This window comes from Cyprinodon tularosa, unplaced genomic scaffold, assembly GCF_016077235.1.
Source record: "Cyprinodon tularosa strain WSP-4 unplaced genomic scaffold, ASM1607723v1 ctg19, whole genome shotgun sequence".
Taxonomy (NCBI): domain Eukaryota; kingdom Metazoa; phylum Chordata; class Actinopteri; order Cyprinodontiformes; family Cyprinodontidae; genus Cyprinodon; species Cyprinodon tularosa.
In genome coordinates this window covers 1856242-1991845 of record NW_024038678.1, presented here as the reverse complement: position 1 = coordinate 1991845, position 135604 = coordinate 1856242, and the positions used below count along the sequence as shown (strand labels likewise).

At 38.4% G+C, this 135604-nt stretch overlaps 8 protein-coding genes and 1 non-coding gene across 16 annotated transcripts; 5 read left to right on the top strand and 4 right to left on the bottom strand.

Annotated features, from left to right (window-relative positions):
* The first annotated feature begins 16122 nt into the window (after positions 1-16122).
* LOC119782247 (inositol 1,4,5-triphosphate receptor associated 2) lies at positions 16123-22658 on the top strand. 4 transcript variants are annotated; one of them, XM_038283131.1, is made up of 13 exons: positions 16124-16353; positions 16430-16502; positions 16585-16657; positions 16733-16760; positions 16908-17048; positions 18824-18955; positions 19129-19291; positions 19376-19416; positions 19494-19544; positions 19616-19752; positions 19817-19936; positions 22235-22354; positions 22450-22658. In XM_038283131.1, exons 2-13 carry the CDS (start codon positions 16475-16477, stop codon positions 22598-22600), a joined length of 1185 nt encoding a protein of 394 aa, XP_038139059.1. In that variant the 5' UTR covers positions 16124-16353; positions 16430-16474; the 3' UTR covers positions 22601-22658. The 4 variants fall into 4 exon arrangements, with proteins under 4 accessions (XP_038139060.1, XP_038139059.1, XP_038139061.1 ...); XM_038283133.1 differs by having other exon boundaries at positions 16125-16353; positions 19379-19416; XM_038283134.1 differs by having other exon boundaries at positions 16132-16353; positions 19829-19936.
* On the bottom strand, positions 22649-34761 carry inavaa (innate immunity activator a). The gene is made up of 10 exons (XM_038283129.1): positions 34643-34761; positions 28564-28654; positions 27284-27417; positions 27037-27159; positions 26709-26943; positions 26575-26622; positions 26137-26341; positions 25774-25923; positions 24342-25002; positions 22649-23311 (listed from the first exon to the last, which is right to left on the bottom strand). The coding sequence occupies exons 2-10, from the start codon at positions 28625-28627 to the stop codon at positions 23219-23221; spliced, it is 1713 nt and encodes a 570-aa protein (XP_038139057.1). The 5' UTR covers positions 28628-28654; positions 34643-34761; the 3' UTR covers positions 22649-23218.
* Positions 34762-36547: 1786 nt separating this feature from the next.
* On the bottom strand, positions 36548-42175 carry zgc:195245 (uncharacterized protein LOC565483 homolog). Of its 4 annotated transcripts, XM_038282987.1 has the most exons (6): positions 41910-42172; positions 41077-41346; positions 40596-40623; positions 39973-40132; positions 38221-38365; positions 36548-37214 (listed from the first exon to the last, which is right to left on the bottom strand). In XM_038282987.1, the coding sequence occupies exons 4-6, from the start codon at positions 40128-40130 to the stop codon at positions 37110-37112; spliced, it is 408 nt and encodes a 135-aa protein (XP_038138915.1). In that variant the 5' UTR covers positions 40131-40132; positions 40596-40623; positions 41077-41346; positions 41910-42172; the 3' UTR covers positions 36548-37109. The 4 variants fall into 4 exon arrangements, with proteins under 4 accessions (XP_038138915.1, XP_038138916.1, XP_038138913.1 ...); XM_038282988.1 differs by lacking the exon at positions 41077-41346 and having other exon boundaries at positions 41906-42175; XM_038282985.1 differs by lacking the exon at positions 41077-41346 and having other exon boundaries at positions 41910-42170.
* An 856-nt stretch (positions 42176-43031) lies between these two features.
* LOC119782272 lies at positions 43032-43339 on the top strand. The gene has a single exon (XR_005280649.1).
* Positions 43340-44829: 1490 nt separating this feature from the next.
* Positions 44830-62888, bottom strand: smc5 (structural maintenance of chromosomes 5). The gene is made up of 24 exons (XM_038283084.1): positions 62716-62888; positions 61013-61154; positions 59591-59643; positions 59287-59449; positions 56701-56835; positions 56438-56578; positions 56173-56334; positions 54172-54243; positions 53779-54034; positions 53503-53657; positions 52665-52778; positions 52478-52572; positions 50949-51081; positions 50580-50753; positions 50265-50434; positions 50031-50154; positions 49714-49836; positions 49502-49627; positions 49302-49397; positions 49006-49110; positions 48789-48908; positions 48348-48527; positions 48081-48176; positions 44830-45177 (listed from the first exon to the last, which is right to left on the bottom strand). Exons 1-24 carry the CDS (start codon positions 62838-62840, stop codon positions 45034-45036), a joined length of 3204 nt encoding a protein of 1067 aa, XP_038139012.1. The 5' UTR covers positions 62841-62888; the 3' UTR covers positions 44830-45033.
* Positions 62889-66942: 4054 nt separating this feature from the next.
* elapor1 (endosome-lysosome associated apoptosis and autophagy regulator 1) lies at positions 66943-79214 on the top strand. Its single transcript, XM_038283085.1, has 22 exons — positions 66943-67098; positions 68541-68661; positions 68834-69014; positions 69108-69255; positions 69330-69410; positions 69491-69596; positions 69707-69856; positions 70050-70138; positions 70891-71068; positions 71757-71885; positions 72333-72423; positions 73111-73213; positions 73314-73451; positions 74709-74969; positions 75412-75588; positions 75660-75810; positions 77103-77199; positions 77511-77612; positions 77779-77905; positions 78053-78231; positions 78356-78521; positions 78595-79214. The coding sequence occupies exons 1-22, from the start codon at positions 66994-66996 to the stop codon at positions 78673-78675; spliced, it is 2961 nt and encodes a 986-aa protein (XP_038139013.1). The 5' UTR covers positions 66943-66993; the 3' UTR covers positions 78676-79214.
* Positions 79215-80221: 1007 nt separating this feature from the next.
* mapk14a (mitogen-activated protein kinase 14a) lies at positions 80222-97127 on the top strand. The gene is made up of 12 exons (XM_038283116.1): positions 80222-80577; positions 86035-86164; positions 86352-86410; positions 90648-90759; positions 92664-92693; positions 93006-93053; positions 93124-93238; positions 93344-93415; positions 94413-94492; positions 95737-95815; positions 95925-96098; positions 96209-97127. The coding sequence occupies exons 1-12, from the start codon at positions 80459-80461 to the stop codon at positions 96262-96264; spliced, it is 1074 nt and encodes a 357-aa protein (XP_038139044.1). The 5' UTR covers positions 80222-80458; the 3' UTR covers positions 96265-97127.
* Positions 97128-99759: 2632 nt separating this feature from the next.
* On the top strand, positions 99760-127626 carry srpk1a (SRSF protein kinase 1a). 2 transcript variants are annotated; one of them, XM_038283063.1, is made up of 16 exons: positions 99760-99862; positions 100474-100528; positions 110317-110444; positions 110705-110813; positions 110940-111027; positions 114236-114323; positions 114684-114790; positions 117523-117688; positions 117779-117804; positions 117903-118125; positions 118288-118653; positions 118767-118867; positions 119042-119149; positions 120097-120166; positions 122756-122848; positions 126265-127626. In XM_038283063.1, the coding sequence occupies exons 1-16, from the start codon at positions 99850-99852 to the stop codon at positions 126447-126449; spliced, it is 1926 nt and encodes a 641-aa protein (XP_038138991.1). In that variant the 5' UTR covers positions 99760-99849; the 3' UTR covers positions 126450-127626. The 2 variants fall into 2 exon arrangements, with proteins under 2 accessions (XP_038138991.1, XP_038138992.1); XM_038283064.1 differs by lacking the exon at positions 122756-122848 and adding an exon at positions 121305-121397.
* Positions 126185-130910, bottom strand: lhfpl5b (LHFPL tetraspan subfamily member 5b). The gene is made up of 3 exons (XM_038283065.1): positions 130321-130910; positions 128759-128995; positions 126185-127763 (listed from the first exon to the last, which is right to left on the bottom strand). The coding sequence occupies exons 1-3, from the start codon at positions 130727-130729 to the stop codon at positions 127753-127755; spliced, it is 657 nt and encodes a 218-aa protein (XP_038138993.1). The 5' UTR covers positions 130730-130910; the 3' UTR covers positions 126185-127752.
* Between the last annotated feature and the right edge of the window lie 4694 nt (positions 130911-135604).

The following is a 135604-nucleotide window of genomic DNA, read 5'->3' as shown; positions in this document are numbered from 1 at the left end:
TTTAGAATCTTGATAATTATTTTTTCTTTTGTAAATCGATTACGCTAATTTGCGTGATATTGGTCCGCCTATAAGTAGGCTGGGTTTCCACCTGTTAGCCTCTCTCTCTCTCTCCCTTCCAGCCTTCTGAGCGATCCACCGTCACAGAGAGTGCGTCCTGACGCGATGCGCACGTCCCCTGTCTTTGTAGGCCGCCGCTGACCTCTCCAGCCTGCCATGCGGTATTTTTGTTCGTTAGCCTTTGTTTTTTGCTGATTTTTTGTAACTTTGACCTGGTGGGACCGGTTGTCCTGTTTTCGTTCTTTTTTTATTTTTTATTAGGGTTTTAACCGTTAGTTCGTTACTAGCAGAGGCTTCGACAGCCCTGTATAGGGTTGGCCCTCTGCTGCAAGGGGAGACAACATCTCCTGTTGTCTCACCTTGATTTTTCTAAGCAGGCTGATGTCATTAATTTGATCCAGTCATATGGGTCGCTGTTTGCTGACATCCCCGATCAGACTCGTGTGCTCAGCCATGATATTGATGTTGGTGATTCCAAGCCTATTAAACAACATCCTTACAGAGTGAACCCAGACAAGCGACGCCGTTTGAAAACGCAGGTGGAGAATTTGATGAAACATGGACTTGCTGTTGCAAGCAGTAGTGCGTGGACTTCGCCATGCCTCCTGACTATTAAAGCCAATGGAGAGGACCGGTTCTGTATGAATTTCAGGAAGGTAAATGGGGTGACTAGGCCGGATTGCTATCCATTTGCTCTGTTCGAAAACCTAGGACGCATCCTTAGAAGACCGGATTCGAAGGCCGATTACGTCATAGCGCGGCGCCGAGGTCTGGTTGGATTCCAAGAGTCCTCGTTATGCGGCCTTAAAATGCGTCCTTCTTTTTGCCCAATTTGAAGGACGGGTCCGATGTATCCTCTGTATTCTTGGATATCCCAGGATTCATTGCGAGACCAAGCAAGCCGTGATCAGAGGAAAGGTTACTTGGCGCCGAACAGTGGTGAAAATTGGAAGTTCAGTTTAATATAATACAACTCTGTGAATAGTTCCGTCTGAAATGAATGAAAATAGTTGTTTTAATGGTTATTGAGTCAGATATGTGGCGGTAATGTTTGGTTTATCTAAAGGTTTTAATCTGTTACTGTGTAAATGGGTTTTGATGTAATTTAAGGACAGATTCTAATATATTTGCAGAGTGGGGACTATAAATCTGATAGGATTTTTATCTTTTTATTGCTATTTTGCACAATATGCTTAACTTCCTATTTTTTGTTGTTGAATATTAGAGATTTTGCAGATATATTTTTTATACATATATTGTTTAGATTTACTTATATCTTTCTACCCCTTTTATAGAATAGAATAGAAAATCTCTTTATTTTCCCACAATGGGCAAATTTACAGCAGCAGAAAGATTATTGAAATGGTCACACAAATGTGGACCTTAGAAAAATGTATAAGAATAACATAATAGGGAAGAGTTAAAATATAAACAATAAAATACAGTAAAGTGTTTTAACAATATAAAACTGGGGAATAAATAACCAATATGCAGCTATGGACATTTTTACAGTCATGGATATTTGAAAATAGCAGCAACATCAGAGATGTGCAGAATGACAGCAGCAGGTTATTTAACTGACTAAGGTTTCTATCATTACATTTGATTTCATTTGTTCCTGCTACCGGTGGTTGGAACATTTATTCCACTCTGGATTCTTGTGAGTGTAGTCTTTGTTCACTTCACAATAAAAAAGAAATAAATAAACAGTTTTGAAAACTTCTGTATTCATTCTTTTCCTGCTTTGTGTGTCAACGTTCACGGTTGCTAAGCAACAGAGCATACGGCGGTAAAACCCGCCAAAGGGTAGACCTGGTCGAATTTACAGCCAAAACTCTTCCGGTCTCCTTATTTTCAAGGACTTCGAAGGATCCAGTCTAGGTAGACCGCGTCCTTGGAGGACCCGTCCTAGGTTTTCGAACAGAGCCTATGTCTCGTATGGAGGATTTTGTGGACCATTTGGGGGCTGCTCAGTTTGTGACCAAGCTGGATCTGCTGAAGGGATACTGGCAGGTACCCTTAACAGCACGAGCCCAGGAAATTTCCGCTTTTGTCACACCCGATGATTTCCTTAAGTATAGTCATGGCTTTTGGGATGTGTAACGCCCTAGCAACGTTTCAACGGCTAATGAATGTTGTATTGTCCGGTTTATCATTCTGTGAGGCTTATTTGGATGATTTAGTGATTTGTTCTGCTACATGGGCTGAGCACGTTGAGCATTTGAGAACTGTTTTTGCGCGTCTGAGTGAGGCTAATTTGACAATTAATCTGTCTAAATTCCAATTTATCCAAGCCACGGTGACCTATCTTGGAAAAAGGGTGGGGGGAGGTCAAGTGCAACCCGTCGAGGCTAAAGTAGAAGCTATTTTGTCTGTTTCTGTACCCACCACGCGTACTGAGCTGCGCCACTATTTAGCTATGGTCGTCAGCTTTTTAAAATTTAGTCTTAGTCACTATGACAAAAATCAATTTTAGTCTTAGTCATATTTAGTTGTTGCCTTCCCGATTTAGTTTTAGTCTTAGTCTAAATGACAAAAATCTATTTTAGTCTTAGTCCAGTTTTAGTCAACACTGTAAATAATAGAACTTCTCCATACACTGCTTTTTTAAACATATGTATTTCACTGTACAGAATAAAACTTCACCACACACTGCTTCCCTTTTTCTCTATTTTATTTATATAACACTGTGCAGAATATAACTTCACACACTGATTCTCTTTTTAACATATATCACACTGTAAACATTAAACCTTTTGTCAGCTTGTTTCCTCATATCCATAAAGTCTTCATCCTCAATGGTCCCTGCAGTGAGGCCAGAACGCCCAATCGACTTTGCCATTGAGTTCTCCAGGGCTTTCTGCTCTTTGGCATCAGGGGTGGGGGTGCATCTCTGCAACAGACTTTCCTTCCTACCCCAACCTCTGATTTGGCTGTGGTGTCACTGTGTCAGGTATCTAGTTGGGAGGAAGAAATTTAAACAATTAATATCCAGTTTATCAGTAGAACATCTTTCTTCTATGACAGAGAGACAGACAGGCACAGGAAGGCACACACACAGCCAGATGCATGCGCGCCCGCATACACACATATACATTCACATGCATGCACGCACTAACACACCCGTTCCTGCTACTACAGGCCCACCCATTCCTTACCGTCTTCCATATGTCAGCTGTTGGCCCCTCAGATGTTGCTTGATTTTCCCTGTGTTCTTCCCTGCCAATTTGAAGCTGCAGACTCTTTGGTGGTGTCCTTCCTCCGGTGTTTTCCTTTGTGTTGTAAACGAAATGGCTCCATACATCCAGGCGTTGTTTAACAAACCGCACACCAGTATCCGCAATGACTGTGAAGTTGAGCTATGAGTATAAGCCCTCTGCTACTACAGACTGAGCGGCACGAGGCACTGTGGGACAGGCGCCGTGTAGGGACAAACGCCGCAACAACGCATAATCTTCTATGACGCTCAAGAAACACTTATATTAACAATTACAAATTAATCATAAACAATCATAAACAATTACATTACATTTCTCAATGTCCATTCGTGAATGGATCGTACATTTCGTCTGTCGTAGTCTCGTTGACGAAAATCATTTTTTGTTTTCGTCATATTTTTATTTTCTGGAATCTATTTTTTTGTTATCGTCTCGTCATAGTCATGGGAAAAAGGGGCGTTGACGAAATATTTTCGTCATCATCATGGTTGACGAAATTAACACTGCTACAGGGGGTTTTGTAAGAACTTTTCTTCTGTTGTTGCTCCGTTGACAGATCTACTTAGCCCTAAAGTGGCTTATGTTTGGTCTGACCGGTGTCAATCTGCTTTCGAACAAACTTGTTTGTTAGTTAAGGCTTCTGTGTTGTCTGCCCCTCACTTTGATGTGCCGTTTAAGTTTGCTGTGGGCACATGTGATTCTGGTGTCGGACCTGTCCTTCTCCAGGATGGTACTGATGGGGTGGAACATCCTGTTTCTTATTTTTCAAAGAAACTTGACAAGCATCAAAGATGGTATTCCACCATCGAAAGGACACTTTAAGATGTATGTAGGCGGTTCTAGCGGGTCTGTGGTTATTTTTACGGACCATAATCCGTTAGTTTTTTTGGAGCGCATGCGCAATAAAAAACACAGTTTGATGAACTGGTCTCTGCGGCTCCAATCGTTTAACATCTCTATCCAGCATGTTCGTGGTAAGGATAAGTGGTGGCTGACGCCCTTTCACGGCTCTAGTTTTTTTTTCTGAATGGGAATGGTTTTTTTTCCCCCTACAAGTTGCATCAATCCCCATTCAGAGTCTTTTGGTGGGGGTGTTATGTGCGGCGGGCACATTAATTATTTATGTTTTTATTTTTCCTTCTAGTGTTGCATAGACCTTAGTTGAATCACTTATTTTTTAGTCTTGATAATTCTTTTTTCTTTTGTAAATCGATTACGCTAAATTGCGTGATATTGGTCCTCCTATAAGTAGGCTGGGTTTCCACCGGTTAGCCTCTCTCTCTCTCCCTCCCAGCCTTCTGAGCGATCCACTGTCACATAGAGCGCGTCCTGACGCGATGCGCATGTCTCCTGTCTTTGTAGGCCGCCGCTGACCTCTCCAGCCTGCCATTGTCATAATGGGTGAAGGAATCTAGCCCATATGCAGAACAACTCGGAGACTAGGTAAAGTTTAAAGGTTTATTTAAAGGATGTAGATAAAAGGGGACAATTTCTAGGTTGGGGAGACTGGTCACGGTTAGGCTCACTACAGATCTGGAGATGAGCTGAGCTGCAGAGAGGGGGGGAACCTTGTGGATCCAGAGGCTGTTGGCAGGCTGAGGGCTGAGGGCTAGCAGAGCTGAGTGCAGACAGGAGGTGAACTGAGAGCTAGGCTGAGACAGTCTGAGTGCTGCGGGCTGGTTCCAGGTTGGGAACAATGTGCAGGCTGGAGGTAAGCTGAGAGCTAGGCAGAGGCAGTCTTAGTGCTGGCGGGCAGGTTTCTGGTTTGGAACCCTGTGCAGCCTGGAGGAGAGTTGAGAGCTAGGCAGAGGCAGTCTGAGTGCTGGCGGGCAGGTTTCTGGTTGGGAACCCTGTGCAGGCAGGAGGAGAGTTGAGAGCTTGGCAGAGGCAGTCTGAGTGCAGGTTGGCTGATTCCTGATGAGCTCTCTCTCTCTCCTGAGAGCTGGGTTGAGACGGTCAGGGTGCAGGCTTGCTGACTCCAGGTTTGGTTCTCTCTCTCTCTCTCTCTCTCTCTCTTGAGAGCTTGGTCTGAGGCAGAGGCAGGGCTTGCTGTATGATTGCAGGCAGATCACAGACAGAGTCTCTCTCCAAGTTATCTTCTGAGGGCGGGCAGGCAGATGCTGACAGGAGAAGCCCTCCAGAGTTAAACAGAGAGCAGGCAGACTGGTCACCGGCAGAGAAACTCTCCAGAGTTTAAGGTTAACAGGCAGGTTCAACCGTAACTGGCGTTGGAGTGTTAGTCTCCTCCCCCTTAAGTAGGCCCAAGGCTGATGAGGAGATGAAAGACACAAAAACAGAGTCCAAAACAAAAAACAACCCACCCAGGTTCCTCGGAGGGGAACGACATCTCCGCCGCTGCAGGAACCTCGGAGGAGGACGACGCCCCAGTTTCAGCAGGTAGCCCCAAGGAGAACGCCGTCCCCGCTTCAGCGGCTCAGCAACAGTCTCAGAGGGGGCCGCGGACTGCGGCTCTGGAACAGGCTCAGAGGAGGCCGCCGACTGTGGCTCAGGAACTGGAGCAGGAGGGGCCGCCGACTGCGGCTCAGGAACAGGGTCAGAGGTGACCGCCGACAGCGGTTCAGGAACAGGCTCAGAGTTGACCGCCGACTGCGGTTCAGGAACAGGCTCAGATTGGGCCGCCGACTGCGGCTCGGGAACTGGCTCTGAGGGGGCCGCCCACTGCGGCTCAGGAGCGGACTCTGAGGTAACCGCCGACTGCGGTTCAGGAACAGGTTCAGATGGGACCGCCGACTGCGGCTCAGGAACAGGAACTGAGGAGTCCGCCGACTGCGGCTCCAGATCAGGAACAGAGGAGACCGCCGACAGCGGCTCCGGAACAGGAACAGAGGAGACCGCCGACTGCGGCTCCAGATCAGGAACGGAGGAGGCCGCCGACTGCGGCTCCGGATCAGGAACAGAGGAGACCGCCGACTGCGGCTTCGGATCTGGAACAGAGGAGGCCGCCGACTGCGGCTCCGAAACCAACATGGAGGGAGCCGTCCACAGCGGCACATGTGCAGCCTCCGAGGGGGCTTGGAGCGCCTCCTGAGGGTTCTTGGAGGCTTGGAGCTCCCACTTAGGAACTCTTGGTGGCATACCTCCAGATTCCTCTGACTCAGAAGCCTCTTTGGAAACAGGCTCAGGGGTCTCAGGAAAGCACAGAGCAAGCTCAGGGGTCTCTAGACGGCACAGAGCGGGCAGTATTTTTGTTCGTTAGCCTTTGTTTTTTGCTGATTTTTTGTAACTTTGACCTGGTGGGACCGGTTGTCCTGTTTTTGTTCTTTTTTTATTTTTATTAGGGTTTTAACCGTTAGTTCGTTACTAGCAGAGGCTTTGATGGCCCTGTATAGGGTTGGCGCTCTGCTGTAACGTTTTGTTTCTTTTGACCAGCTCATCAGGTCCAACTTTCTGTTCATACTTTGGGTTTTTTTCTCTTTTTTCTTTCTTAGAGTTTTTTTTTTGGACACGGGGAACTGGGGAAAAAATCTGACTCTGTTTTTTTGTCTCTTTGCAGAAAAACAAAACACCTGATCTAAAAAAGAAGTTCCAGAGATTAAGAATAAAATAATTCTTTTGAACCTCATGTTTGTCTCGTGTCCTCAGATATGTTGTGGCCTGGGTGGTCGTAACAGTGACACAGAAAACAGGATTGGTTTAAGTAGTTTCCTGATTCTAGGCGCATTAAACCTACAGTTTTGCAGAGGGGACATTTTCTTTACTGATTTTTCTTTCATTAAAGAGTTTTTTTAAGCTTTGACCATTTTTCTTGGTTAAAAGCAGACCTCTCTGGTGGCTTTATTATTTTGATTGGCTCTGTGGTCCAAGTAGAGCCCAATATCTTTATCGCCTTGGTTTGTGGAGGCAAGCATGATGTCTTTTCCACTGTGGAACTCTTGGAGCCAGTAGATTGTTTGCGGGATTGTTTACAAGTAGGCTTTTGTCCACACCTTGATTTTTTCACAGGTAATTTTGGGTCAGTAAAATTGCATGTGGAAGGCTGGGTTGTCTTCTCTTGATTCAATGGAGAACTCTTGGCGGTAGTAGATTGTTGGAGGGACTCTTCCTGGCCAGAGTGTTTTAAATGGCTTACATTTTTTGAAGCTTGTGTTTGCTTTGGACGATTTTCTGTGGGAGGCTGGGTTTCTCTCACACATTTCCTGGGTGTCTGCGATGTCTGCTCCTTGGAGGAACTCTTGGAGCTGATGGGTGGCAGCATTGGCTTGGTTGGGGCATGTACAGCACCATGTTGACTTGCCGTCTTCGTCTGCCTGGAAAAACTCTGACTAACATCAGAGGCTACGAAACCTGATTTTTCATTACAGTTTTCTGAAATCCTTGGGCGCTTTGTTGGAGACATTGGCTCAGCAAGAGAGGCTTCAGCAAGCTGACTACATATTCTCCTTTTCACAGGTTTCACATGTTGCTCTAATCCACTCAAGGATGACTTTTCTTTGGGCTCAAATTGTAATTCCTGCACTTTGGGTAATGTAGCTGACTGAGTTTGAGAAATTGTAGCACCAAAATGACTGAGAATGTTTGGTCTTGCAGGGAGCCTATTTGACTGCTGGCTGGGGAAATTCTGACAAACATTTGATTCACTGAAACAGGAGTTTTCATTGAACTTAATTGGCCACTTTTTTAGTGGCAATTTCTCTGCAGCAGGCGGACTGGCTGCTCTCCGTTTCAGAGATGAAGGTGCTACTAGCTGGCTTGAGCACTTGCTAAAAGTTGACTTTTCCCGGACCTTAAACTGTAACTCACACTGATTGGGTGATGTTTGATTAGCTGTAGCACCAACCTGACTTAGAGTATTTGGTTTTACACAGAAGCTACCTGTCTGCTGCTCAGAGAAACCTTGACCGACATCAGATAGGATAGAACATGCCTTTTCATTGGAAATCACAGGAAACTTTGATTTCTGGGTTTCGTAAGCTGGGTTCCAAAACTGTGTTCCAGAATAACAGCAAAGGCAACAAAAGGAGCACACACATTCGCAGCAAGGGTGTGGGATAAAGCCTGGCTTTGGAACTCGACAATATGCAAGAAATGGATCAGACCCCTTCAAATCTTCAATCCGTGTGACAGTGTAACGCTCGTCTTCAAAGAAACAAGAACAAAATGTGGAAGATTTTGGTTCTGTCACTTTCCCAAAATCAGACCTTGAGGTTTTGGAACCAGATGGATCTGGAACAGTGGTTTTGGACAAAGCAGAGCGTGTAGCTCTATCGTAACAAGTGCATTTGGTAAATGAAGGGGTTTTGTCTAAAGGCACTTTTCTTAACTTAAGCAATGAACGTTTTTCATTTGGATAATTTGGGATCACAGCCATACCATATCTTTGCTCAATTTCAGCACAATTGCACCTACAGAAAGCCTTTTTTATGGAAAAGTTCTCAGTTTGAGCTTCAGGTGGGCTGGGAACAATTGCTAAACTTTCAACCGAGTCTCGATTCTTAGAAGATAAACTGGGTTCTTGTTTTAAAGACATTGTACAAATGTGTTTTTTACACAAATGTTACCTGCTCTAAACTGTAAAATACACAATGGTTTTATATCACTAAAGCTGGAAAAACTGCTTTTTTTATTTCGAAAGTAGTCTTCTTACCTGTTACTTGACAAGTTGTCTACACAGGAAACTCAAACACAAGCTCTAAAACAAACAGCGAGACTACACCATTAAAGAAAAAAAAAAACAGCCTTTTCCCTGCTAAAGCAGTTTCCCTGTTATTTGACAAGTTTAGTGACGAGATAACAAATGAAACGAAAATGAAGACCTCTTCATTTGTGCAAGTAAATGAGAACTGAACCGCTGTTCTACTTTGATTCTATGACATCACAGTGGTACAGACATTCTACTATGATGTCATCATAGAACATACATCCCATTGGGGGCGGAGCCAAGATGGCCTCTTGGGAAGGCCTTTCTTTTACTTTTTCAACCTCTTCTACTAACCCCGAGCTAACTAGCCAAAACTAAAGCTAACAACATGACAAAACGTAAAGAAAAAAGAGGGAACATTTTGATGGACTGGAATGATGATTCTCCGCCCAGCTTATGCTCCCTTTTACCTGATACTCCTCTCTCAAGTCCATAGGAGTAACTTCCTTAAGGACTGGTGTGGACATGTCCCCACCAATCTTGACCGGTAGGGGGACAGTCCCCACCAATATTTTGTACACGTATTTTGCTTTCGGTGCTGTGTATATCTGATTAAAACCCCATTCATGCCGCTCCTCAGAAAGAAAATAAAAAAAAGTTCTCCCCGCTGCTCACCGTCCACAAACCCCGACAAAAAAACTCAGAAAAAAGAATCTGTTGCCTCTCGCTTTCTCCCCATCACCCCCCTCCGCCCTCTCCCCATAACACCTGTCGCTTCCCTCCAAAAATGCTAACCCATTAAGGGTCAGCAGTGGACTCAGACTTGCAGGTGAGAGGGACTTGTGGAAATATAAAGACCTAATTTTAGTCAGGAGAGACTTAAAGTAGTAAAAGAATAGAGAATAGTGTAAAAATAAGTTAATTCCGTGTTTAAAATATAACTGAACCGTTGGGAAAAAAAACTCAAACCAATTTTTTCCGGCCCTGTTAGAGTCCTGCAACGGGTCGGGTACCCGCGAAAAATACATTAAAAAAATAAACGGGTCGGGCGGATATTTTTTTAGTGCGGGCGGGTAGTTGGTGATTTTTTTTTATGCGTGTGTGTTGTTATGGACATCAGAAATGTAATATTAATCAGGCACTGGGTGCAGCGCAGCGTACAATAGCCTATGATGTTTTAACGGGTTGGGTTGCGGGTTAAATATCAACGGGTCGGGTTCGGGTTTGAATTGAAGTTATCCGCGGGTGACGGGTCGGGTTCGGTAGTCATCCTAACGGGTTCAGGCGGGTGCGGGTTGGTAAAACTCGACCCATGCAGGTCTCTAAGCTACACTACATTCAGTATCGTTGCCATAGAAACAGACAACAGCGCCAATATATCAGAATTATACTAAAACACACGCAAATAATTTCCTACATAAAAAACAGGACTTTCAGTCCATTACAGTTTTCCGTTTTTAGAGGGTTGTTTATTTTGCGTTTATTAAGTGATGGCTGTGGTATATTAGCTTTCACTGCTATAAGCTTTCGCAGCAGTGATTTATTAATATAAACACCTGCTCTACTGATGGTCTATCGGAGTTGGTGTTTAGGTTGAACATAAAGAACACCTTTTATTTGAAGCTTCTTGTAGCTACTGTTTTAATCCCGGCTTCACTTAAAACTTTTTCCTGACCTTGTTATATAGTTGTCATAGTGTTGACATTCAGTAGCAAGCACTGCGCCCCTTTTTCTTTTATATGTACACGTACATTTAAGATTAACGTGTTATGTTGACAACTCATGAGCAAGCTGCTTTTTGCAATCTAGCAGGAAGGCAAGGATAGGATCTTGCAGGTGTGACGTCACTCTGCAGGGGGTCCAAAGATAAAAGATTTAAACAATTTTGGCATTGGAATTTCAGATTTAAGGGAGTTAGAAAGTTCACTTAGTAAAAGTGCAAATAATAAATCTGATTACCAATTACTTTTAAGCTGGTTGAACATACTGCGACAGACAGGTGACCTGTCCAGGGTGATCCCACCTCTCACCCAGAACGTGGCTAGAGATATGCACCAGCACCTCCTGATCCCACTGAGGGATAAGGTTAAAGAAAATGGATGGTTGAACATAGTCCGCTCTCCCAGATTCTATCAAATCAGTATTGATACCCTCAGGGGCGGATTTAGGAAATTTGGGCCCCTAGGCAAAGACAGGCAGGGGGCCCCCTGAGAAGAAAACCCATAAAACAGACCCATTCTACAGATAGAGAAATGTTAATAGAATAGACATCCATTATTTGTTCTAGGTTTTGTCCCTCTCTTCTTGTCCCTTTTTCCTCTCTATTTATCAGCGTTCTGATGGCATTTTAGCCAAAGGATTTTTATCAAAAACATAATTAATGTGCACAAATAAGGATTATTTGTATTAACTATACATGTAAACAGAGTTTTATGGGGCCCCCAGGAACTTGGGGCCCTGGGCAACTGCCTAGTATTGCCTAATGGTAAATCCCCCCCTGGATACCCTGCTGGTGGATGTTCTTGAAAGAAAGACGGAGTTGCTTAATCATATTCTGCTTAAGGCCCCATAAGATCTTGTCCGAGTCCTGGTTTAAAAGTAAATTAATTTTAAAAAGTGACCTAAAATTGACTGTGAATAAATGTTCTACAAAATTGATATATTTATTTGATTTCTTTGATTTGTACTGTCTGTTTAGATTTATGTGATATTTTTTGCACAAAATATATCAGTGAATATTGTAATAGTTATGTTTTCAGTTATGTTTTGTAAGCATTAAATTGATAAATGTTATTCACATTTTTTTTGGCTTTATCCTTTCCAACAACAAAAAAAAGACGTCGCGCAGGTAGCTCCCTTTCCTTATGAGCCGTCCCCACCAACTTTCAACACAAAGTTACACCCTTGCTCAAGTCCTGCCTCCAAAAAAACATGCTCAAAAGACAGCAATGAGGTTTCCAATGCGGACATACTGAGAGCTATTGTCTAAAAGACAAATCTCAAATTTATCAAGCTTTACAATTGGTTGCTGATTTTTCTAAAGCCTCAGGTTTATATCTTAACATTAACAAATGTGAAATCTTGTGTCTTTATGATACCAATTGTACAAACATATGTAATGTCCAAGTAAAGAAAATGGTGAAATACCTAGGCATAGACATCACTAAAGATTTGTCTTCCAGACAGCAACTTAATTTCCTCCCCAGAATTAGAAAAACCCAAAATATTTTATGAATATGTGGCTTCAACGTGACCTTTCGATTTTTGGTAGAATTCTCTTATCTAAAGCCGAAGGCATTTCGAGACTGGTATATCCTGCCCTATCACTTTTTGTTGAAAATTCATCATCCAAAGAAATAAATAAAATTCTCATCAAATTCATCTGGAAAAATAAGAAACCTCTTTTGAAGAATGAAATTCTCTCAGCACCCAGGATACAAGGAGGATTTGAATTAATAAATTTCAATGACTTGAATAACACCTTTAAAATAAAATGGATTAAGGAATGTCTTAAAAACCCTAATCTAATTTGGTTTTTTATTCCTAATAATATTTTTTAAAAATTGAGTGGTTTGCATTTTCACTCACCTGTAATTACAGTGTTACCAAATTACCTTTAAAACTATCCAAAGTTCACCAACAAGCTCTCTTAGCATGGAAACTCTGCAACTCCCACAACTTTTCTCCTCACAAAGCCTTAATTTGGAATAATGAAGATATTACTATTAGGAAAAAATCTATATTTTTACAGAACTGGTTTGATAAAAATATAATCTTTGTATGCAGCCTTTTTGACTCTGATGGTATAATGCTAAGCTATGAACATTTCCTTAGACTTAAATCCTTTCCTGTCACATATAAAAAATTCAATTACGTAACTAAGGCTATCCCTAGTGGCCTTTCTCTCCTGATCCGAAGTCATTGTCAGTACCATGAAGCACTTAGAATAAAATCCCCTCTAATGATTAACGGTTATGATGTAACAGACTCAAAATGCAACAACAGACATATACGTCATTGTTTTTACGAAAAGAGAATGATAAAGCCACGAGGAAAAGCATTTTGGGATAACATCTTTATGGTAACTGACTGGAAGAAGGCCTGGCTATTACCTTATAAATACTTTATATCTAATAAGATAAAAGAGATTCACATTAAAATTCTACACACTATATATCCGACAAATTTATATTTTTCTAAACTCTCAGATATTGAAAATAAATCCAGTTTTTGTAACATGGTACCAGAAACCTTATCTCATTTATTTTATCATTGTACTCAATCTACCACTTTCTGGACTCTTCTTGAACAATATATAATGTGTAAACTCAAAACAAACATTGTAATTGACCATAAAAGTGTAATATTTTATTTTGTCCATGGAGACATGAATACTGCTTTTATTACAAATCTATTCATTTTGTATGGTAAATTTCATATACACAAATGCAAACATTCCAAAACATCCCCCAACTTCAAATGTTTCTTGCTTGAATTTAAAGAATACATGAAAACCCTTACATTAATTGATTCTAAACAAAGCACCACATCCACAGATATTTTTGAAAGATTTTTCAAAGTGTAAGTACACTCCTTTTCATTATTTTCTTTCTTTATTTATTTTTTGTTATTAGAGCACCTGTCTAATGTTCTGTGTAACAATATGTCTGTATGTTTGTACAAAATTTTCAATAAAGTTATAAAAAAAAAAGAAAAAAAGAACAGACCTTCAGAGAGGTCTGTTCCACTGTTTGTGCATTGTGTTTTATGTTTTAAAAACCTATAGTCAGTCAGGTTCTATTAAAGTAATTTCTTGGTTGTGGTTAGTAAAATCAACTCTGCTTTCTAAACAGTAAATAATAATAGACGATGGGGCAACATTTTACTCTCAAGCACAAACACAAAGCTTTGTTTTCATGACATATGGGGACATTTCATTCACTTGCATAAATTGTATATGCCCTAAGCCAGTCCCTTATCCTAACTATTACCAGCATATACATTTTTTTTTTTTTTTTTTTTTTACATTTTTACAAAAATAATTATTTACAGACATTTACAATACATTCATTTATCTATGCATTCTAAAATACAGGGTCACATGTAGGGTGTGGGGTCTCATTACCCAGGGCAATCAGTTGTGTGCATTTTACATCAACTGCCACTTAAAAAGCATCAAACCTTCTAATCAATCTTTTTGTTTTGGTACTTCACTACATAGACTCAGTGGGATATTCAGATAATTTTGGATTAGACCTGCAGCAATTTGCAACCTAAATATTCATGAGCATACTATCAAAGGAAGAAAGCCTGTTTTATTCTGTGGCTTTTAACCAGGCTTGCTTGGTGCCCGTAGAACAGAAAATACCATTTTCAGCTCAACCAATGTTACACACCCTATTCAGAGACCTTAAGGCCCAGCACCAAATACCCTATATAATCATTCTATGACCCCTTTAACTTTAAGAGCAAATTTCCTAAGTCAATCTGAACAAAACTAAGAGCCACACTGTAAGTAATTTTCCTGTAAAATAACAGTAAAGAGCTGGCAGCAGAGACGCCACCAATATACCGCTATTTTTAGGGTATTTATTCTTAAATTGATTTTACAGTTGTAGACCGTAAACCAGAAATACGGTATATTTCTATATTTCTATGAGCTACGGTAAAAAGCTGGCAGCTAGGACACCAGCAATATACTGTCATTTTAGGGTTTTCATACCGTAAATTGACTTTACAGTAGTAGTCTGTATTCTCACTGTTCAATGATTTCACAGTCTAATACAGTAAAATATAAATGTATCATATTTCTATTATTTGGAAATTACAATAATATTCTGTTTAGGTTTACTGTAGAGAGGCACAGTAGATACACATTACAATAATTCAATTTAGCAGTTTCCTAAAATATCAACCTTGAATACATGCAATCATTATAAGAACTTCATTATTCTACAGACAGTTGCTCAAGCATTATCATGAATATTGTGCAAAATAAGCAATGAAATCAAAGAGAATCAAAATAATTTATTTCAAAAGGCAATATAATACTGAATACTGCTACTTACTGCTAAACAGAAAATAAACCGTTGGGTGATGCTGACAAGATATTTCGAGTAGCAAACAGAGACAGCAGACTAGCTGACTTTGTGCCAATGTCAATATTATTTAACATTGTCTTTAACACACATAAGTTTGAACACTTGTTCAATAACACAATAGGTCCAAGAAAAAGACCAACACAACAAATACAGAGGAAATAAGAGTTTAAACACTATTAAGACTTCTTCAAAGTAGGAACATGATCACCTTTTTGATTATGAGTAAAAACATTCAGCAAACCAGCATGAGTTTTTCCTCTTAAAATAGTCCTGTGAGATAGATTAAAATTTCCCCTAAACTCCACTTAAAAGATGTGTATTATGTAATCTGCAATGTATTTTCAGATGTCTGTGAAAATGCAGAATACTGTCGGCAGAATTGACAACATTTGGAAAAAAAATGTGAGAACATTTCTAGTAATTATTCTCTCAGAGAAACAAGTTTTTATCTTTTAAGTATTTTTTTTAGATCTTTTTTTATTAAACACAAAACAAACAGTTACATTCCTTGCTCAAGATATAAATATATTTTTTAAACATTATACATTACCCCCCCCCCACACACACACACACACACATACCCCTCAGAACTAATGTGCGTCTACCCACAACATCAAAAAGTAATAAAACATTAGTCAGTCATTTATATAAAGATATACATCTTAGACCAGAAAATGGAAAAACAAAAAAAAAAAAAAATAAAATAAAAGAAATAAATCTTTTAAGTATTATTAAAAAGAAAAGTAATTTTGACATTCTTTCCGAAGCTTATTTCCTAAAAATATTGTTTAAAAAGAAAAATATCTACACCCCCCAAAACAAAAACATCCATCATTTAAAAGGAAAATTTTAAATGGCGTTCTTTTAATAAGGTCAAAATTATACGTACAGTCTCATTAGACATAGCAATTGGAACACACTCCATAAAAAACCTAAAGTATAAAAGGTTTCATAACCACTCTTATCAGAAACAGACAAACTCATTCAGTTTGTTTCGTTTGACTTCAAACGGCTAATTTTTAAAGCATTTTTCATGTATATATTCTGTAGAGATGGAGTCAAGCATTTCCAGAACCTTTGTTTTTCTCCTATAACCATTGTTTTTTTTAAAAATAGATTAAACCCCAGTGTGTTCCACAACTTCCCATGAGCCTCTTGGGCGAGTGACCCTGCACTGCTTTGACTGTGGATCTCTTAATGGGATTATCTATTCTCAGGACAGGAGAAAGAAAGGAGGAGAGAGGAGAATGTACCAAGGACAGACAGTAAACCCTTCACTGTGAAGACGAACTGAAAAAAGCTCAATTAGCTGAAGCAGACTTCTGGTTTGTTCTGGTTCACATTGAGACCGACGCACTGATGGGGACAGCGGCAGGTCAAATGATTTCCCACCAACTGTCACTTTTATTTCATTTCACATGTTTAATTTGAATGCCCCAATGTTTCTTTAGAGGTTTCCACCTGAAACAAAAACAGACGGACACAGTTCATCCAATATGCCGGACAGCGACGAAAGTGAGGAAGGTACAAGCTAAAAGAAAGATTAATAAAAAGGTTTAGAGGATGTTCTGGACCTAAGTTCCACCTGGGTTCATCTTTCTAACAGAGACGGGTCAGGAGGAACCATCGGTGAAGAGCTGGAGTGATATGTCCATCATAGAGCGAGTAGGCCTCAACAGGTGAGACACATAATAACAGCACACGGTATAGAAAAGTTTAAACCTAGATTAAGTTGTTGACTTGTTTTCTAACAGCTTGGACATGACAGAAAAGGACTTGGAGGTAAAAGATTTACAAACTGTAAACTGTTTTGCAATTCCCAAAGCATGGCTGTATTTGATTTGTTCAAGAAGTTTATCTGAGTTTGAAGTAAGAAGCAACTGGATTCCAAGAAACCAATAAAAACCTGAGATCTGACGGCGTTTCTAGACGGCCTTCTCTCAGATCGCCCTGGCTTTTCGCTGCGACCAGTACACCCTGAGACAGAGGCTGCAGTCAGAGGAGCACGCTCGCAACCTGGCCGAGGAGAACATCCACCTGGAGCTCACACGAGGCAGGGAGACTCTGGAGGTACGGCATGGGGGAACAAACCAGGATGGGTTTTTTTATATTGTACATAAACCACAGTTCAAAATACCCAAAACATTTGTGGAAACTATTACCTCAAAGTTTTTGAGTTTTACATCATGATGTAAATGCTGTAAAAAGATAAGTAATTCAAATGTAACTATTTTAACTTACCGTACTTAAAAACTTTAAGGTAATTGGTTTCCACAAATTGTTTTTCAGTATTCTGAACTTATTTGGATTTGCAGTGCATCTTTTGGATTTTTTTTAAGTTACAGTAACAGAAATCCATTGTATTTTTAGATATTTTATTTGAAAACTCAACATGAAGCGAAGCCATTTTGTGAAGCTGAAATAAAAAGTGGCATGATCAAAGTGTTTCCAAGGTATTAATAGGAAAACGGGGTTTCCATGCGTTTGTATTAACTCCACAAAATACACAGAGACATGCATCTTTTGGGTGAATGTCTCCACCACCTTCATCTAGAGAATTAACATTTTTCCTGCCTCAGTCAGATTGGATGGAGAGCCTCTATGAGCACGAAATTCTATCTTCCTGCAGGTTTATTACTAGGATCTAGTTGTGGGATCTGAATAATCCATCCTTTCTGCTTGAAATAAGGCCTAAAACTTGCATAACGTCGCTGTCGGACGTAAACCTCGTATGTCCAAAACCATAAAGTTTACAGGAAATTGTAAAAACAGCGACAGCGGAAGAGTCCAATGGAGTAACGAGATTAAGTCCCAACCTTTTTTCAACACTTTTAATTGGTTAATATTTTCCAAAACATACGTTCACACGTGGGGACTAACCAATTGTATCAATTTATGAAAAAAAAAAAAAAAGTCCAAAATGGGAGTTACAAGGTTTTTTCCCGACAGCGACGATAAGCCACTTTCAACGCAAAAGTTGTGATCTAATAGAAAAACTAATTTGGCATGGAGATATGCGGTCACCTAGGTTTAACTAATCTTAAAATTATTATTAGTTTTTATTTTAATTTAGCTTTGACTTCTGGTTTTATTTTCTATTTTAGTTTAAATACATTTTTGTAACCTAGTTTAGTTTTTATTTTTAAATAACCCTTTGTTTCAGTTTCTTTTATATAATACGTCTTGCATACCGACGGCAAGACTAAAAATAAGCTATTTTTCAGATTTGTTTTAAGTTTAAATAGCCATGTGTAAAAATTCCTACTGATGTTTGTCTACAATTAGAAATGCCAATAAAAGTTTCCCAGGGTGTGATTACATTAGCATGCTCTGCATCTGGGCTTAAATTAGGGCTGCAACTGACAATTATTTTGCAGATCGATCAATCAACAGGTTAATTGATTGGCAAAATAGTTGGACAACAATAATCGGACAACCAGAGATAACCAAAAGGTTCCTTAAAGAAGATTTTTTAACTAAATTAAACCAGTTGAAACTAAAATGTTTCCACTTGAGGAGTTCTGGATTGTAAATATTGACTGACGACAACGTTTTTTTATCTTAAGTGCAAAATGTTAACATATTTTCTTTACATTTTAGTATAATTACTGCCCTAAGTGGGTGGCTCTGTCAGCTAAAGGCATGTCTTACAGTCTCTCACTCAATTGAACGATTAATCGAGCACTAAAATAGTTGACGATTATTTCAATAATCGATTAATAACAATTAATCCTATTGTTTCAGCCCTAGCTTAAATAAACATAAGAAGTTAAAAAAGAGTGAAAACTTGATCTGGAAATGTACGGCTTTAGGATATTAAGGAGAGGAAGTGTGTTTTTCTTTAGACCTTGAAGGGCCTGTGTTTGGACAGTAAGCGCAGCAGCATCCTGCAGAGGCTGGAGTTGTGTCTGGACATCCTGGGTGGGACGGTTGAGCGAATCTCCAGCACAGCAGAGGTGCTTGGCGCTGTTCACCAGGTACATGTTAAAATGCATATACAACAGAAGAGAATTGGACTCTTTACTAAAATATAGTAGTATGTTAGGAATGATTTAAATAACAGACATTTAGTCTTTTTATGCTGCAAATGGTTGTAAACCTGTTTTCTTTTATTCACACCATAACGGGATATTTACGGAGGATCTTATAGGAGGCTCGAGTGAGTCGTGCTGTGGAGCTCATGGTGGCTCATGTGGAGAGTCTGAGGAGACGTCATGACAGACATTTAGCTGAGCTTGAAGAAGCTAAAAAGACAGTGGAGCAGCAGCAGTTGAACTCCAGCCGGCACAGCATTAATCCAAGAATCATCTCAGGTTTGCATCATCTTGCTTGTCCTGTAATGTTTTCCCATGTTTTGATGCTTATTAAGTAAAAAAACAATGCAATATCTCTCACAGCAGATCCAGAAAGTGATAGAAAGAGGAGAAACTCTAATCAGGTGGGCATGTTTTTGGCTTAAAGTTGAAAGTATTTTCAAAAATAAACTCTTCTTACTAAATCTGTCTTTATTTTAAGAGCATCTTACGTCGTAGAGTCAGTGCATCGATTATTTCTAGCCCAGCTCAGGTAAGACGGTTTCCATAAGGAACTCCTCTATTGTTCTATCATCTTTAATAATTCAATCTTCTTCTTTAAAGGAGAAGAAAAAGCTAGATTTAAGGAAGTGGACCTCCTCCTGCAAGAAGCAGTCCCCTCCACTTTTGTCTCCTTCCCTGAGTTTAGATTCTTGCAGCTCTGTCTTCACTTCTGGGGACAGCCACTTAATGGATGAAAGGTCATCTAGGAAATTATAATCCGCAGTGCATCGGCGGCATATAATTATGCTTAGCTTCTAATAAGTTCTGTTACAGGCAGGCAGACCCAGATCGAGCATGTACTACCTTTCCAGATCTTTCTGCTCCCACCCCAGGGAGCCCATCAACTGAAGAAGTGATTCCTCCAAGTACACAGAGCAAAAGGTATGGCCGTTTGCAGGGACCACCTCTCTAACCATATTAGATGGGCTAGTCTTAGTTTTCTTGACATTTATACATACAGGTGTGCTTGGAAGTTTACATACCCCCATTAACAGAAAAGATAAATTCAATAGTAATACACATTAGTAATTTGAATAACACAAAGCTGAGAAAAGTAATAATAACTAAAGATACTGAACATTTCCTGATGATTATAAAAAAAACAACACCTGATTTCAGTTATTTCCTGAAAAAAAAATGTTGTCTGGTCCTCTATTGCTGTGGTGTTTAGGGCCTGCTCCTCTGCAGCCATGATGAGTGCTCTGTGCTGTCCTTCAGTCTGGCTTTGTCTATCCATGGGTAGGATTTCCTGAGATCCGACACTTCGGTTATGTTTCGGTGGTACATCCCGTGTAAGGGCTTATCCTCCCATGACGGAATCTCCAGCAACTTATCTTCTGTTCCCCATAGTCTGAGACATTCAGTGACCACTTTGTGTGTTGGAACCTTTTCCTTGATGTACTTTTGGATCTTGGATGCTTCATCCTGGATAGTGGCTCTCACGCTCACTAGTCCTCGGTCTCCTTCCTCTTCGCTAGTGTACAGTCTCAGGGGGCTGGATTTGTGGTGGTACCCTCTGTGGATAGTTTGGAGCTTTCGTATCTTAACATCTGTGGCCTGTACCTCATCCTTTGTCCATTTTATTACTCCTGCAGGGTATCTGATTACTGGCAGAGCACAGCTGTTTATTGCCCGAGACTTATTCTTGCCATTGAGCTGGCTTCTTAGGACTTGCCTTACTCGTTGGAGGTATTTGGCCGTAGCTGTTTTCCTTGTCACCTCCTTGAGGTTGCCATTTGTTTGTGGGATTCTGAGGTACTTGTAACTATCCGCAATTGTTCCTTCTGGGATGGAGACCCCCTCTGTGTCGACTACCTTCCCTCTCTTAGTCACCATTCAACCACATTTCTCCAGTCTGAATGACATCTCGATGTCTGTGCTGTAGATCCGGGTGGTATGGATCAGTGAGTCTATGCCTCGCTCATTCTTAGCGTACAGCTCTGAAGGATAGAATAACTAACAGAATTTCTATTTAAATGTTTTTAGGACTTTTAAAGAATTTGCAATACCAAAACTGTCCCTAATTAAGCAGACTTATTGCCATTATGTTTCTGTCTTAATATCCTTCACGTTTCCTGATACCCTAAAAATCTGTCAAAGGCCTAAGATGGATTCAGCATTTAGACATTTTTATTCTAAAAACAATTTACAGCTATATGTCTATATTTTTTAAATAAAATTTAAGGACATTTTGGGCCGGCCATAGACATGCTCTGCTTATATTGTGCAGTAGAGATGATCGTTTCGTCTCCTGGAACATTTTGCTGCCAGAAAAGCTCTTTTGCCTCATCTCACCAAAGTTGAATCCTATTGCGGTTAGCAAACCTTGCTAATTTTTTTATTTGTGAGACAGAAAAGACTTTTTCCTAACATTTTTTTTACCAAAAAAATGTGGGTATCTCGTTGGATTTTGTGCTTTGTTTGAGTTTAGTTTTGGAGATTTTTGTATTTCCTTCCTTCACCACCCCTGTTAAGAACTTTGGGTCTAGTCCAGCTTTGTTTCACACATTTCCATTTAGTATTATGATCATTGTAGTTATTGTGAGTGAGAGTTAGTCTGATTTAACATTTGAATCCCTCTATTTCCACATTTATCAAGATAAAGAAACATCTGGTTTACTTTAACTGAGTTATTTTCTTTTATTTTGAGAGTAATCAAGATTAATGTACCTCTATATCATATTTATACTCTTAAGATAATACAGGGTAAAGTATTGCTTATAAAACATTTTATTCAACAGGATGAATTAGAAAGTGAAGTACTTTATTGCATTAATCAAAATTTATTTGCATTTATTTTCTTTTAATTGTTTAATGTTTGACTTCCCCCAGTGTTTTTTTTAAATAAAGATGGGATCTTTTTCAACTACTTTAAAGTTTAAGATTAAATAGAATTTATATTTCCAGTGTAACATTGTGGATTTGCAATATTAAATTATTTTTCTCAGGCTTCCAGTAACTGTGGAGGATGTCTGCTCAGGTTTCAGTTAATTGTTCAAGTAAAAGGTCGTCCTTTGTTTATGCTGATTTACTTTTTTCTTCCGTTTTTAAATTTGCTTATGCAGATACACGGTTAACAGCTTACATCTGCTTGGTTTGTGGACTAAAAAAAGGATAGTTAATACAGGTTTCTGTGGTTATTTTTGTTAAACCTGCGCTAACATTTCCCCATTTTAATAGTCTTCGTTACAGCCTCTCTCTGGATTCTCTGCAACAAAGACAGAAAGCCAAAGCAGCCGTTTTAAGCAAAGGAAAAGACAGAAAGGCACAAAGTATTCAGAGACAAATCTCCATAGGCACGTAAGTGAAACTACCACTCCTTATTATTAATTTGTTTTTAAATGGCGTAATTCGAGTATAATCTAGGTGGCAAAAATCGCTTCTGCCTCTTTCAGGTATGGGTCCCCTTGTAAGCAGGATCCTCTGGCGGTCCGGTTGCATCGCTGCCGATGGGCGCGCTGCTACACCAACCTGCTGGTGCTCCTCTGTGTGTTGATGCTGACTTACGTAATGTGGAAGCTTCATGAAGAGGAGCCTGAGCCATGACTGGAAAATCATTATTCTCTGCATAGATTCTTTAAGAAATAAAACCCATTCCCATTTCTTTTAAGATTCTTTATTATAAATATACAAAAAAATACCTCATCACTCATACAATCAAGCGGTTAGTAAAAGCACAGCAAACTGCAGTTAAAACATTCATCAGACCGCTAACAGGTCAGGGATTCATAAAAATACTAAACTTCAGGCTAAACATTTAAGTAGGTCCAATAAGTATCAAATTGTTATAAATCTATGTTTCAAGAGAAACCTTTAATAAATAAGGTCAATTTATATTAATAATGTGGAAACCTAAATGACAACTAGAGCAAGTGACTTTATAATAAAAAATGTGTTCCAGCCACAGAAAAAAAACCTTTGTAGTCAATTTCTCACATTTATGAGATTGCATAAGCCTCACTTCAGCTACAGTCTAATATAAGATGACCACAAATAAATAAAAGTGGCATTTCACCTTACATTAAGTTATAAATAATTACCACACCGGTACCAACAGGTCCAATTTTTTCTGCATTACATCAAACAATCTCACAGAGAGTCTAAAGTCTCAATAAATACAGAGATAAATAAACAGGAATAACTTAACGAGCTGGAGGTTGAAAATTACACCTGGCTCACAATTTCCGCATCCTCAGCCACAAACCACTGGACCGGAGTCCCATCTGCAGCTCTCTGGAGGACCAGGTTACCCGAACCCTGAGGGGAGAAAAAAAAAGACCCTTACATCAGTCTTAATACTCATGAGATGTTCTTAAATGAGTCAAATTTATTTTTTTTAAACTCAATGTAACAAGATAAAACAACACATTTTAAAAAGGTTTTTAGTGCCACCTTCAAAAACATTGAAGAGGAAAAAGGCTTTAGAAGCATGACAAGGAGGAACCTTTTTGAACTGAACTATTGTACTATATGTGTTGCAAGAAGCCAACATTCCTCCCTGGTCCTAATGGTGAAACATGGTGCCAGCATCCTGCTGCAGGGACATGAAAGCTGGTCAAAAGTTGATGGGGAGACAATCTGGGAGGGTAAACTAGATTAGAGATCAGGATGCTAGATTATCTTCGTTTTAAACCGTTATCTACCTGTACAACAGTCTCACAGCAACGCAAACACTGTGTAATCTTCCTGCCTCACCACTAGAAGGCAGAATGTCCCAACATCATGAACATGTCCCTGTCTGATTAAAATAGAGCCGTCAATAGATAAACCTTCAGATTGCCTGGGATTAAAATGTTTATAAGGAAAAGAAGATGAGTTTTAGCCGCTGCCTGACTTCTCTAAACATCACTGGTTTTAAACAGGTTGGCTGCACATCATTTTCTTCTGATTTATGTCACACCTTTTATTTTCCATGGCTTCAACATTTTTTCAGTGTTCCGGGATGTTTCCTAAATTTTGATAAGTGCTAATAGAGATTTAGTACTTTTTTCTGTAAAGAGAATGGCAGCTATAATCGCGATGGAAGAATTGCATTTGTAGAGTGACCATATGTAAAGAAATTCAGGGCCTTTAGGAAGGCACTTTAAATACCTTAATGTTTCCATAATAAAGAAATCTGCTGACAATCGACAGTATGTGCTATAAAAACAAGGACATGTAATATATGGTTTTTTTATAAGACAATAAATGGCTCAAGCTTATGCAAAGCAGACTTAATGCACGGTTATATTACACCTCTGAAGATTTGCTCCTTGCAGAGACTGTATCTGTGTTCAGCAGCACCTACCTGTTCAAAGTGGGGCATGTGAGGAGAGGTGGGGCTCATGATGCTCTGATGTTCTCCACAGCTTGGATAGATCTTTTGCAGCTGATTCCTCTGATGCCAGGACTTCAGCTCCTCTGACACAATCTCCCGAGGCATCAGCCTGACGGCGTGGTTTGGGTAGTCTTTTAGCGAAGGCGTTCGGACCAGCTTAGTGTAAGGAGGAGGAGGCTTCAGGATGCTCCTCTGGCAGGGAGTTCCTCTTTGCAGATTGCTAGTCCCAGGGAGTGCAGCTGAAACGTTCTTTCTTTTGTCCGTGTCTTGAGGCGATAGAGGCCTGTTCTCTTCCACAGGTTTGACATTTCCAGGGCTGGACTGAGACTGGCTGGTCCTCTTATCGGGGGTGCGGAAAGAGGAAAGTTCCTTCTTCTGTGCCCCAAAGTGGAATCCGTAAGGCGGGGGACAGAGTTTAGGAATCTCAGAAGGTCTGTCCCTTGCAGGAGAACAGACGTAGGAGGTGGAAGAGTGCTCCGAGCTGCTGTCCTCTGAGCTGGACTGGTAAGGACGCGGAGGGGAGAACTCTGGAGAGCGCAGCATGGTCTCTGGAACACAGCGCTGCTGAGGCAGCCTGGTTCGGCCGCGGCTCAGCCGCTCCATGTCAACAGTCAACTTCTTTTTGGGAAGTCTGGGGGAATAAAAACTAAATTATAAACTCTATAAACACCAGAAGAATGATATGGAAAATATTTAAAAACACCATAACCTCTTAAGGATCAACTTTTTAATACAGCCACCATATTATCAGCAATCATTTTACACAAACCAATAATGAACATAATAGCTGAAGCTGCTTTCTATTTGATACTGTTTTAAGAGCTAATTAACTATTTTTGTTTTAGTTGCATCTAATCTAACTTCAATAATCTATACTTTAAAATCTATAATACTTGAACCATTGCGTACTTCAAAGATCTAAGGAAAATGTTCATTTAGAAAAGGATGTAAAAAGAGGAACAAAGTTATTTCTGGTGTGAAAAAGCTCTCCTTTGAAGTCTGATAGTTATAGCTGCAGTGAGTGAGGAAACAAAGCTTTTAGTATTGGTTTGACAAGATTTAGCAAGGTAAGTGCACCGACAGTCACTGTGATTAAAGGTTTTGTGGGGCAGAACTGACTGCATGTAATCCAATAAAATTATTATTTTTTTTGCCATGTTATCTAAACATTGGGGGATGTGTTTTGTAAAGTCTTCCTTCGTAGGATCTGAAGCTATTCCTGAGCCCAAATGCCCACTATCTCTGCAAAAATGTATCTAACAAGTCATTGAATATTCCTTTAAGAATACTATCCATATATATAAAAGTTATCAAAGACAAAATATATGGTATAAGAGCCTGCTGCAGGGCACATGTTGGTAGGCTTTTTGGATGTTTATTCGGAACATAATGGTCTCTATACCTGAAGGACTGGGAGTATTGTCGGCGTACGAGCAGCTCTGGAGTAGAGGGGGCGCTGGTGGACTGGTTGTTGCGCAAAGCAGAGTTCCTGACGAACTGTGTGAGAGGAATTCTGCAGCTTTCTGCAGACAGCTGGACTCCTGCTGGACTACTGCATACAATCAAACAGGAACAAGACAATCAGCAAAGCCTTGCCTTCTTTTAAAGATCTAAATGTCTACAGTACAAACCAGGAGGGTCTTTTACTGTAATGTTTTTCATTTAAAACAAAAGGCTGCTTTTAAATTATAATAAGAAAAAGCATGATTAAAATGTAACAGTAAGCCTCTGCTTGATGAGATGTTCTTAGACATCTGTTTCTTACCTAGACCTGCTTCTGCTGGCTGACTGAGGTTTTGTTGCTCTCTGGTAAGGCTGATCCAGACTGGACTCCTTCCATGGAGAGTTCTGGATTGGAGAGCGTTCATACTGCGCATCCACCTGGCCTGAAGGCTGATGGGGTGAATGCAGAGGGTCTGAATGGGGAGTGTCCAACACTGGGGGCGAGTGCGGGCAAGATGAATCTACGTCTTGAAAGGATACAAAAAACGAAAGGTTTTCCTCTTTTGCAAAAAAAATTTTTTTAAAAGGAGATAAAAAACTGACAGCTCAATTCTAAATGTATCTTAAATTTAATAATAAAAAACGCCACTAAACTTTAAAACTTTATGCTGTTTCTCTCAGTTTATTAGTGTATTTGTGCAATCTGCTTTTACCTCAGGCACTCATGTGTAAAGTCAATCATGTACGCATGTTAACTCACCATCATCCAGAGCCACCACATCAGAAAGGGAGCTGTCATCAGAAGTATCTGTGGAGAAAAATCACACATTTCAAACTTTCATCCCACCCACTGCATTTCACAGATAGTCCTTAGGGAGCAGCAGCATAACTCACCTTTACTTGGGCTGCTTGAGATGGAGATGCAGGGTGAATTACACTCACTCTTGATCCTGTGCTGGAAAACAGCCTCCTGCAGATCTTTCACTTTCTTCTCCTCCCTTTTGCACTGCTGCAGCCGGCTCTTCTTCTGTGGTTTACTGAGGTTCTCCTCGAGGGAGAGCTTTCGGGCCGCCTCGTAAATCTGTCGCTGGACCGCCAAGTCAGTTTCCAGAGCTTGTAACTCTGAGTCCTAGGATAAAGAGAAATATGGAAAGTTGCTTTAACTCTCTGTTTCTTCTTTAAGCCCATCCCCAGTGAGGACTGATGAGGTGGCAGCTGGTACCTGTTGGTCCTGATGGATCAGACCTTCATCCAGCTTGAAAGAAGCTCCGATCCTCCTCCTAACCCGAGGCGGCTTCTCATCAGGCATCAGAGGAAAGTCTGAGGGGATTGAGCCCGTCAGTTCCTGTGAAACCAAAACAGAGCAGCTGATTACAGAAAAAGTGTCACGTTTAGGAATGAAATATTGTTTTCCCATAGAGAATATAATAACAACAAATTATTCCCTGAAACTGCAAGGGCTCACTTACCGCCTCCCTGATGCAAAGTTTTCGAAGCTCCAGCAGGCAGAGCTCCAGACGTTCTTCCAGAGATTGATGCTTCAGTTTCAGGGCTCTGGTGTGGGTGGTCAGGTCCTTCACCGGAGAGGTGGGGCTGTCTGGACCTGAGGCAATTATAAAACGCGACGTTGAATAAAAATCAGACAAAGGTGCACGCGTTCTCTAACCTCCTGCATAATTAAGGATTACGCTACCAACTTCCACGTATGGAAAATCAAATTGAATAATTCGTTGAGATTTGATGAAAAGAGGCTAATACAGACCAAGGTAACACATGAATATGCTTTTCTTTAGTTCAACAATCTTAAAGGCCTGAGGGGTGTTTTTTTTATCAAGTATCAGGTAAAAAAATAAGATAATTTTACATTTGAATCCATCTTTTTTTACATATTATACTTGAAAGCATTTCCACTACAAAATGACACCAATGATACAGTGAATCCTCTATTATTAGGATGTAAACTACATGATTTCTTTCTTCGTTTTTCAGAAATCTGAGATGTTTAATTTAAGAATATGTTGTGTTTGTTTTAATTTGTTCTAAAACCTGGAATTATATTTACATTTATCATGATTTCATTTTATTATAAAACCTAAAAGGTGTCCGGACACTTTTAGTCATGTCCCTGCTCCAACACAGCTAAATTAAATAATTAGATGATTATAAGGAACTGGAGAGAAGCAGCACACTGAGAGTCTAGGATGCATCTTAAAGTTGCTGAAAAACCAACCATCAAGTACTGGATTGCCCATCCCTGCTCTAGGAGAAGAAAAACAGCCCCACAGCATGCTACCGCCACCATCGTGTTTCACTAATGGGTTGGTGTGTTCAAAATAATGTGTGCTGCTACTTTTTTTTGCCACACATCATTCTGCCAAACTGCTTAAGGGATTTTATGAGTTTTTATTTTTATTTTTAAGACTGCGGCAACCATAAAGTCCAGATTTGTGAAATTCACAGTGATCCTGTGGATCAGTGCAGCACATCTTGGCTTTAAACCTCTTTAGAACTTTTATGCCTGCTGTTTGATCACTAATGTTCTCTAACTTAAAACCTGTCAGAACTTCACAGAACAGCTTTAATTGTGACATTTACTCTATTGACCGGAAGACAACTTAGAAGATAACAGGCTTATTTTGTGATAAAGATTTTTAGAGTTGGTAGTGGTAGTGTGTTTCAGCCTTGATGTTAATCATGAAGTGTGTCAATCAGATGCTGATATTGGACTCCTCTTTGGCGTCATCTTTACCAGAGTGCAAGATAATCCCACTGTCTGAGTCGCTGATCTCCTCTTTGCTCTCAATGGCCGTCATCTTGACCGACAAGATTTTTCTGATCACCTGTTGAGATAAGCAAAGGAAACTAAAATGAGCAAAATGAGACCACTCCCTTTAGAGAGCAAATGCCCCCCCTCTGTTTTGCTGCCAAATGGTTTCATCTCTTCTCCCTCTGCTGCTTCACCAAACAAAAGCAGATGACTGGCGGGTGTTCTTTTTACACCCTCCATCTCCAACCTCCCCCCCCCTCCTCTTAATTTTCTCTCCCATGCTCAATCACAAAAGCTGCAGACCCCCGTGGCTGACTCGGCACATGTGCAGAGGTTAATCTGAATCGTGGCGCCATGGTTACGGGGCACGGGGCGACCGGCCAGGGGAGCGTGTCAGCGCAAGTCGTGTCATGGGGTGTTTAACCCCCCCCACAAAAAAAGAAGCAGATGGCAGTGGGAGTGCGAGTGACCTCCCCCTCCTCCTGCTATAGACTGCACCTGTTCCCCCTCCATCCTCCCCTCGCTCCTATTCAACCAGTGTCCACACAATCCTCTAGGGGGGCTTTGAAGTGGAAGAATGTCTCAATGCGTGTCCTTGTCCACTTGGCGTCAGATCATAAGATCCCTGCAAGGCACAATGCTGCCCGTTTCACCTAAAACATTCTGCAGAGTTTGTGTTTGTGTCCCGCTCTGCTGCCTTGTTGCTCCTCAGAGAACATGTGACTCTTAATAAGCAAGAAGTGGCTGCTGAGCAGAAAAACAACAACAAATCTGCTATTTTCTGAAGAGCTGAAAGCAGGGCAGGATCTGATGTGCAGATCAGAGAGAAGAAGAGCAAATAAAGCCATAGTTCTCACATTTAGACTTAGATTTATTTTGTCATTTTGTATACACAAGTGTAAACAAAAAGAAATTTAGTTTAAAACAGCTGTAGAAATTTCATTTTTTTTAAAGTGCAGCCTGGAAAACAGTATAAACATATATATTTATCAGCTTTTGACTCATAATGTCTGATTTCTACAGTCAGGCGAATATAAAAAAAAATTAAAACCTTATTTTTTTTCTTAAGAAATATTTTTTTTTTCTCTCTCTCTCTGATGTTAAGAGCATAAACTGTTTTCTTATTAGTTAAATTTCAAAAGCAAAAGACACCTGATGAATTTTGACCCCAGTTAGAGTCAGGGTAAAAATAGAAAAATATAAGCGCGCCTAAAAGCAGAGGCAGCACTAAGGATGAACAAACTCATTTAATGCTTTAAGCCGGACATGGGCCCTTGATGTGTTTTAGCTTCTCCTGCTGATTAGATTCATAAATAAAAACACATACTTCAGTCTATGTTTAAATGTGCTCCAAATATTTATGATATTTGTTTATATACAGGTGCTGGTCATAAAATTAGAATATCATGAAAAAGTAGATTGATTTCAGTAATTCCATTTAAAAAGTGAAACTTGTATATTATATTCATACATTACATACAAACTCATATATTTCAGATGTTTATTTTGTTTAATTTTGATGATTACAAATGACAACAAATGAAAATCTCAAATTCATCATATCAGAAAATTAGAATATTACTGAAGACCAATAAAAACAAAGGATTTATAGAAATTTTGGCCAACTGAAAAGTATGAACATGAAAAGTATGAGCATGTACAGCACTCAGTATTTAGTTGGGCCTCCTTTGGCCTGTATTACTGCAGCAATGCGGCGTGGCATGGAGTCGATCAGTCTGTGGCACTGCTCAGGTGTTATGATAGCCCAGGTTGCTCTAATAGTGGCTTTTAGCTCTTCTGAATTGTTGGGTCTGGTGTATTGCATCTTCTTCTTCACAATACCCCATAGATTTTCTATGGGGTTAAGGTCAGGAGAGTTTGCTGGCCAATTAAGAACAGGGATACCATGGTCCTTCAACCAGGTACTGGTAGCTTTGGCACTGTGTGCAGGTGCCAAGTCCTGTTGGAAAATGAAATCTGCATCTCCAAAAAGTTGGTCAGCTGCAGGAAGCATGAAGTGCTCTAAAACTTCCTGGTATGTGGCTGCGTTGACCCTGGACCTCAGAAAACACAATGGACCAACACCAGCAGATGACATGGCACCCCAAACCATCACTGACTGTGGAAACTTTACACTGGACTTCAAGCAACGTGGATGAAGTGCCTCTCTTCTTTTCCTCCAGACTCTGGGACCTTGATTTCCAAAGGAAATGCAAAATTTACTTTCATCAGAGAACATGACTTTGGACCACTCACCAGCAGTCCAGTCCTGTTTCTCTTTAGCCCAGGCAAGACGCTTCTGACGCTGTCTGTGGTTCAAGAGTGGCTTGACACAAGGAATGCGACAGCAGAAACCCATGTCTTTCATACGTCTGTGTGTGGTGGTTCTTGAAGCACTCACTCCAGCTGCAGTCCACTCTTTGTGAATCTCCCCCACATTTTTGAATGGGTTTTGTTTCACAATCCTCTCCAGGGTGCGGTTATCTCTCTTGCTTGTACACTTTTTTCGACCACATCTTTTCCTTCCCTTCGCCTCTCTATTAATGTGCTTGGACACTGAGCTCTGTGAACAGCCAGCCTCTTTAGCGATGACCTTTTGTGTCTTGCCCTCCTTGTGCAAGGTGTCGATGGTCGTCTTTTGGACAACTGTCAAGTCAGCAGTCTTCCCCATGATTGTGTAGCCTATAGAACTAGACTGAAAGACCATTTAAAGGCTTTTGCAGGTGGTTTGAGTTAATTAGCTGATTAGAGTGTGGCACCAGGGGCCATCAATTTTGAACCTTTTCACAATATTCTAATTTTCTGATATGATGAATTTGAGATTTTCATTTGTTGTCATTTGTAATCATCAAAATTAAACAAAATAAACATCTGAAATATATGAGTTTGTATGTAATGTATGAATATAATATACAAGTTTCACTTTTTAAATGGAATTACTGAAATCAATCTACTTTTTCATGATATTCTAATTTTATGACCAGCACCTGTAAGTAAATTATTAAAAAAATTAAATGTTTAAACCCTGATATAAAATGATGCTCTATCAATGGCCAGAGTGATCTGTGTAACTGCATGTTAATCTTTACAAAGAGGCTAATATTGTTCTGTGGATCTTTGTAAACACAGTGAGCTCATTAGACCAAAGCAGTGTTTTAAATGAACTTCAATTCATTTGCTCTCATTTTAGTAATAAAGAATATAAAGTGACTAATGTGAAACGTAATTAAAAGTTATTAGGTGGGTGATGCGATTGTTGGCTTTCAGTAACAGCATGAAACTAATGGATATAAATGGATAATAAAGCAATTTAAGAAGCTTGTTGATGGACTCAACTGTCAGACGACCCTAAACCATTCTATCCTTAGCAAGTTTTTGTATTCCCTCTGTTAAGTAGCAGCTTAAAAGTCTGCCTCATCTTGTTTTGCTGGTAATACAAACCAGCTTCCACCTTAATATCAAACCAACAAACCCATCAAGGGATAAAAACACAGGATGGGAGGTAAGTTGACTCAGAGACAGACAGCGTATAAAGTCTCTATAGCTGAGGCTTCAGCCTCTAATCCCCATCTCCTGTCTGAACTGCTGTGTTTGGAGATTGATATCAGGCCCTTTCCTGTAGAGATGAGGGCGACTCCGAGCCTCTGTGAGTCAGGATATTACAGTGCATCCCATTGCTCTCGCCCTTTCAGTACAGCAGCTCATGTGAACTGACACATTATGAGCAGCAATGAGGCAAGCGCTCGAGTCAGTAAAACAACTCTGCAACAAAAGACCTGTGTCAACCCTCCGAAATCTGCTGCGGCCGCAGTATCTGCTAGCAGCTCAGGCCCGAAGCGGGAGACAGGGACTATGTGGAGCTGTAGGCATACAGTTTTTGGGTGAATGTTGCGCTCGCAGACACATGGCTCCATGTTGCAGCAATCTAAAAACTAAAGACGTTGACATGAATCAAGCCACAGGCTGGGTAGTGTGGGATTTACCCCACTTACACCTCATAAGTGTCTGAAGAGTTTCACAAGAGTTTGTGGTTGGAGGGTCTGGGTTGAGTGGGTGGGTGGATGGGTTTGGGGTTGAACTCTTGCTCAAATGCCGCTTATTGCCAAAAAATGCTGATTCTGATTTGTCATAGAGTGCATAAGAACCTGAAACTGGGGGAGTGCTGAGATTATTCTGGGGTTAGAGCCAAAAACCATTAAAAAAACAAGAATCTGGGTCTTGTGGGAACTGCTGGTGATAGGACCGTCTCCACCCTCCAGCGCCGACTGATGGACTCCCAAACATCTTAATTGGTGGGAGAGAGCCATCATCGCTAATGATGAGTATCTATAAACATGAGAGAGGATGAAAGCAACACCCATTCTTACTGATTCAGTATGGAGTAACATCTACGGAAGTTAATGTTTATGACAAGACATCATGATGCGTATTTACTGTCTGCTAGACTTCCCACACCGCCCATTCCCATGAGCCCCTTGGAGCTGCGGACCGCTGGATTGCAGCCACCACTCTGCTCATTACCACTGTGGTCGGGCCTGGAATTACCAACGGGGACCAGACTCGCAGAGGAAACAGCGAGGCTCACATGAAACCCGATCCAGGCCCTGTTGGAACCCTATCATTAAGATTTTCCTGCTGAATGCTGATACTATGCGAGAAAACCCAAACGACTTTACAGCTTGCATTTTTATTTCAGTCTGACGGAAAGCCAAAATCCATTCAGCAAAAAGGGGATCAGAGTGTGGGCTACTGAAAGAGAGAAGTGCACCGATGTGAATGAGCAGCAGAGAAGAAGAAATCGCAAAAAAGAGAGCAGTTTGCAAAGATACAGATTAGAAATGCAACAAAAAGGCAAAAAAGGACAAGAGAGTTGGCAAAGTGTTGCTGTGAGCAGCCAGCAGCAGTAATAATTAAGCATCATGCCAGCCTCCTCCCAGCCACTGAAGGCCATATGCTCTCCAGACCTCTGTCACAGCTCAATGACAAGGACCAATAAAAGACTGACTTCATTGTTCTCCAGAGGCGGAGGGCCCTGCTGTGGATCGAACCACTCGTCCCTTTTAGGATGGTGTCATTTCTGACGGCTGGGTTTAGTTTAGTTCATCTGCTGGATGGAGTTACAACTCATCACAGTCACAAAAAGACAAGAGAGGTAGATGACTCCAGAGGTAACAACAACAGCACAGAGGTGTTGTCCCCGACACCTCAGTAACTTTTCCTGTCTGCTAATATGTGGATTGGTGGAGATTTTGTTTATTCTGCTGCTGAAGAGGAAAGCTGCAAAAAAACAAACCATCCTGTTGCTCCACTCAATGCTTAAAGTGAAAACATCCAGATGTATCCAGCAGATAATCAAAAAGCTCACATACATATAGGATTAAAAAAAATATGAAATACAAAATATTATGAGAAATAATTTGGTAACAGCACCTCATATAGTTGCTTCCTTAATCTTGTATAGAAAACAAAACAATCATTCCTCTGCTGTATATCAATACATCTTTATGCACAGTTTTATATATTTTGTCTGAATAGTTTAAAGGTTGCTCTTTTCTATAAAGTCAGAGTGAAATATGATGTTTTTCTAACTTAGCAGCAAAGAAAGTGCTGCAACGTTCAACATATAGATGTAAAATAAAAGCAGATAAACATACATCTGTTGTAAACTATAGATCCCGGGCGTTTATATACCAGGAGGATGCATTTTACCGATTTAAATAAAATCTTAACCTAAATTTGGATTTATAAATGGGTACAAAATGTGAAAAATAACTTCCCCATGACTGCTGTTAGCCTAATTTAGTTAAATTCACGCATTACAAATTATTCAAACACTCGTACTTCAGTCCTCTATGCAAGTTTTTTCTAAGACATAACATGTTTTTCAATCATATCATAAACTTCTAATACGGCTTCCTTCATAAAAAATATTGATATTTCTAATAATAACAGACTTTTAACTATCTGAAACTTTGACCTTTGTATGAATTATTTTGATGGTTTCCCGTTCATGGGCCCGTTGCATTTTGTTTTTTAACCAAAGAAAATAGTTTAAACATACCTGGCGGTTTGTGTTGCTCTCAGCTACAGCATCTCTTTAGGGGCCGATGCAGTTTTTGATACTTTCTCCGGTCAGATGTGAGAAGAGCCTGGGACCATTTGTTCAGGACCAATCCATTTTTCTCAGATGGGAGCAATTGATAATAACAGTGACAATATCATAATTTCAGATATCAGATCCTAGCTTACTGCTTCACTCACCTCTATTTTCTGTTAATTTTTTGTACCTAATTAAAATGTCTGGGTTTGGAATCATCTATATATAATATTTATTTTTTCTTTAAACTATAACCCACCCCCCTGTTGAAATGGTTTCGTCCAGCTCTGGTAACTTCCCAGGCACGCGCCTGTGAAAGAGAGGGAGGGGGGCTTTTAATTTGAAAAGAGGCACAAAAAAACAGTAGTTTGGCTGAGTTTAGGTAGACACGGTTCTTTTTTACTGGATTTTTTAAACAAAAAAAACAACAGCTTGGTAGTGAGTTAAGAAAATTATTAAACACCGCAGCCTAAATTGCTCAACTCGAATATATAAATGATTAATTAGAAACAAAAATCCCATTACCCAAAAATAAGGAGTAAAAAAAAAAAAAAAAACGTTTCTGGACATATATAAAATTCAGAAATGAAAATCTAAGAAAATAATTAAAGTTATTAGGATGTTTTTATTTTATTTCTACAGCATGAAACTATTCATTTCAAGCCATCAGGCAATGACTTCCAATGCTTTAGGGTGTAATTAACAAATGCACCCAAAAGCTAAATGTTGTCAATTGACCCTTGGTCAGTAGGAGCAGCATGTTCCTGCAAATCAATACTAAGAGTAATGAAAGTATAAGTGAACTCAGGGTAGATAAGCTCCAACTGGACCAATATCATTTCTTTAAGCACTCAAATCATCTTTATTAAACATCCCAACAAAAACATGATCATTATCAAGTTACAGAAAAGTCTCACAATCAACTAAATATGACTTTTTAGTTGAATGCAACAAGGGTCAGTAATAAATCATAAAGTAAGACAAGTTGAGATTCATTCTTCAAAATATCCTTAGTAGAGCATATTATTATTTCAGATAGAATGCTAAAACCATTAATATGTGAATTTTATTAAATGTTATGGTTACAAATGAATGCCTGTAAATAAATATAAGCTTTTATATTCTATATTATTTATTATTCTGCTTTTTTACATTCAGAAATATTTCCAGGTTAATTCATAATTGGTCATAACACCAGATATCTATTCACCTATAAAGGCCGATGTCTTTTGTTCAATGGAAATTATACAAGCTCATTTTTGGCCTTTTAAAGAAAAAATAACAGAATTTCATCACTATGAGTTTTAAAACTGTGATTTTGACTTTCAGTCAAAATTCAAATTAACCTTTGACTTTTAAAGTGAGAATTATTAGATTTAAAGTCATGATTTCCACATTCAGTCTGAATTTTGAGGTATAAAGTTATAACTTTTATATTTAATGTTAGAAATATCAGATTTAATCAAATATAATAGCATCAAATTCCTAACTATGACATTCAAAGTAATTTATATTACTGTGAATATAGTCACAATCATCAGATATTAAACTTGTCCTGATTTTGCTACTAATATATAAAAAAATTAGCTAAAAAACAAATTCAACCCACAGCTGGAGGTTTCTGTGACTATCCAGAATGTCTTCAGTGCCTTAACCAGACCCTTGGGCATTCCTGGCTTATTCAAACCTTAAAGCCTCCAGCAGATGGCTTGTCCTTTCTCCTCTCGACCCACGATGGAATGAAAAGATTAGCTAATTAAACCAAGTCCCACATGCCTGTGAAAGCACTGTGAGAGTCCTCAGGGACAGGAGCTGCCTGCAAATCAATCCCCCTTCGCTTTGAATGGCTCTGATATAGAGACAGATCAGTCCAAACCATGAAACCTTTTATTTCCACAGCACACACACACAGATAAACTACAAACCAAAAGTCGTGACAGAAACAGGTAAACCAACATGTATTTTTGTAATGCTGAGGGGAGTCTTACTAGTAGAAAACAGTGCTTTTGAAAATGTTTGTTAGTACTTGCAATGTAAAGAAACTGACATAAATATGATAATTTAAAACTGAAACAGAAAAAAAGAAGATGGTGGAAGAGGCATAAAAAAACATTAAAAAAAATATTCGGCATCAGAACATTGTTTTTTTCACTCAGCCAATAGTAATACAGGATTTTTAGTAAAAAAAAAACAAAAAACAAAACAAACAAAAAACTTTTAAATCCCTCACCAGAAACAAAACCATTGAGTTCATAGAAGTTTTTTTTTTTTTATAATTGCAAAACTTTAGTCTCTACACATAAAGTCCAAATTGAAATGAACAAAGGATTATCAAATGCTGGATTAGCCTGGTGTTTTTGTAATTATCGCTGAGTAGGCAGTGTTTTTAGGGCCACAGTGGTGAGAGGCTGCACTGGCTGATGGCAGCAGTTTAGGGCTGCTCAAACGTCTGTGTGCGCCTCAGGTTTTCTCTGACACGGACAAACTCCGGGATTTTCTTTTGGTTTTCCCGCTGCCTTATCTCCTCCTGCTCGTACTGTGGAAAAAAAAAAGAACAATAATTGAATTGGAAACACAGAAAAAAGGAAAAGGAACATTTACCAATTTGAATGAAAAATAGCAAAATTGTAAAGCGTTTTCTTTGGATTAGATTGACCAACACAAGGCAGAGGATCGTTGTGGAGCGAAAGGAAAATAATTCAGTTTGTCAAATATATCTATGTAATTATATCCTGCAAGGACAGCTATAACTATTTCTAGGTATGATTGTTAGCCCTGGACATTGGAGATGTCACTTTTTTGGTTCATTCTTCTTTGTTAAAACATTTCAAAATGTGCCAAACTACATGGAGATTCTCCCATAAAAATACATTTATAATCCTTTCCAGGGGTACTTCAATGTATTTACATCTGGACTTTGACTAGACCTTTCTAACACATAAATATTCTTTCTTCTAAATAGTTCCAGTTGCAGTCCTGCTTTAAACTGAAGCTCCACCCTTCATCAGGTCCTCCAACCATGATGCTGTCGCCACCGTGGTTCAATATGTGGGTGGTGTGTTTAGGGTGATGTCTAGTGTTTGCCTTTCAATTTAGACAGGATTATTGATTACTAATTCCATTTATGAGTCAAACAATGCAGCCACATTCTTAAAATGAAAAAGCATTTCTGAAAATGCTTTTTTATTTGAAATATGATTCGCTTCCATATCATCTTGGTATTTTTGCAGTTGTTCATTTTCCACTTTTGGTTAACGTATTGAACAGTGGCTGTTTTATTTATTCATAAGCGATCAGTTGGCAGCACTGGATATTATTTAGGGGTATCAGACGTTATCATGCTGAGTTAAAATGCTTGATTGGGAAAATCTTTGAAAAATCCCTAGGCCTCTTTTCCCACCTCAATATTAATTCTTCTTTTTGTATAATCTGTTATATGGTGAAAAAACAGATGGCTATATATAACATGCATCTATTCAGTCAGGCACTGTGAAGATAAATGGTCTAGTGAATCATCTTTCAGCTGTTTATGTGTTCCTGACCTCCTGCAGCTTCTGCTGCCTCTTGCGGAGCTCCGTCTCCAGATCAGAGGGCCGTCGTTGTGCCATTTCCTCCTCCTTGTGAAGCTCTAGTCTGCGCTGCTCCAGAACCCGCTTCAGCTCTGGTTTCTCCTCCAGCAGCAGGCCTCTGAGCAGTCACAAACACATGGGCGTAGGTTTGCATAGGGACCATAGGGACATGTCCCTACCAAAATTTTGAACCGTCCTAATTGTCCCAACCAATAATTGGATGTGAGCAACATGTTTATAATTTACAGCAGTAGTTGTTGCAGCAGTGGCTTCTTTTCCTCTCGCAGCTCCTCTGCCTGGTCTCTCCTGTCCTTTTCATGTAGCAGCGCATGGAACTGTGCTGCGCTGTTTAACTCCACTCTCATTGGTTGTTCTGCCTTAAGTTCCGCCTTCTCTCTCTCTGATTGGCTGTTTTCTAGTCCGCGTGTGCTTGGAGCACAATATTGAAAATATATTCACACTAGAATGCAGCGGTTACAACAATTAATATTAGGCTACAAAACTAGTCCCAATTAAAAAAAAAATGAATATCATGTACACTAAAAAACAAAAACCTTTTTTTTCTTTTATAAAACGAAATATTCTGAGTCAGCCAGGAGTTCTGAAGACTGCTAGAAAAATGAGCAAATAAAGGCTGTAAGCCATCAACATTTCTGATTCTTAGTCACAGCCAATTAAAAAAGAAAATGTGAGGGTTTCCTTTTTACTGATATTAAGTTGATATTACAGTTTTCATTTTTTTGTTTTTATTTTTACAATTTTGATATAATAACTGATCTAAGTGGGTTGCTCTGTGGGGAAAGGCACATTTTACATTTATATTACTGTATGTTTTAAAGTCTCTATACTCCAGTTAATGATGAATCACGTACTAAATTAGTTGACGATTATTGAAATAATCAATTAATATGATTCATTTTTTTCAGCCCCAGATGAAATACATGAAATGAGCGACACAGAGTAACTACAGCCCAGATGTTCAACTTTTATAGTGAAGTTAATATTTTAATGAATGTATTATTTTGCTTGATACAGAGAGAGCATAGTAGGTACAAATATTAGAGTGGGGTTTAACTCTGCACAATTCTATATCTTCAAAAGAAAATACTGTATTTACCTTCTCTCTTAGTCGTTCAAATGAAACCGTTTTCAAAGTGGAAAACAGTCCTAATTCCACATTCATCAGAGCCGGTGATACTTCAAACATTGATAAACAGCATCTAATGAGTGTAGAGCTTATAACATTTTTATTAATGGAGCAAAATGTTGCTTTTCTCTTTTAACAATGAATTCCTCTTATCAGTACGGATGCTCACATCGAGCATAAAAAAGGGCATGCATATTGCATAGCACCAATGACACCAGACTGATAGTGTCCCTACCAAAGTTCAAATCAAACCTACGCCCTTGCACAAACATACATAGGTCTCATTCAAAAACTAAACCTTAGAAGACAGTCAACCACACTGACACAACAATGCAGCGAGTCTTTAATCATGGGGTGGCCTGCAGTATTCCTAAACTGGAGGGATGGTATGAGTTCTGGTATGAGTGCCTAAATAAGAAACATGAATTTACTGGTTAACAAATGCAGCAGTGGTACATTAGTTAAAGAGAACTGCTCTGCTGACAGTCCTACATAAATTTTGCATTTATTTCACCAGAAAAGGATAATCAGAGACGATTTATAGTACCACCCTTGGCTACTACTGCATGTGGTTATACCTGACGTACCGCTTGTGGCTGAGAAGAAGCTCCCTGTGGAGGTGCTGGTAGCTTGGTGTCTCCGAGGAGGAGCCGTTGATTTTTCTGAGCTGAATGATTTCGGAAACGCTGCCGTCTGTTGCTGAATTATGAGCCAGAGGCAAAGGTCCGACAGGCATCTCTGAGGAAAGGTTCAGAGAATGTATAAAAATATACTTACGGTGTGTTTCTAAGAATTGAATTGAGGGCTTGGAAATCTACAAAGTTTTCAAGTCAATTTTTAACCAGTTCTAGAAAAAAATATTGCTTGTTAAAAAAAAAAATAAAAAATCTGTTTTTGGCCAATCTAAAGTTTATAGAGTATCATTGATTGAAAAGTAAGTTTAATCAGTCCAATCCTTACCCCCCATAATAAATCAATCCCCCCCTAACAAAGCCAAAGGGAGCACTCTTATATCAATTATATGTTTTATACATTTCTTTTAAAAAGTATGGATCAGGATAGATTTTTTGTTATTAATTTAGTCAATTGTGTATTCATGCAAATGCATTTTTCTCTCCTTCTCCTCTTCTTTGAGTTTTTCCTGCTTGGCCCTTTGACCATATTCTGTTGCCCCACTGTTCATGCATGTGCTCTGTGATACCTCTTTTGTGATTTCCATATCCTGGTTTCTGTGGAATTCAAATAAGAGAAAAAGAAGGAAACAAAACTGGTTAGTAATATTTCAAAAATGATTTTGCATTCTGACAATGAATAAAGTGCGTCCCTGATGAACCAGAATGTTTTTTTTTTATCATCTATTTTGAGCATCTTCTTGGATAAAAGGTGTAATTAGATAAAGGCTAAAAAAGACAGTTCCTGGCGTGCTGCTTAAGCAGGTCAGCCTTGTTTACAGAGGTTACATCACAGCCTTCATCAGAGACGGATGTCGCATTGAGCTGACTGCCTTCACCCACAGCAGGAATATAGTTGATATAGCTCTCATGTTTTGCAGTCCAAACAAAACAGCATGCAAAATAAAAGCCTCTGCTGCACAATCAGGCAGTGACCCCCAAGCACACGCACTGAAATCAGATAACCTGAAGGAAAAGGATCACACCGAGGAGGCAGCAGATGGTACTTACTGTCTGAGCAGCCAGTTTCAAAGTCAGAGCAGCCGATTGGTTTCTCTGTCGAAAAAGTTTCTGTGGAAAACTGCCACGTTGCTGAGCATAATAATCCTCCAGCTTTTTGTCTCCAGGGATTGTGCCTTTCACTTTTTTGTCAGGGACACACACAGTAACCCTCCCTATCTTGTTTCTCCCCAGGGAACGCTGCAGGAAAGCTGAGCTGAGAGATAACGTGTCAGGTGTCTGATCTGATAGAAGTCACTGTTCCAGTCCAAACCTGCAGGACTGACATGGAGTGGTAAAGAAAATCTACTCCATCTGATTTACATCTTGTGAAGACAGGAAACATTGTACTGGTGCAAGCTGACAATCTAGTTTAGTAAAAACCTGATACAGTAGCAGACTATATAGGTTATGGATCATGAGACAGGCGTGTGGCAGGGAGGTGTTTCTTTTGAAGGCAAAATTTAATGCATTTGCTTCTTTGGATGTATGGAAAACAGAAATTTTAGAACATGCTTACAGGTGTGTATTTACAATACCATCCAGACAACCTCATTATACAATCATTATAAATATATTATGAATAAATAACTGTACAGTAGCACTATTTTTTAAGCTTGATTACTGGTATAATATTGCAGTACAACAAATAAAATCAAGAGAGTATTTAGATTACTATGAGGGCCAAACACACTTAATCTAGTTAGATATTGATTTAAAAAAAGAGCACTGTACTAAGCAAAGGAATATCAGAACGTCAGCACAACATCAGGAAGAACACATCTAGAGCAAACACTGACCCTGATTCCTGCTATGATCTTAGAACATAACCAGCAACAACTTACTTTTTTAACACCTGATCCATCCATGGCAGGATGATGGAGCTCCACTGCTTTTCTATCCCTGTCACTGTTTCAGGTTCAATCCATGGTTAAAGGGAAAACCACGTCCTCACTCAGTCAGGAACTCTGATCTGTTTCTTTCCTCCATTCAAGGTCAACATGTTGTTGGTGAGAGACCCAAAGGTTTGGTGTGCTGCAGGAAGCAAGTGCTAGTAGACGTTGAAATCTTATTACGCCATTCAAGATTACCTCACAACCCCCAACAGGGCTCAGGATGCTAGATAGGTTAATTACCACAGACGCAAATACAGCTTAAAACTAATGTGGGGTTAGGCTATTAGTTGACTCATCTCCCATAGAACAGCCTCAGCTCTCTGCCAAATGTGGGTTTGGGACTTGGTAAATTATCCTCCCCATTAATTCCTCACACCAAGTTAAAGATGAACATATCCTCTCAAATGTGGCTATGCTTTTGCAAATCCAAGACTCATTGGTGTCTTCTGTATTAAAGCTGTATCATGTTTTTTTTTTGTTTTGTTCATTTTTAACTGAACTGTAAGTACTGATAAGACAAAGATAATTCAGTAGATATAATTAATCTTGGCATTTAGTCAGAACTATTTTCCTATTACATAAAACTAAATCAATGAATCCATCATCTTAACATGTATGACATTTAGCTAAATGCTTGTATTATATTTAGTATTTACTGGTACACTGATGCTTTTTTTGAGAATTTTTGTTTGCACAAATTTTCTCATCTTCTTTCTTTACCCTACATTTTTTCATATCGCATATGCTTCTTTTTCATTCATATATTACCGATTTTTTTTTTTTTTAAGTTTCCCATGTTTTTGTTTACGGAAGAGGGCCACTGAAAAAAGTAAAAAAAAAATAACCTGTTATTTCATTTTAGTTTAGTTTAATTTGGGGGAGGGGGGGGAGGAGTCAGAATTATTCTCAAAGAAATTTAAAATTCTCAACGAAATTAAATAAAGTCATTTTTCTTACTGACCACGAGAGGGCGATGTCCTCCTATTAGTTACATATATCCCATAATTCCAGGCGGCCATCCATTTATAAACCGGAAGCGGAAGCGTAGTCCTCAGAGTGTGAATGGAGAACGTTTGTGTGAGTGAATGTGGAGCGTCTGTCTGTGTGTTTGTTCTTCTGTATTTTCTGTTAAAACCTACACAGTGATCTTATTTGATCCGACCTGAGTTTGGCTCTGCTCCGGTCGGAAATGATAGGAAAAGCGCTCTGCAGCCCCCCGTGGCAGTGAGCAGCCGGCGAGAAAAAAAACACGAAGGGCCTCCACGCTTCGTGCTGTGGTCAGAAGTGATGAATTGATCAGATATACTAGTTCTGGTTGAGCCAGAGCTTTGCTTAAGGCCTCACCGTGGACAATGAGTATAGAGGCGATTCTGATCTAACCACAGCCGAGAAGAAGCGAGGAGACCTGGATGGTGTTACTATAGATTAAATGTTTGGAAGAATGTGGATGTTTTTCTCTCAACCCCCCCTGTATTTTTCGGGTCTGGTTAAGTCCTGGATAAAGGCTAGAACACCGTTAGAAACAGTTTATAATTCCACATTTAGTCATGTCCATCCTTCCTAGCTTTTTTGTTTTGAATATTTCGCTTTGTTCTTTCCCATTTAGTGGCCTCTATTCTGTTAGGACCATTCTTGGTCTTAACGATGAGAAAAATCTTAGATCTAGGGACGCCATTAGGTTGTACTGTGTTTAAACCAAGCTGCTGGGCTTTCCATAAAGGTAGTGAGAACCATTCAATATTTAAACACCCCCAAGCACACGTGAAAGCACTGGTACTTTTTTAATAAAGTTAGCTAAGCACAGCAACTTTAACATCTTCTGGTAAATGGATCTACGAAACAATGTTTATTATTTATAGAGCTTTTCCTCCTAATAAAATTGAGTTTATCTGACAAAGATCCTCAGCTGCTTTATAAATGGTAAACTATCCAAAGCCTGAATGACTTGCTTGAAATGTGAAGAATCTAAGCTTTCCAATGAGGTCTAACATGTCTATATTGGTAAAACTGTTACTGTTGTAATTTTCATGCATTCTGAGTTATTAGTTGTACAAGCTTTAAACGGGTCGCCAGAAATTCGTTGGGTTTATAAACAAAGGTGTTCATGGTGCTGATATTTCTCTATATTGAAAAAGTTTTTAGCCAAGGCTTGACTAGCATATGAACTCTTAAGTGGCATTTCATTCTGAATCCCTTGGATTCAATGTGACATTGGTCCAATACTGGCAGATTTAAGGGGTATAGTCATGTTAGGAAAGAGGTGATCTCCAAACTGATCCCACAAAGCTGGGAGCATCCAATTATCCTAGATCTGTTGGTACGTTCAAGCATGAAGAGTTCCTTTTGCTGGAACTTGTCAGACAAGTACTGTTTTCCTTGTACCATCCAAACACTGGCTCTTCGACTTGGAGAAGCACAGATTATCACAACAGGAAGTTTAGCTATTGACTCTAGAAAGTTTGGTACTTTCCACAGGTACTGGTACTCAAACCTTTTTTTTTAAAGCAGGAATCATATATGGGTGCTTTATGGAAGTGATTGGAACACTTAATTCCAATTGTTTACATGGGTAAGCAAATTCATTAATATAACGAAAGTAATACAATTTGAACCTGTGAATGTTTTCCTCCACAGGTTTATCAACCCAGAGAAGCTGAAGATGTGTTGAACTATTAGAACATTAAAATAATTTCAGGATGAGACGTCAAGAACTACCGTCTACAACTGCCGCTAAACATGAAGGCCTGATACAACCGTCCTGTCTTCATTGAACAGAGCAAAAAACAAACACTGAACTTAAAGAAATGGTTTTGCAACTTTGTTTTTTTTTTTTGTTCCACCATTTTAAAAGGGCAGAGAAACCGTAAAGTGCTTTTAAAAAGAATTTAATCCGTTTGGCCACATTACCACAACTTCCAATATTTGTGCTTCATTTAAAATGATAAACATGCCTGCATGAAAAGTGCAAACAGTGTAGAAAAGAAAAGACAAAAAATGTAAACAAGGAAAGTCAAAAACATGACCAGGAAATAGGCATGTACAACTGAAAACTATTGTCAGTAAAGACATTTTTTCATGGGTTTCCGCCATGGTTTTTTTGTTTGAGGCGCCGTTTGATGAAAGCTGACGTGTTCCACTCATTGGGAGGAAGCATGTGAGGCCCATTATGGATGCAGAGAATGGTCATCTCCTCGGCGTACTCTAGATTCTGTAGAAGCTTCAATGAAAAAGAAACATCATTAGAAATACCGTATTTTCACGACCATAAGGCGCACCGTACTAAAAGGCGCACTCTCAGTTATGTGTCCCATTTCTGTATTTAACACACACATAAGGCGCACCGGACTATAGGGCGCGTTTTTTATATACAGGTACATGTCCTCTACTACCTTTAAATACCTCTACTGCGTATTTAAAAATACAGCGGGGGCAAAACTGAGTATGACTGTGCTTTATTCATGTATTTATTACAAAGTATTAATCAAATCTGGGAGCTGGCCGTGAGACAGACACATCGCAGATGACACAGCGCTGTGATCACTCCTAAATTAACTTAAAATCCTGAAACCTGCCGACGGAATATGTTCGCTTTTATTACCGGTATCCTGGTGCCTGCAGTTTAAATTATTTAGATGAAAAACACCTGCCAGCCACCGCGTGGGAGGCTGCCCAGCCTAGAGGCTGCTGTTGAAGGGATTTCTGCTGTCGGTGCACCGCTGGTATGTGGGGGTCTGAGCGCCTCCGACAGAAATAGATAATCTGGATGAACTGACTGCAATTATTAAGTTTTCAGGTGGCCTTTCTCACTTAAAAACATATTAAAACTACTTTATTCCCACTGATCACAGCAAATATAGCTGCAAGATTTAGATTATTTAGATGAAAAAACACCTGCCAGCCACCGCGGTGAAGAGGAGGAGACCCGCCCAGAGGCTGCTGTTGAATTAAGTTTTCAGGTAGAAAAATAGAGCGGGAGCAAAACTGAGTATGATTGTGCTTTATTCATGTATTTATTACACAGTATTAATCAAACCCATCAAAGTCATCATCCTCTGTTTCTGAATTAAACATCTGCGCTAAATCAGACATGCCAATTTCCCCTTCTTCGCTGTCAGAGTCACTTTCCGTGCAGCGCGGCTCCTCAGAAATAATCCCGGCTTTTGCGAAAACTTGAACAACAGAGCCAGCAGACACGTTAGTCCAAGCATCTATAATCCATCTGCAAACTGTGGCGTAACTTGCCCGGCGCTGCCTTCCACTTATCGTGAAACTGTGGTCTCCGTCGGTCATCCATCGCTCCCACGCTGCTCGCAGCCTTACTTTGAACGGGCGCTTCACACCGATGTTGGGCGGTTGAAGTTCCTTTGTCAGACCCCCGGGATAACGGCGAGCACAGCGTTCATTTGATTCACCTTTTTTTTCACATCGGCTGTGAGATGGGCACGCAGCGATGGTGATGCGTGGAAAAAACCACCTGGTCTCCTCACATACACCTGCCTCAGCCACGCTTTCATCATCTCCTCATCCATCCAGCCTTTTTCATTTGCGTTAATATCATGTGTCATCAGAGCGCTGTGTCTGTCTCGCTGTCAGCTCCCAGATCAGCTTCTCTGATTGGTTGATGCGGCGCGTCCAGCAGCAAAACTTCAATTTTTCCATCTCGAGCAGCAGCAGTGCGTTGGCGGTGCGTCAGATGCTTAAACGCTCCGACGCGCTGCGCCTGCTGCTCAAAACGCGCTGCGGGACCTTTTGCTGCACCTATACGCGCGTCAACCATTGACTTTGCATGTAAACTCGCTGCTTCTGCTGCACCTGCTGGGTCCAGTTCACACCGATGTCGAGCGGTTAAACAGCGAGCACAGGGTTAATTTGTTTCCCCATGTTTTTCACATCAGCTGTGAGATGGGCACGCATGGAGTTACATATTAACAGCGATGGTGAGGGGTGAAAAAAAAAACACCTGGTCTCCTTACATTCAACCACTCTATCATCATCTCCTCAATGAGGTGGTCTCAAAAGTTGCAGTTGCAGCGCACATAAGGCGCACCGCACCATAGGGCGCACCGCACATTTTGAGGGAAAAAAAAGATGTTTAAGTGCGCCTTATAGTCGTGAAAATACGGTAAGAATAAGACTTGGCCTCACAGATTGCAGGTTGTTACAAAAAAACAAACAAAAAAAACACCAACCAACAGGTTTTCGGAACCTGTTGTCATGCACAGATGTTTAGTTGTAAGTTAAAAAAAGAAAAAGATCAGCATAGACAGCGTATGCCTTACATAAGAAAAATCTGGCAAAAATGCTGGCATACGTTGGATAAGTTTGAGCATGCTCAAAATTTCTCGACGCATGCCAGCATATGCCATACGTAGGGCATAAGTTACAGGTAAGTTTTCTGATCATTGACGTACGTTACGTGTAAGTTAATCATAAGTCGTGGTGTCTAGCTTATCCAAAACCTATAAGTAACTTATGCATAACCTATGGTTATCAAGAACTTATCTCCAATGTATATCAACATATTTGATGTTTTTTTAGACGTCCACTGAACGCATCTCTAACTTACAGCTACTGTATAATAGGGTATTGGCAGCGTTTTGGTATAAAAGGGGGTTCACAGGAGGAAACCGTCAGTTCTTCTCCAGACTTCATCCGCATCACAGGGTGACGGAGAAAGTGAGTGTGATGGATCCTCACTGTGTTCACGCCCATGACCAACAAACCTCCTAGCAGACATGACGCTGAATCTGCTGTGACTACAAACATTATTTATTTCTTTTCTTTTTTTTCGGGCGGGCAGTAAAACAGCAGCTAGGTTAAACCTGCAATCAAAGAAATCTTTTAAGCAGGTTGGGTGCTTCTGGGCGCATCCCTGCCCCCTTCAGGACAATGGCTTGTGCATCATTTCATGGGCATTACGCTGCCATGCACTATGCATAAGTTAGGCTGTCGCTGGACATACGCTCTGGACTCATTATGAATGCGCCGTGTATACCTCCAAATTTGAAAAAATACATAGAAAGTTAGTAGTATGCCAGCGTTTTAGGAGATTCTGGGACGTCAGACATACGTTGGCTAAATCTGCAAGGTGTGACAGGGACCTCCGGGAGCGACACTTACCTTTGGGGTAATGAAGAAGTACTGAGAAGTTGTCTCTTTGCAGGCGGTGCGGACTACAATATCAAACACTCTCCTCTCATTTATGGGATCCATTCCCTAGGAAACAAAACGTACACACAGACTCATCCAGTGGACCTTCTCTGGATGCATCTCTACCATTCCTTGTAGTTCCATTTAACATAAGGCAGCAGTCTCTACTACTACATGTAGGCAAATAAAGCCCATCTAAACAGAAATAAAAAATAAAAAAGTAAATTTGAAAGAGACCTGGTTGATCTCATCCACCACTCTGAATGGGCAGCGGTTAAGCTCTTGTAAGGCCATCAGATAAAGCATAGTGGAGACGCTCCGCTCGCCTCCGCTCTGATGGTGAGCCGTCAGCTCATGGAGCTGTGTGCTGCTGTGGAACTTCACACGAATGCGGATCCCATACTTGTCATATTCCTCCTGAAAGGAACACAGGAGATTAAATAGGTTAGCGTTTATTCAAAATGCTAAAAGGTCGTCAGAACAAATGTCTGCCACACAGAAGATTTTGGGAAGTGAGAAGTGTAAGAAAAAATGCAGATAGTTTTCTATACGGTTAGAATATTTTTTAAGTAATTGATTTAAATATTTGACTCAAAGTTGCATAGCTGTACAGATAAAGTTCTTAGTCACTGGTTCTAATCTTTGTCTATAGCTGCTGTTACCCTAGTGATCATTTACCTCATTCTCCGAGTGCAAATCCACCTCTCCTGCGCACTGCATGGAGCGGAAGAATTCACTGAATTTGTCATTTATCTGTTCCACCAGCAGCTTCAGTGGGTTCAGCCAGCGTTCCTTGACCTGAAGCACACATACGGATACAGAAACAAAATGTCTTCTGTTACAAACGTTACAGCAAACACAGTTTCAGTAGAAAGGCTGCAATATCATAACGTACCTCAGATATATTCTGTCTGTAGGCATTCAAGGCATCTGTCTTTATTTGAAGCTCTTTCTCAAGAACTTTGATCTCCTGCTCTCTCTTATTGTACTCTTCAACAACCTTCAAAGCAGGATCAAACAATTCAAATATGTACACTACAACATTTATAATCACAAATAATCAGAAAATAAGCTTATGCATCTGTAAATAGTGATATTTTAGTTTTGTTATTTTTTTTAACCTAATGTTTTCTTACTTGAATCTAAATTAAACTGATTCCTGACCCTCTGTCAGTTTTCATCAGCTCTTACATTTTCACTAAGACCAGTGAAGCACTCAGCTCTGGAGCGTTCCTCATTCAGCATGGCATCAACCTCATCCAGTGTGTCAGGCAGTTTGCTGAACGCCTGCAATGACATAATGATTAATAAGACATTCAACAATAAAAGGCTTTCAGAGCAAATATTACAAAAACTCCAGCAGAAGACAAAGATGGAGGATGAGCACTAACATTACGCAGATCTTCTGATATCGCCTCATCTGGCTGCATCCGACAGTTTGACTTTGCCCTCTTCAACAGGCCCTTGCACTGCTCTGTCAGCTGAATCTTTCTCTGCTCCAGGCGGCTGCATCTTTGCTACAATGAAGAGTTGAGTTAAGGTTTAGGATCTGAGACCTCAGTATAAACAAGGCATCAATCCAACTGTGCTTTACAATTCTTACTTCCATAGTTTTAAATTCAGAGGCGCCTTCCCTGCAGTCATTTTCAAGCTTAGCCTTCTCCGCAGTCAATCCCGCCATCTCCAAGGCCAGGTACACCTTCTCCATTGTTAACTTTGCTTTCAGCTACAGATGGTGGGAAGATGGAGGAAAGGTTAATGCACAAAAGAAAAATGCAGCGCTGCACAGTGGTAGTGCAAATATATGGATTGTGAACTCAGACATAAGAAGCCTTAAGGGGCTTTATCTTTCTACAATCAAGAAATAGACAACAGCTTGGTAGAGGAATTAGTTGAAATTCAGAAAAGAATATTTCATACCTTGACTTGATCGACGATTGCTGCAACTATCGTCACTTTCTGTAGATTGGCGGCCTTAATTTTTTTATTAGTTACCTCTTCAACTTTCTTCAGGTCAATAACACTCTGCTCCATCTGCTTCAGACTAAAAATGTTCAGGGGGTTAGATCTCCTTAATCCTGGATTTGACAAAGCTATGCAATTTGAAAGAGATTTAAAAAATGGAAACTTTATAACCTTCAGAGACAGGCCTACCTGTCCTGTTTGGTGCTGATTTTCTGTTCCAGTTGTCTCTTCTTCCCTTTAAGCTCAGAAAGTCGTTTCTTTTCTGACAACAGTTCATTTTCTTTGCGATCCAGAGCAGCAGCCTCCTTCTGCAGGGCCTTCATCTGCTCGTCAATCTCACGTGATCTTGAAGCACAGGTCTAATTGTAACAGAGATAAACACATTAACTCTAGAACAATTCCTGGGTAACGGACCCAAATTTTTGACATGTGGACGCTTCACAAGACATTAGAGCTAAATGAAGGGTTTAGGGAATTGCTGGCAGATCATTTTGATATTCTTGCCTTCATCTGCTGTTCCACCTGCTGTTTCTGTACAGCATCCACAGTTATTGAAAGGTACTGAGAGGGGTGCACGGCAGAGTTGCTGGTGCTTATTTTCTTGGAATAGATGGACGTTTTGACAGTGTATCTCTCATCTGTTGTGAATAACACCTTCAGGTAGGGCTCCTCAATCACCTGAGTGGATATCGGAAAGATTGATGTGTTATTAGGAATAAAAACAAACCTCTAATCAGGAGACAAAACACAAAATATTACATTACTACTTGAAGTACAACATATTTAAAATTCCATGTTGAAAATCAATTATTTCCCAAGTTTCTTAAAATGAATCTTGAAAAAGGTCAGATGAAAATAAAAACAGGAACATACCGTTTTGATGACCGCTTTGGTCTGATCATTGCCCACTGGCACATCGTGCACCTTGTACTGGAAACAAAGGTAACTCATCACCTCTTCAGGAGCGTCAAACATCTCACGGAGGTATGTGTAGAAGCCAAAACGTCTGCAACATTTTAGAAACAAATTATTGCACTTAAGTTTTAAATTAGAAAGGCTGCATGATTATTTTGCTTATCACTTAACCATAACCTTTTTTTTTTTTCTCAGATCTACCAATTAATAATCAGATAGTAAGTATTTAATGAGATTAGAATGCATATACATTAATCTCCCTGCTCTGAGTGGTTATTCTTTCAGCAGGTTGAATAGTTTTGAATCTCTATATTAAGCTGTTATTTGATCAGTTAAATAACAATAACCTTAATGAATCCATAAATTCCTATTCAAATGATTGCTTTAGGCATGCACATTACAAATAAAGGGTCAAATATATGCAGAAAATGTGAAACTTGAATAAATCTAACTTGCCAATCTGAAGTAAAACATCACACCATCAACTATGAGGGGTTAGGAGGACAAAATGAAATGGGTAAGACAGCATTAAATAAACGTATCATGAAATAATGAAATTTAAGCCTTTATTAAATAAAAATACTTACATTTATTATTAAATTGTGAAATGTAAAAATAAATAAAATATGCCATTAATTATTTAAATAGATTTAATAAAATCACATTAAATAAGTCATTTTTAAAAATAAATAAAATTTACATATACTTTTCATTATGTCATTCTTTATCTTTTTATTTCCTGGCTTCTTTGCATCAAATTTATCCAATGATTTAAACTGTTAACTTCAGTCGAACTGACGTTGAACAGTCGATAGGCAGCTTATCACCAAACCAGTAACAGCAATTTCTTCCTGCATTTTTTTTTTTACTCTAAAGACGATGTTATCACTGGGAAGAAATGGCAAAAATATCTTAAAAATGGTTTACAGCACATTCTAGACTCTGTATCCAAAGTTTTGTTTCTTAAAAGTTCATGAAAGAATGTGAGTCATTGTAAGTCAGCATAGATTCTGTTTAAGTCTGTGGAAGCTCCCACCACACTACGCCACAGCAAGCTCTTTCATAAGGTGTTTAAATTAATTTCAATAGGTGCACAGTGCCCACTTCTGAGACAACTGCTAACAAAAAAAAAAAAAAAGCCAGCAGAGACAGAACATGTCGTTCACATATTTGGCTGTGAATTTGCCTAAACCCTTTTCAGGTCAGAAGATATCCTGAATAAATTAAGACTTTCTATTATTTTTGTAGACTAAATTATTGTAAATTTATTTTATAGTCATAGCAACTGGAGACAAGGGTAGTTCAAAAGTGTCACTAAAGGCCTCTATAATAATATAAGGTTAATTGGAATGACAGATGATGTATGTGTACCAAAGTGCATGAAGACCCAGGCCTCTAGACCAGTTTATATGAAAATATTTCCGACTTAGCAACCGCTAAGCAATGGTGCCCAAACTTTCATATTCTAAAGCTTTCAAAACTCTCACCTCAGCGACTCAATGCTTTTAGATGGCTGCCGCTTAGAGCACGACTCTTCTGGAGCACAGATGGAGTTAACCTTCAAGTCCATCTTGTCACGGACCTGTGGGCGTGAAGAGGTCACAGCAAACTGGCTTATAAACTCAGTCACACAAGTTTTAGCCGGCACAGTTCGGACAGAAAAGCTATCCTGACCTCAGTCATGAACTTCTCCATGTCGTCTTTCCTCTGGAAGACGAAGGCCCGCAGGTCATGGAAAGAGATGTGGTTCTCCACATATTTAGCATAGCGAGGATCTTTTACATTGAGCTGCAGGAATGAAGCTGACATGAGTGAACCTCAAAAACTACTTTTTTTTTGCATGTGTTTAGCTAAAACAAAATGTGCACCAAAGACTCATGAAGATGCAGTTAGAACATAGATTACTTTTGGTTCTGGTTTTGAGCATGATACGAAAATGGCAGCAAAGGGGGAGTCTGAATGGATGACAGAGGCATCTGCAAGAAGACCAAAAGTATCCAAAGTATGGGAATACTTTCGGGTAGCTGGTGATAAAGTTGTTTGTACACTGTAAGTCTTTGTTGGCTTATCACATTATCACAGTAACATTATGATTACTGTTTAAATGTCTAGTTAGCATGTGCTTTTTATAAATCTTAGGGAAGTAAGATGACAGACTGTCTTTGGATGTTAAGCCGGCCGCTTTGACTATTTGGTAAGGTTTTGCTAAACAACGCTTTTGAAACGGCACCAGACTTGAGACAGAGGGTTTATCAAATAAGCACACGCACAGACACAGTATAAGGGTAACTTTTATTTTGCCGTCACCATCCCGTGGCTAAGCTGCCAACCTCCAAAAGTGGAGATTTTTTTGGAAATTAGTCGTTAAGATTAGTTGTTAGTGGCAGCTCTACATTTGGATCTACTCCTCAGTTTAGTGATTTATCTTTACATTATTGGTTATATATGGTCGTTATTGTTTTCCTTTCGATCGCTCAGCTACTTTTTCTACACTTTTATGTGTGGGACTCACCACCAGCATCATGGGCTCATAGACATTTCCTTCAAATAAATCTCGGTTCTTCCTTAGCCACTGGAGGGCAGTGTGGGTGTCCCTGTGGCGCCCTCGCAGCTTTTCTTCTTTGGCATTCATCATATTGTTCATGTCCTTCAGCTTCTTTTCCAACACTAAAGATAGTCCAAAAGAAATGTTATGAACTCTTTGTAAGCAGTAACAATGTCCCTGATATTATTATTTTTTTTTTTGTAATCCTATGACTGAAATATGGATCGGTTACTGAAATCTGACTTTTGGACTCAGCAGTGATGTTGTCGTTCTCCCTGCGCAGGTCAGTCTTATCTCCATCAATCTTGGCTCGCTCCACATGGACACGCCTCAGCTCCACATTGACAGCATTGATCTGTGGCGTTACGTCTGGCAGGTCGGCGATTTTGGCCAGCTCCGACTTCAAATCTTCGATGGTTCGTCTGGTGTTACTGATCCGCTTCTGGTGGTCCTCTTCTTCAGTCTGCTTCAGCCGCAGATTCTGCTTAATGTCGTCGATCTGAAGGGAAGAATGAGCCATTATTCCCGATAAGCTTTTAACAGCCTCACAAAACTTTACTTCATGTTTGCCTTTAATTTTCCTGTTAAATATCAGGCAGTTAAACTTTTCTTTTTAATTTGAATAAGCAGTTATACCTCTTTGTTTTTCTGATCCAGATGGTCCTGTTTCCTTTTGTAGTTTACAGAGGTTTCTTTGATTGCTGCAGTCTGGGAAACAACAACATTTTAATGATAAAGAGACTATAAACTATCAACAGTAAAGTGCATATTTTTAGGTAGAAGATGGATGGTTCTAAATATGAAAAAATAAAATCTGTTATTTATGACATCCCAGGTATTCATAAAATACAGGTGCTGGTCATAAAATTAGAATATCATGAAAAAGTAGATTGATTTCAGTAATTCCATTTAAAAAGTGAAACTTGTATATTATATTCATACATTACATACAAACTCATATATTTCAGATGTTTATTTTGTTTAATTTTGATGTTTACAAATGACAACAAATGAAAATCTCAAATTCATCATATCAGAAAATTAGAATATTGTGAAAAGGTTCAAAATTGATGGCCCCTGGTGCCACACTCTAATCAGCTAATTAACTCAAACCACCTGCAAAAGCCTTTAAATGGTCTTTCAGTCTAGTTCTATAGGCTACACAATCATGGGGAAGACTGCTGACTTGACAGTTGTCCAAAAGACGACCATCGACACCTTGCACAAGGAGGGCAAGACACAAAAGGTCATCGCTAAAGAGGCTGGCTGTTCACAGAGCTCAGTGTCCAAGCACATTAATAGAGAGGCGAAGGGAAGGAAAAGATGTGGTCGAAAAAAGTGTACAAGCAAGAGAGATAACCGCACCCTGGAGAGGATTGTGAAACAAAACCCCTTCAAAAATGTGGGGGAGATTCACAAAGAGTGGACTGCAGCTGGAGTGAGTGCTTCAAGAACCACCACACACAGACGTATGAAAGACATGGGTTTCTGCTGTCGCATTCCTTGTGTCAAGCCACTCTTGAACCACAGACAGCGTCAGAAGCGTCTTGCCTGGGCTAAAGAGAAACAGGACTGGACTGCTGGTGAGTGGTCCAAAGTCATGTTCTCTGATGAAAGTAAATTTTGCATTTCCTTTGGAAATCAAGGTCCCAGAGTCTGGAGGAAAAGAAGAGAGGCACTTCATCCACGTTGCTTGAAGTCCAGTGTAAAGTTTCCACAGTCAGTGATGGTTTGGGGTGCCATGTCATCTGCTGGTGTTGGTCCATTGTGTTTTCTGAGGTCCAGGGTCAACGCAGCCACATACCAGGAAGTTTTAGAGCACTTCATGCTTCCTGCAGCTGACCAACTTTTTGGAGATGCAGATTTCATTTTCCAACAGGACTTGGCACCTGCACACAGTGCCAAAGCTACCAGTACCTGGTTGAAGGACCATGGTATCCCTGTTCTTAATTGGCCAGCAAACTCTCCTGACCTTAACCCCATAGAAAATCTATGGGGTATTGTGAAGAAGAAGATGCAATACACCAGACCCAACAATTCAGAAGAGCTAAAAGCCACTATTAGAGCAACCTGGGCTATCATAACACCTGAGCAGTGCCACAGACTGATCGACTCCATGCCACGCCGCATTGCTGCAGTAATACAGGCCAAAGGAGGCCCAACTAAATACTGAGTGCTGTACATGCTCATACTTTTCATGTTCATACTTTTCAGTTGGCCAACATTTCTATAAATCCTTTGTTTTTATTGGTTTTCAGTAATATTCTAATTTTCTGATATGATGAATTTGAGATTTTCATTTGTTGTCATTTGTAATCATCAAAATTAAACAAAATAAACATCTGAAATATATGAGTTTGTATGTAATGTATGAATATAATATACAAGTTTCACTTTTTAAATGGAATTACTGAAATCAATCTACTTTTTCATGATATTCTAATTTTATGACCAGCACCTGTATATTCATTTATTTTGTAGTCATAATATCATCTTGTAAAGATTTATCATTCAGACATAAAATATAGCATGTCTTTAAAGGGCAAGACTTTAGTTAAAAGGAAATTTTGAAGGAAAAATGAAAAAAGTGTTAGATTGCCAACAGTGAATACATCAGTTACATCCAGAATTTGTCACCTTAGATTTCAGTTGTGCCTCTGTGGGCTTCAGCTTGTCATCAATCTGTTGGATCTTCTTTAACATGGGTGCCTGGGACTGCCTGAGGGCAGAGAGCTGCTTTTTGGCTTCTTCTCGCTCCATTTTCACCCCCTCCAGCTCCTTACGGGTGGTCTCATATTCCTAGTCCCAGAGTGAGTAGAATAAAGTTATTTCATGACAGGATTCCTGTTTTATTTCTGCTCCCCTCTTGTGGATTGTGTAATACATATCATCATGAACTCACCACCCATGGTTTCTTCTTTTCAAGCAACTCGATCACATCCAGATGTCTTTTTTTTTCATAATAACGATTCACGTCATGCTTGTTCCTCTCATTCCTCTGCTTGGCTTTTTCAAGGAAGCTTGCCTTTTCCTTCACAACATTCTACAGAATAATTAATTACATAAAGAAATAATCTGAGAAGTTAGAAATCTCGGAATTAAAAAAAATAATTGAAACATTTCTCATATCAAACTTGGCACATAACATCAACTGATTTCTTTTACCTCTAATTCTCGTTCTTTGTTGCGAAAGTTTTTGAGCTCACAGTGATAGTTGTACATTTCTGGAGGACCGACGGACTTTTCAGTAGCCTCCAGCAATTCAATTTTGGACATCTTTGCAAACTCTCCAACTTTCTCCTATGGAGGATCAAGCAACAGTGAAAGGGTGGGGAGAAAATAGGCATCCCAAAAAAAAAAAAAATACATCTGTCTGGATTTTATTTGATGGGCTAAAATAGTAGCAACGAGTTGTGAATATTTTCCAAAATTCTTTACAGATTATATGTTGAAAAGCGTGTCATCTATTTAAATTCTGGCCCTCTTTTAAGCCAATATTCCAGAAAGCAAATATCCTGAGGCATGTCTCTTTCTGTGGGTAAAATCTAAGACTTAAGTTTTTTAATTAATGGAAAAGAGCTAAAAGCAAAACCAAGTAGGGTGGAGTGGATTAGTAAACTGAAACTTCAATGATTTTGTTGATTCAAGTAGAATTAGCTCTGGACTTTAACTAGGCCATTCTAACTGATGAATGTCCTTTGATCTGGACCATGTTTTTTTTAGCTCTAGCTGGATTTTTAGGATCTCATAACCAAAGCATTATCCTACCAACACCATGTTTTGCCACCTGTATAGTTTATACATTTTACACAGAGGTCATAAAAATCTGTTTTGTTCTTGCAATTCTCAATGCTTTCATATTGAAACGTTGAAACCAAACCCTACTTGAAACTTCTCCAAAACTTTATCCTGACCCATCTGCTGTGTTCCCTGATTGCCAAGAATCTTACCAATTTTCCAACTTGACTCTGCTTGTACTAAGCAAAAAGAAAAGCCAGTGCAGTAGTAGAAATATTTGAATAGTGGTGGGTTGGAGCAGAGCCAGGCCAAGATAAGTTGAAACACGGCATAAACCTTTGAGGTCTGCACAGAACAACTGTATCTATACCAAGATTAATGCTACGTTCACACCGGTTTGAGGAACAAAAAAGCACCCGCTGCTTAAATTTTAATGCTTGTACACAAATTTCCCCACGCCTCAAGTGCATCTTTGATGCTCTTGAAGGGCATCCAGTGAAGTGTGTACAGATGCGTCTGATGCTTCTGCTGCTCCTGTGTTCAATGGCAGAGAGCGGCTTTTCTATAATTGCTGTTATAAGTGGGTAAAAAAGTAAAGTACTTTAAAAAGTCCATTTGTTTTAAAGCGAGAAAGTCCACATCAAAACTTAATCTGTGCAGTCAGTTCATCAAGATTGCACCTTTAAATTTTATTTCTCTGTCAGACCAGCATGAAACCCTGCACACGCGCGTTGCGCTCTTACTGGAAATTCCCAGCAACAGCTGCCTCAGGCCCGGGCAGTCGCCTCTTTGGTTTTTTTTCCCTCTATCGTTTGTGGTAGCTAGAAGGAGATCTTAGCGTTTTTCACAGATCCAAACTGCTTACACCTGAACAATTAAAGCGAACATGTTTAACTGACAGGTTTCCACATTTTAAGTTAATTTAGGCATTAATTTGAAAATAAATTTGAAATAAATCAATGAAAGCTGTAATATTGTTATGCATTTTATTTGAGAAACAACAGTAAATAACAGAAGTAGAAAAGTTGTATTCCACTTATTCCTATTAAAACCTCATTCACTGAAAAGTAATTATACCCCTGTGTTATAGATTCTGATAGACCTTGCATCTAAAAATACAGGTATCGGAAGCCTTCGTTCTACTCAACACAATAGGGACGTATGTCTGTACGTATGAAGAACGTCCCCACCCCCTCCGCTGTACCTCTCCCAAAATGTAACTGAGCGCAGACAGTACCGCAGACAGGAGGTCGGCTTGTTTTGTTTTTATGACCGAAATTGCAGAAAACAACTCGTGAAGTTGGACCAGCTAGAAGAGCGAGGTGCGCGAGAAAACTGGGACCCTTAACTTTTCCCACCTTGATCCCCTCTATTTTTCACCGTCGTGTCCCTCCGTTGTCGGACAAACTCGCCCCCACTTCCTCAGCCGTATCTAGACCCACGCTTCAATATTGAGCATAAATCAAAAATGTCTGCGTCAAGCTCACTGCAACACACTGCTGCAAGAGTATAACCAGGAAGCGGGGTAGGAGGGCAAAATAGGTTTAGCGCCACCGCAGCACGGGAGTCAGAATTACGCCCAGGAGCAAATGGATAAAAATAGACTGGAGGAAAAAAAAAACATGAGTCGCTACTCTTGCGGATGTGTCGATGCATTGGATCGTCGGCTGTTGAATCGATGGATCGATACAAAACGATTATTATTTACACCCCTAATGTAAACCAGATGGTTCTGCTTCTTCAATTGCGTGCAGTCTGAATGTAGCATAAAATACACAGCAGAGAGCTGAATTTACCAATAAGGAGACTTTTGATGGCTTTGATTATAAAAATTTTAAAACAGTGTATCATTTTGTTTTCACTTAGTCTTATCTCACAATGTCAAAAAATCCATTAATGTTCAAGTAGCAATATAACAAGATGTAGAGTAAACAGGAAGGCATATACTTTGTAAGGTACCATCCGTCACTTTGCATATGCAAAGCCATCTATTAAAACATGATGTCAACATACCTGAGGCAGAAACTGGCAGAGGTTGCTGACTTGGATCTGCAGAGCTTTGACCTCCTCTTCCACCCTTTTCTGGTTGCTCATTCCACCATTTATCATCCAGATTGACTGATTGTTCTCTACATGGATCTCTCTACTAATCACCAAGTTTCCTGCATTTCTGTTCCTTTATACATAATTCAAAAAACATAAAATTTAGATTTGGGCACATAAACTATTGCTAATTTTGACACAAATGTTCATAAAATGCAACACCAGTGGCGTATGAGTACAAGTAAGGGGTTGATATTAGTTTCTCATCACTTACAGTTCTATCTCAACAAAACCTTTTTGGCAGCCGCGCTTCACATAAAGCCCAACCTAGATGAAAACATATGTTAGTAACTTTGTTCATAACAACAAATGTTTGTATTTTCCTTTATCTTAGGAAATTATCAGGATGATTCTGTGGAGAACATGTAAGTTTCCTTTAGTAAATGTTAGAGTGGTTTGAATACTAATATTGTAATATTCCAGTTTCTGTGCTCGTCGCCTCCCACTTCATGTGGGACCAGGTTACAGGGGCAGCAGTCTCAGCAGAGACTCCCAGGCTTCCCACAGAAACCTCCTCCAGCTCTGGTGGGGGAAGCACCAAGATCTCCCAGGCCATCCGAGACACATAGCCCATCCAACATGTCCTGGTTAGTCCCCTGGAACATCTCCCAAGGCAAGCATCCAGGGGGCATCTGAAAAAGATGTCTGAGTCTCCTTTTGATGTGGAGGAGAAGCAGCTCTTCTCCAAGCCACTCCCAAAGGACCAAGCTCCTAACCCCGTGTCTAAGGGAGAGCCGAGCACCCCCCCTAATAAAGTTCATTTTAGCCACGAGACCTCGTTCTCTGGCCACAGTTCAGATTTCATGACCATAGGTGAGGTTAGGAACGTAGACTGATCAGTAATTCGAGAGCTTTGCCATTTCACTCAGTTCGCTCTTTACCACAATAGACCCGATAGTTCCCCACAGCGAACCATGAGAGACACCTTTGAATGCCTTCTCCAGGTCCACAAAGCACATGTGGATCGGTTTGGCAAATTCACAGGAACCCCTTGGAACCAGGCTGAGGTTGTAGACCTGGTCCATGGCCAAGGGGGAAAAGCACACGCCTCCTCCTGAAGCCAAGGTTCGACAATCAGCCAGACTCTCCTCTCCAGCACCCTGACCTAGGCCTTACTGAGGAGGCTGAGGAGTGTAGAACACACCCTCTGGTCCCCCTTCTTATGCAGAGGAGGCACCAGTCCAGTCTGCCAATCTAGGGGCACTGTCCTGGACCTCCATGCGATGTTAAAGAGGTCCCTCAGCCATGAGATCCCAACAACATCCAGCTCTAAGGTACTTGGGGCCGATTTAGTCCAACCCAGTGGCAGCCTTTCCACCTTGAATCCAGTGGTGAGGCTGCCTCCGAATACATGAGGGCCATGTGCAGGGAGAACCATGAGGGACCGCTGCGAAGAGGACTGGGCGGCAGTCTGAGGCGGAGGCCTCAAAGGGCCAATCCGCAAGGGTTTAGACTGGTTTTGGTTTTTGTTACAGAAAATAATTCCTTTTGTAAAATATCCTGACATTGTTAAAAAATACACACAATGCTAAAGCAGCATCATTTACCTCAGCTTTCTAACTTATAGATCTGAGAGAAATAAGAACTGGAATGATGTCACATAAATGAAGCTGTGGTTGAGGGTTTCAGTTTTTACCTTGTCTCCTCTCCCCAGTGTTGCAGTCTTTCCAGCCAGAACCAGGCATATGGCACACACAATGCTGGACTTTCCAGTTCCATTGGCTCCAACAATCATGTTCAGGTTTGGACCAGGATACACCTCAGAGTAGTCATATGTCCTGTCAGTAGAGGTGTGGGGAGAGAGAAAAAAGAAAAAAAGCGTTCAGTTTCTAGTATCGATAAAAACAAAAGCATTCTTACCTAAAACAATGAGGGAATATAGGCTACTGCTTCACCACCACTCTGGCAGATCGAGCTGTGTAGCCCTTTTCTGTGCAGCGCAACACAGCGAGTTGAGGCAGTCAGAGTGGAAGACGTGGACCGACTCAAACCCCAAACAACATGGATACCAAAACCACTAAAAGATCAGCAACACATATGCCAATACTAACCCCTACATGTCAGTGCACCAAAGAAGCCATCTTGGTGTTACTGCAGTGTTGGCCACAAAGTTCAGTTTTGGTCTCAATCAATCAGAGCACCATATTTCACATTGTAGTGTTCCTTACTCTGCTTTTTATTAAAAATGAGGAGTTTATCTAAATTGAAAGTCAAGGGGATGATCACACCTGACACGATTTTACGCAAGTGAGCTTGTGTACCTCTGACTGAGACCCCAGGTCTGTTTTAGTCAGACTACTCAGCAATTCAGCGAATTTTTCATGGGTTTGACAGGAGAGACACGGTCACACAGTAAAACACATCTGCTTTAGTGGGAACAGGGGCGCCGCCAGGAATCTGGGGCGCCATGAAAGACTTTGAAAGTATTCAGAGGTCTTTATATTTTTCACTCTTTGTTTCATTGCAGTCATTTGCTAAAATCAATACAGTTTATTTTATCTCTCATTAATGTGCACTCAGCACCCCATCTTGACAAAATAAGGTTGACATTTTTGCAAATTTACTAAAAAAGAAAAACTGAAATATCAAACGGTCATAAGTATTCAGACCCTTTGCTCTGGCACTCATATTTAACTCACATGCTGTCAATTTCTTCTGATCCTCCTTAAAATGGTTCTGCTGCCTCATTGGAGCCCAGCTGTGGTTAAGTAAACTGATGTTGTATGCTGCCCTCCTGTGTGAGCAGATCTGGGCGGATTTTGTTCACTTCCGTCTCTGTGCTACACAAATTAAAGCTATTATGATCAGTAATTGAAAAAAAAAGGGCGCATTCTACAAAGCAAAGCCCAACTTAATGAGTCTGTCTGGGCGGTTTATATGCTGACTGAGGCAGAGAGATCTGTCAAGTTTTTGTCTTTTATTTTCTTTAAGAGGTCATCATACGCCGGTCTTACCTGATCTGTCTGCACCTCGTTATTTTGTTTTTGTGAGTCTCAAAGAGCCTCACTATTTTCTACCTTTTCTGTGCCCCTGAACTATCATGCGTAAAGAATTATTTTTCTAATGTTTCCTTCATTGTTTTTGCACGAGTCTCCAAAACTGACTCGGAGATTAAAAAGTCATACGTGACCGGTGTGTTCTGGCCTTTAGGTCTGAAAATCAGCGTATCGTCTCATGTTAATCACTGCTGGCGTTTGTTTGTCGGTTGGGGATCCTGCTCTGCTTATTTCAGCTGAAAGGAGCGGTTGTCAAACAGCAGCTAGCTTGGCAGCCATCAAAGTTTCTGTCTAAAGCAGTTAGAGTCAGTTGCAGGTTGAAAGCGGGGGAAACACAACTTACAGGAAGTTTTTCATTGTGATGCGACGTATGGAGCCCTCCACAAAGGAACCAATAGCTACTGGAGAAGCATTCTGTAAAATGTTCTGAATGCGGCTAATCCGCTGCCGTTTACTCGTCTCCGCCATAACTTCGAAAACCAGCAGGAGATGCTACTTCTTCTTCTTCTACAAAGATTTATGGCGGTTGGCAAAAACGTTAGGTGAGCATTACCGCCACCTACTGGCGTGGAGTGTGAATCAGAATGGCTCTATTCATAAAGATACTTGAGTTTATTTATCTATATATTTCTATCTATAATATTACTTATATATATTATTACTATAAAAATACCAAATTGTCCTAATTAGTCCTTTTAATATTATGTTATATGTTTTTTTTTCTTCTTGTTAATGACCTGTAATCTGTGAGACAGTTTTCTTGTTCTTAACTCTAATGGCGTTTCTATTTTTTTTTTATTGAAGCTTCCGCAGAATGTAGGGTACGCTGAGGAGATGACCGTTCTTTGCATCTATAATGGGCCTCACATGCTTCCTCCCAATTAGTGGAACACATCAGCTTTCATCAAACGGTGCAAAAAAAAACAACTGACAATGGTTTTCATTTGTACATATTTTCAGTTTGCACTTTTCTCTTTCCATTGAGGAATATATATATATATATATATATATATATATATATATATATATATATATATATATATATATATATATATATATATATATATATATATATATATATATATATATATATATATATAATTTACTTAATTGTTTCTGTGTTCTCTTTAAAATGGTGAAAAAGAAGAAACAAAAGTATCAAAACAATTTCTTTAAGTTCAGTGTTAGTTTTTTTCTATTTTGTTGCTCTGTTCACTGAAGACATTGGCAACAAAAACTCTGAGAAGACAGTTTTAATATCAGGCCTTTATGTTTAGCAGCAGTTGCAGGTTGTAGTTCTTGACGTCTCATCCTGAAATTATGTTAATGTTCTATTTGTTCCATACATCTTCAGCTTCTCTGGGTTGAAAAAATCTGTGAAGGAAAACATTCACAGGTTCAAATAGTATTACTTTCACTATATTAATGTATTTACTTACCCATGTAAATCATTGGAATCAAGTCTTCCAATCACTTCCATAAACAGGTGTATAAAACCAAGCACCTATATATGATTCATTCATATAAAAAATGGTTTGAGTACCAGGAGCTCAGTGATTTATTCATTTATTTTTTTCTCACCCATTGTGCTGCTGTGATAAGATTCCACATGTGGAACAAATCTAGTGAATTTGCCTGACTGGGTGGTGCCAGTATATTATTTGAAAAGGTGGCAAACTTTCTACATAGTCAATAGCTACAGACCTCCAAACTTCCTGTTGTGATAAATTGTGTTACTCCACTTGGAAGAGTCTGATTGTTTGGTGCAAGGAGAACAGCACTTGTCTGACAAGTTCCAAAAAAAGGAACTCTTCATGCTTCAACGTACCAACAGATTTAGGATAATTGGATGCACCCAGCTTTGTGGGATCAGTTTGGAGATCACCTCTTTCCTAACGTGACTATACACCAATGATCCAAAGACGTGGAGGAGATTGATTGGCCGGTACAGAGCCCTGATACCAACCCAATAGAAAACTTACGGAATGAAATGGAGTCAACATCTATGAACTCAAATTCACTTCCCAGAGGAGTTGAAGCCCTTAAATCTGCCAGTATGGGACCAACCTCAAATTGAAACCAAGGGATTCAGAATGGAACGCTACTTAAGAGTTCATATGCTAATATGAAAAAGGTGGAATGAGCTTTTTGTTAGATAAATAATTTTCTACAACCAAGGAACTAGTTTTATAATAACACCCTATTTTTTACCTTCAAACCCTGATGTCATTCTCACTCTTCTTTATTTGTCTCCTCTGCTTCTGCAAGTATTAATTTTTCCTTCAGAAAAATCCCAGTGGGGTGACTTTCTGGAATACCTCTGAGACAAAAATCCCCTTCCTAACACACACCAATCATCCTCATTGAGAGTTTTCCTCTGGCACAACATTTGATTCTTGCTCCAGAAGAAGTTCTTATGGTGGTCATACACCAAGCTTAGCTGGTCTTTTGGAATTTTGAGGTTAAAAAAGGAGAAAACAACTGGCTGAAAGTGCATCATGGTTTCTGGCTGTATCTAATAAGCATAGTGACATGATAACTAACCTAAATATTCACAACATTACGCTGGCTAGGGTAGCAGTGATATAGAGGCATCCCCAGGGTTCTTCTCTTTGGGTGACATGATTGGGTTTCCTAAATGTTTTTTTCTGCTCAAAAGAGAAAAAACAAAGGGGTAAACTTAACAATATTCCTATATCAACATAAATAAAAGTCCCTGAAGTTTAGGTTTAAAAAAAAAAAAACATTTAAGAAAATTTCATGATGAAAGGTGTTTTAGTGTCATTTAGCTGTGATAACATTTTTACTAATGTAGGATTCACTTTTAAATGAGAAACTGAAAAATCTTTTACATTTAACTAATTAAATGTACATGGTAGAATACAAACAAAGGCTAACATTTAAAAGTTTCATAAAATAGCACAGCTGCTGTCTTTTTTTATGAGAATATAGATTGGATACATTTTTTTAATTAGGCTGAAACCTGAATAAATTAAGTGCATATAAATTCACATTTAAATGCTCTGTAACACTATAGTTTAATTGTATTGAAGTCCTTTTTCGAGAAGTAGTTTTCCTTTTATGCACAAACAAAAGGTCAAGGCCTCTAAAAGGTCTGGTTTATCTGAGTAGACGTTTTCGTCCTAACTAATCTAAGCCCAGTATCAAGTTGCAGCATCTAAAGACAACTTGAGACAGTTCAGCTCAAAATGAATTTATAAATCACCAAAGTAAATCAAACTAAAGATAATGATAAAGCAACATTGAAAACAACCTGTTTTAATCTGCTTTTTGTTAGCCAACTCCTTAGTTTTTTAAACCCACAGCTCAGCTAGCATTTCTTGAAAGTTTAAATACCCTTTCATTAAAGTCATAAAGACCTCAGCTGATATCTTTTTTTTTATATGTGCATATATATATATATATACATAGGAAATCACTGAAATTGAGGTAAAGTTACCTGTTGATGGGTATGCTGATTCACTTTTCAAGAGCAAGGTACTTTAATTTGTCTGGGACAAATTCAATTATTTGTGTGCTTTTTCAAGCACAACTGTATTAATCCAATGCAATACTGCTTCACTGAAATATATGTAAATTAAGGTCTGACTGATTACAATTTTATCTGATTGTCAGCAGGATGACAGTTTCCTGGTCTGGGTCATACATACAATCAAGGATCTATTGTAATTGTGAAACTTCTGTCTTCTGTCTAAATTAGAGGACAATATCATGAAGGAAGAATTCACAGAAAAGTCACCTCAACATTAGTGACTTGTTTGAAATATTTCCTTAAAAAGGGCAACAAACCTTGCTTTATGAAGCAATAAAATACTACGATCAGCTTTAAGTTACGTTGTTTATCAACTGGTGTCCGGCAAATGCTTGTAGGACCCATTTTAGAGCGTTTCTTTCTTTCTAAAGTTAAAACTAATCTTTCACCGAATTAATTTCATTCCGTTTTTGCAAGTTGCATGGATAATATCTTACTTTATTAACTAACCTAATAAATATAGGACCATTTATCTACATTTATACCATCGTAAACTTCTTATCTGGGATTTGCAGCTATATATTGGTTTTGTTTTTGTAATTTCTATCGTCGCTAGATGAAGCACCATTAAATAAAAATATCTAAATTAAGCTTCACACCTGCAATGATTTTATTTTAGGGATCTTCAATTCAAGCTTGTTTCCATTTAAGGTATAATTGTATGAAAATGTGAAAAGTAAACAAGTGTATATTTAGAGTAAAAAGCAAGATAAACTTAAAAAATATAAGGAAAGTACTTTTTTCATAGAAATGTGTTCTAGATGTGCAGTTTGTTTGCTCTAGCTATACGTAAATGAAGGGTATTGCTGACATGTCTTTTAACAATAATAAAATTAAGGTTATCAACTTAATCCAGTCTAATTTATAAGTATATTTATTGTATCTTATGGACTAAATAATGCATCATTATGATGGTAAACAATGTTGAACACCTTATCCATTATTTAAGGCCAATTATCTCTTCCTATTTGCTCACAGCTAAAGGTAAGCCACACCTCCTACAGTCAGACATGAAGCACCTGAGGGCCTGAATCAACACCGCTGCATCACTTCAGCACCACCACAGCTATGATGGAGCGAGGTCCGGGCCACCTGAGGATCTGCACTCTTTGTTTTTTTCTGCTTTGGGTGCTTGTCACATATACCTGTGCAGATCTGCCTATGTGCAAAGAGGTGAGAAGATTTATACCGCTGTTAACAACAGTTGCATTACCTTTTACTATATTTTCTTCTGTTAATGTCATGGCTGGTGACAGATGGTGAGACAAATGCTTAGAGGTGCTGCTGTTAAGAACAATTAATAATCAGGAAATATTCAACTTTGCAACTTAATTCAATCCTATTTAAGATAGATATAATTAGAGGAAACAGTGTTTTATGATAAATGAACTTTGAGAAATGTTTTCTGTTGTTAGAGCTGTTTTTCTTCCAAAAGATATAAAAAGGCTGTCTCTTGACTTTTCTGACATTTCTGTAGGAAGAACACCAATTTCTTTATAACAATGGCTTGTACTTAAATCTGCTCCCATCTGTTCTTGATATGATTATCAGATATACTTTTTCCTTACTACAAACTTCATATGTTGCGCTATCTGCTCTGCTCTCAGCATACTCCCGTATCAGTTTTCAGTTTGCATAACAGCAGTTCATTTTCATAGCACCCAAAACGGTTTTTATATCCCCTGAATTTGAAGACGACTCACTTAGAGTAGTGCAAAGAGTTTTTCCTTTTTGTGGAGTTTCCGTAATGTGTTAGAATATACATTTAGGAGCAATCCAGAGCAGGTTTCCATGCCAGCTTCATTGACCATGAAGAGCAGCTGACATGATGAACTGTTGCCTTGGTTTCCTCATGTTTGTTCAAAGAAGGTGATTAAGTTAAGACCCATGCATCTCCAGTTTGCTGCATTTTAACATTAGACTCCCCCACTCAAACACACGTTCATTTCCTAAGGTCAGCTAATGCAGAGGCTTTAAAAGAAAAAAAAGGGGGCAGAGCAGTGCTGGTACAGCTGTTTCTGTTAACTATTAATCCCAGAAGACCCTGATTGGTCTACTGAGCGACCTTCCCTGGAATATTACACCTTGTTGTTGACCAGAGACCAGATCTACAGATTATCAAGAGCTTAGTTATCCTGGATTGACTCCTGTTTGAGTCACATCTGGTCATTTCCCAAAGTACATTACTTTTGGTGGGATGGGTTAAAACATTTTACATGTAGCTCTGTTGTTCTTGGAAGACATGCATGTTTACAGAAGAGTTATAAGAGTTGGTTTTTCTTCCTTCAGCTCACTATATAACACCTGAGGTCTTTAGATAAACTGAAGCACTTCCTTGATAAGTTTAACAGTTGAAACAGCCTCCATAGCAAATATTAGCCTATCCTTTTATTTGTCAAGGAGGCTGGACTGGGTAGAGGATTAAAATACCAGAAGTACACAATGACCCAGTGATCTAATTTCAAAGCAAGGTGCTCTTCTTTTTCAATATTCTAACTTCGATGACATTTTTCAAGCTTTTTTCTGCCTTTTTTGCCGGCTTGTTTGCATCTCATGTGTCATTCACTCTGTTGGGCCATCTGTGTGAAACTCACACCTGTGTTTTTCCTCCACAGTCAGATTATCACTTTGAGTATACAGAGTGTGATGTGCTCGGGTCACGATGGAGGGTAGCGATTCCCAACAAAGCAGAAACGTGCACAGGCCTCCCAGATCCAGTCAAAGGGACTTACTGCAGTAAGAAACCAACCCCACCTGGAACCCTATTTCACACATTTGTTTACCTCTAAATATAAATCTGTGTCCAGGTAGATCACATTTAATTGTATTAGAGAGGCTTTAAACTTAAAGTAAAGTAGTATTGTTTCTCTGCTTTAGGTTAATTTTCTATATTTTTTTTTGTGTTTAGCTTTTTCTTGCAATGAAGGAGAGTTCCTTGACATGCAGTCACAGCAGTGCCAGAAGTGCTCTGCAGGCACCTACTCTTCCGGAACCAGCATCGCCTTTGAAGACTGGGACAACCTACCAATGGGTTTTATCACTCATGGGATGATGATAAATGAAGGGAATGCCAATATCAACTGTTCTAAGTGAGTGTAAACATGAATGCATTGTTACATATTGCCTTCCTTATGTCTTGAGGGTTTCGATAAACCGTTTCTGTACTGATGATGCTCTTGCAGCTCCACCTGGACACCAAAGGGTGAATATGTGGCCTCCAACACAGATGAGTGCACTGCAACGCTCTCTTATGCTGTGAACCTGAAGAAACCAGGATCTCTCTACTTTGAATATTTCTACCCGGACAGCAACATCTATTTTGAGTTCTTTGTAAGTACAGAAGCTGTGTATACGTTTTCAAGAAAATGAGAAAATATTGGGTAAAATCTTCATTTCTCTTTTAGGTTCAGAACGACCAGTGTCAGTCCACAGATTCCGAGAGTCGGTGGATGAGGATTTCAGAAAGCAGCTGGAGTAACTACAAGGTTTGTACACTTCAACACAATCCCATCATTTTTCCTTTAGAAGAAAAACTCTGTAATTAGTTCACACTTCCTCTTTGCAGGTAGAGCTGAGCAAAGGAAACAACGTTCTGTATTGGCGGACTGCAGCATATGATTGGCAGGGCAGTGCTGTCACACCTGTGCTGTTAAGAAATATTCAGGTCTCAGGTACATCAAAAGCTTCCTTTATGTGTGTCTGGAAGCCTAAATGTTTTGTTTTCTCCCCAAACTGCCTTTGCCTGTTAATGATTAATTGCTGATTGATCTTTTTCCTCTAGGAGTTGCCTACACATCTGAGTGTTTCCACTGCAAACCCGGCACACACAGCTCAAAAGCAGGATCTGCTCGCTGCATCCCCTGCCCCGCTGATACCTACTCCAACAAGGGCGCCACTGTTTGCCATGATTGTGAACCAGACAAATATGCTGGTATGCTTCTCCATATATCCTGTACACCTGCAGCCATGAAATGTTGTCTAGTTTCACTAACACAATGAAGTCGGCATGTAAAGTTAAACATTTAAGTGGCGACTGAGAGGCCTTTTTACAAAATCTTAATGTGAGTTTTATTCTCGTTCACATCTTTCAGCTCTGTTTTTGCTTGCCTTTTTCATGTCACCAGTACCTGGTTCAGGGAGCTGTAAACCAAGACCTGCATGTACAAACAGTGACTACTTTTACACCCACACCCCATGCGACTCTGAGGGAAAGGTAATCAGAGATCTGCTTTCCTGTTTGGCAGAACCAAAGAACAACAGAAATAATGAATGCACCCATCTGATGTAACCATAATTATCAGGCTGTTTAGAGTGATTGTCAAATATAATTATAACAATAAACCGTAATTATTTTGTTAGCTACTATCAAATATCTTTCAACACTGAAAACAAAGTGTGGCATGCATTTGTGTTTTGGAACATCATCCACAATAAAACATGGAAGTGGCAGCATTATGCCAGGGGGATCCTTTTCTTTATTACGGGAAACAGAATATACATATAACTGTAAACTGGGCTGGATCTTTAACTTCCAATAACCAGAGCTACAATAAAAAAAAAAAATAGATACACTTTTATTCATATCTTAGATCGGTATAGTCAAAGTGCCTGTGACCTGAATCTAATTTAAAAAGTCAGTTGCAAGCCTGGAAACCTGGTGTTCACAGATATTCTCCATTAATTTTGACCAGGTTTGAGCTATTTAGCAAAGAAAAGGCAGAAAAATTTTAGTCTGTAGTTATCAGATACATGCACCAACAAAACGTACACCTTTGCTTACAGCAAACCTGTTAAACCCAAAGGATCTGAATACATACACACAAAACAATTATATTTACTGAGATGAAATATCAATAAAATAATTCTGAATATTTGGGTGTAATGTCAAAAATGTGAAATGTTAAGGGTTTTGTAAAGCAGTGCAAAATAATTTTTTCAAATGTTCTGTTTGCCTGTGCGTCTCAGACTCAGCTCATGTACAAATGGATCGAACCAAAGATCTGCAGCGAGGTTATTGAAGGAGCGGTGAGGCTTCCAGCATCAGGCGAGAAACAGACATGTCCGCCATGTAACCCAGGCTTCTTTGTGACCAACTCTTCAGGTTGTGAGCCCTGCAGCAACGATTCCTACTCAGATGGAAAAGGTGCTCATTCTGTACTCACATTGGTCCTCTTTTCTTGTAAACATGAAGGAGATTTCACTGGGACATTAGTGGAAATTTGCAGTTCCGTATCAGTCCTCAGGTCCATGCACTGCAAAAATGTAAATCTAAGCAAGTCTTTTTTTTTTTTCTTAAAAAGACTGCATTTTTGTTGAATTGAGGAGGTAAGTGAGACACTTTGCCAATGGAACAAGACAATTTACATCTAAAATAAGAAAAAACAATTGCATTGTCTTATTTCAAGCGCATATTATCTAATTATATTATTTTAAGAGTAAAAATACTGATTCCATTGGCAAATCATCCTATTTATCTACTCAAATTAACGGTAAATAATAAATTTGCAGTATGTGTCTCCAATAGATGGCCTTTATTTTCGGAGAAAAGTGAAAATAAATTGAGTTAAACAGTCTGATACTACATTTATCATCTACATCTGATGGTATATGCATATTCAACTTACTGAGGAAGCCAGAGTCTGGTTTTAAGGGGTTTAGTAAGAATGTTTTTAATAGCTGGAAAATTTTTAACAATATATTTACAAATAGAGGACTTGACTAATTTCATCCAAGCACTGAAATAGCATAATAAACAACAGATGAATGTATAACATACTACCATATATTGATAGAATACACACATTTTTCTATATTTTCTTGTTTATTGACAGTTTGTAAAAAGTGCCCTGTTGGCACAGAACCACTGCTGGGATTCGAGTACAAGTGGTGGAACACTTTGCCGAGGAACATGGAGAGCACTGTCTTTCATGAGGAGTTCAGCAACTCAGAGCGGAGAATAGGTGAGACACCAGCTTCTAGCTTTGGTAGCTTTGAATCAAAATGGGAAAATGAGTGAAGGGGTGAAATAGTCAGAGATCGAAGAAGATACCAAACTTAAACATGCACGGTAACTCTAAAGTTAATATTATTTCGAAAATGTCTTAATGTCACAACTTAGTTACATTTACAGATTTTTTAAATGTTTTAACTGTTGACCTTTTTATAAAACACAGAAAACAATATGTCACAGCAGAAGCTGTGTGGATACTTTTCTTTACAGGCAAGTTTGGGACAGAATAATTTACCACATTTTAGTCCTTTTGTAACTGGGGCGCTCAGGCTTTACTCTCCATGAGGAGGTATATTATGTGGTTTGAGTAACAAATGTTGGGTTCATCTTCCAGTTTGAATAATCTGGATTAAAATGTTACTACTATTGTCGTTACTGATGAAATATCTAATGGCAGCATGGGAAGTAGCTGGAGAGTATATCTACACCATCCCAGGGTTTCAGGACACTGACTACCTGACGCTGACCCTCAACGTTCCTGGGTACAGGTGAGAATATTCCAAATGCAGCACTAACATTGAGTCTTCCAAGTTTTATTTATTATGTCTAAAAGTTTTCTGATTGCTAGAAGCACCTAACTAAAGGATTCATACCTGTAATCACATGATCTCAATGTATTTCACTGGGATTTTAAGAAGTGTTGTGCCAATGCCATTTTTTGGCCCCGATACCTGGCTGTTTAGTATTGGCCGATATCGATACCATACCAATACCATCTGTCTGAAATTGATGTGTTTGTGTATATCTGAAGAATTGCATACTACTCGGTTGTAAAATAATTGCCATCATGGCTTTGTCAAGCTGCTGCCTTTGTTTGTGAAGCAGAAAAAAAGACTAATACTAAGTGAATTCAGTAGAACTTTTTTTTTGCCTACCTGGAACGGGTGACAATAGTTGAATAAACTTTTGGCTCTCAAAATGGCCTTATTTGTTGCTACTCACCGATACAGATACCACCAATTTAGTGCTGGATCAGGAACCCGTCCGATTCTGGTATCGGTATCAGTGCAACACTAATTTTAAGAGATGTGCCAATATAAAATAATGGCAAATTTGGAAATGGAAGGAAAATAATGCATTGTTTTCATACATGGTAGGATGTTAATGATAATGAGACAATTATGTGACTTTTATCTAAGAGTAAAGTTTAATTAACTGTTTCTTGGTTATATAAGGGCTCAGACCATGGCAAAAGCCAATGAACGGAGTGAACTGTCTCGTATCACCTTTGTGTTTGAGACCATCTGTACGTCTGTCTGCAGTTTCTACTTCTTAGCGGTGAGTATTTTTTGTTTTTGATTTTTGTTTTTATTTTGTTCATTTTTTTTTTTTTCTCCCTGACATGAGTTAGGAATGCATGCATATTATTTTGCTGCAGGGTTATAGTAAGTGGAGTAATCATTTGGTGGAGCAGTGGAAGGGCAGAAATGGCAAGCAGTCATACACTTACCTGATCCAGAACAACAACACCGTCAGCTTCACATGGACCTTTCAACGCACTGAGGACCTCAGCATGGTGCGATGCATCACACATTTGACAGTCACAGCTCACTTTTTACCCTCCAGCTATGCCTGCCAGCCTAGAGACACAAACACACAATTTTCTTTCATCCTAGATGTTAAAGTTCAAAACTAGCTGCAGGGATTAGGAAGTTACCCCCTGGACTTCATGTTGCACAATGAGCTGATCTTTCAGTTGAAGGAAAAATCGAATCTAAAAACACAATTATAAGAAATGTTCTTCTTCTATCACTGTATTTTCAATGGATTACTGATAGGGTTCTCTAATTCAGTTCTCAAGAGGCAAAAAACAGCAGCTTTTAGTAACATTTCTGCTCTAACACACCTAGATCAAATGGATGGCTCATTAACAGGCCTCTGCCAAATTTGATGACACGCTGAGAAGATGATTGAGCCCTTTTATTCTTGTAGCTGTGGCGAATGCGAGTTTGAGTATTCTGGAGGAATTAATAAAACTATTTTACTTATTTCTAATTCTATTTTGAGAGTAAAGTTTAATGCAAACATAAAATTTCCATATATTAAGAATGTTTAATGATCAAACAACCTGATTCATTTGCAGAGGATGTTCAACATAGTTTGTATTTTAATTATCTTAACTTAATAGGCTTAGACTTAGACAAACTTTATTGTCATTTTGTATACAGAGAGTGTACAAAAGAAATTTGATGCATACAGCTTTCCGACAGTGAATGAGCAGCAGCTTAGCAGTTAATATGAACGTTGCCATTTATAAAGTGCAGCAGTGATCAAAATGTAAACATTGGTAACTCTTAATAAAAACTTTTACAATTCTGAAAAAGATTGGTCCAAAGGAGAATGTCAACATTTTTTCCCCAAGAAGACAGAAATCCAGCCATCACAACCATATTATTGTTGTAAAAAAAAAAAAAAAAAAAAAAAAAAACATACAGTACTATATATAAACATCTGTATGGACATTTATTAATTGGAGTGTCCAAGAGTCCAATACAAAGCACATATGAATGTTTACACAGTGCACTTAGAGAAATATCAGCATCATTGCATGGCATATAGCAACAGCTGCAGTTCTGTGTAAAAATGATTTAAACTCTTAACTGTTTATTCAACTCTAGATGGCAGTATTGAGTTGTATAATAAACTCTACTCTAGTCCTCTTGCTCCTGTAGTATAATGCTTCCTTTTCACAGGTTTTGAACTGCATTATAGTATAAAGAGTAGGATACTATTGACTCTCTAAAAATGAGTAACTATGTTTCTGACCTCTCAGGACAGGAACTATAGCACTGATGCAGCAAAGATCTACTCCATCCACATCACCAATGTGATTGGAGGAGTGGCCTTTCAGTGTCGCCGCTGTCCTGCCACATCCAATAAGGACTCCTCCTGTGTCCCATGCCCACCTGGACACTATATGGCCAATGGCACAGGAGCATGTGAGAGATGTCCACCAAATACCTTCATCAAAGCCAGTCAGCCTGTTGGAGAGACAGCATGCGTCCAGTGTGGACCAAACACAAAGACAAACAGGGTAATATTCTGAGGGCTTTGAAAGGCTGGTTATTGTTTTTCCTCTTATTTTACAAACTTGTGTTTTTTAGACTAAACTGTCAAACTAAAGTGTAACCAACTGGATTAGGATTCTAGCATTTTAATGTATTTAGCAGAGGTGAAAAAACAGAACAGTCTTCACCCCCCCCACCCCCACTGGCTGTAAAGGCAAACATTTGTTTTATCATTCTCATCATCCACACTTTTTAGTGCATTAAATCCCTTTACCCTAGAAAGACAAACCTTCAAGAAGTAACTCACTAAACCAGCAAAAGCAGAATGTGATCTATCTCATAATTGTACCTGATTTTCTCTTACACTTTGTTTTTTTTCTGGTTTTCCACCGAAGATCAGATCAAATCGTTAAGTAAATCCTCCCACACTGAACAGCATAGAATGAAAATTTGACTCCCAATCTGCAGGTCTACACAGCTTGTCTCAGCGGCTGTACGTTCAGGGTTCAGAAGGAAGGAGAGGCTATGCAGACCTACGATTTTTCTCCCCTGTCTAATGTCACCAGCATCACCAGCAACCCCCGTTTCACCAGCAGAGGCCTGCGATATTTTCATCTCTTTAATTTGAATCTGTGTGGAACAGAGGTGAGACACTGATCCTAAAGACTTTTGTTTTTAAGGTAGTGGTGCTCAATTTGAGAGTCCTTCTCCCACAGAGTCGAGTACCTGCCTCCTGTGTGGACAACGTAACTGAAAGTGAAAAAGTGCTCAAAGGCTACATATGTCAATCCACCCTGGTTCCTTCTGACATCCGAAGTCAGAGCCTGGTTTCTTCTCAACCAGTCATCATTGGAGACTCGCTCATTGGTATGGACTTAATCTGAAGCTTTCCATTGCTCTAAATCAGTGTTTTTCAACCCTGGTCCTCAAGGCACACTTCCCTGCATGTTTTAGATGTTTGCCAGCTTTCACACACCTGTTATCAATTGATAGCAGATTATCAGGCTTTGCTGAACTGCAGTCATCTGAATCAGGTGTGCTGAAGCTCAGAAACATCTAAAACATGCAGAGCAGTGTGCCTTGAGGACCAGGGTTGAAAAACACTGCTCTAAATGACTTCATATCTTTGTAGCATTTTGCTGAACGTTACTACATGCTAATATCAGGTTAGATATTTGTGTTAGAGAAGGTATTTGGGTGAAGTTTTAGACTGCAGATGCAAATGCAGGTCAAAATGACTTAACATATAGCAGCAAAAGATTGACAAACTATTAACACATTAATATGATAAAGGGGGATTTTTCATGAGGGTCCATAGGGAAAGGGCACTGTGATGCTGCACCTCTTAGTGCACTTTAAAAAGAAACACTTATCCTGTGTGGTTTGGAAAAAAAATGATTCAAGTGTGTAAATGACCCAATTGTTGTATCTACATGTGAGGTTGTTTTTTTTTCCCAAGCTTTACCCACCTGAAATTTTCCTACACTTCTTACTTGAGTACCTTGCAGTTTAACATTTTTTCTTTAGCATATTTAAAAAATATTCATTGCTCAGCTCTGTCATATATTGCAAAACTATTTAATTACTTTCTGGAGTGACTAATCGCTTTCAGAAAATGCTCATCATAATCAGATTTAATGTTCTGAAAACAAAATAAAGCATGTTCATTTTTGTCAAACTGTTTAAATCTGATATTGGTAAATTTAACTATTCTTATGTAGGTCAAAGTTTGCAATTTAATTTTAATCGGATGAGAACAGAAAGCATTTCTAAATTTCACATATTTTTACATGATCTGTGTAAATGTCTTTATTCTTTATAGCAGCAAATATAAGTATGATGACATTGACCGCAACAGCATCAGTGCTGAACCCGGTGTAAGCTTTAAATGTCACTGTGCAAAAGCTCACATGCAATCCAATAAAAAGGTCCAAACTATGAACCGTGGTTTTTGTTGTTGTTGGGTTTTTTTTGCCATATGCCTAGTTCATGAAAAAAATTGCACGTTTTTTTATTTTTCTTATTTAGAGGGATCCATCATCCAGTGATGGCTATATGTTATATTTTTGGGTTACCGGACCAGAAATGGATATGAAACCTTTATATTGAATGCCTTTAGTCTAACAGGTAGTAATGCTGCCTGTGTTTTATCTCTGCAGGGGTGACCACTAAGACAACGCTAGAAGGCATCTCTTCTCCAGCATCCTTGTTCCCTTCAGCTTCTTCTCAGCTGCCAGACGTCATATTTTATTATAAGTAAATGAACTGATTATCTCACTTTATTTTATATGCATGCATTTTTTTTATATATATAAAATACTTTTTGTTTGCTTGATTATCTAGGTGAAATTAAGATCTAATAATCTACAGAAGGTTTTATATTATAATTTTCCTAATAGAATATTGTTATTTAGTGAGTTAAAAAGATTAGGCCATGGTGATACTTTCAAGTCCACACAAATTATATTTTTGAATTTTTTTTTTATTTATTTAGTAAAATATATTTGCTATTTAAGAAGAAAGTTCCATGCTGGAACCAGTTAATGTTTTGCCAATGGTCTTTTCAGGTCCAGTGATGCAACCCAAGCTTGCAAGCAGGGGAGGTCCGCCTCTGTCAGACTTCGATGCAACCCCACAACCAGTGTTAAAGATGGCATCATATTGCCCAGGTGCTGCACAAATGAACCCAAGTTCAGCTTCAGACCTTTCTTTTAGGCACTCATACTCTGACACCATTGATGTGTTAAGCTAACGGAAACTAAACGGCGGTAAAGGGGCGCTTTGTAGAAACCCTTCAAGGCCGTGATTTTCTTTCTGATCTTGTTTCCTTAACAGTGGCTGTTCTGAAGGGACATGTGATGGTTGTACGTTTCACTTCCTGTGGGAGACCCAGCATGCATGCCCACTTTGCACTACAAGTCACTACAGAGAAATTATCAGTAGTTGCGACAAGGGGATTCAGGTATCATACGTTACTAAAGCAAACCACTTGCTGTTTTTGCTTTTTTAAAATAACCCAAAATTAAGGATGCTATTAGAAGCTCAAAAGACAATATTTCTTTTGATGAAACAGATCTTAACTGGGAAAATATGTCTTTCTGTCTCTCAGACAACTACGTATGTGTGGCAGCAGCCCCTGCACTGTTATGGAGGGAAATCTCTGCCACCACCAAAAGTCAGTGCTTGTGTGACTATGGATTTCTGGCTCAAGTTTGGTGTTTCCATTGGACTCATCACTGCTGTGCTTCTCATCAGTCTCAGTTGTTATTTCTGGAAGAAGACCCGCAAGTTAGACTAAGATATTTTATATCCTTTAACATTTTATAGAACATAATGCGTCTTAGGACGTTAGCAGATACAGACCATGACCAAATCATATACCATAGATGTTATCTGGTTATCCCTCTGGTAGGCTGCAGTATAGGTATTCCAGGCTGATGATGGGCTCTGGAGGTAAAGAGTGTGAGCTACCGACTGCTGACAGCTGTGCAATAATGGAGGGAGAGGATGCAGAGGATGACCTCATGGATCTCACCCATAAATCCTTCTTCACCAGAATAAAGTCTTTCTCCAGAGAGGTTTGTAACTATCATATTTTGATTTACACTGTGCAGTTCAATATTAAAGCGGACATTACAACTGTTTTCACAGAGAACATCAGATGGATTCGACTCTGTTCCACTTAAGTCTTCTTCACAGCACCAGCAAGAGGAAGATGAGGAGGAAGACTGATGAAGCTGTCATCAGAGGACAAGCAGTTCTTAAAGCACTGAAGAAGCCTTCAGTTTTAGAGATTTAGCGTCAGTGAATTTTTGATCTTAGACATTTTGTAAAGCAAAATATAATATGCTGTGATTTTCTTTGTATCAAAATATTTGTCTTTAAGATATTTCATTTGTTAACTTCAAATAAGCGATGGGAATTTTATTTTGTGTTTGATGTTACGGGCTATAATACTAAGCCTGAAGTAAAAATACTAACTTTTTATACAGAAATTTGCCGTGGTTCTTACCCCCTGGAGGGTTTTAAACATGATCAAAACCTGAATAAAGTTCAACTTTACGTTGATGTGTAAAAGTGATCAATTTAAGGTCTTTGTAAATTAGGATGGAGTTGATTTTTTTTCCCATTCCTAACTATTTTTTTCTTCTTAAATCTGGTTTAGCTATTTGTTAAGTTGAATAATGCTGTGGTGACAGTATGTGAATTTGACCTAATTGTAGTGTTCCTGATGAACCTTATATTAAAACATGCTTTATGAATATACTTTATTTGAAACAGAGTATCATAGAAAATTTATTGTAAGTATCAGCAGCAGCTGACCACCGATACTGCCTTCTTATTGGCTCCATATAAAATGATAAAACATTTGGTATAATTCTTTAACCATTATTGAGGTGCACTTGCATGTTAAATCGCTGTATTTTTCACTTGATTATTTGGAAAACTGAATCAACTCCACTGATATTTTATTTAGTGTAACATGCAACTCAAACTTTTTTTAAGTCAAGGTTTTTTCAGCATTATGTGAATTTGTGTGATATTATTTTCTATTTTGTCTACATTCTAATAAGCAAATGGTTTGTTATAAAGTAGAATATTTCCATAAATGAAAAAAACACAGAACTCATCATTAGTGAAAATGGATGCTCATTTCACATACTCTTTTGAAATATTTTGTTTGCCAGATTCACTCAATAAATGTTTCCTGTTTATATGTATTGCAGTATTGTGTAGCACACCCTGTTCTCATCTGCAGATTTTCTACTCTAATACTCTTCTTTTCTGGCCAGAAAAAAAAAACAGTTGAAGAGAAATTCTATTAATGGTCATATGCAGCTGCTGAAGCTGTAGAAAAACTGTAACCGTAGTTTTAATGTGGCATCATAAGTTTAATATATTTTTCGATTATGTTTTTATATTAAATGGAGTAACATTATTCAGTCTGTCATGCTGAGGACATCAACATTGCATTTGTAGTGACATTAGAAATGTATATTTTTAAATGCATATTTTTGGTCAAAATAATATAAAACATTTAGATATATATTTTACATTTTAAAGCATACCTATTTTTATTCTGCATGATATTAATACCCTTTACATGGCCCTTCTAGATTTAAATGTGACCAAAATTGTATGGATAAAAAAACGGATACAGTTAATTTCTGAAGTACTTGAACGCATCTTTACCTTCTGCTCGCTTCTACTCAAATGCCCTATCGTGCCGCTCAGCAGTCGGAAGCTGACCTCTCGCGAGACTTCAGATAGAACGCTTAAGAACCGTCTCCGGACTAAATAAACGTGAGTTCAGGAGTGCACACAACAGCGCAGCAACTTTTTCCAAGAACACAGCTTAACAAAGTACACCGTGTAGTTCTCCTGCCACAAGGAGCTGTTAATAATTTTTTTCTTTGCATTATTCGGGTGAAGCGGAGCTTTCTCTCAGCTTGGAATAAATAAGCAGCTCGGGGCAAGAAAAGACATTTGGTGGTCGACGGTTGGTTCTGCAGGAATGTCGCAGAAAGAAAGATCTGGATTTTACCTACAAGAGGTCAATAAAACGATATGGGAAGTCCCGCGGCGGTACCAGGATCTGTCCCCGGTGGGCTCTGGTGCCTATGGATCAGTTTGGTAAATTATGTTTTATATTTCAGTTAATTGTGCGGACCTTAGTCCCCTAACTTCACCTCCCTTCATTGATAAGAGGCCTTTAGGTAGCTAAAGTTAGGCTAGCAAGTCGAGCTAGAATGACTCTGTCAACATTTATCAAGGTATATTTAACCTCTTATAGGTAGAATTGACTTAAGAATTTTTGCAACTACAAACAAATCCAGGTTTTAAAAGATTACTACTAGTATTACTAGTATTGTAACTTCTCAGAGGAGCAGTCTAAAAATGACTGAATCGCACTGTGTATCTCAAGGCTTAAATACTTTACATACTGATCTGATCTAATCAGGGTTGAACACTTGGGACAAGTAGTACTTTTTCTGTTTATTGTCTTTTTTTTCACAATTATTTGTAAAGAATGTGTTTACTCCTGGCTATTATGTGATTAGTTGCTTTCAGTTTTGTTTTTTTATATTTCATAACTTAAATGTGCACTATGGTCAACAGAAATTTTAGAGAAAACGCTACTGTTAATGTATTCAGCCTCAAATTGCTGCTATATTCTACTTGTTTCTTTGCAAACTCCACAGCAAATGTACTTTGAAAACAAATTTTCATCTCAGAAGCATTTGCATTTGTGTGTGAAAAGGTCACAGATTAGTATTTGTTATGGGCACCAGTAGACCACTGGTGGGATGAGTTAATATTTTTTTAACCTTTTTTATTGACCAATGACTAGGGATGGGTAAATATACCGAAGATGTAACGATATGAAATTATATGGTGAAAGCAAAAGCAGTTTAAGACATTTTTTGCATTCTTTGTTTCTGTTCACCACCAAGGCAACTGTGCTCTAACAATAAAATCTTGTCACCTTCTAATATGTTGCTTCAACATTTCTTATATTCAGTATTACTGTTATACTGCTTAAAAGCAAACACAGCCTGTTTTTCTGAGAAATATTTTCAGTTTTTGATTAAAGTTATGCTGTCATGTAACCAGCAGTAAAGTGAAAAATATTCCAAATAAATCCACTGATCCTTTCAGTTAATTGGGGGTACAGATTTAAGCAATTTAAGTTTATTAAATTGCTTATTAACTTTCTGCCAGAGTGGCAGTGCAGATGTAGCACATCTTCCCTCATTGTTTTAGGTAAAAATGTTTTTTTTGTTTTAGATTTTTTTTTTTTTTCGTTTTTTCCCCACTCCCATAATCAAAAGTGGGCATCCTGCATGATGAGTTCTTAAAGCTGCTGAACGTGAATGCATGGCACTTGAACTGCTGCAGTCTTTCATATATTGCTTTCAAATATTCTTTAGCACGTTTTACATGGCATATATTTATATTACTGAGGATTGGGATTCAGTATATTTTTGAAGCCCTAGAAAACTGTAATTGTAATATTTGCAAACCTGAAAGACTGAGTGGTTCCTTATGTGTGATAGCTCTGTTTGCTCTGTTCTTTAAAGCATTAAGACATTCTTTAAGTTCCAAAATACAATACCTCACAAATATTGTTAATGATGAGCAGTATAGCTGCTCTGCTGAATATCAATGTAAACATGCACCCTGTTTAGAGCATTTACTTTTAGCTCTGCATGCAGGAAGTCAGTTTCTATATAAACACATTTTTCATTTTTTTAACAAATAAACTATAATATTGTGCATATGGTTTTAAGTCTATATTGCCCATCCCCATTGATGACTTAAATATGTTATTGTGAAACATTGACACTAAAATTTGCAGTTTTCCAACTTTTCTCTAAACTTTTTTAGGGTTATCTTGATAAAGGTTCAATTCTGTCTTCTATATGCTTGAATTACTTTTCATGAGCTTTAACATTTCTGTCGCTAGAATATTTAGTGATTTAGATGGAATCAAGGGCAGTGAAAGATAATCAAACAAGGCAAGTTTTATTTGCATGCTAAAGCATGGCATAAGAAATATAAATATTGCATCCAAAAGGTCTGTAATATTGGGAAAATATTTGAAAGTTCATATGTTTTCTTTAGCTTTAGTCCTCATTCTATCTTGGGGGGGAAAACATAGGGGCATAGTTTGAGAGCAGGTGTTTGTTTTTCAAATGGAAACTGGGATGCGTGCCAGGCAATGAGGTAATCATGTTCAGATCTCATTGCTGACCTCACCTTCTTTTTCTTTCCTTTTCCATTTAATAAATCAAGCAGTTGTTATGGGAATGAACATATAGTGCATGTCAAGGCTGAGTTAATTTTATCATGTGTGTTTAAGGAAGAAAGCAAGGCATGTCAAAAAAAAAAGTTCAGTGATGGTTTTATTACTGAAGGATATGAGGGATTGACTGGGCCCCTCTGTTTACCTAATACTAAAGCACCCTAGTGATTGTATTTTATCTATAAAGCAGGAAATGCTTCATAATTAAAACAGTCAAGGCCAGTAGTTATATAATTTAATAGTCACAGTTTTTTTTTTTTTAACCATTAATATTCAGTTTTATTTTAGAACAAAATAAAAATTGAACTTTTCAGTCATGGTTCTTGTGAAAGGAACGTTAGAGAATGATGCATAATGCAGCAATGCAAGATCAAGGGATGAAATGTGTCCATTTTCACTTTGACTGCTAAGCTGTGGTTTTAATTGACAAACGTGTTGTTTATCCTTTAATGTTCACTAAATTCCAGCTAAAGTTCTACTTTTCCAACAGTCTCCCAGTCCCTAAATGCAGCTAAAGTTAAGAAACTGCTAACCTGGCACAAGCCGGATTGATCTGTGTTGTTCATTTTGAATTCTACACAGCATCCATCTGGGAAGGCTCCTTTGGAAAGTGTTTGAAAAAAGGACATTCAGTACAAAGGTTTGAGTTGAATTGGAACCTACCTCTCATGTCAAGCTTTTAGCCAAACGCAGTGGCAGCTGTGGTGTCTCGCATTCTTTATTTGATTCACAACTAGCATAGTTAATTGATTAATCAAACTTGTCACATCCAGTTGGGAGCAACAGGCAAATGGCTTTCTCATCCACAAAAGCACAAATCCCTTCCTATTTCTTGTTTAAAAAAGAGAAGAAATGGGGAGGTATTCCAGGTAAAACTGGAACAGCCTTTTTTTATTTATTTTTATTTTTATTTTCTTGCTTCATCCTTCCCCTTATGGTTGCTGTCATATGGACATCAACCACAACAACGTCACTGAAGTTCATCAGTCCAAAAACATTTCTGTATTTGAGGTCAATGTGTCTATTGGCTTCTGGCAAGATATACACTATATTGCCAAAAGTATTTGCTCACCTGCCTTGACTCACATATGAGCTTAAGTGACATCCCGTTCCTAATCCATAGGGTTCAATATGACGTCGGTCCACCCTTTGCAGCTAGAACAGCTTCAACTCTTCTGGGAAGGCTGTCCACAAGGTTTAGGAGTGTGTTTATGGGAATTTTTGACCATTCTTCCAGAAGCGCATTTGTGAGGTTGCACACTGATGTTGGACGAGAAGGCCTGGCTCTCAGTCTCCGCTCTAATTCATCCCAAAGGTGTTCTATCGGGTTGAGGTCAGGACTCTGTGCAGGCCAGTCAAGTTCATCCACACCAGACTCTGTCATCCATGTCTTTATGGACCTTGCTTTGTGCACTGGTGCACAGTCATGTTGGAAGAGGAAGGGGCCAGCTCCAAACTGTTCCCACAAAGTTGGGAGCATGGAATTGTCCAAAATGTCTTGGTATGCTGAAGCATTCAGAGTTCCTTTCACTGGAACTAAGGGGCCAAGCCCAGCTCCTGAAAAACAACCCCACACCATAATCCCCCCTCCAACAAACTTTACACTTGGCACAATGCAGTCAGACAAGTACCGTTCTCCTGGCAACCGCCAAACCCAGACCCGTCCATCAGATTGCCAGATGGAGAAGCGCGATTCGTCACTCCAGAGAACGCGTCTCCACTGCTCTAGAGTCCAGTGGCGGCGTGCTTTACACCACCGCATCCGACGCTTTGCATTGCACTTGGTGATGTATGGCTTGGATGCAGCTGCTCGACCATGGAAACCCATTCCATGAAGCTCTCTGCGCACTGTTCTTGAGCTAATCTGAAGGCCACATGAAGTTTGGAGGTCTGTAGTGATTGACTCTGCAGAAAGTTGGCGACCTCTTCGCACTATGCGCGTCAGCATCCGCTGACCCCGCTCCGTCAGTTTACGTGGCCTACCACTTCGTGGCTGAGTTGCTGTCGTTCCCAAACACTTCCATTTTCTTATAATACAGCTGACAGTTGACTGTGGAATATTTAGGAGCGAGGAAATTTCACGACTGGATTTGTTGCACAGGTGGCATCCTATCACAGTTCCACGCTGGAATTCACTGAGCTCCTGAGAGCGACCCATTCTTTCACAAATGTTTGTAAAAACAGTCTGCATGCCTAGGTGCTTGAATTTATACACCTGTGGCCATGGAAGTGATTGGAACACCTGATTCCAATAATTTGGATGGGTGAGCAAATACTTTTGGCAATATAGTGTATTAGGGAGTTTGAAATTTCATAAATCTTTATTATTTCTTGCTAAAGGAAAGAGTTGCTTTAATGCATGAATTGGATAATTTTGAATTTATTTTGTATTGTGGTTCATTCAAAACCAGTGTTTTGCGGATTTGCAAAAAAAATCTGACCTTTAAAAAAATTAAGAAGAGTTTGTCAGTGCATGATAAATTTGTGCATATTTTTAACAGTTAAAATATGCTTAAAGATAAAAAACAAAAACAAAAAAGAAATAGATAAAAATGTACATGAAGTTCAGTAGAATTAAAAACATGCATCACCTAAATCCTCCAGATATCAGCAAGCACCACGTTTTCTGAGTCACTGTCCAACAATAAGCCCCGAAAACAAATAGTAACGTAAATTCATGAAAGGTTATGTTGAACTAAGGCTGTGGTGAGATGAAGAAAAAAATCTCTTGTGCTTGTAATTTTGTTATCCCGTAATTGCTATTTATTCTAATATTGTCTATATTAGTACATATGAAGCATCTAAACACACAGATGGAACACTTTTACCAAGAATGAGGTGCATATTTAAATGTTTTCTGATAGGTTTAATGATGAACTACTGTAGGGTATTTATTTGTACATTTTTGACTGTAGCTTTGCTCATTTTGTTGAAATCTCAGGAAAGTAGTTTTTTAGCCTTCAGCAACTTTCATAGTAAGAAGCAGTCTGTTCTCAGGGGGGAGGATATATTATTGCCAGTCTAGTCCCAGTCTGTTGAAAGGTGACATTTTCTGCTGATGCTGCCCGTTTCACATCCTTCAGTTCATCTTATTACACCTAATTTTGTTTTGAGAGCAAACTTGGCCCAATATGAGCCATATAAAAATATGCTTTGTCAGCCTTAATAGGAGAAGCTTGGTTTACAGAATTGTCCTAGTTCTTTAACTGATTTAAATGCACTGCAGACACATATCTTTAGCAGTTCTTTTACATTGGTGTTAATGTTTGTCTTCTTTCATTCAGCTCTGCATATGATGAAAAACTGGGTTTGAAGGTTGCAGTGAAAAAGCTCTCCAGACCTTTTCAGTCCATCATCCACGCCAAAAGAACTTACAGAGAGCTACGGCTCCTTAAACACATGAAGCATGAAAATGTGAGTGGTCTGGTTTCCTCTTTTTTTTAATTTATTTTTATTTTTTTCTCGAGGTAAACAAATTTAAAATCAAGTTCTTACCCCCTGCTCAATATTTCCTTCTTTAAAGACCTCTGCACCGCAATGAAGGTTGTGCTTTCTGCCCTCTCTGCTTTTAATTTGACTCTGACTTTTGTATTTATTGCAGGTCATTGGCCTCTTAGATGTTTTCTCTCCTGCTACAAGTCTAAAAGAGTTCAAAGATGTGTAAGTTTCTTTTTCTTTGTTTTTACTCGATGTTTGCTGTTTAAAGTTATGTCTGATAGCAAGACGGCCTTAAGCTTCTTGCCAGAATCTTTTTCCACACAAAGAATTTACTGTAGCTGCTGTGTCTGAAAATATCTGGATTTGCGTGCTTGCTTTAACTCCCTTTTTCCCTGGCGTTTCTCTGGCGACAAACCCACTTTAAAGGAATAGTACACCCAAACATGATTAGCCTTCATTTTCTACTCACCCCCATGCTGAACAACACTCTGGAGTACTCAAATGCATGTGGAGATCTGGGAGGCTTCTTGCTGTCTGCTGACATTCAAATAATGGAGGTGCCCAGCGCCCGAGGCAGAAAGGTCCATAAAAGTCCACAAAAAACGTTTCAATATTCCTCCATACTGCTCTTCCAATGTATTCCAAGTGTCCTGAGTGGGTAGCATCCAGAATTTACTCGAAACAAAGTCATTTAGAATGTTTTTAGAGCATAAACAGTAGTGTATAGGATTTCCTGAAAGCGCGCACATGCGCGATCACGACGCTACGGAAGCCGGCAGACCAAACCAGCGCATTCAGCTCGGCAAAGAACTCATGCTCTTCCTCAACACTGAAGTCCTCAGACATTTTTCTTTCGTTGTTTCTTTCTTTGCACAGGTAAACGGCACATTTCTTCTTCTACGCTTGCATTATTGGCAGAGCAGACGCTGAATGCGCACTTTCATCTGGTTTGGTCTGCCGGCTTCCGTAGCGTCGTGATCGCGCATGTGCGCCTTTGCCAAAGGAATCTCCTCTATTATCACTTGTTTTTAATATTTATTATTTAATATATTGTTGCTGTTGAAGGAATATGAGCTGTTTAAAAAAAAAAACAAAAAAACCTAAAGTTCAGAGTTTGGAGTTTTTTACAGGATAACTTTTGCTTCAGGGGATGCAAACATCCATTAATGGTTCACTCCTCTTGCTACCTTAGCATCCAAACAGTGCCTTACCTCGTAGTTTATAATAATTGGAGTCAGAAACAGTAGCTTCATTCAGACAAGATTGATAATGAGAAAATTCTACTCTGTCAGGCTTTCTTGCTGTTTGTAGCCAAAGCAGCAGCAACCACTCCAGGCTGATAAAGGTAATGATTCTCCCCAGGGCAAGACTGATTTGTCAAATGACCGAGTTCTAAGCTTGTCGCACAATTTAAGCATGATTGGTTCTGCTCCTGCTTTTTTAAAAGGGCTTTTGTACTATTATAGATGTATTGGAGCATGCAGCCTGTTTTAGGCAACAGTATAACGTTAAAAAAACACAAGTCCTACAGTCCCTTGTTGCAAAAAAACTGTCAAAGGCAGCAGGTGTGATTGTTAGACTTCAGCCTAGGACATCTGTCCTGCGTCAGTGCACCACAAAGGTATTTATGGGTGCCAGTGTTAGTGTTTGCAGGATGGCGGCTGGATTCATTTAAATGCAGACTTGGTTTCAGCTCTCAGAGAATCTAACCGTGCAGAACGGAGATTTGTGCAGCATTTCTGAAAGAGATTTTAATTAATCCCGATTTCCCTTAGTGATTCTTTTTGCTTATCTTTAAAACAGTGGTGATATCTCACTGTGCGTGTGGGAGCAGTGTCTCTGCAAAACAGCTTTCCAAGTAAGGCATTGAAGATCTGAAGGAAGAAAACCTCCTGTTATACAAGCAACGAGTGCAGACGGTATTATGGAATTACTGTATTTGCTTGTTCCTTTAATTGGGATGTTTCCTAAAGGTTGCTAGAAAGTGGTTAAGAGCTTAAAATAAAATGAGAAACTTTAACATTTTTTACTTTCCTACTATCTGGGTCATTTTGCTCCTAAGCCAATTCAGCAAAATGTCAAGGCATGGGTAATTTTCTTTAGTATAAGTACAACCAAAACTTCAAAAATTGCATCTTTGTTAAGAAGTGAGCCCAGCCCTTGCTAAAGCTCTCCTTCCGCTGCCTGAATCCTTAAATGATAGCTGCTAATTTAAATGCTTAGTTTAAAATGCCTCACCAGGATCATTTGACAACATAATAAAGGGGTTTGTGGTCTGAGCAAAATATATTGCCAAAGAGAAACTGTTTCTAGCAGCACTTCATTCATCTTCTTTGAAAAAATAAATATACCGACCATATCACCATTTGGTAATCCTTCCTAAACCTTCCTATGGCTGCTCCACCCCTGGCTTCAGTGCTATGGCTATCTGCCTGCTGGTGTGAGCATATATGTGCTCATCTGTGACAGGACTCAGCCAAAGTTTGCTACTATGATGCAGTATAAAGAGCACATCTTTTTCTTTCTTTTGTCAAGTTTGCATTTTCATGGGTGAGAAATAGAAATAGAAGTAGAGATGCACCGATCATTTTTTTTTAATTTTTTTTCCCCCCAGTCCGGTACCGATACCTGGGCTAAGCGTATCCGCAAATACTGATCCCATTCAACTGTTGAATGAATAAACCATATAGCTTGCCATGTGAGTGAAGGCTTTAGCTAGTTAAAAGATAACACAGATATAATAGTACTTAATATGATTTATTAACAAATAAGCAGTAAAAATAACAAAATAACAGTTCCATGTAAAGTGGACTGGATTGGATATGTTATATAAAATCACTGATATCTGATCCAGGTAATTAGTTGATATCGATCAGCTTTAAACATTTTCAAAGACGTGATGCAAGGTACTCCAATAGACAGATTTCTTGTAAATATGTGTAAACAAGCATGTGTGTTCTAGAACACAATTTCCACACCCACTGTTACCCACCTTAAAAGGCAATCACAGTGTCATTTGGACAACTGGCAGCATAACTGGCCATTACGCTGAAATGTTCTGCCAATAACTCCTTGTTCTACATAAGCTATGCTGCTACATCTAGGCCTAAAACATTTTTAAGATGGTGTGAGATAAGGGAGTTTGATTACAAAGAGTGTTATGCTTGAAGGAGTTTGAAACCAGGCAACAGCTGCAATGTTGTAATCCTCAACTTGCATGCACTGCACCATGCTACAAATTTGTGTCTGACTGTATCCTAAAAGACTTTCAGATGAGTAAAGAAGCAGATTATTTTGCTAACTCTAATCTTTAATTTTAATATAATTTTCTCTGTCTTTGCAAGCTGCGGCTCCTGAGCTGTTGGTGGTTATTGTTCTGCATTAAGTGATCCTGAAAGTCGCTCAGGGCAAAACTTTCTGGGGAAGCAAAATCTGCTCGAGGCAAACTCTATAATGGGTCATGAATATTTATTAAACATTCTTCATATCTGACATGCATATTAGCTCATTTTGGTAAAAGGGTTTTGAGGAGGAAAACTAGTGAACCAGTTATTTTGTAATCGTGGGTTTCTTTTGTCATGTTCTCTACTTAAACATGTACTTGGATTATTGCTATAAATAAAAATACAGCTGCTGTGTTGCAGCTTGTTGTTGCAGTAGACCTAAAATGCTTCCCTAGCTTTAAGGTTTGGAAGCTTATAGGATAGAGTAACCTTGATGAAGTGGAATTTTAAATGTTATTTTAAGAAATATGTGTAGATTGTATGTTTGAATTCTTTTTTTTTTTGAGTGTCTGAAAATAAAAAAAGGAAATAGTTGAGTCTGCTACATGTCCCTGCTATGCTTCTTTCTCTTGGAAAATAGATGCCACTCATATGCTGTTTTTTCCACGGCAGGGAAACCTTTAAGTGTGTCTGTCTGTGTCTGATCTCAGTGTAAAGGTTCAAGCTCGAAACATGCTATTTTAAGCCCTTGTTCTCCACACTCTATTAGAATAGAACAGTATTCATCAAACTAGTGTTTGTTGGGCAACAGACTGAAAGAGTAGATGGATTTGTGGCTCCTTTATTGCCTCCTAAGCAGTCCTGCTCAGTTTTCTTTAAGTGCTGTTTGATGCATTTTAAACAGCCCTTGGATTGGATTTAAACTGTCCATTGATGCAGTACCATTAAGCTGCTTTATCCAGTGTGTTTGTCAAATGACTTTACATTTGTAAAGGACCCGACCTTTCAGTGTCCCAAGAGAGAAGAGTAAAAAGAAGTAGTTGCAAAACTGGTTTAAGCTTTTATTGCCACGTGGGAAATGAGCTGCAGGCTACAGTTTATTCTACTAATATTCATTTCAAAGCGCATATGCATTTATTTTGTTCCCATCTTACTGCTCTTTAGTTTTGCAGTTTGTGCAAATTCCCTTCAAATTGTCTGTTCCAACACGAACCAGCATGTTTTGTTTCCGACAGGTATCTCGTGACTCATCTAATGGGAGCAGATCTAAACAACATTGTGAAATGTCAGAAACTCTCAGATGACCACGTGCAGTTCCTCATATATCAGATCCTCCGAGGATTGAAGGTGAGGTTATTTAGTAAAATCATATTTTGAACATTGTCACATTTCCTAGGCTGTTGCTTAAGTGTTTCCTCATTTTATATTTCAATATTTTAGGGAAGTGCAGCAAAACAGCCACATAACGTAATACTGCCACCCTCGTACTTCGTAATTGGGTTAACATTCTTCTAGTCAAAATATCCAACAACATCTAATGTTTAAATTTGATTAATTGATTTAAACCCAAGAGTATAGGAAAAAATAAACTGCTAAAACTATAAGTAAATTCATAAATAAGTGCCACCACAACTTTAAATGCCAAACAATTGAATTCTGAATTTCAGAGATTCTTCTTTTCCCAGTTTTCCATTCTTTTATTTATTATCTATTTATTATCTATTGATTTCTTTTTTTTTTGACATTCAAATTTTGCAAATGCTATGAATTTTTTTTCCTCACTATATCTTTTGTAAGGTTTCTTAAGTAGTGCAAATCTGTATATATTCCAATTTTATTAAATTGACAGTGTTTCAGAATCACTTGGCAAGAAAAGCACAAGGTAATAAACCCATTTAAAATACTGGGATATAGATATTGTTTGAGTAATATTTAAACATTTGAATAGATTTATAGTTGGTTGTAGTCCACATAAGATTTGAGCAGCTCAACGCTGATTTTTCTTTTTCTCTGATTTAATGTAAGGATTATTCTGTAACAAGCTGTGCTGGTCTCACTTCTTTAATAATTTCATACGTCTTTGTGGTTTGGAGTTTAGTTTCACTTCTTTTTACTAAATGTTCCTTCAACATGAATCCTCTTTCACTGTTGATTGGCTTTAACTGTGTTTTAGTTGCATGTGAAGTTTGCACATCTGTTCATCTCTAACAGTGAGTTCACACTGGATCCAATTTCAACAACAAAATCTTCACATCTGGGTACTGGAACCTTCCTTACATGTTGGCAGCAATTTGCAGGGTGAGCGACAAGCTCCACCCCCTGTCACTTTACTTTGTCATTAAATAGAAGGAGCTTCTATCTGCTGCTTGAATGTTTCAACTCGTTATGGTGAAACTGGATTTTACCAAGCGAGTCACAGCGCTTTATCCATCATGGAAAGCTGAACAGCAGCGCCGGGTCCACCGGTGCTCCCAGATTGCACAGTCCAGAAGCTACACAGACACTTATGATAAAACTGTCCTCTTTTAGGGTTGAATTAAAACAGCTTTTTTTAAAGACTCTATTAAGCTTTGTTAGATGATTCCTTACTTATTGTGCCAACATAATTGTTTCCTGGTTTCCATTTTGATTGAAAAAAGCTTGTTCTCCACTGCGCTCCTGAAAGACCCTCTACAAGGGGATAACATGGCATAAATCCATTGCCCTGGTTGTTGGAAATGCTTTCAGTGTGAAAACACCATAACAATTGGAGGTGGGCTCTAAATCTTTAACAACCTGTGCGTCTTCCACCACCAAAATAGTCAAAGTGAGCAAAATCTCACATTGATGGAAATCAATGTTAGACGAAGACTCCATGTACAGGCTTAAGCTTTTGTTGGGCGCCACAGTTTGTTCCCAAAAAACTTTCAGTTGTGTGAATAACTGGTCGTTTGTGTGATTAACCAGCGTCCTGTCTTCAGTGCTCCATGTCTCTAGACCAAAGATATCTCCTTAAAGGGAAAGCTTGGATTTACCAAAACCTCTGCAGCGACGTTTTCCGGAACTTTAATGGTTTTACTCTGATATTTTCTATTATTAATGGCATTTAATAGTTACCATTTAAGAACAACATGAGTCAAACCTGTTTTGATAAAAATTATTGAACCTTTCATTTATTTATTTTTCTTTGTAAAACAGATTAATAATTTTTTATTCTGTCCGTTTTTCTAAAAATTAGAGGTTAATATACTGAAACTGATCTTTGTTTGCAGTACATCCACTCAGCGGGCATCATTCATAGAGTGAGTTATCTCTTTGATTTCTATCCCATATATACTTCTTGTCCTTGATGCTAATCTTTGGAAAATTGTTTAGAATGTAAAAATGAGTTTCACAGTAGCTGAATCAGGCTTGTTGAAATGTTTAAGCATAAGTAAGTAGAGGGGAAACATTGTATTATGTTATGGCTATTGCAGATTTTAAATTTAAGGGTAATTTATAGTTTATATAATTTATTTAAAATGGAAGAACAGGTTTACTGTCTTAACTGGGTTTGGTACCAAATATTTTGTATTACTATTTTTATTTATATTTATTGTTCTTAATCCCTGCAGGATTTGAAACCTGGCAACCTTGCTGTAAATGAAGATTGTGAGCTGAAGGTGAAGAGGCTTTCTAATTAACACAACTTTATGTCATATCTCTTTTAATAGGCAAATGTTTTAATTTCAGATATTGGACTTCGGCTTGGCACGGCACACTGACGATGAGATGACTGGCTACGTGGCCACCCGCTGGTATCGTGCTCCAGAGATCATGTTAAACTGGATGCACTACAACAAGACGGGTAGGGGACTGGGTTGTATTATAGTTTTACTTTTTAACAACCTTTTAGGTTGGTAGATTTTAGAAGAAAGATTTAAATGAATTCTCATTTTTCTCTTCATTTCAGTTGATATTTGGTCCGTGGGTTGCATCATGGCAGAGCTGCTCACGGGGAAGACTCTGTTTCCTGGCACAGACCGTATCCTTTTCACAATGTGGATTGAAGTTAAAGGAACATTCTCACTGTTTGGGTGTTATTCCCCAACTATGTCAAGGAGTTGCTTCATTTTCATAAAAATTATTATAATTTTTTTTCTGAGATGTGTAGCAATTATGCTTGTCATCGCTTCATACTGACTTTAACAATCATCTTATCCTAAACCCAGATTCATACCCTCCATATTTGCAGTGGGTCTTTTCTTTATCCAATATCTGATCATCGTTTGCCAAATGCTAATAAACTTTGGCCATTTGAGGTGATGAGCTTGAGGTCATACAGACTTCAGAGTTCATAAAACAGAGATTTTCCCTCTCTGACTCTGCGTTAAATTAGAATCTTATTTTCCATCCTTCAGCCTGGATCTAAGCTTAGTCTGTGTTTGTATTTAATTCACTACATGTTTGCTATGAGGTTATTATGGGCCAAAAAATTACTCAAAGGTATATTGGAGGAAGTTCTTTTTTCGGGTGGATCATCAAAATAAGGGGTCCACCTAATTGTCAATCATTCTGGTGATATATTTATGTAAGGCCGTCCTATGTGCTCGTCCCCATTTTCACTTACCGGTGGTGAGTCTGACAGTAAAAAATTGCATATCTTCTTTTGGAAAGTAAGCTTGTGTGAGTGCTGAAAACAGCAACTTTTAAACGGAGCGTGCACGAGGAGAAATGGGCGTGTGCATGCTTTCACCGTTTAATAGGCGTTCCAGGGTTGTTCATGTGCATTTTTTTTTTTTTTAGAGTGGATATTTGGTCAAAAAATTTATGAAAATCCTACTCTATACCTGTAATCATCTAATTCAAATGGTTGTTTTTATAGTTTTAAAATGCCTCTTGAATTCTGTTTTCATTACAGCATTTTTTTGTAGAAAATGTTATTGCATATCTCTGGGATTTAAAAGAAATTTAAAATCTTCCAACATACTCTGCTTTTGCACTTTTATATTTGGTTTTTCTCCTTGACAAAAACCCTACAGACATAAACCAACTTCAGCAAATAATGCGTCTGACAGGAACCCCCCCAGCAGCACTAATAAACAGGATGCCCAGCCAGGAGGTGAGAAGGATTCACAGTTAATTTACAAAAACGTAGAGGGACGGTGATTGTGGAGGGTTTGCTTCACAACCTGTCCTAATAATATTAAGTGTATTTTCATGACATCTGAAATAAATATTTTGCCAGAGACTGTGTGGGATGCATAGTTTGGTGGCCCCTGATGATGGGGGAACATTATAATGTCACGTAAGAGGAAGATGAGTGCAGTGTGTTTAGATTTATTGCACATGAGATTAGACTTGTATCAGTCAATCAGCAGTGCTTGGAAATCAGCCAATTTGCATGTGATCGGCACAGTGGTAGATCTGAGTAGCACCGGGGGAAACAGCGCCCAGGCTCCCCTTCTTCATTCACTCCCTCCTTTTCTTCATTCTCTCCCTCCTTTCCTCCCTCCCAATAAAAATGTATGTATGATGATTAGGTGAACGCTGATCCCTTCGGTTCATAGGTCAGTAGTGGTAGCCCTTATTACTCAGTACCCATGAAGTAGCCTTCGGTCTTAAAAAGGTTGGTGACCGCTGCTTTAAACAGTGGATCTATTTCCGTTGTTTTCTTTGAAAGGCTTGTAATTGAAATTTTTTGTTTGGCTTCTGATCAGATGTTACAGCTCCTCAAGCTCTAACTTAGCATTAGCTCAAGGTAGTCTGGTCACCCAGACTATCTTGCCTCATATATGCAGCGTATCAATTTGAAAAGGAGCTGGTAGAGCCTGATTTAAAAGGTAGGACCAGGGCACGACTAACAGAGTCGGAGGAAACTGGTAAAAACCAATTAGATCACTACTGATGTGACGCAAAAGTGTCTTTATAAAAAGAAAAACACTTAGAGCAGCCAAATGTTGAAATTTTACAGATACATCCCAGTCAATATATGCATAATAAAATGTATAATTTAACATTGTTCCATTGTGGTTTCTGTTACGACAGAAAAGAGCTCTAATGCTAAGGTAGCGCTAGAGAAATTTAATTTGTCCATATATAAAAAATTTTGGTCTAATTTTTGAAAGATTTTATTAATAGATATGGTCATTTAAAAAAAAAGTTTACCTTAGTATTAACTTTTGGTTTGTTGAATATTTATAGAGGTTGTTTTAGTGTGTGTTAAATTATGACTTGTCCCCATTTAGTTATGCAGTCAGAAATTTGACTGCCAAACTCTTCTGGGATAACGTAGAGGGTAACACAGAAACAATGTCATGACATGCAGTCTGACACTTATTTTTCTGTATTGATCTTTTTTCCCAGGCTAGAAATTATGTCAGCTCCTTGCCTCCTATGCCCAAGAGGAACTTTGCGCATGTTTTTATTGGCGCTAATCCACAAGGTAACAAGCAAAAACAAGATTATGTCATTTCTCTGAAGCACAGACCAATTGAAATTCTGCTTTATTGATTTGTTGGCCATTGTGTTTTTTTTAATTTTTTTATTCTAAGCTGTTGACCTTTTGGAGAAGATGCTGATTCTGGATGCAGATAAGAGGATAACGGCAACTGAAGCTCTGGAACACCCCTACTTCTCACAGTACCATGACCCAGAAGACGAGCCTGAGGCAGAGCCCTACGACCAGAGCTTTGAAAGCCGAGAGCTTGAAATAGATGAATGGAAGCGTACGTTTTTTTTTTGTGTTTTAACAACTTGTTTATGTAAAGAAAAATAAATCTTAGGAACTTAGATTTTCTCTTCAGTTTCACAATAATTGTATTTACGTTTCTTGCAGGTTTGACCTATGAGGAGGTGTGCAGCTTTGTGCCACCTGATTACATGGAGGGTTGAGACGAGCTGCAACCACAACCTGCCAACATGTGCATTATCATAAAAGCCTTCAGGCACACATCACACAAGCTATTTCTGAGTCTATCTATCATAAGAAAAGAAAACTGGACCAGCTATGATTATTTATTTACCACTGATACTGGTCTTTGTTCAGAAATTCCTCTTTTGCCAAAATTTTAAATCTGTTTATGTATTTAAATTGTTTTATTTTAACTGTTGTTGCTATAAACTTCAACTTTTGACTGTGACTTCTGATATTAAGAGACCGACCTACAGCTGTGCTGATTTGGCTTTGAAACTTTTTTGGGAAATTTTTTTAATAAGCTGTTTTCTATCAAATCAAAGACTAGATATGCTTGTCTACAATTCAAGCTTTGGTACTGTTTTTTTTTTTTTTGTTTCTATAGGTATTCTTTTGCCTAAAAATGAAAATATTTAAACATTTCAACAAAATCAGGCCGTCTGCCTATTCTGTTATCCAGGCAGTTTCAAGCCCTGCTGAATTAAAAGACCACGTTTTTTTGTGTGTGTCTATTTTGGACCTCCTTTAATCTCTTTCACAAGTATTTCTGAGCCTGTGTTGGTTACATCTAGGTAACGTGCGCTAAATATATGTACATTTGTATCTGGAGTTTTTGCGTATATGGTTGGAAAGAAATTCAATGATGGCATGTTCATGAAGGCATTGGTTGGTGTTGACTTTTAAGATTTTCAATATCGTGCTATTACCTGTAACTGCCTAATGGTGTAAAACAGGGATTTGTATTTATTCTATGTGGAATTAGTATTTATAAGCAAAAATTGGTCTGCAGTTTACCAACACTTTCCACTTCTTAAACAAAATAAACTTATTTTTTAAGAGATTTGTGTATTTTGTGTCATAGTTTAATAGATTTCATAGATGCTTTTATTGTGACATGCATGAATTAGGTTACATCTTTTGAAAAATTGGGACGTGTTCCTGAACTGTAAGTATGTTGGTCCGTGAGAAGCATGCAGGATTTAAAATAATTTCCAGGGCTTTTTTTCCTCTGTAGAAAAAAAAAACCTCGACACAGGGCTTAGAATATAGAAACTTGTATACTGCAACATTTCCTTAAATACGAATGAAAATGATCTGTGACTTCAACATATTTAATGGAATCTTTGTGGTAGACCAACATCAGTTACTACGGATGTGTGATCTAAAATGAAAGGGATATGTGTTCTTCAACCCCCTCTTGATAAAGAGAAAGTAATTTAACCAGCTGCCTTCAAAATTACCCTCAATAAAATAGTTAACGTGTTTAAGATAATCGCATGTACGGATGCCTGCGAGGAGCTGTGTGTGTCTTAATTAACCATAACGGGAATGGCAATGCACAGCTGGGTTAATTTTTTTTTTTTTTTTTACAGTAATGAAACATGGGAAGTAGTGGAGTTGTGCATATATCCCCAGAGAGACCACATTGCCAAATCTTTTTTTATGTGGAAGGAAGCTGGAGTATATGGAGAAAACCCATTCGTTCACAGGGAGAGCAAACACAAAGGCTGGGATCTGAAACTCAGAACCATCATGCTGCAATGCATCAGTGCCAACAAATATACCACCCTACAACAAAATCTGACCTATCGTGACATTAAGTGCAAAAATACTTTATCAATCCCGAAAGGAAATTAAACGTAACTTGTTGCCTTTTTTTCAATAAGATATTGTCCAAGTTAATGGAGGCTGGCAGCAAGGACCTTCTGTTGTGGTCTGTCTTAGGCCGAATATGGGGAAGCCTTTCACTGAATACACTGTCGATGTTTTACAGTCAGATGCTCACCGTTGTCCATGATCTCTTCATTTTATGAAGAATTGTTCTTTGTGAAATCATTTCCAAAGGTCCTAGAGGAGTTCCTAGAACAGAGCTTGCTTTCTTAAACTTGAAATTGAGTTTTCCTGAAAAATTTCTTCTTATGCTGTTACCCAACAAATGATGGCAGAAGAGATCACATTCTCCTCTTAAGACTTATAGAAGATGTGCAGGACCTTGCCTGCCTTAAGAAGAACAATTTTCTCAGTCCTTTCTTGGTAACAGTGTCACAGGCTGAGCCTTCTAGAATATCTGACAATGTAAGTCCAGCTGAATAGTGTTAAAAACACTGGAATAATCAAAGATCATCCTTACAGTGCTGTCTGCCTTGTCTAAATGACAGTGGGTTTGTGGAAGCAGGTATATAATGGCATCTCCAACTTCACAGCAATAAGCAAACTATGTGATTGCTGATTTGCTTCCTCAGGTGAACACACAGATATGTCCCTTTTAAACCACCTCCATTCAGGCTAGTTCTTCACCCCACCAATTTCCAAATGCATCACCCTTTTTCCGTACCAGTGCTGCTGACTTTTTCTGCCCTTCACAACTCGGATTTTGGGAAAACTCAAAGTGGGAATGGATTATATACATAATATACAAAGCTTTAAAAGACATAAATCGTGGTTCAATTAATTTGAAAATGAAAACCCAAGGTGATGGGAGTGTCATGCTGTTGAGCTGCTTTTCTACACCAGTGAAAGGGACACTGGGTTGATGGGAAGATTGGAAGTAATAAAGAACATTTTTTAAGTTTATTGTATCATGTATTGTATCATATGAACAGGTTTGTGGTTCTAACTTTAATTTATGTAAAAAAATAGAATTTTTTCTGCACATAGCATTCTTATTTGAATAACATTCTATTATGAGCATCCAAGTGTTCTTGATAACGGATAGTTGTGAAAATCTATGAATGTTGGACAAGATCTAATTTCATATTAAATTGTGAGACCTTTAAGTATCTAAATCCATTGCATAGAACAATAGTAATGTGCCACTGCAATTTTGTATTAAACTTATATATATATATATATATATATATATATATATATATATATATATATATATATATATATATATATCCATTATCCATTGTCTGGGGTCGCAAGGGGTGCTGGTGCCTATCTCCAGTAGTCAATGGGCGAGAGGTGGGGTACACACTGGAAGGGTCGCCAGTCCATCACAGGGCAACACAGAGACAATTAACCATTCATGCACACACTCACACCTAAGGAGAATTTAGACAAGTCAATTAACCTAACAATCATGTTTTTGGACTGTGGGAGGAAGCCGGAGTACCCAGAGAGAAGCCAAGCATGCTCAGGGAGAATATGCAAACTCCATGCAGAAAGACCCCAGGCCGGGAATCGAACGCAGAAACTTCTTGCTGATATATATATAGACCTATATATCTATATCTATATATATATATATATATATATATATATATATATATATATATATATATATATATATATATATATATATATATATATATTTTTTTTTTTTTTTTTTTTTTTTTTTTTCTTTCTATATACTATTGTATATATACAGTTCTTTCTGGGGCCTGAGCATTAAAACATTTTAGTTTCTTCTGCTCCTTCAAGAAAACAAAACGGTTTTAAAGCTCAGGTACGGACGTCACAGGGGAAGCGCTGCTTAGGGCAAACCGACCCAGAGCGCATGCGCAGAACGTTTGCTCACTGGTGGAGTAGCTAGCTGCTAGGCTACGAATCCAGCCACCATGGAGAGGAAAGGTAAATCTCTTCGCGACACCTTGCAGACCGTTTCATCTCACCTCGGCCGTGCATGTGATCATTTTATATCTGATCTCACCTATATCGTTACCCCTGTAAAGTGTAGACAAGCTGTCGTTGCCGGTGAATTTGGATTATTTCAACGCGTCTGTCACGTAGTGCACTATGGCGAGCTTCGTTAGCATCGTTAGCTTTAGCTTCAGTGTCGGGATTAACGCAGTACTTTCAGCTTTCCAGCTCTTTCTATATTTAACACGGCCTAAACCTCTGACGGTGTGGTATATTTATGCTATGGCGTCTGGTATTACTTCATGCCATAGTGCAGTGTTGTTGCCCTGCGGTTGCTTTGGTGGTTAGCCCGGTGATGTTTTTTTAACGGGGTTTCCACAGACACTGAGTTGGGGGGTGCAGCCATAGATTCTTTTTTTGTAAATAAAGCCCTTTCTGCTCCAGCTAGCTCCAACGCTGTCAAAATGCTCCGTATAAATAAGCAGTATAGGACTGTTATTCAAATAAGTCTAAACTGTTTTATGCTTTGTCTCGAATGTCAGCTGCAGGTCTAAAGAAGAACAAACAATGGAAACATGATTTATTTTCTCCTCTCTTTTCAGTTCTGGCACTCCAGGCAAGGAAGAAGAGAGCCAAGGCAAAAAAGACCACCAAAAAGTGAGTTTTTCTAATCGTGTTATATGTGCTATATTTTAATATTGTTTAAAAAATATCATATTGGCTCGTTTCTTGACAGATGAGCTTATTTAAAGGGTCGCTGATTCTGCGGTTTCCTGTCACTAAACAGCTCCGACTTTAAACATGTTTGACTTTGCTGTGGGTGATTTGCTAAAGCAACTTTCTCCTTCTTAGCTCATCTCTTAACAATGTATTGCTGGATTTCACAGCTTTCTGCGTTTTGCATCTTGACTATTTGAGTTTAACAGTATTTGACAGCTCTTGATGATAATTTATTTGTGGTGCACATTTTATGAAAATATGAAACTGCCATGAAATGAATTATTGATTCCTATGAAGAGCAATCCAGACAAATATTGCCCAGTCTTCCATTTCCTTTCTTTTCAATGACTCTGTTTTCTCAGAGTTTCAGCGTCATAATCACTAGGATTGATATCTGCTCTTGACCTAAAACAAACTGTGATGGTTCATTAAGCTGACTAAATATCATTATATTTTTATCATGTGACTGTTTAAAATATTTATCAAAGTCATTTGCTGTTGGGATTTTTTCCCCCCTTGAAATCGTGACGATTCCAGCTGTATATTTAGACAATCTTTGAATTTAGAAGGTAAAATATGCTATTATTGAAATACTTATGTCAACAAATTTATCAGAGTATTTGTATTAAGAAAAAAAAACAAATCAAACTAAAATTGTATTTTTTTTCTTCTTTACATATACAAATAAAATCTGCAAGGTTTTAAAAAGTTATATTCCATGACAAACATTTTACTGGGATATTGCCATGACAAGTTAAGCAAATTATCCTTGAGTAGTGTTTTGTGTTTTTTATCTGTTTAAAAAAAGGTCAACCTATAGTCCTTTCTATTTAGGCAAAAGGCCACATGTTGAAGTAGAAATTATCTTCCACCTTGTAGAGCAGCATCTTAAACACATTTATCTTAATGTTTTTTATTTTAAAATCTAAAGATGTTTTTATTTTTTTTTTATCAGGTTAAAACCTTTTACCCTCTTGATATCTCTGGACCTTAAACAGAAATGGTTGAAAATATATATGTATATTTAAGAAATAGATTTATGGCATACATTTACTTCAGAGGTCTCAGTAAGAGTGTTTAATCAGTCAATAACTCTAGTTGTCTGCCGTTAATTAAATTTGTTTGGAGTGAAAAATAACAATTTACTCCAGCTATGTTAACAGGAATGGGGCTAAAAAATATACTACACATTTGAAATGTTCATCATTTAGGGGAGTTAAACTACAGCTTTTTAAATTACCGTAGTATTTTCTGGGTGGCAACAGCAGTAGTGCAAGTACAAATCAATCAGCACCACTGAGAGCTAAAGCCATTCACTGATTAAGAGGTCTCACTTAGCTTGTTCCATAGTTTTTAATTGCTCGTCATGTTTATGAAAATGACTTCTATTTTAATCATGTTTAGTGCGGCTTTTTGCACAGACTTTACAATCATCTAACTGCCTTACTAAGGCTAATCTCAGGATATAATGCAATTTAACCATGAATCACATGCTGCTCATAATAAATTGCTAAAACACAATTCTAACCGATTGTTTTGTTGCATCCAACAATCTAATAGTCCTAACAGCACCAGTGACATCCTACAGAGTGTTATGTAACAGCCTGAGCTATATTTAAAACTAGAGAATGAAGAAGCCCACATCAGCCCACTGAAGCATGGTGTTTCACTGAAAACGCTTCTTCAAGAAAATACTTTTTAGACAACTGGGGTCCAAATGGATCCTGCTAGCAAGCTGTTGCAGTAGAGCTGTCTTCTCTAAATTTTCAATAAAAATGAAAGTATGTCGCAAAGACATAAACTGTATTTTCGGTGTAAAGAAATATTTGATTATTTTGTGTGATGTGAAATAAAATGCACTTAAAAGGACAAACATCTTTTTCCATGAATCCTTTTTTTGTGTAACAATAAAGAAGGTGAACATTTAATGCAAAATAGGCAAGAATAGTATTAGCTGCATTATTTATTGGTCTCTTTAGATTTTAGAAATATACATTTTAACATTATGCAGTTAAATGTGTTTATAAAATGCAAAAGCAAAAAAAACAATGGTATTATGGGTCACATAAGCCCTGCTCACATAGCTTTACTAAAATAAACCTTTGAACAGATTAAAAAAAAATTTAATTCAGTGGAAAATGCTGCTGGGAGATGTGTCTAACCCTGTGGTGTGCAGCTAGAAGCTTCCAGAAACCCGATGGGGGATTGGCTTACTGTTTTAACCCTCGTTTACCTGAAGTTCCTTCTCCTTACACTCAAACTTGAACTTCTTTTGCCAATATTCCACACATTTTCTAATCCACCTTATTCATGACTGAAACAGATATTTTTCCTTATTGTTTTGGAACTACATATTGGGTGAAGCTACTTGCACACAACTGCACTGACATAAGCAGCACACACATGTGCACGACACAATTAGTCTGCAGCAGTTTAGACCAGGCAAAATAAAGGAGTCATGCATGTTTACAGGACTGATCCTAAATATATTATCTATAGTAAATTTTTTAGTATGCTATTTAAATCAGTGCTGGGGCTGAGCTTTAAATCAATTATGTCATTATAGGAAGGACTGATCTGAACTGTATGAATATTGCAAAGGCCTGTCCTCTAAATGTTACATAACATGCATTGTTATCGTGCATTGCTAGTATAATATGTAGTAGGGCTGGGCGATATGGAAAAAAAACTATATCACGATATGGATTATTTTATATCACGATAACGATATACATCACGATATGCCACAACTGATGTTGCATTTTATGTTTTCATAGTCCGTCAGATGGACAGGGTTGAAAAAAATCTTTCATTGCCTATTTTTTACCCATCATCTTGTTTCCCAATATGAGAATCCCAACCTCAAACCAAGAACACCAGTTATGCAATTTGCGGCCATGACAGTGAACAGTATAGAATCTTGGCTAAAAAAAGTTAAGATAAAATAAAAAAGTTTATCACGATAGAAAAAATAGAGGAGAAAGGTCACGATAGACATGTTTCTCTCGTCCTCACGATATATATCGCCATATCGCCCAGCTCTAATATGTAGTCTGATCTGTAACAGCTGTGAGATGTGGTCATGTTGAAAAAAATCAACAAAAATCTGGATTTATCAACATCATCTACAATTGTTGCATGAAATTTAATATGCCGCTCTGTATAATGCATTATTTGATATTGTAAATACTTGTAAGTTTTCACCAAATTATTTACGGACAATATAGCACAGTACTCGCACTGCACGATTTTATTTACCAATAATTTGATATTTCTTGTATCTACTTGAAATGGGCCACCTTATTCTCAGCTGTGGATGAAAAACACAAAATCTGAATTTTAACTTGATAAGAGGAACTTTCTAATGAGACCATACATGTAAGTGCCTGAGTAAAAAATGTGTTTGCTTCCACACTGGAAATTATGGCTCCCTTAACCTAGTTTCTGTTTCATCACTGTAAAGAAAACCAAAATCAATGAAATTGGAATGTGTTTTGTTGGATTTTTTTTCCTGTAAGTGTAAATAAATATACATGTAAGCATGAGACGTAGTAGAATCAGTGATGTCCATAAATGTGTTTCAGGGTTGGTTATCCTCCTGTTTAGTTGGGCTGATTTGTTTGATTAAAAACTTTGTAACTTGATAACTATAATGTCTTCATCCTCTCAGTGCAAATGAGCCTCCTTTTAGACCTCCACCACCTTTGACACAAACTTATCTTAACAATATGACTTTCCCTTTTTATGCATTTTTGTGGATTTAGTTTTTTTAACGATTTTATTATATTCCTGTAACGTTTAGTCAAAGCAAGCTGTCTGTTTCAACTGTTTACATTCATATATCTCTTAAACTACAGCTTATTTTAATTTCATCCTTTTAATAAGAATCATGGTTGTTTACAGAGTGAGAAATGTATGAATTTTCAGTTCTGAATAAATTTATGTTTTAATTTAAATATAATGTGTTTAAGAAAGTGATGCAAATCAATAATATAAAAACAAAACAGTTTTCATCAAAAATATGTTCAGTATGTTTTGGGGGAGTGGTGGCCTAGTGGTTAGGGCTTAGAGCTTGGAATCTTGAGGTTGTGAGTTAGAAACCCACTCCCACAGACTGCCACTCTTGGTCTCTGAGCAAAGACCCTTAATTCCTGATTGCTCTCTGGGCGCCAGACAATGGCAGCCAACTGCTCCCCATGGGGATGCACAGGTACACAATTTAGACTTCTTTTTCTCTCAGACCTCTAATTTTTTTTAACAATGTTTTGTTCATGTTTTGTAAAAAGATAGTTTCGTTTTCTCATAGTGGCCTAGATCCATTTGTACGACAGATTATTAGGGGATATTGTAGAAGAAAGCACATGACTGCTGAAAACTCAAGTTAATTTTAAGTAACAGAGAGAAATAAGATCTTAATTATCAATGTCAAAGTCCTGATATAAGAGAAAAGAATTGTAATTTTACATGATCAATAGTATCGATTTATAATAAAGGTTTAGTTATTTTCTGAAACTTGTGATGGCCAGCTTAGATGTCTAAAGAAAAATATTTTAGGTTTGATATATTCCACTTTCTGTCACACAAAATGAGCTTGTACAATTTTTTTTTATGAAAGAATGTCGGTCTGAAAACCAGAAATGTCTGCTGCCACTTTTCCATTAGCAGAGCCCTTGTTCTTGAACCAGTTTTGAGTCTGAGCCCTGAATATCTTTTCTACCGGTTGTAGAACCGAGTCCTCCTTCATTAGCAGTGGATGGTACAGAACCTGGAAGTAAAGCTAGGCTTTTAACCCGTATAATATTTCAGAATAAAAACCCAACCTTATCACATGTATCAGGGGAAAAAACCCTTCAGTAATAGAGAGCCTGTGAAAGGGTGATGTCTGCCTTTCATTTCCTTTATCTCTGATATATTACACCCCATGCATTTTCTGAACCATGCAGTTATAGAAACATTGATTTTATTTATAGATGTACTCAAAATCACTATTTACGGTGCACTTTTTACAGATTTACTCTCATGTTTGAGTACATAAAGGAGAATGCATCTTCCTCTCAACCACAGCCTCATCCTTTTGGTCTTCCTCTCTGAAGTTGACCACTGCAACTCTGGACATTGTCATTATTTAGTTTTCTACAAGATAAAATATATTTTTAGTGCTGTATAATGTTAAGTTAGGATGACCTGTCTACTAATTTGCTCTATTTACATCTGTTCTCCCCTACATTTTCCGCGTATGAACTTAAGAAGGTGCTCTCCACATTCCAAACATCTCTCTTCTGACAAGAATGACCCGTTAATTGTCCGCTATTGTCCAATGAAAGAGAAAACAATACCTTTTGGGTTCTAGATGTGGTGCTACACATGGTTTACATGAAAAAACAAGGGTTTGCCTTAAGTTGTTGCTTCCTATCAGAAATTGAGTTTAAATTTGTAGCTACTACTTTTTAATAGTGGTAACTTTCTGGTAGTAGCCTTAAAATAGCTGAAGAATTATTAGATGTGGTGCACAGCTGATATAAGTTGTTAAAACAATGAACGGAGGAGTTTTCATTGCCAGGTTGTTGGGAATATTGAAATCTAGAGTCGGACGCTAACTTCGGCTACTTATGCATTTAAGCCTGTTCATAAAAACAATGAAACTCTCAAAGAACAAGCTTGACATTATAATGATCACCATTCTAGTCTGAACCATCAATGTACAAATAACAGATTGTAATACCAGGACTACAACATGCAATTACAGATATCCTCCATTCCTCTTCTTCAGCTTCTGTTATTGATCTGATCCTTCGTCTATCCATTTTCAAGCAGATCTACATTTTTTTTTTCCTCCTTTGTTTTTGTCTTTGTCTTTCTCGCGCGCTGACCGCCCACAAGTGACGCTACTGGTGACTCATTGGTTCCCTCTGAAGAACCAGCTAGTCAACTGTGTCATTGTAGTTGCTGCTCTGGAACTTCTTCTGTTTGGTGGAAACAGGCAACCTGTTGAAAACACGCTCTGGAATGGGCTCAGAGGCACATTGGTGGAAAAGCCCTAGGCTTGGTTTGTAACTATATGGCTTAATTGTGATGTGTAATTGGGTATACAAAAGGTTTAGTCCAAGTTTTAAAAGGAACTAAATCATAAACTTAAATGTATCATAGATAACATTTTCATTGGCCTCTAATAGGATCCTCTTGTAACTTCTCTGCTTTGCTACAACATAATTAGCTGCAACCACCAACTGTTTATCCTCACCATTAAGGTCAAATGATCGAGAGCCTTGCTTGAAAGCTTTTAAGCTGCAGCTTTGGTCTGTAATCTGTCGGGATAAACAGTGTTTCCTTCAGATTAAAGCCTTCCGTTCCATTTGCTTCAATGTAACATTCTTTTTGAGCTGGTTTGATTAAAAAGATGGGAAGGGAAACTAAAGGGGAAAGCACCCAATGGTATGTGATTTTCTTAATATTTTATACTGTTAAAGGTCCATTATTAAGTTACATTTGAAAGTAAAAATTAACAATGTGCCCTCCAGAGCATGTTTGTATCTTTTGTGTCGTAACATTTATCTTAGATTAGGCAGAAGGCATGAACCAAGAACCTCCACATTCAGCCCTACATTTTGGCTCTCTGTACTTCCACAGCCTGCAAACATGACACCCAGTCAGAGTTCATAAAGATACTGGCTAATATCATGAAATAATGCATTGTTGCCTGACTGATGGGCTGCCACAGATTTCACTGTGAAAGCTCATTTCCCCTTATGACATCATGAAGGGCATGCTTTTCATATGGACCATTTTGATCACACATTAGCTAAGTGGTTGAGAAAGGCAAAGATAGAGGTGAAATTATTTTGTTTTTTATTTGTGAACCTCATACGCAGGCTTCAGGACACACATGAATGTTTATAAAGGGAATTTTGCATAATATGGGACCTTTAATACCACCTACACTGATGTACTTGTCCACAGTCATGGATTCTGTTTTCGTTTTACTAAAGCTTAAAGCTACAGTGTGTAATAATTACAGGGATATACAGTCAGAAATGTAATATATTATACATAACTATGTTATTTATCATCATCTACGAGCTCAGCCTCTTAACCTTAATATTTGCGTTGCCTTAGAATTCATTATTTATAATTACATAGGAGCGGGTCTTGCAGCCATGGAGGCAGACATCTTTGCGCTACGGCAGCGCAGAGCCAACAAACTAGCGATTGCGAGATCGCCAAAACGTCACAACGATGTAGAAAAAAATCACGGGTATATTTATTATCTTAAGTCTACATGAAATCTATACCCTACACAGACTAATGAAATACTATCTATAAAATTATCTATGTAAACAAACCTCATCACTTGAGAAGGTAGGTGATGCGGACGTCGTGGAAGACATTTTGTCCCGTAACGCTCGCCGTACTGTTGGGGGGGAGAAGCGGTGGGGGGGAGATGTTCATGTTTCTGCAGTCTGACCGCTAGATGTAGCTAAAAGTTACACACTGTAGCTTTAACTAAAGCTAAGCCTAACTATCATAGCTGTTCAGCTGTTATGGTAAAGTTTACTTATTTAAAAAGTCAACTTAAAAAAAAAACAGTATGACAGTTTATATACAAATAAATTACAATTCGTTTATATTGCAAGACAATAAAAATGTGCTTGTTTTTATATTTTCAGTGCCTTAATCTGCTCTTAACCCTTATAAATATGCGTTTAGATGTGAATAAAATGTTCTTCAAACATGTTCTGTATTAGTTGCCCGTATATAATTTGTGTTTATATTCATGTTTAAAAATAGATTTGCTTTGGGGAATCTTGCATATTGTGTCTTTGACAGTGTTTTCACACATATAACACTTGTACCTTTTTGTGTTTTTAATGCTGTTGCTGCTACTCTTTCTGCTGCCTTTCACTGTTCTGATGCTGTCAAACATGACTGCACATGTTTTCAGACTCCTGATTTAAGAACAAGGAGTGTGCATTTTTAATGTTAACTCTCAGATATTGGAGCACTGCTAAATTAATTTTATTTTTTATTTCATAGAACTGAAGCAGATGTAAAGGACCTTATAAAAGTTACACATTTATTTTAGAGAAAAATAAAGTAGTGCTTAAATTAAGAATAGTAAAAAATAAGTCTCCAAATGTCTTATTTATAAAAATGAAAAATAGATATTTACTTTATCCCTAATTTAGTCTGCCTCAAAATAGTTTGTATCAACTTGTTTCAAAGGAAACCTAATTATCAAATAAATCCTAAATCACATCAGAGGTTTGTTTATGAACCCTGAAAGAAAAGAGGAACAAAAACAGACAGTTCAGAGATAAAGCTGTGAAGAACTTCGAGCAACCCAAGTCAATAACACCTACAAATTTTGAATATCTAACCTAAGACCTTTACATGGTTTCACTTGTGATGCATGTGCACCTTTCTTTCATTCTAGTCAGTAAAATCTCTTTCTCTTTTCTGTATTGAGCTTTAACAAAAAATAAGCACTAAAGAACTCAGAAATGTTTCTGTGAAAACCTCTGCAGCTGATGCACACCTACATGTTGCAGCGTGTCAATGCCTTTTAGTGCATTCAAGCTTGTTGAGCTGTCTTTGGTCTAGGCTTCTTTTTTTTCTTCTTTACCTTAATTTGGAATGAAACAGAAGTCTTGGTTTACAAATATTATTCGTGGTTTAGTTAAACCTGGTGTTAAAGATAACTGATGATCCACTGCATCAGTTTGTTTTGCTTTATCAACGCCTGTTCTGCTCCATTCCTTTATAGATTTTTATGAAACATTTTCCTAATCTTCATTTTGATTTAATAAATATATTTAATATATAATTTCACTGTAGGTCTACAAACATTTTTTCCTTAATATAAGAGAAACATATATTTTGGGTCTTTATAAATATCAGATGATTTAGCCATTCCAGATCTTATTATGATATTGATAGTTGTCTTCTACAAACTACAGTTTATTTAAAATTTTCATGGACTAGGATAAAAAGCAAAGTGAAAACCTTTGGAACATTACACACAATGACATGATCACTGTTTATTTTTCTTGCTTAAGAGATAAACCAAGTCAGCACTACAGTATTCATGTACACCAACTCTTTCTGCTTTGTAATATTCATGTAATATTACATTTAACATAATCCAAAGGTTCAGAGGGCTGGTTTCTGGCCAGTGTAGCTGGCTTTTAAACACCTCTTTGATCACAGAACATCAGAACAAAAACCCCAGTGCTTGTTTTCAGGTGCTGTCAAATTTAATTTTAGGTATTTAGTGACTTTTGCCTACAAAACAAATTGTGACTGTTTAGCTTTAATTATGCTCTTTGTTTCTCCTATTTTATTTAATTACAATTTTTTTTTTTATATTTGACAGTTGATCATCACGCTGTTTTATGATATTTATGTGTTAGGGCTATTTGGTTATGGAAAACATGATTGTTATTTTTATCATATTGACAATCATTTGACATTATATTCTCCTAGAGTTTTAAAACCACTGTATTGCTTTTAAGACAACAAAATAGTATGCTGGTGAGTTGGATTGTGGTGAATTATTAATACATTTGATTGCCAGTATACAGTAAATGCATAAATTTTCTGAAGTTATGACTGGTATTTTATAGGAATTAAAAAACTTATTAAAAATGAGAAAAGTATTGAGTGTAAAACAGAAGCTGTTGAAGAGCGTTGTCCTTAAAGTATTTATTTATTTTTCCCTCATCCTTTAGGCAACCACCAAATGTTCGATCTCGGCAGCCACCACAACAAGAAACCTCACCTCAGGAGCCCGAGGAACCCGAGGAGATTCTGGGCTCAGATGATGAGGAGCAGGAGGACCCCAATGACTACTGCAAAGGTGACTCATGGGGCCCTTAATCACATATGCTGCTGTAATTTAACTGTTATAAAATCAATCTTTAATTTGTCCAGTTAACAAACCTCCACAAAGCCCTATTGGTGGCTAATTAATCCATCCAAGCTGGGTTTTGGAGAAGCTCCAATGACTCTTACATTAACCAAGCTGTTTTAAATTTTTAACACGTCACTACACTGTTTAGATTTTTGCCTCCTTTCTCTTTCTGCTGTTCGACTAAATGTATTTTCTTCTTTTCTTAGGTGGCTACCATCATGTTAAAGTAGGAGACCTTTATAATGGGAAATATCACGTAATCCGCAAATTAGGATGGGGACATTTTTCGACAGTTTGGCTCGCCTGGGACATCCAGTAAGAAAACAAAACATTGACCATACTCAGTTTGTTTAGACTCTGCTTTTTCTATTCCATATCTTTTTATTTGTGTTTTTGTCTTACTTTTTTTTGGCACCCATCAATTTCTTTTTGTTGTTGCAGGGTTAAAAGGTTTGTTGCTATGAAAGTGGTGAAGAGCGCTGAGCACTACACCGAGACGGCTGTGGATGAGATCAAACTTCTTAAGTCTGTAAGTTGTACTAATTAGAACATGAATAAAAGGAAAGCAATAGTTTTCCAGCAGGATTTTTCAATTATAGTCAGAAAACCAGAAGCTTCCATTTGTTTATGTATAAACAGAGGTTCAGGAAAAATATGTACAGATTTTGAATTGAGTTCTTCCTGTTTAGGAAACAATGTATCATAGGTTGGATTCCAGTGAAGCTGAAAAGTTAGGTTCTGCAGAAGTTATTGATCTTAAGAGGAACAACTTAACTGTTAATTTGTTTTGAAGTAATCTCTTTTTCAAATGGCCTTTAAGTTCATGGTGGTTAAGGGCTGATTTCACTGTGGATAATGACACTTACCAGTTTCAGCCAATCTTGACTTGGTCCTTGGTATTAGTTCAGGTTTTGTTGTGGCTTAAACACTAAAACATCTCTAGCAAATGGAAAAAGTCTTCTCTGAACTGTATGATTGTTGGAGATTTACACACCACTGTAAAGAGGTGTGTGTGTGTGTCACCAGGAAGTATGATCTCTGTTGATGAACGAGCTCTGGATTTCCTCAGTTCACTTTGAGTTGTTTTGACTGATTTGTTTGAATTTTTCTGTTATCTTACTAGGAAGCAGTATGGTTAAAGTGTTTCCTGGAAATACCTCCACTCATGGGGTTTTGATTAATACATGTGTTTTACGTTAACCTGTTAGAAGCTCATAACTCATCATTATTTGTGCTTTCCCTCTGTACCTTTCAAACTTCTGAATTTGAATGGTTCCTTAAACCTTGGTTTCACTTCCAGCTTGTTTTCTTTTTCCCCATTTTAGATCTGTCATCAGCTTTATGCTGAAAGCACAGTTCTAAGCACATTCTGTGTAACCTTACATATAGTTTCATTACTATAATATAAAGGAATAGATTATACATTTGTACAGATTTAGCTACATACACCAGTGCTCAAAATCTTTCCAAACGGTCCCAGATGATATCATTGAAAAGTCTTAAAGAATATTAAATTTTCCATCTACATTTTTTAAAAAGTCATAAGGCATCAAATAATGGAAAAAAAAAATGTTATTGTTAAGCAGTGTTGGGAATGTTAGTTTAGGAAAAAAAAACTTGGTTACTTGTCCTCCATCGGGTACCCATATATAACGTACATCTACGGGTAGAAAAAAAACGCAGATTATTTCACGGTTACGGGCACAGATGTATATAAACGAATTGCAGGTATCATACTTACAGCGTAAATTAAACTTATTTCTATTTTCTTTATATTAATTCTAAATCTTAAAAAAAAAAGTTTATTCAAGAATATCCAGATACAGTGAACCCTCGTTTATCGCGGGGGTTACGTTCCAAAAAGAACCCGCGATAGGCGAAATCCGTGAAGTAGAAACCTTTATTTTTTTTACAGTTGTTTACAGTTGTTGAAATACTCCATAAAACAATAAAATCAAGGAACAAAAACTTTTTACAGACCCAAGCATTTGTTTAACAAATAAAAGAACTGTATAAACGTTTGTTGTTGTTGGGTTTTTTTTTTTTTTTTAATAACGCGAAGAGACTGTTTAGCCAATCAGGATGCAGAACACAATGCATGATGCAAATTCGTGAAGCAGCGAGACAGTGAAAAGGGAACCGCGTTATTGCGAGGGTTCACTGTAAAAGTAATTTTTTTAGAGCAATGAGGCAATCCTTACTTCCTTCTTACTGCCAATTTACAGCTGTTAATCTGTGAACGCAGCGCACACTGGATTTGAGCATGTGGCAATTCTCTTTTCTGCCTCTATTATATACGGCTGTTTGTACACTTTGTGATCACGGGTCTGGTAGCACCTTATTATGTAAGGGTCCCTTCGGTCCCGGACGGGTTTTAAATCGGGATAATTGCGGGTAACGGGTCGGGTCTTGGTTCTGAATTCTACGCGTGAGTGCGTGTATAGTTTTGAAAAATCAGACCCGTGCAAGACTCTGTTACTAGTTGCTTCTCCAGGAAATTAACCAAGTTAGTTACTCAGTTCTTCCACAATCAAGGTACCTCGTTTCTAGTCAAAGTAAATATGCACTGTTACTTTATATGGTCTAAAATAGGAAAGAATTGGTAACTTTCCGGTCATTAGAACTTGAAATACAACTGGGGTTCAGTTATAAAATATGATGTTTGGTATTAATAAATACATTGAATAATTAATCAAAAAGACTGCACATCTGAACACAGTGTATGCTTCAGCATTATTTCGATGTGTGCGATGGGTCGAATTGCAATATAATGTAGATCAATTTATGATTTTTGTTTATACTGAAGTTAAAACAAATATGTTTCATATTTTTATACTTTTCCAGGATTCCCCTTGTTATGAAAACTGTATGAAGCTGAGAAATTATGCTTTTTAAATAATGCAACAAAATAAAATCTACTTTGCAATTGATCAATCTTTGAATGAGGTCATAACTAAAATGTAACATTTTTAAGTAACCTTTTCTGGAAGTAAGAACAATTTTAAAAATTGTTGCAGCAGCACCAGTCTGCAGCCGTGGACGCGCCTGGTCACATCAGTCAAATTCGAAACATCTTAGAAAATTTAGATCATCTCAACCTCTTAACAATACCTGTTGGTGTGGTCTTTTCATCATCCAGCAAAGATGGACAACAACAGTATTTTTGCATCATCAGTGGTCTTTATGCAGGTTAGAGCGATTAAAGGTTGTTCCTGTGGCTTAAGGCTCGTTCCTCTGGTGAGAGCCGCCTTACCTTTGTTAAAGTGACGGAGCCGCTGCCTGAGCCAGGATGGAGGGGAACATTTATGTTCTGTATTTTCCTGTCTCTACCTGCAGTACAGCGAGCATTTTGTAGAGCAGCTTAATAAACTTTAAAGAAGCTGCATGTGCAGCATAACCATTATGAAGGAATGACAGGTGGAAGCACTTCCCCAGCACTGCGCTGGGTGACTGGAGGAAAGTAATAATAGGAAAACATTTTATGTAACTTAAGAATAAAGCTGTGTTTCTTTGCAAACAGCTTTTTAACAAAAGAAACTAAAAAAATTATTGCTCATAGATGTAGGGGGCAGATTTAGCTCCCCTAACACTTGGACCTGCAGCTCTGGAGAGGAATCAGTTTCTCTCTCTCCTGTTTTTTTTGCAAATGGCTCTCTGTAGCTCCAAAAGTTTAATATGTGTAAATGTGAATCATGATCGTCATGATTTTTATTGACTTAATGTTTCCTCCTCTTCAGGTGAGAAACTCAGACCCTGATGACCCAAAGCGTGAGATGGTGGTCCAGCTGCTAGATGACTTCAAGATCTCTGGTGTTAATGGGACACGTATCCTTCACAGCAGAATATCACACCCTGGTTTTTCTTATTCCCACATTGTGAGCAGTGAAAGCCCTGTGTTCATTAAAGATAAAAATGTACTTCCCTAGAAATATATTGCAAGGAATAAACAGTTTGATTTCTTGGTGTAACAAACAGAGCTGCGTTTAACCCAAGGGACCTCCATGCGTCATAGCAGTCAGGCTTAAATAGATCCCCTGAATGCTGCACAGGGATTGCTGCAGCTGTAATCTGAGATCCCCTTTTTACCTGTTTATCCAATACCCTACGCTCTCACAAGCTCCCTAAACACTTTATTTTTTCCATTTTTTCTTAATCAGAGTTTATTTCTTAACTGCTGTTCTCCAGATGTCTGCATGGTATTTGAGGTGTTGGGGCATCACTTGTTAAAATGGATCATAAAGTCAAATTACCAAGGGCTGCCCCTGCCGTGTGTAAAGAGCATCATCAGACAGGTAACATGAGAGCCTCAGTCTCACCTTTTTAAACCCGATGAGTCACCACAAAGCCTTAGTATTGTAGCCACAGGCCGACTGAAGGTTGAAAACTTGTCAGGCTAGAAGTTGTTGTGGTAACTAAGTGTATATAAAACAATAAAAGACTTCTGTCATGCATTACGTCAAAGAAAGAAGTGGAGGAGGAAATCTTTGCTATTATGTTACCATTTACTTATTCAGCTGATATTTATAATTACAAAATATGATCTTAGATTATATTTCTATTTAATGGAAGCAGGCTTGATTTAAGCTGTAAAATTATAATTTTATAACTTTTTTAAATTCATTTTTTTGTTGGTTGAGTCTAGATTTTTAGCATGTATTAGATGCATGTATGCATTACATGCATTAGGTTGTAGTCTGTGCCCTTTATATGATTGACACCTCATTAGCTTCATTAAAATATGAGGTGCTTAGAATGAAGCTTAGCTGCTCTCCATGTGGCGCTGTGATGTTGGAGCAGTCTGTTCATGGCCAACTGCAGCTTTGGCACAGAGTAACCATGTATATTAATGCCCCTGTCCTCGCTTGTTGTTTTTCCATTATCGCTTAAAAACCAAGTGGCATCTGTTTACATTCTGCTCTGCAGAATGAGATCTAGAAAGCTGCCGGAGCTGCATCAAAGCAGGTCAATATTAGGAATATTCCCAGTGTGCTGTGAGGCTAAACAGTGTCACTGGTGAGGGCTTTTCATCCATCTTATTTATTGCCTTACTGCTGCATAGTTTGTAGGAAGCAGGTCAGAGTTTAAACACTGCAGCTCCAAAAAAGTGAAAAACCAGAAAGTTTGTTCACAATCCCTTTAATGTGTTTTCTTTTTCATGGGAATTATTCCAGCTTACAAATTTCACAAGAACATTACTTGGGCTCTGACTTTATTTTTTTTTTGCAATCCTCCCAAGCATTCCCTGCCCAAAATATCCAATTGATAAATTACATTGACATAAAACACTTTTTACATTGTGGTTAATATTAAAGTATAACATTTATCAGGAATTTATAAAAAAAAAAAAAAAAAAAAAAAAAAAAAAAAAAAAAAACCTGATAAAAAAAGCATAAAAAAAGCCAGGCTACAGTTGATACAAAAATCCTTTGAGTTTTAGTTGATGTGATTTAAAAACTGCCGAAAGTGACAGAGAATGCCAATTATTGACTTGCTTATGAAAATTCAATTAATAAACATACAACATGGTGCAAACAAACACAAAGTTTTGGAAAAATGTCAATACTAAATGATCCAGAAGGGTTAAAGTCAATTGTCTACACCCAAACTGCTGATTTAGCTGTTAACTAATTTGTTGCCATAATATTCTCTAGGACTGCAATTTTAAACAGCAGCTGATCTTTTCCTTCATAAAATGCTTAATCTCTTGACTTTTGACTCTGAATTAAGTCAGTGGTTTAATTGACCGCTTTACTCCAGGACTGTTAAACCACATTAGTATTTATTCCCTTTTCTAATGGTCTTTAGTGGCGTATTGCCGGCTAAATGGTGTTGCTTCCCCCATATAAATCAGTTGTCGAAACTGAAAGCTGTTTCACTATTTAAAAAGGAAAACTTGTCACTATAAAGTTTGGATTTAATCAAATTTACCCACCACTTGAGAAATGTACCACCATTTGTCCACTAATGGATTCAAACCCTTTATTCAATTGATTTAAAATCACTAGCATGTTGCTAACACAAATCGGTGCGCTCCATCACAAAGAAAGCTTAGACCTTTTTACAATATGGCTGATTCTGGTTCTCTGAAGGACAGATTCGAAGGCCGATTACATCATAGCACAGCGCCGAGATCTAGTCAGATTCCAAGACTCCTTGTTTTGCGTTATACAAATTGGTCCTTCTTTATTTTAAGGATGGGTCTATCAGCTGTAAACTTAAAATGCACTTTCTGTCATTTTCAGCCGAAAATTTTCGATAGCCTATTTTTTGGTGCATCCCTAAGCATAATGTTACCTTAAAAACTACAATCTCCCAGGGCTATACTATAATGGATAATAAGTCCTGGTCTGGAGGTTCAGCTTTTCAGTTTGTCAAAAGATTAAGATTCACAGCAGATTGTTAAACTTAAAGTGCAGATGCAGAAGGAACTGGCAATTTTCATTTTGATGTATTGATCACTGAGACATACAATTAACTCTTACAATTTCAGGTTAAAGATATACCTTCATTGCAAAGGTTTCTGAACTTTTTAGGGATGCTTGTTTTGCTCACAGCCAGCTCCCCAGTGGTTGAAACTCTGATTCCCAGCACATTATTTTCAAACTTGCTCTGGCTTTCATCAATGAGTGAAAGTTGAACAGAGATGTAATTCAGCAGGTTAGACCTGTTAATGTTCGGTATATTTTGCCTTATTGCTACTTTGTTTCATGTTCTCACTGTTGCTAGGTAACACAGAGTGGCACTCTGTGGGAGTGGGGCTTGAACTCAGAACCTCTGGATTCCAAGCGCCATGCTCTATCCAAACTAACCACCACACTCTCCTCCAATTTGACACATTTTAGCTTCTCTGTCTGTGTAAAGTGGTAGAAATGGTTTCATAAATGCAGTGGAATAACCTGATTCTGACCGTCTTAGAAATATTGCCCTTTTGGAACTGATGACAATGAATTGATGTTAAAAAAAAGTAGCTTATTCTTAAATAACTTTTGCAGCTGATCAAATATTTCCTTCTTTTTTTTTCTAGGTTCTTCAAGGTCTTGATTACCTGCACACAAAGTGTCAGATAATTCACACGGATATTAAGCCAGAGAATATCCTGATGAGCGTTGATGAGCCCTACGTCCGAAAGCTTGCAGCTGAAGCTACAGAATGGCAGAGGGCCGGGGCTCCTCCTCCCTCTGGCTCCGCAAGTATGACTGATACACATAAAATCACACCGACACACACTGTTGGAGCAGAAATGGTTTAAAATTTGTTCTCATTCAATGTTTTCTTTACAGTAAGCACAGCACCAGCCCCTAAACAGGTACACATCGTTTATCATTCTGAGCAGTAACTCCCCATTTACTTCTAAGTCAAATATGCAACTTTTGGTGTGTTGTTTTCATTCCGCATTTCTGTTAGACTGTGAAAATGTCCAAGAACAAGAAGAAAAAGTTAAAAAAGAAACAGAAGCGTCAGGCAGAGCTGCTAGAAAAGTGCATAATGGACCTGGAGGAGATGGAGAAGACCACAGAGACACGAGAGGACGACGAGGAAGATAAGGACCCACAATCTCCAAAGGGACGAGCCTGTGCGCCTCTAAGACACGTGTCTCTTCAGGATTTCAGAAATGATGAACTAGCAGGTAAGAAGACAACATTACTCATAGAGCAAAAATATATATAATATCGTATATAGAGAACACATAATCATAAGTAGATATGTGATGCCCTAACAGGCTTTATGGGTTCACAATTCATTCCTTAGAAATAATTTTGGAGTAATTATCTCTTTGATAAACCATCAGAGCAAAGTGTAACATCAAATAACCAGAGAGAGGGGCCAGATGAGGTGTCAGAGGCCAATTGTAACGGCCATTCGGAGGTGGAGGAGAGGCAGTCCAACTGTACAAATGAAGACCAACACAATGGGAATGCAGAGTTTCCAGAGGAGCAACATGAAGTCCACCCACTGTGCAACGGAGTGGAGTCCACAGCTTTCAATGAGCTGTACTGCGAGATTGACAGCAGGGGGGAATACAGCAGAGGAGTAACTCAGCGACACCCTCCTCCAGGGATGGAGGAAGGAGAACTGGAACCAAGCATTTTGCAAGACGAGGATGAGGAGGATGAGACAGAGTATCATTACAGAATCCAGGACGGCTTGAGAAACGGTCCGTAACAAATTGGTTTATCTGCATCGTCTCTGTCGACTTCTCTGACCTTTGGAGTTTTCATTAAAAAAATGTTTCTATGCTTTTGTGTTTCCCTTTCTGCTCCAATGCAGACAAGTTGACAGCAGGCTCCTTGTTGGTTAACCCTCTTGAGCCGGGCAACGCAGAGAAGATCAAGGTCAAGATTGCTGACCTGGGGAACGCTTGCTGGGTGGTATGTAGCTAATGATCATAGGGATCTTTGCATACTAGAGAAATATCACTGGTAGAACATTCAAAGTCATTTAAAGTCCTCTATATCTATATAAAAACAATTTGTTGTTCTAGATTGCCTTTTTATCATAGGATAAAGTAGTTGGCATGTTTTATCTGTTTTTTTTCCACCCAGCATAAGCACTTCACAGAGGACATCCAGACCCGACAGTACCGGTCGTTAGAGGTGCTCATTGGTGGAGGATACAGTACACCAGCTGATATATGGAGCACAGCCTGCATGGTGAGAGGCCTCAGCAATTACTTGAACACATTCCTGAAATCTGGTTCAACTTTTCTCTTTACCTAGATGATAAATTAGAACATTTGAAGCTTTAATGTAGTTTACACTATTGGATCTTATGGTTCTAAGATGAGTTCACAATGCTAAAATTGGAACGAGGGGAAATAGACAATAACTTTTGAGCTGGAAATGTATTAAAACCAACAATTTAACAAACTGTTCATCAGCAGAACCAAGGTTTAAGACCACAGCCTTTAAATGCCAAACTTGGCAAAAAAACTGAGATTCCATAAAATGTTCATTCACACTGTCAAGACCTCCTGATGGCAAAGGCAAGAAAGCACTCTTACATTGGATGTGGGAGGATTGTTGGGATGCATTAACAAGACCTCTCACAACCATATTAAAGTTGGACATATGTTTTTAAAGAGCTCCTGTAAATAGATAAAGAATATTGATATTTACCATCGAATATGTTTTATACTTCACAGTTCCTGTTAGGTAACATCTTTTTTCACTTGTAAAAGTTGTATTTAGCTTAATAAAGTGAGTCATAAGGAAGGGTGGAAGTTCAAACTTCGAACAGGATAACATTTGCATCTTCCTTGTTGGCCTTTGCAGCTAAGATGAGGTTCTCTGTTGGAGGAAAATGTAATATTTTAATAAAGCTAGCCTGAGCTTTGACCCTTTGGTATTTTAGCTGCTAATTGCATGGTTTACATTAACTCTGATACATTTTAACCACTAGGATTTTTTTAAAGATTTGTTTTGGTGCTTTTGTACAAATGGCAAGAATATTTCTACTGTTTTAATTGCTGGGAAATAAATTAAAAGAATATGAAGCATTTGAAAATTCATCATTAAAATGATCAGTATCGTTGCACGTAGATGTTTCCTGTATTCAGCATCTTTTCCAGTGATGATGGTGATTCTCTTTCTTATCTTAGGCCTTTGAGCTTGCCACTGGTGACTATCTGTTTGAACCTCATTCTGGTGAAGATTATTCCAGGGATGAAGGTATTGTCGGAGTTTTCCCTTCCTGTCTTTTGCCCCCTGTAGAGTACCACTGCTACAGCTGCTCCATATAGTCACACTCTTAAAGCCTGCTAAACTGTTGAAGGATGTTTAGTGTTGGTAGTTAATTGATCATCTGTTAAAACCCTCAGGAATATTTATAGTTAATTGGCTTTGATATGTTTGCTAATGTAATTTGCTTTAATAACCACACATTTTAAAGCATATTCATTCTCATCTGCAATGTGAATTCTTGTGCAGTTTACACAGTATTTTGCATGCTGCATAGATATTTACCTGTTACACAAGAGAGTTGATTTTATGAATTTTCATGTTATGGAGGAACATTCCTGTGTTTATTTCCCAACCTTTCACACCCTCTCCCTGGTCTCCCTGGAAATGGGGCACCTCTCTATACATCCATCTCCATGTTTTCATCACTCATTCCCCTTGTTTTCTTCACATCTTTGGAGCTGTCTGTGTGTAAATGTCAACTTGCTGCTTTGCTTGAACTTTGTGTGTTGAAGTGATTCTGCTCTGAAATGTCAGGTATGTGCTGACGCTGCTTCGGCTCCAGGCAGCTGTGAATGGGCTTTTTTATTTATTTATTTTTGTTACTTGCATCACATACAAAATGTATCCCTCCTGGCTTTATATCCCTGCTTTGTTTGCCGTCTAACTGGCATTTTGTGTCAGAATATGTTGAGTTTCTTTCATCCTTGTCATATTCCATCATTTGGTTTGCACTGTTTTCCTAAAGCTTTTTAATATTCCACAGCATTGTAGTCTTTTCATCAGTTTGCTTGTCATCAACTAGTTCATCATCCATTCTCTTCTCTTCTCTTCTCTTCTCTTCTCTTCTCTTCTCTTCTCTTCTCTTCTCTTCTCTTCTCTTCTCTTCTCTTCTCTTCTCTTCTCTTCTCTTCTCTTCTCTTCTCTTCTCTTCTCTTCTCTTCTCTTCTCTTCTCTTCTCTTCTCTTCTCTTCTCTTCTCTTCTCTTCTCTTCTCTTCTCTTCTCTTCTCTTCTCTTCTCTTCTCTTCTCTTCTCTTCTCTTCTCTTCTCTTCTCTTCTCTTCTCTTCTCTTCTCTTCTCTTCTCTTCTCTTCTCTTCTCTTCTCTTCTCTCCGTGCCTCATTTCCAGACCACCTTGCTCTCATGATAGAGTTGCTTGGTAAAATCCCTCGCCATTATGCTCTGGGTGGGAAATACTCGCAGGAATACTTCACCAAGAGAGGTACGCCACCCCTCTGTCTATGGCTCACTCTGGGAAATGTGGAAATGAGGATGAAAGGAGAAAGGTCCTGACAGCACTCTTACATGTGGAAAATATCAAAAATACATTAAAAGGAGAAAACATAGGAGCTTAATTTGTTTCACAACTAGCGGGGTTTTTTAAATTCCTACCAAATCAGGTCGGGAGGAACGAGTCACAAAGGCAAAATTCCCATCCTTTTGCTCTTTTTTTTTCAGAAAGAAATATAGGGTATTCCAGCTAAAACCAGTGCAGCCATGTTTATTTTGCTTCAGCCTTCCACCTCTGGTGGACACGTTGACGTAATAAACGTCACTGCACTTCATTGCAGCTGACTCCTTGCAAGATGTATTTTCAGGAGACAACACATTTGTCTTGCAAGATGACACATTTCTAATAAAATGTCATAAGATTTTATTAGGTCTATTTTACTATTAAAAAACAAAACAAACATCATTAATAACAGGCTGACCAAAGTAAGCAGTTTAATGTTGGTTCCTCACATGGGTTCTGTTGGGATGTACTTATTAATCAACACTTATCAGCAGTCAGTAAAACATGACAGCTAATGTTTTAACAGGGCACAGAAAACATCCCCTCATTTAGACTGCTAAACTAGTGCAAATAAATGTTCCTAAACTTCATGTTTGGATCTGACTTGAGTTAGTGAGTTAACCTGAAATAATAAATCTGATAAACTGTATTTATTCGAAGTATACATCTGCTTTCCTTGTATACCTTTTTAAATGATTTCTCTAGTAGAAATGCTGGTACGCTGGCATGGTTCATGTGTTTTCCTGAGGGAAACTAACCTCAAAAGGGTTTTGGTATTTTCAGGACTAGGAGTGAACCAATCGATCAGGCCCATTATCCTTGTTTTCAGGTGATTGGCCGATACTCATGTAGGGCTGGGTAATTTATACCGCAAATTAAAATGAAAGTATACTGTGATGTAAAATTAGAATTCGCAGGTCAGGGTATTTTTTTTTTTTTTTGATATTGAAGACTGACCTAAAAAAACAGCAGTTGGTGCACCTTTATTAAGAGTCTAAACGAATTACCCCAGACAGTTTGTTCCAGATCTGAATGTGATAGACCAATTGAAAACTGATTTGTCTCATAAGAAAAAGAATTGGAAATTATAGGCATTTCTTTTTTCTCTGAGCAGCAGAAAATAGTGGAGACGACTGGCAGTTGCATCAATTTCTGACCCTCAACTCAGATGTGCTGTCAGCCCCCCTCCTTCAACCCTCCAACCACCTACCCAGAGTGGGCCTGACTGAGACACGCTCTGATTATGTTGTGTGTTTTCTTCCTTTTTGCTACCCTCTGCTGTTTAGACCATATAGCACTGATCATTGAGCTGCTGGGGAGTGTCCCCCGCAAACTCATAATGACCGGCAAATATTCCAAGGATTTTTTCACCAAGAAAGGTAAAATGAAAGCATCAAGATTTAATTTATTTTATTGTAAAATACCAAACGTCTGTTCACACTGCAACCTTATTTATATTCATACATGATGTTTGGAATTGGATAAACAGCAAATGTAATTATCATCATAATATGGGAAAAATTGACAGGTAGAGCGCCTTGGAAAAATGTACCACATGATGTTTTAAGGACATCAGGTTATAATCCAACACTTGATACTAATTGTAATATCTGACCATAAGACTATATTATTTGGTGTTGGTCAAAAACCAACTTGTTAATAGTCCAGTTGCATTGTACACATGTATCTACGGGGTGAGCTGTGCTGTATGCTTGGGCTCATTGTCCTCTTTGACCCCGTCTTTCCTCCCAGTCTCAAGTGTTTAGCTGCCTCTAACAGGTATTCATTCAGGAATTGCCCTTGTTAAGGAAAGCTCTTTGTTTACACGTTGAAGCTTTCCCTCTCCGGTTCTTTTCCTGGGAAGAGATCAATCGGGACAAACTGTATAAATGACGCTTCATAATGTATACGTATTAAATAACCACATAACAGATTTTGACAGAAATTGTATCCTATTCAGATCAGAGAAATTGCTTAGCGCTGCTTACCTTTCGTTGGAGTGGTCCCGAATCAAAGTTAAAGAAACATTTTATACATCTCTAGTATGCCACATCACATCAATGCTTAATACATGTTTGCAGATGAGGAGACATCCATGGCTCCAGCTTTATCAAAATATTCCACTTTGTTCTTAGATCAAGGACACTGTTCTCATTCCATTCCCAGATCTTTGCCACCTGCATAATGAAGTTGACTTTTTATCCTAACTGTTCCAATTAGATGGAAACTGCTTGGGAAAGCATTAGTTTTGACATGTAATAGGCGGCAGGTATTATCACACTTGCTCATCATCAATAAAAAAATCCTAACAGTCTTCACTCCACACATATTTCCATCTAATCCAACCAGCTATTTGTCTCTGCTGCAGAAAAGCTTCCCAACTACAGGATACTCCAAACACATTTTCCCCTTTTCAACTTGTAACAACTAGAGCAAATTACTGCGGATTAATTCCTTTCGACGTTTCCATGAGGAACCATTACTAGAGGTAGACGGATGTATTAGCCAGTCGATATTTTTTGGTCAAAGTTTGTGTTTTTTTGTTTTTTTTGCATCAGTATTTGCCAATACGAGCATGCATTTACTGATCTTTCAAGTTCATGCCTTGATATCATGTTAAACATATGCATTGGCGCTCCATTCATTTGCTATTCATCGATAATGTTTAGTTTTTCCAGTTTTTTTTGTTATAATTATGAATTATCTAACAATGGTTATCACAGTAATTTGTGTTATGTAAATGGTGAAAGAAGACAATATCAGCCTAAAGAATTAGCCTCCCCATAAATTTAGCAGGGCATAAAGGTGATTGGTTAGATTTATATCTTAAAAAAACTCTATCCGTCAACCTCTAATAGTTATTTGGATCAATTCATATTTTTAGAGCCTGCTTGCCTGGGTTTCCAATTGTTCCAAGTCGCAGTGAAAACGCAGCATCAGAGGAATGTCGAACACTGATTGGTTAGGGACTGGGCTCATCTTTCGCAGCTGCTTTTTTTTTTTTATATAACTAATATTTTAAACAAGGAAATCATTTTATGCTGGGCTTATTGAGTATATCAGCACTATTATAAGCTAGCATTAGGTAGTGTTGTTTAATGCTGAATCGAAGTAAAGAGCTGCCTTGCTATCAAAGATCGCGCCCTATTGAGATATTACCGCATCATAAAGGAAAGCGAATCAATCCGAATTGAGCTGATTGACCTGAATAGATAAATTAACTGGAAAATGAGGCAAATTAGTCACACCTATGATGGTGTCTTTAGGTTGATGGGAAGTGTGGAGTTTTGCAAATTGGTGTTAAGTTTAGTTTTGGTCTCATCTGAGCAGAGCTCTTTTATCCTAGACTTAGACTTTATCATTTTTTACACGCAGCATATACAAAACGATATTTTGTTCAGTACCACTTTAAAAGACATTTCCATTTCTAAAGTGAAGCAGTGATAAAAAGTAAACATGGCGATCAAATGTAAACATAAGACTGTAACTCTTCCTTAAAGGGCAGATTTGTAGCTGGGCTGTCGACAGATTAATTCATTCGAGTTAGGCTTTTTTGCAGCTCCTCCAGAGTTGATAATAGCCTCTTGATTGATTGGTTCTCTATGACATGTGCAGCCTGTCTTTTAGGTGGAATGTCATGTCTTGTTGGATTGCACAATGTGCTGTAAACTGTGTGCGTCTTGGGATATTGTTGTATAACCTTATCCTGCTTTAAACATCTTTACAAGTGTATCCCGGAGTGTAAAGCTGTCTTCATTGGTCTTTATTATGCTTTTTGATGTTTAAAGACATCTGAGTCATTCATAGTCATTCATCAACCTATGCGTTAAGGTTTGACATAATTTCATTCAGGTTTGATAAGAAAATGCATACAGTGTCTCAATGGGATTTTATTGCATTGACTTAGGAAAGGAAACAGCAGAAAACGTGTACGGGTATAAAAGGATAATGTCAACAAAACTAAAACATACTAATTAGTAAATAGTGTATTTACTAATTAGGGGATTAAACATTTTAAAACGGAGATATCTGTCATTGTGAAGTCAGAGGTGTGCATGAATAACACTTAAAGGTGTTCTGAAATTACAAAGTCAGATAACTATCACAAAAAATTCCCAGAAGTCCTCTAACATTGAGGTTTTACATTATGAATGGAACTTCCAAACTCTCCTTTATCAGACTGGCATCTCAAGGTGTAAACCAGGCATCCCCAAAGTCGGGCCTTTAGGGCCGCTGTCCTGCAGGTTTTAGAGGTTTCTCTGCTTTAGAACTGCTGTTTCTGGTGATTGCAGTTTAGCAAAAGCCTGTTAATCAACTATCAATGTAAATCAACTGTGCTGGAGCAGGGAAACCTCTAAAACCTGCAGGACAGCGGCCCTCCAGGATCAACTTTGTGGATGTCTGGTGTAGACTCTCCATAAATGAATGGGATACGTGCCTGAGTCCATGAATAGGCTGCTGCAAAAAGCCTGCCTCATATCTGCATCTCGTAGATGTCATCCTTATACAGGAAAAATCTCTGGATAATGCACTGCTTGTTGTATAAACTGTCATTTTTTCCCCTCTAATTCCAAACTATGTGCTGCATTTTGTCGACTATAAATAAAGTCAATTCTTAAATCCTAATAGTTTAATTTGTTAGTTTTAGATTTTAAGAAAATGTAAGTTCAAAGGGTATAAATAGTTTTTTCAAAGCTTTGCAACTGTCTTTCTCATTTTTTTTTTTTGTTTTTTTTTTTTTTGTAGTGACATCACAGCCCTGTGGTGATGGATTGTTTTTTTGGTTTATCTGCAGGTGATTTGAAACACATCACCAAGCTGAAGCCGTGGGGCCTGCTGGAGGTGTTGGTTGAGAAATATGAATGGCCCCGTGAGGAAGCAGAGTGCTTCTCTGACTTCCTACTTCCCATGCTGGAGCTGGTCCCAGAGAAAAGAGCCACTGCTGCAGAGTGCTTGCGCCACCCCTGGCTCGCCCTCTAGTGGACATGTTCAGGCGTTGCACCTCCCTTTCCTTCCCTTCCCACTTCCTTAAGAGACTGCAACAGATCACTTTCCACTTTGGGCATATCAGATGAATATTTATTTCTCTTTTTGTTGCAATGTTTTGCATTTCTTATGTTTTCGTCAAGCTGTTGCTTCTGTGTATGTTTGCTTTGTATTTGTTCGTTCTCCTCTCCGTGTGACGTCGGGAAGCCATTTGGATTTATAATTTGATGTCTGCTCCAGCTGCTGTGCTGTTCAACCCATCCAACCAGGAGCAAAACTGTCTTTGTTCTGCTAGTGAAGCCTCCTTGTTTGTTACACTCCTGCACTAAAACTCAAAACAAATCAAGGATATGTAGCCTTTTCTTTGTTCTTTAAAAAAGGACTTATTTTTCTCATTCATTGTCATTAGTGCTGTGTTCCTTTTTAAAAATGGATTATTTTACCTTATAACTCATGTGTAGGGATTCTTATTTGTAAAGTAGGTTGAGAAAGTTGCACACTAGGCTGACATTTACACTGACTGCGGCAACATTCATGTCATTTCTGAAGCTCTCTAGAGTATTTTGGGCACTCATTAAGTTGTGCATATTTGGCTATAACTAACTTAATGTCACCTGGTATTGGGAAGGCAGTGAATGAAAAATGAGATGGTTTTGTTCTCATGGGAGGCTGGTATTCTCGTACACCATTTTCAATTCAGGTTTAGTGTTTAAAAGGTTTCAATGAGAGAAAATGTTAAAGACCAGCTCAAAATAGGAGGGGAAGAGGAAAATAAACTGTATATATCTGTACCAAAGAGTTTGCCTTTATGTATATTACAGTTATGTACAGTTTTTAACAAATCTTTTATCTTAGCTAAATTGATTTAGCTGGGTAGCTGTGTTTTAATAAAGTGTATGGGAGATGTTTGAGCTTGGTTGTATGTATGGCCAATTAAGTAATGTACATGTTTTTAACTATAGAGTCGGTAAGATCTGATGTTATGTGGTGGTGTAGCAAACCAATCATATCAAAGTAAGCTATGTTATCTGCTGAGACCTTAAGGTTAAAAAACAAAAACGACATACAATTTACATTAGTGTCACATTCAAAAGCATAGACTTTGTGTGAGTTGTTAAAGACAAACCTGTACAACACACCATTCAATAAAAACAGATCTTCATGCAGTACACAATGACTGTTTATGTGTTTATTTGGTGACAGGATGAACATAGTGGATGAATAGCACTACTGCTTTTGAAGAGAAAAGGATTTACTTCTTGATTCGGGATATCTTCTTTCATGGCTATCCATGTGTTCATGAGTTTTCTGGAAAAGAAAAGAAGCCTTTATTGTCTGTTATTTGACTTTTAAATTATGCTTTAACAGCAGGAAAAAATTCAAACGTGAAAGTAACAATTGTTCATTCTCCAGCAGTCAGATGGTGCACCCTGAACAGGTCAGTAGGCAGTAAACTGTATTGCATCCAAGTTTAATTTAGGCTATGATGTGAGTGTTATGAGAGTTTAAAGGAGAGATGTAAGAAAAGGAAAAGTTTAAACTACATGATGTGCTACCACACTACCCTTCATGCAGTATAAGGCAATATAAGTCAAATATTTTTGTCTTCCTAAATTAGTCAGTCTACCATGTAGAGAAAAACTACAATATAAATTATATATGGTATATATATATATATTTTTTTTACAAGTGTTGTTCTTAAACATGATCAGTTATCAGAGGTGCTTTTGTAATGGTTATCGGCTTGTCTGCTGAAAATTATATTCTCTCCATTTTAGCTTTTATCCCAGCATCGAATGGAATAAGCAGTGTGTAAAATCTTGCGTTTCCAAACAAGTTTGCTTTTTTACCCTGAAATTTTCAGTTGGCTCTTCCTAGAATTGAATTCTGCTTCAATACATCTGCTGAATCCTGTGTATGCCCAGGATGTAACAAATTTGTTCCTCATGAGATTACCTTTCTTTGCAAATGCCAAGAGGAAAAAACTGTTAAACAATTTCTTAAACACTAACTTCTCTGTTCAGTTTATATTTAGAATTGATTTGAGCTGATCTAAAGGTTCTAAACAGACTTCTAAACATATTTGCAGGAAATGAGTTAGCACTGGAAAATGATGTACACTCACGCTATATGAATTATATTTAAATAACATGTTGAATTAAAATATTCAAGGCCAAGGTAATGTATGTTCTTTATGGATCACGGCCTTAAAATAAATGAATATTAGCAACTGACTGATAATGAACTGATTTAATATCTTTTTAAATGCATTTATGCATTAAAACTTTTTTCACAACCCTTACCTGCTCCCTCAATCTCAAAGTCATCCGGCAACAGTTTGTCCTGCCGATTACCAAGAGTGAAGGACAGAAGAGCCAGGAGAGCGGCGTCCAGAATGCTGATGATGGCTAAGATGTAGGCCCAGCGCACAGTGCAGTTTCCCAGAGCGTATTTATCCGTTTTCTGGCCACACATCCTCTTTACTTCCTCTGCATTCCAGCCGTCAGGGTAGATCATGCAGCCCATCACCATTAACACGGCTAAATGAGGGATTCAGAAAGTTTGTCAGTTCAGTTTTAAATTTCATAAACAAATAGTCTAGTCTTATAAAAAAGTTGATTGATCCTGCTCTAAATGTTCATGTGCTCTTAATTTCTGCATTTATGCAGCTTTTATAAAAGGTTATATTTTAAATGGCAGATTTTCTACTCTCAGGTCTGCTTGTTGTGTAGTTTAGGATCAGTTAACGGCTCACCAACACCTTATCCTGTTACATGCAACCAAATCCTCCTTTAGAGGTGTCAGAGTGTGTTCTGACACCAGAAACCCCGCTGAGTTTCAGAGAAGACTAACACATGAACACCCATCTCACACTTGAAACTGGAGAGGTGCGATGCTGGCTGATGATACAAAGACTTCAGCATCTCTAGCGGAAAGCACCGGGGTGTGACGTTAAACTCTCGATGATGTTCTGTTGTTTTGGCTTTTCCTGTTATTTATTTTTGTATTTTTTTAAAAGCAGCTTCTGGTAAACATTTATACCTGACAACAAATTACTGTGCAACACAAGCTTAAAAATATGAACATTTTACAGATGGAGCGAAAAAGAAAGGTGTCCAAAAGAATAACACTGGAATCTGTATTTCTTATCTTTATGAAATGGTTAAAACTACCAACAAAAACATGAAACAAAATAAAAAGAAACACCCCTTTATTTTAACCTGTATTTTAAACTGCAACAAAAGTTTACGGCTTCATTCAAAAGAATAATGTGTAAACATAAAAAATCTAACAAGATATGCTGTTTTCTGTGTTCAAAATATTTTGTTGGACCCTTTTTTCTCCATCTAGGTCCAGTTCGAGGGTACTGGTTCGAAATACAAAGAGAAGACTGAATGATTGGTACCTCCTGTGTCTCTGTCTTCCTACTCTGATACAAATATCACATAATATTTCTCTACTGAATCACCATGGCAGCAAGATAGACAGTAAGAAATGAATGGGGTTGTTCAATAGGCTTTTTTTTTTAAGAAACAGGAGAGAAAGCTACTGAAAAGGTTGAGGTCCAAATAACAAAAACAAACAATGATGACAAAAGGTAAAAAATAAAGTAATCAAATAAGCTAAAATGTAATTTGAGACAGAAAACGAGGACATGCTTCTAATAAACCTAATGATTTTAAATAGTAGTTTACAGAAAGAATAAAATTGGAGCATGAATTTTTACTCCTAATTTTGCATTTTCTTAACAAACACTCCCTTTTGTAAAGGCCAAATTTATCTATAATCAAGTTTTTTTAAACTGTTATCCTCTGCAGTTCTGTTTACTAAAATCAACAAGGCAGTAAGGATGAAAGAGTCTGACCTGACGCCAGCTGCATCCATGCACAGATCTTGTAAACGTTTCCTGCGTTGCAGAAGAAGAACAGACTGAAGGCCACCATCGTGCCCACCACCAACAGCATGGAGGTTCCCACGAAGAACATGGCAGTCCTGAAGGCCGGGGAAGGGATGGAGTTGAAGTCGAAGATGCTGCCTTTACAGATGAGCTCAGAGGTAAGCGCGTTGCCGATGCAGTAGTGGAAAAGGCCGAAGTATCCGGCCTGCGGCGTGTTGACGCTATCCCCGATCCAGAAGGGCTGGATGAAGACCACCACGGTGATGATGGCGAAGCAGATGGTGAACACGGCCCACATGACGCCGATGGCCCGGGAGTTCCTCACATAGTTGGTGTGGTAGATTTTAGCGGCTTCTTGGGCTGGAAGCAGGTCCATGATGGTGAGAAGAAAAAGTTTGCGTTTTTTCCCCGACAAACGATAAAAACTTTTAAAGTTGTTAAAAAGTTACTCCAGTGTATGTTTATAAGGTTTAGTTAATCTGTCCTTTGCCTAGAGCCGACGGACCTTCTAATTTCAGACCGGGATGAAGTTTCAGCACCATGGACAGCTTCCACGCCCGGTGCAGCATGAGCAGTCTGACGTCACAGACCGACCGCTCCTGACAACTTTAACTGCTGAAAATCTGCCTCTGAAACATTTAAGGTGAAACTAAACAGCATGAATACTTATAAGAAGCCTTGTCAGACAGGTTAACTAGCTTCCCCCCCCCCCCTTTTTTTTTGTCAAAAACAAGTGAACAGAAGGTATCATAATTTGTCTATCCACAAGATGTTGGTTAGAAGTAGTATAAACCTGAATGAAATTATGCTCAAAATTGTTTTTATTAATTTGTCATTTACAAACAAAATAAACAGACACTGGACCCCTATAAATATCAATGTATAAAGTACCTTTTAAATATGTGAACAACCCTGTGCTGTCACACTGTATTTAGCTTTGGTCTGAGGCTTATTTTGAGAATATCTAAAAAACACTGATAATGCAATCATAATTAAACTGCATGGGAATGGTCTAGTTTATTTGACTACTATTTACATTATTTGTCATGCACCTGTTCAAGGATGACAGCAATTTTCAAATTGTTCTTAATGCTTATGTTTTATCATTATTCAACTATAACTTTTTCAGATTTTTGTTATGGACTAAATATCTCCTATCTGTATTGTCTTTGCATATAGCTTTTGTTTCCCTGACTAAAATGGCTACAATTGCAGATTTTCTAGCTTAATGCAAAAGTTAAATATTTTCATGATCTGGCCTGTTTGCTCTCCCTTAATTAGTAATTCCTCTCACCTGCCCTCTTCCTTCCCTGCCTCAATTATAATATATTCCCCTCACCTGTTTCCTCTGGTTTATATTCAGTTCAGCCTGAGCATTCAGTGCCAGATCATTGCTTGTCTTTCTGTCAGTCTTTCTGTTCAGTTTTTATTTGGTTCATGTCCTGGATCCTAGCTGCCAGTGGATAGAGGGTTTTAGTGTTTGTCTCGTCTCCTGATCGTCCACTGTTCCTCCCCTGCGGAGTCCTCTGGGTTTTTGGCTCATTATGGGGGGAGGTTCAGTTTTTATGAAAGTAAGCCTGGCTCCAGGGTGGAGACCAGTTTAAAGTCTGCTTCAAGTTCCGGTTCCTACGTCCTGTCTCGGCTACCCTCTTCTACTGTGCCTGCTCATCTGCACCTGATCCTGTCCGCTCCTGTGCGTGACCAACTGGTCATGCTTCTGGTCCCAGTAAGACTCTGAACCCTCCTGGAAGCCTGTGGATGCATGGAAGTCTGGATCCTGCCACCTGTCTCTGTGCCTGCCTGATCTGGATCCTGCCTGTTTCTGTCTGTTCCTGTCTGTTCTGGATCCCTCACCAGGATCAGCTTCCACCATCACCTCTGGGACTGCAGCACTGGGGACACTCGTGGTCTGGACTGTTAAACCAGGTAAGTGACCAGGGCGGTGCCCTGCCCCCCGCCTGCAGTGTCTGCGAGCCACAGCTCCGCTTTTGTTTTGTTTTTATTTTAATAAATCTTTTGAACTTTCCTACTGACTGTCTCTCCTGAATACTGGGTCCATCTGTCCTCGTTTCATGACAAATATAGAAAAAAAAAAGAAAAAAAAAAAAGAGTTACAACAGTTATTTTCCATTTGGGATCAGATCAATTACAGTAAGTATTTTTGAATTAAACTGAACAGAAAATATAATAAATGTTAATTTAAACCAAAGGAAACATTCATATTACCAGTTACTGTGTTCAAAAGAAGAATGCATTGCTTAGAAGAATGCTTTTTAAAAATCCTTATACAGATTTATATATTTTTATTTTTGAAATGCTATTGAGTTGATTGGGTTGATTTTTAAATCAACCCAATCTTGTCTGCATAACTGCAGTAGCCACAGTGATCCACCTGTCAGTCTCCTGCCCATTCTTCCCTCACTCAAGAACAGGACCTGAAGTACATGAATGTCTCTGCTTGACGCAGAAACTCTTCTCTAATCTAAGATAAAAAATCATGGTCTTGAACTTGAATGAGCTGATCTACATCTCTGCCTCACACTTAACATGCTGTAAGTCTTATCTGGATGGGGCCAACAGAACCACACTCTCTGAAAACTGAGGTTTGACTCTCTCCTCTCCTGCACTCTGGCATAGGCCCTCCAGGGAAGGTTGAGAAGTGTGCTACCTCTATAATTTAAGTTCTAAGGGAGGCTGGAGGTTTTACCAATGTGAAATCTTTTGACCACCTCAGTGACTCAGAGGTGATTAACAAGTCTGGTTCTGAGCATCCAATCTCTTCTTCTACAAGTGCAGTCATGTCAGCAGAGTTGAAGAGATACTCAAAATATTTTCTCAGTCTAGGTCAGCAGCTCCACACTCCTACTGTAAATATTGTGAGAAGCACTACTTCCCTATCCTGAGGCAATAGACAGTCTGCTAAAATCGCTTTGAGATGCATCCATAGTCTTGTTCGCATGGCCTCACCAAACTCCTCCCAGAGGCATGCTTGGCTTTATGGTACTTGGCTTGATATTCACTGCCTGGCTTGATGGCATCCCTTACTGTTGGTGTCCATCACCGGGTCCATGGATTGCCCCACAACAGGCAGAGCAGACCATCTGGCGACAATTAAGAGCCACCACATCGATAATAGAGGTGAAGAACATGGCACTTTCAAACTCTATGTCTTAACCCACCTAGAATTTGAGAGGCTATGATGTTTCTGCCAAACATTCTCAGCAGCCCCTCACTACTCGCTTGGGCCTGCCAAGTCTCTCTGGCTTCCTCCTCTTCCAGTGCACATAACTCACCACCAGGTGGTGATCGATAGACAGTTCCAGCCATCTTTTCACATTAGTGTCCAGGCCATGCAACAGGACACCCCCAGGATAGGGCGTCCTGATAAAGGCCTGGTATTCTGTGCTGCCACTCGTCCCATAGGCTCAAACAACTGCCAGGGCCCTACTCCCTACCCACAGGTGTAGGGATCAATTCTCTGATCCACTGGAGTGAACGGTAGAAGAGAATCCAGCCTCAAGGGTGAGAGCTCAGACTGGATGAGCCTGATTATAAGCTGTTATTTCTCAACCTCTGGCACAAGCTCAGCCTCCGTCCCCCACCCAGCAAGGTGACCTTCCTTGTTCCTAATGCCAGTTTAATTGTCCAGGGATCAGGTTGGCAAGGCCTCCCCCGACTCCCCTCAGTGATAAATAACATCATATGAGATCAAATATTGTTCAAGCTGAGTGTTTTAATTGCAACCCCATTTCTTACTAGCAGCTCAATATCTTGTATATGACAATGAGAGGAACACAAGAACTATTTCAAATAAAACATTTTGGATTGATTATATGTTTTTACTTCTTGATGGTGTGGAGAATCAAACTGGATCATGGAGTCTGAAACATCTCAGAAATAGCTGGAGATGTTACAGAATGTTTTATTTTATTTTATTTTTTGTAAAACCAGGAGGTTGGTTATTCTCAATTCCAAAGCGGAAATAATTCAACTATAATCAGGTTCAGGTTGATGAAGTCTCTTGTGTTCACAGCCTCTATTCAGGGTGATGGAGCCTGGTGTGTCACTCCATCCTGTAGCATAAACAACAGATCGCTATTCCAGCAGTTCCATTTATTACTACTGGTGCCACATTCAGTTTGAGATAATGACTTTGGCTGGAAGCTGACAAGAGAAGTCGGATAGAACATGTCACCATCTGTGTTTCTCATTGTCTGGTCAGTGCTGGTAACAAAGAGGTTCAGGGCCTGTGTACCATATGAGGAATAACAGTATCAGTGGATGCTTGATGGCTTCCTGCAGCTAAAGAACGACAGGTGGGCGATGCAAAGGGGAAAACAGAAGCTCTGCTTGAAAAATATAAAAAAGAAATACTGGATTAAAATACCCAACTCAGACACATTCATTTAATTTATTTTATACAAAAAAAAGTTGACACATAGGTAAACAGTACAAAGGTAACAATCTATAGATTCATAGGGATGTAAAATAGTTACTAAATATAAAACAATTTCTAGTTTCTCTGGTGTGCTGCATGAGAATTACCACTACCACTCGTGTAATATTATCTCATATACTGTAGGACAAGATGAAGCACACCTGTTGTGATTAATGCCATAATATCTTAAATCCAACAACATTTTGTTCCCTTTCTCCTCTTTCTTCTCCTGAATCTAAGTTATACGCAGCTTTCAGTAAAGTAAACAGTTGCTTAGATATAAAGATCGAAGCTTCTAAGCAGGTAGTCGGCTGCACAGGAGCACCACAGGGATGGTACTATTATCCCACCTTTTTACACTGTACATCTCCTACTTCAAGTATAAGAACGACTCCTTTGATCATGAGAAGTGCTCAATGACTGCTATTCTGCAGTGTATCAGAGATTGACGATGAGAACAGAGAGCTGGTGGATTGCTTTGTGGTATGACGTGGAATTAATCATCTGATTCCAAACATGGAATAAGGAGGAAGATTAAAACAGAAATAGGTCAAAGATTATTACCAAGATGGGGGAAGAAGTGAAGGAGGTAGAGGAGTATAAATACTGTTTTGTTATGCCAGACGAGGCCAAGCTACAGAGCCGCCTGGAAGGGACAGAGCAGATTGCTCTACTTGAAGAAGTTTAGATCCTTCAGTGTCTTCAGCAAGATGCTGCATATCTGTTGTGGAAAGTCTGATTGCTTCTGCCATCATCTGTTAGGATAGCAGCATTTGAGCAAAGACTTAACTCATCAAGCTGGTATGGAAGGCT

Bases quoted from the DNA above. Each gene is read 5' to 3' on its own strand.
- srpk1a (XM_038283063.1), top strand. The intron at 117,689-117,778 runs GTATGACTGATA...TTTTCTTTACAG, and splicing joins TCCTCCCTCTGGCTCCGCAA to TAAGCACAGCACCAGCCCCT. The intron at 120,167-122,755 runs GTATTGTCGGAG...TCTGCTGTTTAG, and splicing joins AGATTATTCCAGGGATGAAG to ACCATATAGCACTGATCATT.
- LOC119782247 (XM_038283132.1), top strand. From the start codon at position 16,475: ATGCCGGACAGCGACGAAAGTGAGGAAG. The intron at 17,049-18,823 runs GTACGGCATGGG...GTTTTTCTTTAG, and splicing joins GAGGCAGGGAGACTCTGGAG to ACCTTGAAGGGCCTGTGTTT. The intron at 19,753-19,816 runs GTCATCTAGGAA...AGCTTCTAATAA, and splicing joins AGCCACTTAATGGATGAAAG to GTTCTGTTACAGGCAGGCAG.
- elapor1 (XM_038283085.1), top strand. From the start codon at position 66,994: ATGATGGAGCGAGGTCCGGGCCACCTGAGGATCTGCACTCTTTGTTTT. The intron at 71,886-72,332 runs GTGAGACACCAG...ATCTAATGGCAG, and splicing joins CAACTCAGAGCGGAGAATAG to CATGGGAAGTAGCTGGAGAG. The intron at 74,970-75,411 runs GTAATATTCTGA...CCCAATCTGCAG, and splicing joins CAAACACAAAGACAAACAGG to GTCTACACAGCTTGTCTCAG.
- lhfpl5b (XM_038283065.1), bottom strand. From the start codon at position 130,729: ATGGACCTGCTTCCAGCCCAAGAAGCCGCTAAAATCTACCACACCAAC. The intron at 128,996-130,320 runs GTCAGACTCTTT...TCCCTCATTTAG, and splicing joins ATGGATGCAGCTGGCGTCAG to CCGTGTTAATGGTGATGGGC.
- smc5 (XM_038283084.1), bottom strand. From the start codon at position 62,840: ATGGCGGAGACGAGTAAACGGCAGCGGATTAGCCGCATTCAGAACATT. The intron at 59,644-61,012 runs GTAAAAACTGAA...GTTTTCATCTAG, and splicing joins CACTGGGGAGAGGAGACAAG to GTTGGGCTTTATGTGAAGCG. The intron at 48,909-49,005 runs GTACGTTATGAT...TGTGTGCTTCAG, and splicing joins ACAGACAGAATATATCTGAG to GTCAAGGAACGCTGGCTGAA.
- inavaa (XM_038283129.1), bottom strand. From the start codon at position 28,627: ATGACGGCCATTGAGAGCAAAGAGGAGATCAGCGACTCAGACAGTGGG. The intron at 26,944-27,036 runs GTACCAGCTGCC...TCTTTATCCTAG, and splicing joins TGATCCATCAGGACCAACAG to GACTCAGAGTTACAAGCTCT. The intron at 26,623-26,708 runs GTGAGTTATGCT...TTTTCTCCACAG, and splicing joins CTCAAGCAGCCCAAGTAAAG to ATACTTCTGATGACAGCTCC.
- zgc:195245 (XM_038282985.1), bottom strand. From the start codon at position 41,933: ATGGATGGATCAGGTGTTAAAAAA. The intron at 40,624-41,909 runs GTAAGTTGTTGC...TGAATTCCACAG, and splicing joins ATGGATCAGGTGTTAAAAAA to AAACCAGGATATGGAAATCA. The intron at 37,215-38,220 runs GTCAGGAACACA...TTTTTTCCACAG, and splicing joins GGCAGCAGAAGCTGCAGGAG to TACGAGCAGGAGGAGATAAG.
- mapk14a (XM_038283116.1), top strand. From the start codon at position 80,459: ATGTCGCAGAAAGAAAGATCTGGATTTTACCTACAAGAGGTCAATAAA. The intron at 86,411-90,647 runs GTAAGTTTCTTT...TGTTTCCGACAG, and splicing joins CTAAAAGAGTTCAAAGATGT to GTATCTCGTGACTCATCTAA. The intron at 93,054-93,123 runs GTGAAGAGGCTT...TTTTAATTTCAG, and splicing joins ATGAAGATTGTGAGCTGAAG to ATATTGGACTTCGGCTTGGC.